Source organism: Monodon monoceros, unplaced genomic scaffold (genome assembly GCF_005190385.1).
Source record: "Monodon monoceros isolate NGI ecotype Baffin Bay Population unplaced genomic scaffold, NGI_Narwhal_1 Super_Scaffold_3, whole genome shotgun sequence".
In the NCBI taxonomy this organism is placed as follows: Eukaryota; Metazoa; Chordata; class Mammalia; order Artiodactyla; family Monodontidae; genus Monodon; species Monodon monoceros.
Window position 1 is genome coordinate 61,970,155 of NW_021703780.1, and position 123,536 is coordinate 62,093,690.

At 48.8% G+C, this 123,536-nt stretch overlaps 6 protein-coding genes and 2 pseudogenes across 22 annotated transcripts; 4 read left to right on the forward strand and 4 right to left on the reverse strand.

Annotated features, from left to right (window-relative positions):
- Nucleotides 1–10,688: 10,688 nt before the first annotated feature.
- Nucleotides 10,689–14,873, forward strand: FAM240A (family with sequence similarity 240 member A; the record flags this gene model as incomplete). The annotated part of the gene is made up of 2 exons (XM_029243310.1): nucleotides 10,689–10,840; nucleotides 14,771–14,873. Coding segments are annotated over 2 exons (255 nt in total), but the record flags the coding sequence as incomplete, so codon positions are not given.
- A 14,224-nt stretch (nucleotides 14,874–29,097) lies between these two features.
- On the reverse strand, nucleotides 29,098–58,011 carry ALS2CL (ALS2 C-terminal like). 16 transcript variants are annotated; one of them, XR_003796679.1, is made up of 29 exons: nucleotides 57,949–58,011; nucleotides 57,194–57,309; nucleotides 53,968–54,093; nucleotides 53,017–53,215; nucleotides 52,622–52,687; nucleotides 52,008–52,173; nucleotides 51,368–51,499; nucleotides 50,543–50,662; nucleotides 49,041–49,099; nucleotides 48,831–48,897; nucleotides 48,203–48,399; nucleotides 47,049–47,114; nucleotides 46,518–46,616; nucleotides 46,266–46,427; nucleotides 45,415–45,526; nucleotides 44,216–44,293; nucleotides 43,237–43,367; nucleotides 41,862–42,035; nucleotides 41,610–41,706; nucleotides 41,287–41,444; nucleotides 40,629–40,697; nucleotides 39,537–39,665; nucleotides 38,266–38,308; nucleotides 37,635–37,664; nucleotides 37,396–37,457; nucleotides 37,140–37,289; nucleotides 36,754–36,850; nucleotides 35,801–36,335; nucleotides 29,098–34,212 (listed from the first exon to the last, which is right to left on the reverse strand). XR_003796679.1 is itself a non-coding variant. In XM_029242565.1 (27 exons), the coding sequence occupies exons 3-27, from the start codon at nucleotides 54,068–54,070 to the stop codon at nucleotides 36,255–36,257; spliced, it is 2,862 nt and encodes a 953-aa protein (XP_029098398.1). In that variant the 5' UTR covers nucleotides 54,071–54,093; nucleotides 57,194–57,309; nucleotides 57,949–58,011; the 3' UTR covers nucleotides 35,817–36,254. The 16 variants fall into 16 exon arrangements, 2 of the variants coding, with proteins under 2 accessions (XP_029098397.1, XP_029098398.1); XR_003796676.1 differs by having other exon boundaries at nucleotides 39,537–39,710; XR_003796684.1 differs by having other exon boundaries at nucleotides 37,140–37,303; nucleotides 39,537–39,710.
- A 4,980-nt stretch (nucleotides 58,012–62,991) lies between these two features.
- Nucleotides 62,992–70,730, forward strand: TMIE (transmembrane inner ear). 2 transcript variants are annotated; one of them, XM_029244525.1, is made up of 4 exons: nucleotides 62,992–63,352; nucleotides 66,563–66,680; nucleotides 69,934–70,083; nucleotides 70,388–70,730. In XM_029244525.1, exons 1-4 carry the CDS (start codon nucleotides 63,257–63,259, stop codon nucleotides 70,474–70,476), a joined length of 453 nt encoding a protein of 150 aa, XP_029100358.1. In that variant the 5' UTR covers nucleotides 62,992–63,256; the 3' UTR covers nucleotides 70,477–70,730. The 2 variants fall into 2 exon arrangements, with proteins under 2 accessions (XP_029100358.1, XP_029100357.1); XM_029244524.1 differs by lacking the exon at nucleotides 62,992–63,352 and having other exon boundaries at nucleotides 66,253–66,680.
- On the reverse strand, nucleotides 66,798–77,794 carry PRSS50 (serine protease 50). Its single transcript, XM_029244523.1, has 6 exons — nucleotides 77,773–77,794; nucleotides 76,570–76,912; nucleotides 76,311–76,471; nucleotides 75,042–75,325; nucleotides 73,641–73,804; nucleotides 66,798–67,311 (listed from the first exon to the last, which is right to left on the reverse strand). Exons 2-6 carry the CDS (start codon nucleotides 76,618–76,620, stop codon nucleotides 67,201–67,203), a joined length of 771 nt encoding a protein of 256 aa, XP_029100356.1. The 5' UTR covers nucleotides 76,621–76,912; nucleotides 77,773–77,794; the 3' UTR covers nucleotides 66,798–67,200.
- A 2,126-nt stretch (nucleotides 77,795–79,920) lies between these two features.
- Nucleotides 79,921–107,308, reverse strand: LOC114907592 (serine protease 46-like). The gene is given in 7 exon segments (XM_029243311.1): nucleotides 79,921–80,175; nucleotides 98,811–98,903; nucleotides 98,905–98,978; nucleotides 99,765–99,845; nucleotides 99,848–100,022; nucleotides 100,204–100,379; nucleotides 107,260–107,308. Coding segments are annotated over 7 exon segments (903 nt in total).
- Nucleotides 93,953–95,065, forward strand: LOC114908158 (annotated as a pseudogene).
- A 2,232-nt stretch (nucleotides 107,309–109,540) lies between the features above and the next one.
- Nucleotides 109,541–119,365, reverse strand: LOC114908159 (serine protease 45-like). The gene is given in 6 exon segments (XM_029244522.1): nucleotides 109,541–109,994; nucleotides 110,329–110,488; nucleotides 111,356–111,630; nucleotides 112,139–112,286; nucleotides 117,204–117,230; nucleotides 119,269–119,365. Coding segments are annotated over 6 exon segments (945 nt in total). The 3' UTR covers nucleotides 109,541–109,756.
- On the forward strand, nucleotides 114,935–115,147 carry LOC114908162 (annotated as a pseudogene).
- Nucleotides 119,366–123,536: the final 4,171 nt, after the last annotated feature.

Consider the following 123,536-nt stretch of genomic DNA (forward strand, 5'->3'; position numbering starts at 1 on the left):
AAGCACACCCAGCACCCAGGTCTTGGTGCATCAACACCTTCCTCCAGAAAAGTAGCCAGGTCTGCAAAGAGAAATGGCTGATTCCAGTGCAGGGGCAGGAAAGGTATAAGATGAGCCAAAAAGTAAGGAGGTCCTCAAAGAAGGATGGCGACATGTCAAAAGACACAGAAGCCAGCTTGAAGAGGCTCCCCCTGGCCAAACCTGCAACAATCTGGGCATCAAACTTTTAAATGGTAGTATGGATTATAATCCACTGAATAAAATAATAATCTATGAATCCATACTGACAATATATAGACAGACCAATAGACTGAGAGATAGTTGAGAAGGGCAAACTCTACTGTAGAATGCCAACTAATACATGTAGAAGTAAAGATGGTATTAGAAAATTACAGTTGCAACCATTATAACAAAAAATGTTTCAGGCAGGAGTCATCAGTGGGTGCTAAACGTGGAGGCTGAAAGTTTGATGAGCAACAGGATATTTACAGTCTCCTACTTGTTCCCCACAAAATACTTATTAATTAAGGGAGAAATAATAACTTTACAGTGGATAAAACTGGCAGACACTACGTTAATCAATGATCAACAGAGACACCACCAACATAGAAACAAATGGCTATCTGTGCGTCCTGCTAGGGTGCCCTGAGCAGGAAACATCACTCCACTGATACGTATGCCAAAAACCCATAATCTGATTCTAACGATGACAGGAGAGCAAACAAAACCAAGTTGAGGGATATTCTACGAAATACTGACCTATAGAATTAAAAACTGTCAGTGTGACGAAAGACCCAAATAAATAAATTAATTAAAAGGTTGAGGAAGTGTTCCAGATTAATGCAGATGTGACAAGTGAATGCAGTATACACACGATCTGGGATTGGATTCCAAACTGCTATCAGTTGCATTGAGAAAATCTGAAAACCATTTGTATGTAAGATAATAATTTTAAATTTCCTCATTTTGACCACCATATGGTGGTTATATAAGTGAACATCCTTGTTCTTAGGAAATACACACTGAAGTATGAAGTACTTAAGAGTAAAGGGGCATGATGTCTGCGACTCACTTTTAAACAGTTCAGAAAGGAGATGTATGTATGTATGGATGGTTGGATAGAGATGATAGGTATATAGAGAGAGACAGATGTAGGAAATGCTACAGCAAATGTGGCAAAATGAACATTTGGTTAATCTTGGTGATGATATGGAATTCTCTGTACTATTCTTACAAAGTTTCTGTTAAGTGTGAAATTATTTTAAAACAAAAAGTTTAAAAAAAAAACAAAGCAAAACATGACAAGTGAAAAGGAAGATACTAAAAAGATATATGCAGGATGGAAATATAAAGTGGTACAGCCACTCCACAAAGTAATTTGGCACTTTCCTAAAAACCTGAACATGTACTTACCATGTGACCCAGCAATTGAACTCTCGGGTATTTATTCCAGAGAAAGAAAACTTCTGTTCATAAAAAGCCTGTACACAGATGTTCATAGAAGCTTTGTGTATAATAGCCCCAAACTGGAAAGCACCAAAACACCCTTCAATAGGTAAAAAATCAAAGAAGCTGATGCAGTCACATCATGGAGTACTCCTCAGCAAAGGAACAAACTACTGATACACACACAGCAGTTTAAATGGATCTCAAGGAAATCAGGCTGAGTGCAGAAAGGCAATGTCAAAAATTTACACACTGCATGATTCCCATTTATATAGCATTATCGAAATGACAAAATTGTAGAGATGAAGAATAAACTAGTGGTTGCCAGAGGTTGTGGGTGGAGGGAAGGAAGGAAGTGGCTGTGAGTATAAAAGGACAACACAAGGGATCCTTACGGTGGAACAAATCTTGACTGCGATGGTGGACACATAATATGCACATATGATAAAACTGCACAGAGCTACACACACACACACACACACAAGTGCGTGTGAAATGGGTGAAACTTTGAAGAAGCTGTGTGGGTGGTACCAATGACAGTTTCCTGGTTTTGCTATTGTACTATAGTCATGAAAGGTGCTAACTCTGGGGGAAACTGGGTGAAGGATGTGCAGTACCACCCCGTACATTTCTTTGCCACTCTCTGTGAATCTATAATTATTCCAAAATAAAAAGTTCAAACCAAGAAAACAGCAAGCCCCGGACAGAGCTTGTATGGGCTGCCCTGCTGACACTGCCATGACCTCTGCTCCCAAGAGATGTCCCTTGGGGAGTCTGGCCTGAGTGGTGTCCTTTCTTCTCACTTTATCTGGCAGCCCCACAGCTTTGCATGAAGTCTCAACCCCCTTCACTATGTAACTTATCGCTGGGGAACAGACGATGGAAGCACAGGGCAGAGACCTAGAGAAATCTGGGTATGACCTTTAACAATACTGGAGCTCACATTGGATTAAGGGCTTTGAAGTCAGGCTGCTTGGGTTCAAACCCCAATCTGTCTCTTGCTATCCATAAGGCCTCAGATAAGGTGCTTACCCTTTTGTGCCACAGTTTTCTTATCTATGAAGTGGGAGTGATGATAGTCCCTGATCATAGGTATATGATGTATATCATACTGTGTTTGTACCTATAAATCTTAGAACAGTACCAGACACCTAGAAAGAGTTAATAAATGTTAGTTGTTATTTATAATACAAATAAAAACAATTGTTTACCATTATTATATCTCTCTACAGGTTTAATCATTCCTATTTTACAATGAAGAAGCTGGGACTTAGCAAAACTAATTAGCTGGTGTGGATCGACTAGTGACAGAGCTGAGATCCAAATCCAGAGCCTCCAAGTGCATGCCCTGTCCAATACGTCTGTGTGAGTCAGTGTGTGTGGAAGCCTTACCAGAAAGAGGAGGAGGGGAAAAATTCAGAAAGCAGAGAAAAGGAGAAAGAATAGATTATATTCTAGGAAGAAAGATGTGAAAGAACATCTCAACTGACTTAGACTATAAAGGAAATTTACATTCCCACTATTATGAGTTCCTAAGGTAGGGAGCCTCTAGTGTTGGTGAATTCAGTGGCTAAGCAATGTCATGGATCGTATGGGTCTATCTTTCGACTCTGTGTTGTCAATTCAAATTTCAGTCAAATTAGGAAAATCATAAATGTTTGTCCTTTGGAGTAAACAAATTATAGAGGCTGTGAAATTCCATGCCAGGGCATTAAGTAGGTTTTCAGATCACTTGTGAGCACAGAGGAAATAGCAACACTTCAGAAGCTTAGTTTGATAAGTTTTTTCTTAAAGTACTTGCTAATGGCTTCACTAAAATTTGAAGAAGCTCATGTAACCAAAAAGGTTTTCCCAGCATATAACATGTCTGTAAAAAAAAAACAGCAACAAAACTTTCAAGTTAATCTTTCACCTATTAAATATTGTTCCACTGTGGATTTCTTTTAAAGAGGAAAAGGGTATTAAAAACTTACAGTAGAAATATTTTACTAGCTTTTTTTATCCTATCCTCTCTGTTTGCATATAACATGTATCAAGAGAAAAACACTAAAAGCAAAATGGGTATTTTTACTTTACATATAATCCAGTGATATCAGCATTGCTCTTGCTATCATTTTGAATAGGTGATGCTTTGAGGGGTTGCTTCCAAATCTACCTCCCTCTTTCCCCAATGAGAAAACCTCCACTGTACCATCTGGTTCTGCTGCTCCATTAGGCATTCGTATTCGGAGAGAAAAGACTTATTAGAATACCTCTGCAGATTCAACATCAGCAATTCCACTTACTTCACTGCCCTCAGATTTTGCAGTGGAGGTTTGAGCTTTGACACTAAAACTCATGTAACTAAGTTATAAGCATGCTTACTAGTAGCCTAGCAGGGTTTGATGATGACCTGACTGTTCTCAGACAGGGACCATCCCAGATGTTTAACCCAAGAACACAACAAGCTCCTTGAAATGGCTTGAAGGCCCCTTTCAACTGAGAAGCCCTTCTCGGTTTAATGCCTTTGCTGGAAGATGGTCATGGGTGTCCAGTTCTTGCTCCCGCTGGGGGACAACTAAGCAAACTGTGAAATGTCATCACCAAGCTCCCTGAGTGGATTAGCAGCTCCAAAGGGCAACACACATCTCTAAGTCGTCCTGTAAAGTGACCCCAAAGCGTGACTTGTCACACCATCCCGGGCTCGTTTACCCTCTGAAGGGCAGAGGGCCGCTTTGCCTGATGCACAGCAGGTTTAAGCTCACGGATAATCCAGAGCATGTTCTGAACAATAACTGGTTCCAGCCAAGTCATGGTCCCTGCAGGGCCTGCCAGGGCAGAAGCTCGCCTGCCCTTGGGTGGGTAGGGGGAACAGGCAATGGGAACTATTTTTCACCAGGAAGCACGTCACCATGTCCCTGGAATGAGACCTCTGTGATTCTGCTAATTTGGTGCCTGTAACCTTGAAAGGCTGAGGCATTTCTGAAACACCTCCACTGGGCATATAAAGGGTTGAGGCCCTGAGGTTTCAGGACAGGCCGTGGACTTTGCAAACCCTAGAGCTGCAATACTCACCCTCCTTGACAGAAACTGTATCAAGACAGCAGCAGACTCATCTCAAAGGTAAAGGATTTTGAACTTGAGTGTGCCTGGGATGGAAGTTCATCTTGTATTTCTTGGGGGAAGCAAATGGATAGACTCCTTGTAACCCTGTCTTTTTCAGCCACTGGGGTTCATCTTTCCCTCTGAACGCTCACTTTGCATCTGCTTGGGAATGACTTAGAAATCTTAACGGGGCTTTTCCATATCTAATTTATATATTTAAGTGATACATTCAAAACAAGCTAAACTCTGTGAGAGCGCCAGAAATCAGTGCCAGTGTTCATTTAACACGGCACTGGTAAGATGAAATCTTGTAAATGAAAACAGTGCATATGGAGGGAGAGTCTACTGAGATTGGCTTCTTCCACTCAGCATGAATGCCTTTGAGGTTCATCTAAGTTATTGAAAGTAGCAACAGTTTGTTCCTTTTTATTACTGAACAGTATTCCATTCTATGGATGTTCAACAGTTATTCACACATTCAATGACTATTGGTTGTCTCCACATTTTGGCAATGACAGATACAACTGTGTGTGGGTGTACAGGTTTTTGCTAGAACGTTAAGTTTGCATTTCTCTAAGCTAAATAACTAGCAACGGGATTGCTGGGTCATATGGTGAGAATACATTTAACTTTATAAGTTAAAACGTATGAGAGTTCCAATTGCTCCATACCTCTCCTCTCTAGCACTTGATATTGTCAATATATAAATTTTTATTTTGGCCATTCTTATAAGGGTGTAGCAGTATCTCTGCACTTTTCATTTAATTTGTATTTCCCTAGTGGCTAATGATGTTCAACATCTTTTAACATGCTTAATTGATATCTGTGCATCCTCTTTGGTGAAGTGTCTTCTAAAGTGTTTTGTCCATCTTTTAACTGGGTTGCTTGCTTTCAAATTGTTGAGTTTTGGAAGTTCTTCATATATTCTGGACACAAATCCTTTATCATATACATAACTTGCAAATATTTTTTTCTCAGTTTGTATCTTGTCTTTCCATTCCTTTTGGAGAGCAAAATTTTCTAATTTTGGTGAAGCCCAATTTATTAATTTTTCTTTCATGAAGTGTGCTTTTTGTCATGTCTAAGAATTCTTTGCCTAGCCTCAAGCCACAAAAAAAATTTCTCCTATATTTTCTCTTAAACGTTTTATAGCTTTACATTTTATATTCGATCTATAATCCATTTGAGTTAATTTTTATATAAGGTGTGGGGTTTAGGGGGTTTTTGGTTTGGGTTTTTTTGCATATTGGTATCTTATTGTTCCAACACTATTTGTTGAGACATATCTCTGATGTCTTTTTTTTTTTTTTTGCCGATATCACACATCTTCATTATTGTAGCTTTGTAGTAAGACTTAAAATCAGGTAGTGTAATTCCTTCAACTTCATTCTTCATTTTCAAAAGGGCTTTAGTTACTCTAGTCCTTTGGCCTTTCCATAAGTTTTATAATCAGTTTGTCTTTATCTATTTTTAAAAATCCAATTTGGATTTTTATTAGAATTGCAATAAATCTACAGATTAATTTTGGGAGAACTGATATCTCTGCTATGTTGTCTTCCAATCCATTAACATGATATGTCTCTGCATTTATTTAAGTTTTCTTTTATTTCATTCATCAGCATTTTGCAGTTTTTAGCAACCATATTTTGCACACGTTTTGTTAGATTTATATCTAAGTATTTAATTTGGGGGGAGTTATTGTAAATGGTATTGTCTTTTTAATTTCAATTTCCAATTGTCCACTGGTAGCATATACTCATTTCTATGTATTAAACTCATATCCTGCATCTTTGCTAAACTCACTTACTAGTTCCAGGAATTTGTTTTTTGTGATTTGCTTCATGGGCACTTGAATAGAATCTGTATTCTGTCATCACTGGGTAGAGATCTATAAATTACATTTAGATCTAGCTGGCTGCTGCTGCTGCCCAATTTTTCTACATTGGTGATTTCCTCCCTACTAAGTTCTGCTCTTTGGGATCAGATCCACACACGTGCAGCCCACAGGCCAGCCTAGGCGCTCATGAGCAATTTTTAAGGATACCCACCTCCGTGGTATCCCTGGTAATTTCCAATTCCCTGGAGTCCCCTTTTTCAATCCTCTGGCCAGAAACTTAGGGCTTTAGTTACCTGCTCTGCTGTCCACTTCTGGAGGCTGCACCCACACCTGGGTCATGTGCTGAGAGGACAGAGAGAGAGAGAGAGAGAGAGAGAGAGAGAGAGAAAAGCAGCGAGGGTCGGCTCCATCCAGTAGGACCACAGCTCCTCCTATCTGAGCAGGTGGGTTTTGCGTCTCTGCAGGCCCTGCTGCTGGTCAATTCCATTGCTGCTGCCAAGCTCCCTCGCCTTGGAATTTCCTGGAGACCCGCAAGAATAGGGAAAAGGAAAACTAGTGATTTCCCTCATTCTCTGAGCATCAGGAGTCTCCTTTCTTCCTAGAATCAGAGGATTGCTTGGAGCTCTCTCTGTCCACGTTCCCACTTCTGAGTTTCCTGTTGACTTGAGTCTAAAGTGGGGATACCAGAATAAAAATAGAAAACTTAGCGCCATTCAATGGTAATTGGAATTCTGGCCTTCTTCTCCAATCCACCTGCTACTGTTTACTTCTTGGAGTCCACAAGCAGTTGCACTGGGTATTCTGTCCAGGCTTTGGAGCTGCGTTCTTTGGAGAGACGGGTAGAGTGTGCTTCCTCCATTTTATCTGGAACTGGAACCCTATTTCAAACCATGATCTTTATGAAGCTTTTTGAAATGTTGTTAAAAAAAAGAAAAGAACCATGAAATAGTTGCTCTTATGAGGTGTTGGGTACGCAAGAAGTACGTTGGTGGCACACATAGTCAGCTGGGATGCAGTGAGCCACACTAGCCGAGAGTCACAGGAATAACTGATACGTCAAAATTCTTCTTAAAATAACTCTCACATTCCTCAGTTTGGGTTTAATACTCTGAGTAACCAGAGACTTAGGAGATTAAATGGTTGGCACAGCAATTAGTGCTCACGATGGACAAATGTGCCTTTGTTTCAGCTGACTCACTAACATCATTTGGCACTTGGTGCAGCACAAATGCCTCACAGATGGTGACAAGCTCAACACACTTTGTTTAACTGAATTCTGTGAAGGTGTTATACACTGTCATTCTCTTTAAGCACTCATTAATTTTGTGAAGTAAAGTTCATAATTGTCATTGACGTTATGGCTTTTCTGGGTTGGTGGTGATTGACTGGAAGGAATACTATTGATTCTCTTGAGCTGAGTGCAGTCTGGTGGATGGTATTCTTAGCTGAGCAGACACAGACGAATAGAGCCATTTATTTATCAAGGACAATCCCCTTTGTTTCCAAAGGGCTTTCCAACTATTGATATCTTCCTCATCACATTTCTGCAAGGTAGTTGTCCACATTTTAGAAGCCAGAAAACACAATGCTCCCAGAAACATGTATTACCCGTGAAGGAATGGGCTAAACCCTAACAATGAGATGCTGGGTCTCCCAGGAGGTTAGAGCTGGGGAGCTTGGATGAATCTCCAGTCCAAAGACAGAAGACAATTTTTCTCTACGCTTATTTTATTTTATTTTTATAATATTTATTTATTTTATTTCTTTTATTTTTGCTGCACCAGGTCTTAGTTGCAGCACACGGGATCTTTTTGTTGCAGCATGAGGACTTCTTAGTTGCAGCACGCATGCAGGATCTAGTTCCCCGACCAGGCATCGAACCCAGGTCCCCTGCATTGGGAGCGTAGAGTCTTACCCACTGGACCACCAGGGAAGTCCCTTTCTACGTTTATTTAGGCATAACTTGTGTGTAATAAAATCCACCTGCTTTAGATGTACAGTTTGATAAGTTTTGGCAATTGTATACAGTTGTTTAACCATCATGAGAAGCAAGATACAGAACATTTCCACAACCTTAAAAGGTTCCCCAGGCCCCTTTGCAGTCATTCCCCTCCCTCACCTCGACCCCAGGCCACCCCAACTGCTTCCGTCACTCTGGTTCTGTGGGGCTCTCACCACAGGCCTCTGCACAGTCCACTTCCTGCATCCTGGGTGCTCCTACCCACCCACTCGTCCTGCATGTCCCTGCCCCCAGGAAGCACCCTGAAGCCGTCAGACCAGGCCAGGTGACTCCAAGGTTCCCCTCACTGGCCCCAAAGACTTTCCCTCAATGCCTGAAGCACTACCACAGGGACCACTGCCACTTCCAGGCCAGCTCTTCAGGATAAAGATAACTTGGAGACGGGGGTGGGGGGGGCATTTATTCAATTCAATAAATATTTATTGAGCACCAGTACATGCTTTAATATATTTAAATAAAACATTGGATAATCACATTTCCTAAAAACTCTGAGGGCTTACTGCAAGGTCAGTTGGATCTCTGCTCTTTTGCCAGGAAAGTATGAGATCACTGAGCACTTCCAGGGGATAAGAAAGTCACTTTCCTCCTCCCTAGGGGACAGCTGGGGGCAGTGGGTGGGGCCTGGGCCCTGATTACGACAGCTGCCCCACTTACCAGCTGTATGACCTCGATAAAGCCAAATTACTACTCAACTTTCTAACCTGCGGAATAGTGCTTACCTTGCAAGATGGCTGTTGCTGTGACATCCCTATGCTCAGCCCTCACTACCTCAGCGTCCCTGGGGCCAGCTCTGACCCATCGCACAAGAGGACCGGATCAAAGACAGAGTTCTCACCTTGGCTGCACATTAGAATCACGGGGGGTGCTTTTAAAAATCCTGACACCCAGGCCACATCCCAGGCTGATGAAATCAGACTCCCTGGGGACTGGCATTTGTTTTTTGTAAAGCTCTCCAAGTGATTCCAAGGTCAGCCAAGGTCAAAAGACACTGATCCAGAAAGAAAAGAGAAGAGAAGTAGAATTATTTCATGTCTATAGAAAGAAAGTTGGGGGAGGTTGTGATGATTACTTATTGTTAATTATTACACTATATCCTATACAGTTTGAGGTTTTAGAACTACAAAAGTTCTAAACTGCGAAACAATTGAATATTCATGATCAAATTTAATCTTCAGAGAAATTTTAAAGATGAGGAGTCTGAGGCCTGGAGAACTTATTGTCAAACAGAAGGTGCATCAAGTTAATGGACAAATAGGTCTGCAGTGAATGTCTGGCTTCAAACCCCTCTCTGCTTCCACCCTGCCCCACTGCCCTTGTCAGTCCCTCTGAGAGAGCTGTGATCCAGACCTTCATGCTGATTCCAGACCCAGGTGTCCAGATGCCCCTTCAGTACTTCCCCTTGGATGTTAACGCCCAGGCAACTCAAACTCTGTCCAGCACTGCTCAAGGTCACTCTGCATGGCCTTCCTCCTCTGGTTGCCCATCTTTGCACAGGCACAGCCAGTGCAGCTCCACTGACATCCCTCACCTTTGTTTACCACGTGGTGCTGACCACCTCCAGAATGCCTTCATTGCCCTTGCCTCTACCACCTGGTCATAGCTCCTCCCTGGACATTTCCAGTAGCCCACTAACCCCTTTCCCCGCACCCACTTTCACCCTCCAGCCCCTGCTTTTGACCTGTCTGCTAGACCAACCAAGGTCTAGGAGTTGGGCAGGGGTTTCTTCATGTAAAAAAGTGACCATTTTTGAGTATCTGATATGTATGATTTCACACACAAGCGTGTGCACACACACAGGCACGCACAAACCTCAAAGCTGCTTGCTCGGTTGTGTCAGATGTTGGGACCATTTTCTGTGACAAACTTCTTTAGTAAAGGGCTTGAAAACATTCAGAAGTGTGCAGCCTGCCTTCTGCCAGTTACAGTTGTGGGACCACAAGCAAATTCTATCACTCCTCAAATGTCTCACCTTTAAAAGGAGGAAGGGAATGTTGGCTCATGGGGATGTGGTGATAACTAAAGACATAAAATGCCTGTCACACACTACTTGCTGATAAAAAGCCAAGGGGCCGTTCATCTGTAAGGAGGAAGGAAGGACAGAGCTCTTTGCTAGGTGCCTGAGACACGCCAGGCTCCAGCAGGGAGCTTCTGCCTTCACATCCCTGGATCCTGTCAACAAACCAGTGTACCTCCCCGTGAGGTCCTGTGCTTGACCTGGGTCTCCCTCAGGTAAATAGCAGGGTCTGTACCTTCCAGAGTCCAAGAGAGCGTGTTCTACGGGGGTTCGGCTGATATTTTCTTTTTCAGGGGATGAACAATCAGTACGTCCGCCGGGAGGTCTTCTGCCGGAACACCTGTGACGAGCTCAAACGCTTCTGGGAAAGAGAAATCGGCAAACAGACTTACTACCGAGAATCAGAAGAGCATCGCCTGGGAAGAAGTGCACTGGGAAAGTATGTGGCTTGTCTATTTTTTATTACTGATAATTAATTTTTAAAAATAGGCTTTAATTTTTAGGGCAGTTTTAGGCTCACAGCAAAACTGAGCAGAAAGTAGAGAGCTTTCATACACCCCCTCCCCCGCCATACACAGCCTCCCCTACCAGCAACATGCCCCACCAGAGAGGAGCATCTGTTACAATCCATGAACCCACATGGACACATCATACCCACACTTACTTGTCTGTTTTTTAAAAGCAAAATTGATTTCCCCAGAGGAATGCTAGATGGGCATCCTAGAGGACATAATTATTTTGATTTTCCATGCATATGGTCCTGTCACCATCTATGGTTATGGGCAGTAATTTTAAAAATTCTTTAGGACTTCCCTGGTGACTCCATGTTTCCACTGCAGGGGATGCAGGTTCAATCCCTGGTGGGGGAACTGAGATCCCACATGCCACGCGCCGGCAAAAAATAAATAAATAATAATAATAAATTCTTCTAAGCTAACAAATGTACACTCTAGTTCTTATCTGTATAAACAGAAAAATCTCTTCTCTCTGTCACCATTTCTAGTGTGTGAGGGTTACACTAAATTTGGGGAGCAGATCAGCAGATGTATCCATGAAGAGCAATCAAGCAAAGGAGACAATGACCAATTAATTCTCAGTGCTCGTTTGGGTCAAGACACAGGATGTCCTGCGTGGTGCTAGGAGGAGGGCCAATGGGCTCTCAGCCCTCTGGTGTGCATCCCTGTTCTAGCCAAGCAAGTCGAGTGGAGAGCAGTAACTCACATGAGCAGACCAGGGTTGCTGTCTCTGGGAACACTGGCACCTCACCACACTCACACATACTGCCTCTCGATGACTGCAGGGGGTCACCCACAGAACACAGGGAAAGACAGGTCGGGCTGTCTACCCCCTCATAGGGAACAGCTCAGCCACTGTCTGTTCACTAAGACCACAGCTAGTGTGTAGCCAGTTGCTGGTGGGACAGGTTTGTGCTGGCCCAGCGGCAGGGCCCGTGACTCCATACTGTCAGTCCATGGTTGCTAGGCTGAGAACATGCATGAACTCACAAGAGTTATATTCACTGTTACCTTCCAAAACCCCATCCTGAGCCCTAGAGGCAAACCCAGCCTCTTCTACATGCAGAGACCTGCTCAGCCATATTCCTGGCCACAGGCAAGAAAAAGCAGACTGTCCTACCTGCTGAGGCGTTGTGTTAGGGCATCTTGTCCAGGGATTCTCAGAGAAGCTGAGTCAGGTGGCCAGTCATCTGGGGAGTCCCTGCCATCTTCCTCCCCCGAGGCCAGGCCACTCAGCATGCTGCACACCAGACGCCACACTGAGGCCTGTGCCACGTGTGTGTCCCCCAGGGCAGTACACAGAAGGCCTCAGGTGGAGTGAAACTGACCTGCGGAAGATGCAAAAACCTTGTCTCTAAGCAAGGAGTAAGCCAAGGGGTGAATAAAATAAGCTCTGAAACAAACTGTGGTTTATTGAAATATATGTGTGCAGGATCTCTCCATGCACATAAAAAAGACTGCAGGAAAGACACTTTTGGTTGGTGGGGTCGCAAAGCTCTAACTTATTTATCCTTCTGCTGCCTCTTCTAATCTGAACCTGGGCAGTCTGGCTCCAGAGACTCTCTGCTCCTCACCACTACTCCATGTTGTCCCTTCATAAATTGTAGAAGACAGTTCTGGTTCATTAGGTTGTTCTGAGGCTTGAATAAGAAAATGTGCCTAGAGACTTCCCTGATGGTCCACTGGTTAAGACTTTGCCTTCCAATGCAGGGGGTGCAGGTTTGATCCCTAGTCCGGGAGCTAAGATCCCACATGCCTTGTGGCCAAAAAACCAAAACATAAAACAAAAGCAATATTGTAACAAATTCAATAAAGACTTTAAAAATGGTCCACATCAGGGCTTCCCTGGTGGTGCAGTGGTTGAGAGTCCGCCTGCTGATGCAGGGGACGCGGGTTCGTGCCCCGGTCCGGGAAGATCCCACATGCCACCGAGCGGCTAGGGCCGTGAGCCATGGCTGCTGAGCCTGTGCGTCCGGAGCCTGTGCTCTGCAATGGGAGGGGCCACAGCAGTGAGAGGCCCACGTACCGCAAAAAAAAAAAAAAAAAAAAAAAAAAAAGGTCCACATCAAAAAAATCTTAAAAAAAAAAAAAGAAAATGTGCCTAAAGCACCCAGCATGGGGCAGGGCCCAAGGTCAGGGCTCACAAATGTCAGGTTCCCTGCCTCCTCCACACTCCCACTTAATCCAGAATTGAATATAGCAGCAGCAAGATGCCAAAGGAAGAGCCCTCCGGATGAGTAGCAAGTCCCCCTGTGCCTCAGTTTCCTCCTTGTTATTTTTATCATAGAGAAACAAACACTGACAGAAGAGGGATGTTGGGGAGTTACTGCCTTTAATTAGTGGGGAGCAGTAGGTTGACAGTGTTGTTCAGCTATATCCTTACTGATTTCTTGTCTGTTTTACTGATGCTTGAAATATGGGTACTGAAGATTTGCAGATCTATTTCTCTTTACAGATCTATCACATTTTGTTTCATGTATTTTGAAGCTCTGTATTAGGTACATAAATGTTTAGGATTATTATATACTCTTGATGAATTAAACCGTTTATTACAAAACAACCCTCTTTCTCTTTGGTAATATTCTTTGCTATGAACTCTACCTTGTCTGTTGTTAATATAACCACTCCAGCCTTCGTTGATTAGGGTTAAGATGGGATATTTTTCCATCTTTTTACTTATAACCTATTTATGTCTTCATATTTAAAATGAGTTTCTTATAGGCAACATATATTTGGATACTTTTTAATGCAATCTGTCAACCTTTGCATTTCAATTGGATTACTTATGTCATTAACATTAATTGGTATGATTGGGCTTAAATCTACCATCTTGTTATTGGTCACCTTTTTTCTCTCAACAGTTATTTATTCCCTTTCTTTTTCTGACTACTTTTGAATTAAACATTTTTAATGATTCCATTTAATCTCCTCTTTTGGCTTTTTAGCTATATCTCTGTGTGTTATTTTAGTGGTTGCTTTAACATTTACATATACATCTTTAACTTATCACTGTCTACCTTCAAATGATACATTATTTCCTGTAGAGGGTAAGAACCTTACAATCATATAGTCCCATCTCTCTGCTCCTGGTCTTTGTGTTATTATACAGAGTACAATTTGACTTCCACATATGTTATAAACGCCATATTACATCATTAACAGTTTTGCTTTGAACTGATTATCTTTTTTTTTTTTTTGGCTGTGCCGTGCGGCTTGAGAGATCCTAGTTCACTGACCAGGGATAGAACTCGTGCCCCCTGCAGTGGGAGCGCAGAATCCCAACCACTGGACCGACAGGGAATTCCCATGAACCACTGACTATCTTTTAAAGAGATTTAAATAGTAAGAAAAAAAAATCATTAATACGCACACACACAGATGCCCTTCCAGGTGCTCTTCGTTCCACTGTGCAGATTTCCATGTGGTGTCATTTTTCCATCTGCTTGAAGGACTTCCTTTAACATGTCATATGTGACAGTCTGCTGGTAGTGAATTCTTCCAGTTTTTGCATATCTGAAAACAACTTTATTTCACCTCTGTTTTTGAAAGATAACTCTGCTGGGTAAATAATTCTAGATTGAAGTTTTTTCCCCCCTCCTGTACTTTAAAGATATTGCACTTTCAAGGGAAATTTCAGAGAATTAAGACTAGAATAGTGCTCAAACAGAAGTGAGAGTTCAAATATGTATATATTTAAATTTGCATGTCTTCTGCATACCTTTTAAAACCTGAACACATGCATGCACACACATGCATACACAGACACCTTCAGAATAAAAAGGAAGGAAGCTTCCCTGAACCAAAAGCCATGGAGATGAATACTCCGTTTGTGTATATTTTGTTTCTATTTTCAGGCTCAGAGAAGAATGGAAGCAGAAACTGGAAACAAAGCTGAGACTGCGGAACAATTCAGATGAGACAGAAAAGCGGGCCAATGTTGGCCAAGAGCTTCACTGACACAAGAGGATACAAAGCACTGAGGTCACTCTGCCAGGACAAGCCAGTGCAAATCCCTGAGTCCCTTTGCTACACCATACAGATCCCATACTATTGTTTCCCCCACCTGTAAATCCTGTGGGGATTTACCTGTGAATCCTTCCCCAATGCTGAGTGGGAATTATTAGCCAAGGCAGTCCTCTCTGCATGGGGACCAGAATATTACCCCCAATGTGTCTAAAGACGAGATTATCTAACAGCAAAGCTCCATGCAGCATACTTTATTTCCATATAATTATCTTCTAATTTTGAAATCCCAATATTTGAAATTCTAAGCACATGAGGGGGGATTTTCACGGTCATACTTTAAACATCGCACATTAGTTTTGCTCCACATTTCTCCTAGGAAACAGCACCATGTAATCCTTTCTCTTGTTTTCTTTTTATGAGAAGAGAAATGCACCTATCTGCAGAAATAAAAATATTGTAAATAGTCCTTAAAATAAGGTTTACAAATTAACTGATCTAATATTATTTTTCTTCACATGAATTTAATAGGCTTATTCAAAAACATGTTTACGTAGAACCATTCAATAAGATCGGGATAATTTTAATAAAACTTGGTTGCCATGCCATCACTGGTATACATGCTCTTCATTTTGTTGCTTTCTTTTAAATCTCCACATGCTGGCACTGGTTGGCTCTCTGTCAGCTCAGCTAAAGTATATCTGGCCACCCCAACAAAGTGCTTGTCACATAGATTCTGGACTTTGAAATATCATTGTCACTGCCCAGCCGTCTCTCAGGTCCCCATACAGGGTTGCTGCTTCTAAAAGTGCAAACTGTAACTAGGCCTGGTGCAACATTTCCCAACCAGGCCAAAGGAGCAGAGAGATGCTTACATGCTGTAAAGTACTTGATGGTTGTAGGCAGTGCCTGCAAAGCCTTACATATTTAAGGGGCAGTGTTACCAGGAGACACAGAGAGCAAGGCAGAGGCAATTCTGAACAGAGCAAGTGTGGTGTTCCAGTCCTCTAAATGCCCTGATGTGCCTGCCCTAAAGTGCTTCCATCCACATCCCCAGGGAGCCCAGATGGGAGCCACCAGGAGGCAAGAAGAGTTGGGGGAGCATTTCCTCAGATTCCACACTCATATGATCCAGGAAACAGGGCTTAGAGCCCTCCTTCCTGCTATGGTCTCTCATTCAACCTGAGATTCAATTCAACTAATAAACCATGAATCCCAGCTGGGTTCTTTTGAGATTGATGAAAGAGGAATTTTTGTTTGGTATAAGAGGGAAATAGGAATTAAGTAGAAGGAGAAGAAAAGACAGAGTTTTCAGGCTGAGAGGCTCTCAGAAGAAAAGCCCTCCCATGATGAACTGCAAAACGCTGCTGCTGGAGTCTAAATGCAGTCAAGTGAGGCAGATAATGCATGTGAAGATTCGTTGTGCATTAATTCATTCACCGCATACCTGGCACTGTGCTGTACGACCAAATACAGCAGAGTAAACCAGAAGTGATGACTCTGGAGGCTACAGTCTAGGGAAGATGGCAGAAAAGCCAAGGCAATAAGTGTGAGGGACTAAATAGCACTGGGAGCCACAGCAGGCAAAGGTGCCCACGTGATATGGGGACCCATTCTGGTCTAGGGAGGGCTTCTTAAGAACAGGGTAGTTAAACCCAAGTAAGCATGATCCAGTGAAGGCAAGATTCAGGGCTCAGGTCCTGGGTGCCTTGAGGGAATACATTTAGCTAAGCTAGAATGGGAGTGAGGAGAAGGTGTAGCAAGAGCTGAATCTGCAGAAATCAGCATTCAGGGCCTTGCTGGATGAGAGTATGAGCTTTTCCCAAGGGCACAGGAAGCCACTGAAGGGTGTTGGCCAGGGGAGAGCCACAGTGGCCATGGTTCAGGAGGATTACTTTGCACAGGAAGATGGAAGGACAAAGGTGGGAAGTCCAGCCAGGAGGTTCTGCAGATGCCTCCCAAGAGGTAAGAAGGCCTACACTAAGTCCTCAGTGTCCTGGCAGCAGGGACTGGGGGGAAAGAGACAGGGAGAGAAGCATGAGTGCCTTTTCTCACAGTACTAGAGGCTTGAGGTCAAAGATCAAAGCGGCAGCATGGTCGGTTTCTGGTGAGAGCTCTTTCCTGTCTTGCAGATGGCCGCTTCTCACTGTGTCCTCACATGGTATGAGGAGAGAGAAAGAGAGAAAGAGAGAGAGGGGAGAGGGGGAGAGAGGGACAGAGAGAACAAGCTCTCTGGTGTCTCTTCTTATAAGGACACTAATCCCATCACAAGGGCCCCACCTGCATGACCTTATCTAAACCTAATTACCCCCCAAAGGCCTCATTTCCAAATACCATCACATGAAGGATTAGGGCTTCAGCATATAAATTTGGGGCAGGGTAAGGTTTGAGGGGCAGGGAGGACACAATTCAGTCCATAGCAGAATGGGATGCTTTCAAACTATGTATCAAGTCCTGGACACATCCCATTTATAAAATTGACCAGGCTCAAACAGCAAAAACTTTGAGAGCTGAACTACGGTGTGGAATACCATAGGTTTCAAATTGGCCTCTGGGCAGCACACAAGCAACAGACCACAAAAGCAAAGGCTTTGAAAAGTAATTGACATTTAAAGTGTAGCCCACAAAAGTGGGCCAGGACATGTGTTCTTAACATAAATAGATTGACTGTCTATTAAAATAGATACATAAAAAGGAGAGTCTCCTAGCCTTGTACTCAAAATGTCCAGGATATAGTCCAAAATGACTCATACCAAGAGCCAAGAAAATCTCAACTCAAATGAGAAAGGATAATCAACAGACACTTAGTACTGAGATGACACAGGGGTTGAAATTATATGACAAGGATTTTAAAGCAGTTATATAAATGCTTCAACAAGCAACTACAAGCACTCTTTAAGCAAACGGAAAAAGTAAAAATATCAGCAAAGAAACAAAAGATATAAAGAAGAACTGAATGGAACTTTTAGAAATGAATGCTACAATAACCAAAATAAACAAACAACAAAAATAACACTGGATGAGCTCAACAGCAAAATGGAAAATACAGAAAAAAGGATCAGTGAAGTTTCAGATAGTTAATAAAATTATCTAATTTGAACGAGAAAGAGAAAATAGTTTTCTTTAAAAAAAAAAAAAAGAAAGAAACAGAGTGTCAGGACCTGTGGGACAATAACAGAAGATCTGAAATTTGTGTCACTGGAGTCCCAAAAGAAGAGGATGCCCACTTTCATGACTTCTATTCAACATAGTACTGAACATCTAGCCAGAGCAATTAAGCAAGAAAAAGAAAATAAAAGGTTTATCTCTGTTCACAGATGACATGATCTTATATACAGATAACCCTAAAGATTACATACACATACAAAAGAAACTGTTAGAACTAATAATAAATGAAATCAGAAAAGTTGCAGGATACAAAATAAACACACAAAACAAAATGTATTATTGCATTTCTAATACAACAACAATGAAATATCTGAAAAAGATTATGAAAAAAATTCCACTTGTAATAGCATCAAAAAGAATAAAATACTTAGGAATTAACCAAAGAGGCATAAGACTTGTACACTGAAAACTACAAAACACTGCTGAAGGAAATTAAAGATGCAAATAAATGGAAAGACATCCCATGTTTACGGATTGGAAAATTTAATATTGTTAAGATGTCAATACCACCCAAAGCAATCTACAGAGTCAATGCAATCCAATCAAAATCCCAATGGTGATTTTTACAGAAATAGAAAAACCTGCCCTAAAATTCACATGGAATCTCAAGGAACTCCAAATAACCAAAACAATCTTGGAAAAGAAGAAGAAAGTTGGAGGTCTCATACTTGCTGACTTCAAAACTTTCTACAAAGCTAAAATAATCAAAACAATGTGGTGCTAGACACATAGGCCAATGGAATAGAATAGAGAGCCAAGAAATAAACTCTTGCATATGTGGTCAGATGATTTTCAACAAGGGTGGGAAGACCATTCAATAGGGAAAGGACAGTCTTTTCAGCAAATAGTGCTGGGAAAACTGGATACCCACATGGAAAAGAACGAAGTTGGACACATACCTTATACCATTTACAAAAATAAACTCAAAATGGATCAAAGACCTAAACATAAGGGCTAAAACTATAAAAATCTTAGAGGAAAACAGGGGGAAACTTTATGACATTGAATTTAACAATGATTTCTTGGATTTGACTTGGGTATGATAACAAATAAAAATAGATAAATTGGACTACATCAAAATTAAAAACTTCTCTACATCACAGGACACAATCGACAGAGTGAAAAGGCAACCCATGGAATGGGAGAAATCATTTACAAATCATATACCTGATAAGGGATTCATATCCAGAACATATAAAGAACTCCTAGAACTCAACAACAAAAAATAAACAACTTAATTCAAAAATGGATAATGCATTTGAGTAGACATATTTAAGTAGAAATTCAATATAAATCTCCAAAGAAAATATGCTAGTGGCCAATAAGCACATGAAAATGTGCTCAACGTCATTAATCATTAGGGAAATGCAAATCAAAATTACAATGAGATACCACCTCACACCCATAAGATGGGTAGTATCAAAAAATACAGAAAATAAGAAGTGTTGGTGAGGATGTGGAGCTATTGAAAGCCTGTACACTATTAGTGGGAAAGTAAAATGGTGCAATTGTTGTGGAAAAAATATATCAGTTCCTCAGAAAATTAAACATAGAATTATCATATGATCCAGCAATTCCACTTCTGTGTATACACCCAAAAAACTGAAAGCAGGATCTTGAAGTGATGTTTGTACACTTATGTTCATAGCAGCATTATTCACAATAGCCAAAAGGTGGAAGCAACCCAAGTATCCATCAATGAATGAATGGATAAGCAAAATGTGGTATATCCATATAATGGAACACGATGCAGCCTTAAAAAGGAAGGGATGTCTGACACATGCTACAATATGGATAAATCTTGAGGACATTAGGCTAAGTGGAATAAGCCAGTCATGAAGGAACAAATACTGTATGATTCCCACCAGGCCTACCTGGAATGGGGAAGGATCAGTTTCTCAAATAAAAAGTGAAGAGTGTACTGAGTAGAAAATAATTAGTCCCCATAGATCCAAGGGGACCATGACCAAATGGCAAACACCCACAGGACCTCAACAGACCTCCTGTTGGAACCCAGTCACGCTTCCACCCTTAATTGTTCTGAGCAGTGTCTGCCCAGAGCTAAACTCAAAGAAGTTTCTTTCTGGCTATTCCTCTCCAGATCTGTGGTCCCCACAACAGCCACGCTTGTACCACAAAATCCTGTCCTGACCCGGGTTCAGAAGAGAGAATGGCACAGATCCAGCGGACATTTCCCCAGGGTGGGGTGGGGTGGGGCCAAGGAAGAATCCATTTCCTTCCGAGCATCTGAACTAATACCATGGAGATCTGAGAGCTCCAGGGGCCACCACTGCCCTCAGACTGGAAAGCCTAACTGCTAGGAAATGAGAGGGAAGTAGACACCTGGTGAAAAACATAGGGGTGACAAAAGCACCCTCCATGGTTCTTGGCAGTCTTCCACTCCCAATTCTGGTCCTTCTCAGGGTCTGGCCGCTTTCCCAATTTGGGCTCCCCGAGGTACGGCTGCATCTGAATAATAAATTCCCTTACTGGGGCTTCCTTCGGGGCCCAGTGGTTGGGAATCTGCCTGCCAATGCAGGGGACAGGGGTTCTAGCCCCGGTCCGGGAAGATCCCACATGCCGCGGAGCAACTAAGCCCGTGCGCCACAACTACTGAGCCTGTGCTCTAGAGACCACAAGCCGCAGCTACTGAAGCCCGCGCACCTAGAGCCTGTGCTCCGCAACAAGAGAAGCCACAGCAATGAGAAGCCTGGGCACTGCAACAAAGAGTAGCCCCGCTCGCCACAACTAGAGAAAGCCAGCGTGTAGCAATGAAGACCCAACGCAGCCAAAAATAAATAAATAAATAAGGGAATTTATTTATTTATTTTTAAAATTTTTAAATAATTTATTTAAAAAATTTAAAAGTTTATTTACTTAAAAATTTTTTAATAAATTTATTTATTTAAAAATTTTTAAATACATTTATTTTAAAAAATCTTAAATAGATTTATTTATTTATTTTTGGCTGCTTTGGGTCTTCATTGCTACACGCGAGCTTTCTCTAGTTGCAGAGAGCGGAGGCTACTCTGCTGCGGTGCACGGGCTTCTCCTTGCGGTGGCTTCTCTTGTTGCTGAGCATGGGCTCTAGGCACATGGGCTTTAGTAGTTGTGGCGTGCAGGCTCAGTAGTTGTGCTGCATGGGCTTAATTGCTCCGTGGCATGTGGGATCTTCCCGGAGCAGGGCTCAAACCCGTGTCCCCTGCACTGGCAGGCGGATTCCCAACCACTGCACCACCAGGGATAAATTCCCTCTTTTAAGCTGCCTGCACATTTCTCTTATTCACAAAGAAGGTTACAAATAATATGGATTAAAAGGAGATTTCAGAGTCTGCATCAGGGAATGGGGCTGTTCTTTAGAGACAGGGCCTCCCACATCACCTGTAAAGTCTGCTGGGACCTGAGGCACCAGATGTGAGCAATGCTCTAGAATGCCAAGTTACACCTCTAGGGGAAAGCATCAGTCTGAGAAGTTAGGTACTGGGTTACTTACTGGGAGGAGAGCACCCAGAATCCACTCAACTCAAGGACTAAATTCTGCAAAAAAAAACGCTCCCAGTTCTATCTCAAGGGCAGCCTCATAACCTGGGGTCTCCAGAGCAGTCCCGATTTCAAATGTGCTGCCAATATCTGATCCCGTGTCACCATTTTTGGTGAAGAAATGTGGTCATCATAAATATACTCCAACAGGAGTCCAAGAATTTTTCAAAGACATCTCTCTTAGATTCTCTTTGCTCAGCAAGTTAAGTACTGTGCACTCACTGGATAAAGGATTTAGTGATCAGGAAGCTACCGGATGGGGGAGCACATATTCCACAGGGAGCAGGGAGCTGGTGCTGTTTGTTTTGAAGCCAGGACGCACCTACTGTGTTGGGCTAACTTTCCATATAACATATTAACTATACAGAAAGAGAATTCTACTGTGCATAATTCTAGCTAGGTAACCTTAGTCAAGTTATTTAAGATGTGAGCTTCAGTTTCCTCATCTTTATAATACAGTTAATAATTACCTTCCTCATAAGTAAAATACAGTGCCTGACACACAGTAAGTTATGGTAGGCAAACAGATGGTGCAAATGGTGGCGTAAAACAACTGAACAGATTGCTAAGCTTCTAAGAATGATAATTTCTAGAATTACAAATGGGCTTCAAGTGAGTGCACTTAAAGGCTGTTCTTACATTTAAAATTTGAAAATCAAAGCATTCCTTCTTCTAAGATTTTTCCAGAAGGCTTCTCCACACCCACCCCCATCTTCCACCACCCCCCAATCTCATTATCTCCATAAATGTTGCCCCATTCATCCTGTTACTCAGATTAAAACCTAGTCACCCCGTCTCCTCTCTTTCTCTTAAACCTCCCATCTAAGCCACTCACAAATCCTGCCAGTTCTACCTTCAAAATTCACAAGGTTTAGAATCAGACCACTACACCCTAGTTCAAGGGTCACAGTAATTTTAACACAATTAAAATTTATCATCCTTATACTGCTTAATTTATAAGCGAAGGTCAGAGTCTCCCACCCTCCCCAAGGTCACCTCCTCCAGGCAGTTGGTGCCCCCTTTCCATGAACGATGGCTCTCACGCAGGGTGGGTACAAGGGAGCTGGGTTGATGGGTTGTAGGTCACTCGGAAAGCTTGGTGGAAGTGGTACTTTTTAAATGGAGTGTGAAACACAGAAGGAATTCTATTCCCAGGTCACTGCTCAGATATTCTGGAGCACTACCTCCTCAGGACACTTTTTAGATACTGTAAAAGTGGTTGTCTTAGGACCCTCTGTTCTGATGTCTATCTGGTCTTCTAAATGGGGGATAGAGACTTGGCAGAAGTCTTGGCTGATTCCATGCTGGTCTCCACCCAGCAGAAAGAATGATGAATTCATGGTCAAGGAGGTGATGAGTGGGAAGAAGAGGTTTTGGACTTGGAGGTCCCATTTCCATAAGGAGAGGTTTTATGGGTGTGCTGGCAGGTGAAACAGTCTGTGAATGTCTCATCTCTGAGTATTAAAAAGGGATGTCTCTCCTTGGAAATACCCAAGTGTTGCTGACTGGGCGGGGCTCTATCCTATTCCCAGGCTGAATATGTCCTGAAGAAATTTTTATTGATTGGTGTGTTTTAGTTTAGTGTTTTTGTAAAGCACATGAATGTAAGCAGAATGAAATTCCTCTTTTAGGATTGATCATAAAATCAGCTTGTCATGTCCACCTATATGGATGTAACTCATCATTTTTAAAGCTCCAATGGAATTCTCTTCTAGGAAAAACATGTGTTTTGGGAACCTTGTTTAGTCCTTGAAAATAACAGATGTATGACATAGGATTCGTTTGTTCAAGGTCAAAAAAGAGCCTTAGGGGATGAATCAGGCCTTGAAACTCAGCTCTCAATCCATTCTTCCCCAGTGGCTTGGTGTCCTCTCAGAGATCTGAATAGTCCTAGTTGTTGTTCCTTGGAAATGAGCAGACCCTGCTTGCTCTTCTCTAATCTATGGAAAGGTCACCAGGATAATGCATCCACTAGGCTGGAGACCAGCTTTGGGAGAACTTGAGAAAGGCAACGGGAGAAGACCATGAAAGGAAGGTTCCAGCTACACAGTATGGCTATGGGGAAAGGGTAAGATAAGTTAGGGCCAGAAAGACCCAGGACCCACCTCAGGGGGGCTCAGAGGCTGAATATGAAGGCAGAAACCTTGGCATCTGGTACAGCCCTAGGATCTGGAACAACACTCATAATATGTTATGAGACTGTTGGATGAATGAACGGAGGGTTTGTACAAGCACACTGCTCTATGAGAAACTCCTCAACAATACCCCATTCACAGCAGGGCAGAGAAGACTGAACAGTTGTCACCCCAGGCTTATTTCCTCTCCCTTTTAGCAGAGAACTAGCTCAGCTTGTCTGAATTAGTCCACATAAAACAGGCTGATGTCAGTGGCTAAGCTTCAGAGGCTTCTTTTTACAAGGGCACTTCCTGACCAGGAAGATTTCATAATTTCATAATTGTCCAAGTGTTTCCATTCGGCCTATAAAATGAAGGGCATTACAGGGGTGTGGTGTTTCTGGAACCTTCTCACATGTGCCCAGTCCATCTGTGCCAGGCCTGAGCCCACCTCTAGGTGTGCTCTGTGGCTTCTCTGCTGGTAGTTTCTCCCTAATAAACATAATTGTATATGTATGCCCTGAGTCACTTTACTGATGGGTGGTCCCTGCCCCTTGTTCATGACAGTGGCCCCATTCAGATCCTCCCAGCCCCAGAAGGCTATCTTGGAGGACAGCTCCAGAGTCTACGGAAGACTTAGGACAAGAAGAGGGAGGGATATAAAGAAGGCAGAGAACGAACCGAGGGAAGTAAAACCCACAAACGAGAGAGATAGAATAGTTTTTTTGGAAAGAATCATGCAAAGGGTTTAGAAGAATTTATTCCTGATCTGATACATCTGACTGACAGGCCAGCCAAATGCATTTCGTTTGATTCACACAGCAGTTAATTAAGCCAACTGTGAACGGGACCTCACGCTGCAGGATGAACTCTCCTACAGTATTGACTCAACCATGTATCCCAGGGTCCAGGATCCCACCAGCTGAACAAATCCCACCAACCATGACGGATTTGCACTCTAGAAAGCCAGGTGGCTTTCCCCTAAGTCTCCATATTGACCTTTCCTCTTGGCCCGAGGCATTAATCCAGATGGGCAGGGTGTATTAGTGACTGCAGACCCAACTTTCTCCTGTAAGGAGGAAGCCTAGGCAGATTCTGTCATCCATAACAACCCTGGCCTGTGAGCTGAGGCTGCCCTGAATGCCTTCCAGAGCCGAGGTGGTGTCGTTGGTCACTTCAGCTGAAATCAGGGACAAATTTTCACACCACCTTTTCTAATTGGACGATTCCCATTGCGGGGAAAATGCCCTCAGGGTGCACATACATAGTGAGTCTGAGAAAACAACGGTAGCCTCATTTTGAAGAGCTCTTGGCAGTTGTCTGAGGGCTACAGGAGCCACTGGTGGTGTTTCTTTAAGCACTCAAAGGTCTCTTATGACACCCCCAAGATACAAGTCACCTACAGGCCTGATAGGATGGAGACAGGTGTCTGTATCCAACAGAACCATGAAAGATTAAGTCTTTCCCTTCTCTGAGTTTCCCCAGCATACTTGGAGAGGTGTGTATAGCCTTTGATCCCTCTTGGGGAAAGGGAGACCTCTGCCCCGCCCCTAAGAATCTTTCTCCTTAAAGGAGCTTCAGTGAGGACAGAGGGGGATGGAGGGATCAATATCATGTCTCACTGAAATGCAAATCAGAACTACTATGAGGTATCACCTCACACCAGTTAGAATGGGCATCATCAGAAAATCTACAAATAATAAATGCTGGAGAGGGTGTGGAGAAAAGGGAACCCTCTTGCACTGTTGGTGGGAATGTAAATTGACACAGCCACTATAAAGAACAGTATGGAGGGTCCTTAAAAAACTAAAAATAGAATTACAATATAACCCAGCAATCCCACTCCTGGGCATATACCCAAAGAAAACCATAATTCAAAAAGACACATGCACCCCAATGTTCATTGCAGCACTATTTACAATAGCCAGGTCATGGAAGCAATCTAAATGTCCATCGACAGACGAATGGATAAAGAAGATGTGGTACATATATACAGCAGAATATTACTCAGCCATAAAAAGGAACGAAATTGGGTCATTTGTAGAGACGTGGATGGACCTAGAGACTGTCATACAGAGTGAAGTAAGTCAGAAAGACAAAAACAAATATCGTATATTAAAGCGTATTTGTGGAATCTAGAAAAATGGTACAGATGAACCAGTTTGCAAGGTAGAGAACAAACGTATGGACACCAAGGGGGGAAAAGGGGGATGGGATGAATTGGGAGATTGGGATTAACTTATATACACTAATATGCCTAAAATAGATAAATAATGAGAACCTGCTATATAGCACAGGTAACTCTACTTTGCTGTACAGTAGAAACTAACACAACATTGTAAAACAACTATACTCCACTTAAAAAAAAAAAAAGCGTGTCTCATTGATTTACTCCTGGTTTGCTGGTTTCCTGTGGTGGCAATCTTGGTGCTTTATTAACATTATTTTTGTAGACTTTTTAATTCTATCCTATGTTTTCTGATGGATTCTTGGATGAAAGACTCAAGTAACATACACTGATTATCAAGTGCATAACTTATAAGCAGAAATTTAGGCGTATAATATGTAAGAGACACAAAGGACTTGAAGCAGTGTAGGTAGACAGATGTAAGTTAATGAAAGTGAGCCTGTCTTATTATGTCAGTTTATGACAGATAACATTAAAACCTGGAATAACTGTGTGCCTACTTTTAAAGGAATTTTGTGTTATTTTAACTCAGTGCTTAAATTTGGGGCTCTGGAATGAATTAACAATTTTCCACTGAAATTAAACTTAATTATGCTTTTAACTTAGGAGAATTTGCCCCAAATGATGTTTATGGTTTTTTTCCTCTTCTGATCTTTATGTTATAAGCATTTTCAAATTTAAAGTATAATGAATATGCGTATATATGTGATCAAAATTTTAACTGCTAACATTTTGCCATGTTTGCCTCACTTATTACTGTTCCGCAAATGTTTCTGAGAATAAATTACAGATATATTGACATTTCATTCCTTAGGTTTCTCTGAAAACTTCTCTGAAAATATGACATTTTCCCATATAACTAGTAAAAACTTATCACACCTAACAAAACCAACAGTCATTCCTTAAACTTATCTAATCCTCAGTAAAAACATGTTTCTCAAGAATAAATTACTCACCTGAGGTGGGGAAACATTGTGATCCGGGACATAACCTGAAGATATAATATTTATATCTCTAAGAATCTATAATAGTTTCCCTGTGAAAAGAAACAAAATAGTTCCCTTACACATAGGAAATGATAAGTGACAGAAGTTTTCATTTTGTCCAAAAACCTTTAGACAGCAGCATCAATGGAAAATTGTAAATTTCATTGCTATTGTCTGAATGTGCATCAGGATGGACAATATGTCCAAAATTCCCAAAGGGGACTCTTTTTCTTGGGAATTAGTAGGAGTCCCTGAACTGGAGACACTGCACATCTTTTCTCTTCTTGTCAGATACATACCAGTGTGTGAGGTGTCCAGATCATCAGTACTCAAACCCAAATCAAAACCACTGTCTCCCAAAGAAAGTGACTTCCCAACCTTATCAAGACCCACTGAGGATGGCTCTGGCCTGCACTGCTCTGTGCTTCTCTGTTCTCACAGCTGTGGTCCTTGGGGTCTCTGGGAAGCACAGAGACACTCCCATCATCAAGGCCAACATCCAACCCACAGCTACATCCTGCTCACCTCCCTCTTCCTGGGTTCCCTCTGTTTCTTACTCTCCATTGGCCTTCCCAACACAGGCATTTGCATACCTCAGCAAACAACATTTGCATTTGTGTTTACTGTGGCTTTTTCCACTGTTTTGGGTAAAATCATTTCTGTGGTTTTGGCTTTCAAAACAAAGGGAAAAGGATGAGGCAGTGGTTGATATCAGGAGCACCTGACTCTGTCCTTCCCATCTGTGCCTTGATCCAAGTCACCACCTAGAACCAGATTGGGACTCTCTCCTCCTTTCATTGAAATGAACACACACTCTGACCCTACACACATCACTGGTTGCATTAAGGGCTCTGTCACTGCCTTCTACTGTGTCCTGGGATATATGGGATCCTGGACCCTGGGGAGCACTGCTGTGGCTTTCTGGGCCAGGAATCTACCTGACACCTTCAATGAAGTCAAGTTCAAGCATGCTGGTGTTCTGCAGTGTCTGGGTCACATCCTTCCCTGTCTATCACAGCACCATGGTGGCCATGGAGATCTTTTCCATCTCGGCCTCCAGTGCAGGACTACTAGGCTGAATCTTTGCCCCCAAGCGCTATATTAGTCTTCTGCTGAGTCCTGATAAGAACATCTTGCAAGGGATAAGGAGTAAAACAGGTCCTAGAGCCAATAAGCATTCCAAAGATTTAACTCATGGCTCTCAAATAGATGAGTAACAGACACATGAAAATGAATCACCATTTTTATAGAGACAGTGAATCAAAGCCAAACTTATAATTTCTCTTCCTCAATTAACAAAGGGTTTTTTCTATGTTCTCTAGTATACCAGGGGCACAGCCATGCTCAGTCAGCAGTTCCTGAAACTTCAAGGTCATCTTGGATATTCTGCTCACCAACATTAAGTCTATTACCTATTTACATGTACAAGAACTTCCTTTTGCCCTCCACTTCTTGAATGAATTTTCTAGCCTATGCACTGATAGTTGGTATAGTCTACCAGGTGGTCTACTATTTTAATTTGGTCCCCAAAACCATCAGGCAGCATCAACAGGAGTTCATGCTCATCCTTAAATAAAATGGTCTTTCACATACTAATTTGGGGACTTATTCTGCTATCTCTTCTTCTAATATATTTGGTTTTATTTTTACCTTTTAACTATTCAGTTTATCTGGTGCTTGTTTTTGTGGTCTGTGGAGGAAGCTACACCATCCCTTTTTATGAGAGAGAACTGGAGGGCATGTGGTTTGTTACCTGCCCTGAGTGAGTTGGGTCTACATGACCAGAAGGGTCTAAAGTGAAAGGCTGAAGAGGGTTTGGGACCAAAAGCCCCAACTCTGGGGAGGCCCTACATGATGACAGGGTACTTTATAAGTTGAAGATGTCACAAGCAAGGAGGGAATAGAATCTTAGCTTTCTGGGAGCCTGGGAATCCTGTGGGGTCTGTGCCATCCAGGGGCCAGTTATAGGACACACAAGATTAGAGACACACAGAGGCTCATCAGAGGGAAGAATTTCCTGCATGTCAGAGCCACCCAGCATGAGAGATAGGGGTGGGAGAGATGGGATCTGCCCTGAGCTCACACTGCCCACCATCTGGAGTGACAGGAACATGCAGGACGTGAGGGAGTTGGAGGGAGTCTCTGAATTAGCCCAGGGCAGGGAGGATGAAACCTCACCAGTTATATTAACAAAGAGAATTTAATATAAAAGCATTAACCAGTTATGTGTTTTTTATTGCTGCGAGAGCAAATTATCACAAATTTGGTCACTTCAAACAACACAAATGCATGCTCTTTCAGTTCTGTAGGTTAGAAATCCAACACGGCTCTCACTGGGCTGTGTTCCTTTCTGGAAGCTCTAGGAGAGAATCCATTTCTTTGCCTTTTCCAGTTTCTAGAGTCTCTCACATTCCCGTGCTCCAACCCTGCCATCTCCCAGGCCATTCCTCGGTGGTCACATCTCCCTCTGATTCTCTTCTGCTTCCCTCCTCAACTTCTAAGGACCCACATAATTAGATTGAACCCACCCAGATAACCCAGGATCAGCTCCCCATTGCAAGGTCCTCAACTTAACCACATTTACAGAGTCCCTCCTGCCATGTAAGGTGACCTATTCTCAGCTTCCAGGGATTAGGTTGTGGACATCTTCGGAGAACAATTATTCCGCCTACCACACCCAGCAACTGAAGGAACTAAAAAGGCAAAAAAAATAATGCTCCAACAGTTATATAAAGCAGCTTCCTCTCCCTAGGGCTGGAGGAAGAAATGGGGGAGGCTAAAGATATGAAAATATAGAAACTTGGAAGACGGGCCCTATGGGGAAGGAACCCAGAACTCTGAGAAGGGGGTGCCTCCCTCGGGCAGCAAGAAAAGAACTGCTGTCCCTCACAAGGTGGAGGAACCTATGCTTCTGATGCAGAAGCTATCACTGTGTGCTGGATTTGTAACTCCAGTCAGAAGGTTGTCTTAACAGGGAAAAAAGGCACACTCCACGGGGCTGTGGCCCTATATGCTCCTGATGAGATCTCTGGCCACTCCTCTCCAGGCAAGGATAGTGCTTTAGGCTGTCCTTTTTAGGTTACAAAGGTGCCGTTTCAGCCAACACTGGCCCTACCACGTGCTTGAAACTAACCTGTGTTGTTTCATTTGGTGGACATTCCACACACCCAGGTAGCTGACCCTGCTGAATAATGCCTTGCGGAAATAGAGGTTTTAGGATGAGAACTACTTCTCCTTACTGTGAGGGATGTTGCCATTGGGGAAGGGCCACAGTTAGGACAATGACATTGGGACTGGTGCCTAACAGGTGCCCTCCAGGCTCCCCAGCCCAGCCACGTGGTGGCAGTAAAGCAGTTTAGAAGACAAGGGTGGACGGGGAAGGAGATCACCACACACCAACTAAAGAGCTGTGGACGCAGAAGTGCTTAAAGAAAGCAACCAGCAGGCTGTACAGACTGCCTCCCGCTCAGGCCAATTGTCCTAAAGAGACTTTCCAATGACAGTGTGGGGGACTGAGATACGCAACCTGGAGCCTGGGGCAGAAGGAAGTTGACACGCGGCAAAGGCGACCCCTGGTGTTTTGAGTGGCAGTTGCCTGACAGTCACGGCTCGGCATACCCCATGTGAGGGCCGATTCACCTGGCTTCTAACTGGCCATAGGTGGACGATGAGAGACCAGCTCCCCTTGTGTTGCTCCTCCCCTGCACATGTGTTACGGGATAAAGTGGGCCCTGCCCAGCAAGCACCTGTTATTAAATGAAACTGGTACATCCAAGAAAGAAGTAAACCAGCCATCAATGGACTCTGTCACCTGCATGAATGGGTGAACCTCAGACGTGGGGTCTTCAGTACACCAAGGTACCAGAGGATGCCTGGGCCCGACACACAGTCAGCCCAGTTATATTAAACGGTCCACTGTGGCTGGGCAGCCACAGGAAAAAGCCAAAGCATGTAGAAAGGAAAAAACTCTGCCTGTGGACAGAGATGCAGACTGGTGCTTGTCCTGGAAGACACCCACTGAACACATCTTGTTACATTTTCACCAACTTGCAGCCAGTAGCCAATGGACGTCAGTGTAGCACCTGACAACCAAACAACCGGGATCGAATCCCAGCCCCTTAGGGACAAACACTGTGGCAGCAGACTGCACAGGACCCATGCACTGTCCATGACCTGTGGAAAAGGATGCTTTGGCAATGAACATCATTGGAACCGACATGCTGACCAATTCTGCATCACACAGGTAAAGACCACAGCCACCTGGATACATCATCACAAAGGGCATGGCAGTGCCAGCACCTGAGGCCAAGGAAGCCTGGCTAATGTGCCTGACTGGCAGCTCCACCAGCAAGTGACAAAGGGAACTCTGGGGTGCACGGTGCAGTGCACTAGACCTGGCCAGTCCTGGCAAATAGACTCTAGAAACCCTTTACCCTTGTCCCAGGGGTACCACTGGGTGTTGACTACAGTGAGACCCTTTCTGGGTACAACACAACAATTCCCACTTGCAGAGCAAACGCAGGCCATACCATTTGAGAACTCCTAAATGTGCTGCTACATATTTGAACTCCCTGAACACATCCAGTCAGACGGTGACGCCACCCTTATGGTCACGAGTGCCAACAGCAGACAACTATCTGGCACTCATGGGACCTTTCATGTAACGAGCCTTCTCCCGCTTCCCTTTTCCCCTCCTGTGCCCACCTTCAGCTCTGCTCTGCCCCCACAGGTCCCGTAGCCTGGTTTCCTGAAGGCCGTAGTGATGGTCTGGGACGAGGTTGCCAAAACATTCTGAGATGACAAGCCTGGGGCTTCCCTTACCTCATGCCTATGCTTGCTGGATCAGGCAATTGTGGACATTGCTGATAATGAGCATGAGTATGAGGTGACAGCTCCTAAGGTGGTCCTGCCAGCATGGCCACCACGTTCTGGGATGCCACATAGCAATCTCCTAGGGATGAATCCAGCCAGAGTAAGAAATGGCGAGGACTTCTAAAAGCGTAAAGTCCCTGTGCCGCAGGGACAGGTCACACATATACTGACCGTGCGGCCGAGAAAGGACAGCTGCTCCGCTGGTGGGGAAGGAGCACCTCGGACTCCTGAAGGTCAGAGACGTTGGGGAGGGGGGCATTAGCGACTTGGCTCTCACCTGCAGGACACCTGGCCCAGCCTGTCATCTCAGAATGCTTTGGCAACCTCATCCCAGACCATCACCACTGCCTTCGATCTAAGTCCTGGACACCCACTCTCGGGACACTCTGAACTGAGGACTATTGACTGGGGAGGCAGGATGGCCTCCAACAAAATGACAAAATAAGATTAATTTTCTAGATGCTGATACGATCTCCCTTAGCGTCATCTTATTACTGCTGGTGCCCTGTGGTCTCCCTCTACTGTCAGAACAAGAACAAAACCAAACTTCTCTCGTGTGCTTCCTACAGACCATAGCTAGTGCTCTACACTGAACTGATTGCTGGATCTGTCACCCCCCACCTGGTCCTGCTGACGGGACCACCTCCCCCTCTCCTGGTCTCTTGCCAGCCCCCGTTGGATCTGAGGGGGCAGGCCTCATCCAGGGGCACATGCGGAGGTGGCTTTGGGAGAGACTTGCCCATCTCGAAGCACCTCCTGTGCATGTGGGGAGAGGGGAGGTGGCCCCGACTCCTGGGCTCCAGCTCACCCCCCAGGTGGAGCTTGTGCTCTGGAGTGAGGCTGTCTAGGTTCAGTCCCCATCCTGACCTAGCCGCTCAGTCCTGTGTTTCTCCAGGAGCAGAACATATGCTCCTCCGCTCCAGGTCTCCTCCTCCTTCCTGGATGGCAGAACAATAGTGCCTAGCAGCAACCTTCCTTACACACAGCGCAGAGGACCCAGTTAGGGCAAGGACTTGGCCGAGGTCATGGACAGATCAAGGCCTTGTCAGCCTAGTCCCCATCCCTGGTTCTTGCTCACGGTGAGATAAAAGCCAGAGCTCACTTCTGCACAACTCTTGACCAAGCCAACCAGGAAAGCCCCGACCTGCACTAGGACCCTGAGCTGACCTGAACCTGACCTTGACTCTCACTCTCACTTCAATCCTAACCCCTAACCCTAACCTGACACTGACCCTGACTCTGACCTTGACCCTAACCCTGAACTTATTCCTTCCCCGGTGCCCACAGGAGGGCAGTCCCTGCCATTCGCTGACCCCACAGTAAGCAGCCATCCCTCTGGGAGCCCGGACAGCTGTGGCACGTGGCCCTCACTCAGGTCCCTGCTCGGGTTACATAGCATTGCTCAGACTGCTCTCTCACCCCCCACCCCGACTCCTTCCAGCGTCTCTGGGGCTGCAGTGGGCAAGGGGCCGCCCAGACTGTGCACTAGCTCCCAGCACCCTCAGGGGTGGTCTGAATAAAGAGACTTGGTCAGAACTCGGATCCAGCTCCCCATTCTCTCAGCCGAGCATGCACAGTGAGCCGTGCGCCTGGCGAACTGGGGGGAAGCAGGCACCCACCAGTCACACACCAGTAACGTGATGAGGCCAGGGAAGGGGCCCTGGAGAAGGGCTGGGGAGCAGGGAGACTCCTGCCCCGGGACACGGGGCTTCATGAGAGCTGGGCCTGCGAGGATGGAGCAGCCTGGGACCCAGTGGAACTGGAGAAGGACATTTCTAGGGGACAGAACAAGGAGGGGCAGGAGCTGGAGAGCAGGAGGTGGCAGCAGATAGGTTTGACTGTTGAAGGGAAGTAAAGGGTGGGGGGGAAGCAGGGGTTGAGAGGTTGCATGAGCGACTGCATGCAGGACCAGGACTGCATTGGGGGAGAAAAGTGGGGGGTTGGGCCGTGTGACTCGGACACATCTGCTCACTGAGAGGCCATTTAATAGCTCTCAGGCGTCTCTGTCTTTCTCAGCCCCAAGTCCAGGTCCTTGAGGGCAGGGCCAGTGTGGCTCTTTGTAGCCTGTCAGAACGCCGTCAGTGAAAAGCATCTCCCTTGGCCTCTCTCCTCTCTGGCCCTGGTGATCATGAAGTCCTGATTGAGACTGATTGTGAAGAATTTTACCACTTCCTCACGATCACTGCTGAAAGCAGAATCCTCGTCCTGGAGAAGAGATGGGGACCAGAAAGACGGAGCGCAGAGGCTGCTTTTGACATCATCCGGATCACCCGAGGCGCTAGAGTTCCTGGTTCCCAACCAGACTCAGAGTGGATACCAGTGCTCTCACTGCAGCGAAGGGGCTCCTGCAGCAGCCGGGGGAGGCCATCACTGGAGCGGGGACTCGCCTGCCCGCAGGTGGCCATCTCCATCAGCCTCCCCAGGCACCCACACGGCAGGGGGTTACCTGGCTCCAGGTATCTCTTCTGTAAATGAAGAACTGACCTCAGTTGTCAATTCGCTCACTGTCTAATTCGAAGGCCCCTGCTGGCTTTATGGTTGTGCTGAAAGGGTCTGACACAACAGCCTGAGCTGCCCTGGGAATCTCCTGAAGCCCTGTCCAGGGGCCCCAGTTCAGTAGGTGTTGGGGAGGCCCAGCAAGAAGATGGGTGAAAGGTCCTGGTGAATCTGCACTGCGGTGAGCGTGCACTGATCCTGATGGAGCCGGGGAGTGTGCGGTGCTCTCTGGAGTGAGGCTGCGGCATCGCACCAACTCAGGGCTGCCCTTGGGCAAGGCTGTTGTCACTTGTTAAGGGACAAGAACTACCCGACAACTGCTGGAGAGTTGCCATAGTCCTGGGTGAGGTGCATGCCCACGGCAGCCTGGATATCCTTACCCTTCCTCAGTTCAACCCTCTTCCAGGGACTCTGCGGGGACACCACAGGAGTGTCTGGCAAAACCAGAGCCCAGGACCTTTCTCCATTCAAGCTGCCATATTTGGCGGAACAGCCAGGGAAAGCTCACCCCCGCCCCTTCCTCTGGAGGCGGCAGTGCATGGAGGCAGCTGAGTCTCTCCACTCAATGCCCCACAGTATCTCTGAAGGTCCTTGAATTGCCCCCTGCTAAATCCTTGGGGATTCAGCCTTGGGCCCAGGCTTTCTTGGAGCCTCCCTCAGGGTTTTTTTTATGGAAGGCACACCCAGAGCCAAGATGTATGACCCAATTTTCTTACAGTCCAAGGCATGGGCCTGGCAGCTAGGCCCACCTTGTCCTCCAGGGCTATGCCCCTGCATAAACCCACCCTCTCCCCATGCTTTGCCCTTGGACCACTTCAGAACACAGTCACCCTGCCTACCGTCACACATCTCCTGTTAGGGCAGGGGGAGCCCCTGCAGGCCACCTGGCCCAAACTCCTCCATGTGGGGAGGAGAAACTGAGGCCCGGCAGGGATGAAGCTGCCCCAAGACCCAGTTCTGTGTTTTTTGGTTCCACACTAGAACCACTATTTAAATAAAGTCCTCCCCTCCCAAAGGCAAAGGAGCTCCCAATGCCTCCCTCCCCAACTCCTGTTGGGGTCCTGAGCCAGAGGTGCCTATCCGTCAGGGCACAGGCCAACCTCGTGCCTCCGTTGTCCCTCCTGCACGCAGGCCCACAGAGGTCATAGGTGTGTAATTCCCTTGGCACCTGCTGGCAATGAGGCAAGCAAGGTGAGTTTCCTCCCCTGCCCCCAGCCTGCTCCAGCATGGCCATGATATGCGGACTGTAGTTCAGAGACCCCCAAGCCCACGCTCTCAATTGCATACCCAGCAAGGGGAAGGGCCTTGCCAGAGGCCACCCAGCAGGTCAGGGTGGAGGTGGAGCTGTTCCTGCCTTGCAGCCCTGAGAGGCCAGCTCTGCCCTGGGGCAGTCGGGAAGAAGGCAGGTCCACAGGAGACAACTCATGGGAAAAAAGCCCAATAACCGGAGCTGTCACTAGCAGCTTGGAGCCTCTGACCAGGAGAGGAGAAATGGAATGACACCACCCGAGACACAAGAACTTCAGTTACAGCCCAACAGACCAAAGTCAGACTTACGGAAGGACGCCAGAAGTCAGCAAGATGGATGGAAGGCCCTTTACAGACCATGTAGTCCACCATTTTACAGATGGCAACACTGAGGCCCAGAGAGGCTCAATAACTTGGAGGCAAGGATGAGGCAAGGAGAGGCCAGGGGCTCCTTGCCCCCAGTCCATGAGCTGCTGCTGGTCAAGAAGGTCATCCAAGGCTGGCCTAGAGAGTGGCAGGGGGCAGGGGGAGGGGAAACCACCAGCTCTGGGGCCACACCCATCACCCTCACCCTCCTCCCAGTCAGGACAGCAGCAGCATCTCCCTGCGAGAAATTAAACGCTCATCTCCCCCAAGAGCCACCTCCAGGGCTCATCCTGCCTTCTGTCCTGTGGGCCACAAGGGCCAGAGTGGGCCACGCTCACTCCACGGGAATTCCACGGCGGCCCCTCTCAGCTCTGCAGTTTGTCCAGGAGAAGCTGAGCTACCACGGCTCCCTGGAGTTCCAGCGGCTGGGCAAGCGATGCAGCCTCATGTCCTCCTTCTGGATGTGCTCGTAACAGGACTGGCGGGAGAGAGGTGAGGCTGAAGCCAGCTGGCCTGCCCGCTTCAGCCACATGCACAGGCTCTAGGGCCTGACACTGGGGTGCACCCACCTCCCGGGCCTGGACCACTGTGTCTCCAACTCAGCCCTCAGCCACAGTCTGCAAGGAAATGGCTCCTTCCCTTTCCTATTGTGCTCAGGGATGCAGCCTGGAACACACTCAGCCCTGGGGATCCGAGGGCCAGGATGCACTGTGCCCACCTCCCCCCACCCAGCCCCTTTTAACAAGGGCAAGAGCAGGGGCTCTGTGAGGACCCTTCCCATGGAGACACACAGAAGCTGTGAATTTGAGCTCATCCCCGTGACGGTGTCTGGGGTGAAAGGGGTCTGCCCCAGTGGCCAGGGCATTTCTGCCTGGCCCACCGCCTCTGTCCCTCACCTCCAGGGCCGTGAGCAAGAAGTCATACAGGCCCCCTGTGTGGATAGGGGCCATCATATCACGGATCAGGTGGATCTCGGCTCCCAGGTGCTGGATTCTGGAGAACCACCGCCACCACAACGAGAGGGAAAAGGGGACCTATCAGGGACAGGCATCCAGCAGCCGGGAAGGAGCTCTGGCCTGGGTGGCTGGACACCTGGTCCCTGCTCTGAGTTTGGCACCCACAGGACCCTGGGTGGGCCTCTCTGGGCCTCAGCTTCCCCATGTGTACCAAGAAAGGCTGTGTCCATAAACCCCCATGTTCAAAGACTTTGGAGTATGTCTTGGTTGGGGGTGGGCAGGGAGGGAAGGGAACCTCCTGCAGCCCGCCCCCAGCTGGGGCTCACTGGGCACGTGACACCACGTAGATGAGCAGCGGCAGCAGGTCGTCCATGGGCAGCTTGTGCTCCTGGCCGAGCATCCGCGACACAGTGGCCTCAATTTCCCCGTATGTCCTCTCCAGCACCTCCAGCTTCTCCCGGGGGTCCACCGTGGTGCTGCAGCGGGGTAGCTGGCTCCAGATCAAGGCCCTCAGGTTCAGTCCCAACCAGGGGCCCCAGCACTCCTGCCACCCACACCCACCCTCCCTGGGGTGTGGCTCACATCATCTTCTGCAGACACTCCGTGGCTGACAGGAAGCACGCGTCTCTGACTAGGGAGTATCTCTGCGTGGTTGGGGGAGTGGGTTAGATGAGACCTCCTCTTTCCCAGGGTCAGGGCTGGCCCCCGAGCCCCTCACCACCCACCCCCTTCCCCATCACTGGCTTCAGGACAGCTCTGCCCCGAGGGTTGAGCGACCCAGGGAAGGTCACAGATCCACTGTAAGCCTCAGTCTACTCAACTGTAAAGTGGGGTAAACGGTCTCCAGGAGGCTGGGAGGATCAAAATGGAAAAACAAGATAAGAGTCCTAACAGCCAATGGTCACTGGGTGCCGCCCAGTTCTATGTCAATGGTTCTTGAGTCCCAGGGCTTGTTGAAACACAAACTCCAAGTTCACTCCCTGAGCTTCTGACTCAGTAGGTCTGGGATGGGTTCAAGAATCTGCTTTTCTAACAGGCTCCCAGACAACGCTGATGCTGCCAATCCAGCAAACACACTTTGAGAACCAATGCCCCTCGTGTTCTGGCCCACATCACCCGACAACAGTCACAGGAGGTAGTACTAGTACCACATCAGGGACTACTTCTACAGATGGGAAAACTGAGGCACAGAGATCAAGTATCTCACCCAAGGTCGTACAGCCAGTAAAAGGGTGGAACCTAAGCTTGAACCTGGTCACTGTGGCTGTACACTCATCCACATGGGAAATCAGAACAGTGCAGAAAGCCTGCCATATCCTCCCTCACCCACCCATGCGGCTTCTGACCAGTGACCATGAGGCAGAGAGCTGCTCGGAAGCCTGGGCAAACCTGGGGGCCCAGCTCAGGCTCAGACCTCCCTCTCCTGGGCAGGTAATGGGCCCACACTCTCACCTGATTGGTCGTCAGCATGAGGTCCTTGAGGGGCCACAGGTGCCTGAAATTATAGCAAGATGGGAAGCTCTGCCAGGACCAGGGTGCGGGGTCTGAGGTCAGAGGGCAAATTCCCTGCACCTCCATGTCCCCCAGGAGGGCTGAGCAGGGGAAAGGGGCAGGGGATGCACAATGGCATCTGGGAACGCTTGTGTGAAGCCCAGGCAAGACGAGGGCAGGAGGGATTCCCTGAGAGGGCAGCCCTCCATGTAGCCCCAAAATACGAGTGGGACTAGAACACAATGAGGAGACAGAGGGGCAGTGCTGCAGGCCAGGGGACCCTCCTGGGCAAAGTCCTGGGGGTCAGGCCAGAGAGCTCAGTGGTAGAGACTGCTCCAGGGGCTCAGTGAGCTGGCCCAGGCTGGCGAGAAGTAGGGATGCCACGCAAGGCAAATAGAGCCAATGGAGCAGAGAGGCCAGCATGGGGGAGGCGGCACTGAGGCAGTAGGAGGGGTGGGGAGGAAGGACTCTTGCAAAGCCATGGACAACCAGGTCTCTGGGCTGGTGCCTGGTCAGATACAGGAAACATTCACCACATCGGAAGGGGAAACAAGGTTTTTTGGCAGGAAGGGGAATGGGAAGCGCCATCACCTTGAGACAAAGGGAACCAGGTGTGGGAGGAGAGAGTGCGTTCATGCCCTCAACACTGGTAGTATCAATGGATCAAAGGGGCATGGAGGAGAAAGAACATTTTGATGACTGAGGGCGGAAGGGAGGCTCTGACCTACTTCCGGAACAGTCCTCAGTTTCCCCTTGAGGATCTCCCCTCTCCCACTCTCAGTCCAAGAGCTGGGAGCAGGCGACCTTGCCCCAGCCCCAGTGGTAGATATTGAGGCCAGCCTGGCCAATCTGGGCCAGAGCCAGTATTCAGGGGCACATGCAAGACCCCAGCCAAGCCAGGGAGGAACTTCAGAGGCTCTGCTGGAGCTGTTGGGAAGGAGACACCAGCTCCCTGTGGGGCCTGAGCTGGGAGAATATAAACCTCGGGTGGCTGGTACCATATTTGTCACCATACGGGGGAGCCAGAGAGCCCAACAGAGAACGAGAGAAGTTGCTTCCTTAATCATGCAGCTGGACACCCAGATCCAGCCACACCTGAATCTAGCCACACCTTAGAACTTCATGGGTACACGAGCCAATTAACCTCCCCGCTTTTTTGCTGAAGACAATTTGGGTTTGTACCCTCTGCTACACAAGGACTCTGGCAATCGTGGCATGGTAGGGAGGCTTACTTCTGTACATCCAGGAACTCAAGCAGCTTGGTGTCGGGTAAGAGGCTAAGGTTGGCAATGCCCTGGCTGTAGAGGCTGTCCTCCCTCTCATGAAGAAGCAGGTAGAGAGTGAAGAGCTCCGAGTAGAAGCTGGGCAGGACAAGGGGTAGCATCAATCTGTGCACCTGCAGGTCCCTGAGTGAGAGCCACCAGGACAGGTCAGGGTCAGCAGGGTGGGCGTGGGGATCTACTTGGGCTGCCCCTCAAAGAGTCCACAGAACTCCTCGTCCCACCACAGTGTTCCTGCCTCCAGCCTCCTCCACCCCGGAGAAAACCCTTCCCAGCCTGTTCTCAGTCATTTCACAACCAATTGTCATCTGTGACTACCTCACACTCTCACTTGACTTTGAGAACCAATATGGCAGCTGAGGCAGAATTTTGATCCCCATTTAATTGAAAGCAAAACCAGGGCCTTGATAGATGAGTGACCTGCAGCAAAGCTCTCAGCAGCCGTTCCAAGCTAGTCCAGTTCTGCCTCCTAGTTTTCTGTGCTTCCTAGGACTCAGGGGGAAGTTCTCCCTAATGTCTAACCCCATTTCCCATGCCTCCTGCAATGCAGTAACAGAAAGACCTCTCTGATCAGGATCTCTGGGCCTGGAATCTGAAGGCAAATTGTAAGGTTTGGTCTCAGGGGACTGGGGAGACAGATTTAATGACCCACTTAATTCCTGCTCTGTGTGACCTCAGGCTCAGCCCCTGCCAGGCCTCAGTTTCCACATCTGTGCACAGGGAGAAGGAGGTGCCTGAGGCAGCTGCTAACCCTCCATACACCCAAGAGATGAGGGTGGGATAACATGTTTAGAACAAAGATGCATTTGATGCACTGTGGCAGTCCCCCTCCCCAGGTTGCTCAAGGAGGAGAGGTCAAGGATCATTCTGATTCTTGAATGGTCAATGAGCAATATTTGGTCAACAGCATGAACCCCTAACATTTCCCAAGAAATACCCTTTTCCCCCGAAGGAGGGCCCAGAAGCAAAGGTATAAGGACTCCCAGGACCCGAGCCTGGCTGCACCAGGGCAGAGAACCCCACAGACCTAATGGGGGCAGTCACCTTGCCTCTGCATCTTGATCTTCCTCTGGGGCCTGGCCCTTGCACTGTAAGGCAACCTGCAGCAGACCCCTGCAAACCAAAAGGAGGGGCAGCGTGGCTGCCACCTCCCACAGAATGGGAGTCACCAAAGGCCAGGCAGGTGGGCTCCACCCCCAGAATCATGGAGCCTGAGGACTGCAGAGCCCAGTGGCCCAAACCCCAGCAGTGAGGAGGCTGGGAGTACGGGATGTCTGCCTGAGTGTCCTGGAACCCTACAACAGCACTACCTGCAGCATCTAAGGTTTCAGTTTATAGCATTTGACGAGGTCACAGCTCAGCCGGGACAGGACGGGAGATGGTGTCTGAGCCCAGGTCAGGCTCCGTTTGCAGTGGGGTTAGAGTTCTCCTGGGGTCAGGGCTAGCCCAGGGCCTGGCTGGGGCTTGGACTCTGGCTGCAGTCAGGCCTTGCTATCACCTCCCCACCCTCTAACCCCTATGCTCACCAGCTGCCTATTAACCAACCCACCCTCTGTTTCTTTCTCGATCCAGACCCAAGGCAAAGGCACCCTTCCTACCCAGGGCACCAGGCAGAGCTGATGCTTGGAAAGGGCAGAGCTCCCCCCACACCCCGCCCTGGGGTCACAGTGCAGTGGTTGTCCCCATGTGCCACCAAGCTCACCTGTAGGCGGCCCAGAGTTCCTGGGCGTGCTGCTTCACCTCCTCCTGCGCCAGCCCCTGCAGGTGCTTGTTGGCCCCAACGCCTGAGTATGTGGCCTGGAAGGTCAGCATCAGAGTCCGGAGCAGCTTTCCCAGGGGATGCAGAGAGTTGCTCAGGGCCTGGGGAGGTGCAAAGGCAACAAAGAGATACTCAGCACCGTGGGCTGGAGCACAGCTTGCCCACGCAAGACCCCACTTCTTCGATGGGAGCACCGAGGCACTCTCAGCAAGGGCCCACAGGCAGGCCTGTCCCCTCTGGTCAGCACCCTCCCCTGGAGCCCTTACCTTCCTGAGGCACTGCTGCAGGGCCTCGGGCGCCCGGTGCTGCAGCAGCTCCTCCAGGATGTCCTCCATTCTGCCTGCGTGGTCCTCGGGGTGGGTCCTGGGGCACCACACACACACACGTCTCTCACCCACGCCCAGGCCTGCCCTCTCTGGGAAGCCTTCCTCCCCTGGCCGACTCAGAGCCCCACTGACCCCAACACTGAGCTCTGGATGCCCTATGGGTACACACGCCCACGCATGCCTGGGCCTCACCTCTCGCAGCACAGGTACTCCTGGGACTTGCGCAGCTCCCTTGAGCTCTGCACGTGGAAGCCCAGCAGGGCCTCCTGCAGGTCTCCAGGGCAGCCGGCTTGAACAAAGTCCTGGAAGGGGCCATAGACGCCCTGCCAGCGGCTCTCCACGGGGAAGACGCCCAGGCCCAGCTGCCTGCGATGGAGGCAGTGGGGGACATGGATAGGGATGGAGCCATGCTGGGCAGGACCCTGTTCAGCCCTTGGAGAGGTGGGGATATCCAGCCTGGCCCAGAGTCAGGGCCCAGGTGGGGTGGGTGGAGTGGGGGATGCAGAGCGGCCTGACCTCCAAGGCTCCAGGAGGAGAAACGGGAGGCAGAGAAGGGTCAGAGAGAATCTACTCCACGGTAGAGAAAAGAGACAGGGGCACACAGAGCACTGGAAAAGAAACAGAAAGATCTGGAGAGCTGAAGGCCAAGTCCGGAGAGTGGGGGCTTGGCCTAAGAGAGACCAGGGCCCAAATCCCAGGATTCCCCCGCCACGGGACCCCGCTCTCCCTCCTACCACACCTGGGTCCTTCCTGAGCTTGATCCTGTCTCAGCCAATAGGCTTAGGGGTCTGGCCGTGTGTGTGTCTGGTGCAGTGTCTAATGGAGCACTGCTCTCCCATGTCACGCTCATAGATTTTCCTACACCTGCACCCGACCCGGGCTCACACCCCTAGGGTTTGCCATCCACTTCTAGCTCCTGCTGTCAGGGAAAAGAAACATGCAGGGACAATGTGTCAAGTAAACAACATGTGAAATGCTGGCTGGCACCATTAGAACCACCACCCACACCTCAAGAGACATAGTAAGAGTCACCACTTGAACAACGGTTTTCCAAGGAAGAACTCTGTCCCCATAGGGAAGAAGTCCATCCTCTTCTCAAATACCCCATGATAGGGACAGTGATTCCACTTAGTAAGTTTCCTTCTTTACCCTGGCTGCCAGGGAACTCAGAGCCAGGCTAATGCTTGATTATAAGGCCTATCTGCACCTCCCTTTCTTGTAAGCTCAACTCACACTTTAATTTTCTATCTTATTCTTGTTTGTTTTGTTTCATAAACTGTCTTGTACCCTTCCTAGAATAAAAGCAGGGTCTAAGCAAAGCCTACACATAGTATTTTTCTCCAGTTTTGTGGCATGTGGAGTTACCGTCACATAGCCCTTAATTCCAAGAGTCTCTGACAAGGGCTATGTGACCTGAGCTCTCTGAACTCTCCAAAGAGCTAAGAGGAGGTACAGAAAAGCCGTTCTAATGAGACCTGAGTCTTTAGGGTAGAAACATAGACACACACAGACACACCCCCCCCCAGAAAGGCTTCAGAATACACAGGCCAGACGGTCAGTCTCTCACCTCTTGCGGGTACTGCCTGGATCTGGAGGGAGGGCAGCTGTGTCCAGCACACCCTGGGTATGCAGTCCTCTCCCTGCCCCACTGCCAAAAGAGCCCTCCAGGGTGAAGCCATTAGGGAAGGTGACCTTGCCCTGGAAGCCAGGAGACAGATGCAGGGATGTCTGTCCATCTGTCTGTCCAGCTGCCCTTCCATCCCATCATGACAGGCCTCATGCCTGTCCATCCCGGGTCACAGAGGCTAGAAACTGATGGATGGCCTTCCCACCATCCATTCAATCTGCCCCACCCCAAGGGGCTCATAATCCTCCACCCCTGCAGGAGCCCCTGCCTGTGCCCACCACCAAGGGGCTCATCTCTGAGGCAGGAAACGGCGAGGGAGACAGAGAAGGGACTCACAGGTCACAGTGGGGAGGACCACCACTGGGTCCAGAAGTAGGCAGAGGCCTCGGGAGGACATGAGGTATTACCAGCCTTGAGGAGGGGCAATTCCTTGCTGCATGCGACTGTTCCATTCACAGCATTCCTAGTCTCCATCCACTAGATGCCATAGTACCCGCCAGTCAAATAGCCCCCACATTTCCAAAGGCCCCAGCAGGGATACAACTGCCTTCTGCGAGGTCAGCTCAGGCAGAAACATACTGAAGGACAATGCCTCCAGGGGCACCTGCCCAAGGCACTGATGGTGGTGGTGGAGGGGGTGGATCCCTATCTTGGGGGCCAGGAGGGGACACAGCCAGGAGACCACCAGCACCCTCTGCACCCAAGGCAAGCCTACCTATCCCCTCTTGACTCACACCCGATCAAATCACACCTCCGCAGCAGGGAATTGTCACTGTATCCACCCCCTAGACGTAGTGGAGATGGGAGAGGCCCTCCCTTACCTGCTCCACCTACCCTCAGCCCTAAATCCAAGCAGGAAGATTACAGACCCCAGCCAAGGTCTCAGCAGGGAGTGGAGTAAGGTCTCTGTGGCTCTCACCTTCCCCACGAAGGTCAGGTCCCTGGTGAAGGTGCCCTCATACAAGGAGTCATCTTCACAGAGAAGGATCCCTGGGCCCTAGGGAAGGAAGCGGGGAGGGTAGGGGCAGTGGGTTAGGAAGGGCCAGAAGACTGGCGGTGGGGAGGGGAGGTGGGCAGTGACCCATGGGCAGAAGGGTCCTGAGCCCTGCCATACCTCCCAGGACTGTGCCTAGGTGGGATGCCAGCCCCTGGCCTTCTGAGCACTGAGCACAAGGCCCATGGACCTCGACCCTGGGTTACCTTGACCGACACCCTGGGACCTGGCTCCTCCCCTCCAGCAGCCTCTCTCAAGAAGCCTCCTGGGGGACCCTTCCTTCCCACCTACAGCTCAGGAAGTACTGGGCCTTTCCTGAACCATCCCCACTTCCCTGTCACTGACCCCGGGGACCGTGGAGCTGATCAGGCTCCCGTGCTGCATCGGCTGCCAGGAAGCTCAGAACCAAGTGGGATACAATTCGTCTGCTACTTATTTCTGAATCTATCTCAGGTGCCTATTCTTCCCTTTTCTTCCTCCTTCAATCCTTTCCAGGACAAAGTATAGATAAACAAACAAGCCACAATATCGGTAACAGCCATCAGGCCAGAGCTTCACTATGTGCCAAGCACCCGGCAGGGTGTGGGTGAGGCAGAAGGTGAGGGCTATGCCCGGGCACTGGAGACCTGCGCTTGCGCCTCAGTTCTGACACTCAACAGAATGTGACAGCGGGCAGGTTCTCTGACCTCTCTGAGCCTCACGTTTGTCACTTTTACACTAGGGACAATAACATGACCCCAGGGCTACTGGGAGGATCCCATGAGATTATGTTGGGAGGCTTAGCCCAGAGCTAGACACCCAGTTAGGGGTCTATAAACATGGGTAGTAGAGGCTGCTGGCATCCTCATTACTATGCACTTCATTGTTGCTATTTTAGTGAGTCGTTACGATAAGTAGTTCACCTGAGCTGCTGATGGGAAAACTGAGGCTGGGAGGGGCAGGGACTTGGCCAAGGCCAGGGTAGGTAGGTGGCAGAACTGGATTCCTGCCCAGGTTCTGGCTCCCTCCAGCACGTCGGAACCCCGCTTCCTGCCCCATCCACCCCTGACCAGTCTCAGTTCAGCTTTGGAGCCCCCAGAGCAGGGAAAGGGTAGCTCAGGACACACGTGGGTCACTGCACTCACCACCATCTTGTCTGCCTGGAAGGTCCCCTGGTAGCAGACACCCGCCTGGGTGACCACGACCCCTGGGCCATGGCGCTGGTCAGCCTGCCACATGCCAATATAGCGCTCACCCCTGGGGGAGGAGAGAGTAGGGCCAGAGCTGGATCAGAATTGTTCCCATGCACCTTCTGTGTGTTCTGCTGGCATGGGACCGGGGTGGGGGGCAGGGGTCAGATAAGGAGCAATGACACGGCCTGAATCCACTCAAGTCAGACATAGGGCAGGTGAGGTGAGGACCCGCAGGAGGAATGAGGGTGGAGGAGGAAGGGAGCCTGCCTGGGGGAAGGCATCCTGGCAGGCTTCCCGGGAGAGGTGGCAGGAAGGACAGATGGAGTAAGTTAGGGTGCCACTTAACATATGCAAAGCCATTGAGGCAGGAGTGTACGATAGATACGTGGGGGCGTTCAGTGGTCTAAAAGGCTAGGGGCTACACAGGTGGCATGGCAGGCATGAGGTCAGAGGAGCAGGCAAGGCCTCAAATGTCAGGCCAAGGACACTGGGCTCTGTCTCAGCCCAGAGAGCCTGGAAGGGCTGTGATCCTTTGATAGGACCAGATCAGGGGGTCAGAAACTCCTCTCTGAAAGCGCAGGGAGGGGCCAGAGTTGGGGGGGCTCCTGCAGTCAAGGTCGGGGTCCCTCATCCTGAGCCTCAGCAACAACCGAGGGAGTGGAAAGAAAGTGAGGGGCTTCAGAGAGACTCTGGGGGACAGCCAGAATGGACCCAGTGACGACAGGGAACCCGGGCCCTGAGGCGTTTGGTCTGTGAGGGCCCCTCTGCCCCTCAATCCTGGTGCGGGGCTGCAGAGCACTCACCTGTCGCCGTCGTCCTGGATGCCATAGCCACTCCTCTGGCCCCTCTCCCAGTGGCCCGTGTACCTGCAGGGCTGAGGGGTCTGCGGGGTGCTCTCAAGGACCCCAAATCCATGCCGCAGGCCTTCCTGAAAGTAGCCCTTGTACACCTCGCTGGTGCTGTACCTGCGGAGGGTCACCAATGGCTGGCCCTGCCTCCCAGAGGACGAGCCTGTCCCACGAGCCTCTCCTACCATCAGGCCAAGGGTCACTTACTCACAGATGCCATAGCCGCACATGCTGCCTTCCCGCCAGTGGCACTTGTAACAGTCAAACTTATCCTCGGAGGCCTGGGGCACCAGGCGGATGCCAAAGCTGCCAGTGTGGGTGGGCAGGGAGCGAAGTCAGCACTGGGGACACAGCCCTGGCCCAAGACACCTGTCACACCCCCTCCATGCCCAGGAGTGTCCCTGCTCTTCCAAGGGGCCTTCTCAGACGATGGGGAGAATCTGAGAGGTGCTGAGCCCCATCTTGTTCCCTAGGGCCCCTCAGGACACCCCATCTCCACCCCAACCCCCATGCACTCTGGGAGGGCCTTCTGGCCCTGGACCACTCCCTCCATGACCTGCCCCCCTCCTCAGGCCTAGGTTCCCCTTTAGGACAATGAGTGGAGCTGGACCACATGGCCTCCAAGTTTCTGCTTGAGGTTTGGGAATGTAGGATGGGGCCAGGCTGGTGACAGTGGAGAGCGGTGGAAACCACTCCCTGCCTGCCCACCACACAGTCCTGTGTCAGCCCCAGCCTTACCCGTGCTCCAGGCCCTGGCAGAAATCCCCCACATGATTCCGCCCATCTGGCCACTTCAGGGTTCCCCTGTAACACAGTCGAGGTCCACGGGCATCAGGTCCATGGGCATCAGACCCACCAGACCTTCAACACACACAAGACCCCCAGCCAACCTCTGCCACAGACTCTCTCCGAGGCCTCGATCCCCCTTGGACTGGACTCTCTGCCCCAACTCGGTCTTCTTCTCCGAGCTTTATGGCCCCACATGGGCTCTCAGCCCTTCTCTACTCCTGGCACAATGGCCCCAGCAGCCTCACAGAGTGTGCTCCACACCCCGCAGGGAGAGCTCTGGAAGCATCCAGGTTGCCTTTTTCCCTTGACCAACAGGAAGCTCAGAGCTAACCTTCAAGCTCAAGCCAAGTGCTAGTCAGTGGGGTTTCTACCATCCTTGTCTCCTCTTCTGACACAGCATTGCTTTTTCTGTGTTTTTGTTCATAAGCTTCCTCAAGCCCTTTCCGGAAGCAGGCAGGGTATCAGAAACGAGTGGAATGCTTGCAAGCGTAACCTTGGCGAGTCCTTTCTGCTTTCTGGGCGTTGGTTTCGCCAGCTGTAGCACAAGTTGGGGCCATGTTCTTCAAAAGCCTATCTGCCTGTGGGGTCGTGTCGACCTGCAACTGAGGCCAGGTTCACCCTAGAACCTGCCCTGAGGTCTGGGGAAAGTCATGCCAGTCTCTGGGCCTCAGCTTCTGCACCTATCACCTAAAGGGGGTGATAACACTCCCCCAGAGCATTCTTGTAAGGACTGATGAAGACAGAATGTCTGCAAAACATTTCTACCACCACCAGACAATACTATGTAGACATGAGAGTTTTCTTCCACCCGCCTGAGAACAGAATGGTAACCGTGGGCCCTGCAGGTCAGCTTCCTGATGTCTGCCCCACGCTCGGTAGCCTCACTGCCATCAAGACTGTATCTGGCACAAACCTACAGTGGGCCAGGTCCTGTCCAAGAGGACTTAAGAGAGACTGTGGGGGACAAACAGATTTCACCACAGGGGGGTAACAGCCTTTAGTTCATGCCCCGAGGCAATTAGGTCCATATGGGTCCTGTCTGCCCCTCAGACTCCCAGGAGGATCCCTGCCTTGCTTGGCCCAGAGCCTCCTCCGTCACTCACTTGCCATGGGGCCTGCCACCGTACCACTCGCCCTCATAGGTGGCCTGGCTGAAGCGGCCCTCCGCACGGAAGGTGTATGTTCCACAGCGGCAGGTGGGGGGTTCAGAAGGCTCCAGGCCCGCCCCCAGCACCGGGAAGTCCTTCTTCCCACGCAAGGTCTGGCACACAGCCTGGGTGACCTTCCACTGCCAGGCCACCTGCGGGGGGGACAGGGAAACACAGGACAGGCCACTGCTGCTGGAGGCAGCCCCTCTAGGAAGCCTCCTGGGGCGGCATCAGGTATCACCCTACCCACACCCACTCTTATCACTTGCGGGGACCTCCAACGGCTCCCGTGCTGCTCCCTGGGGCCTCATTCAGACCTGAATACTTGTTTGCAGCTTCGGGCCTGCCCAGAGAGGCCAAACAGGCCCCAACCCTGGCTTCACAGAGAAAAACACGTGTTCTCTTCGGCATTCTGATGCCTGAGCCCAGGCTGACCCCTGACTCACTCTGACCATGACTCCAGAGGCTTGACATTCCCAACGAGCCTCCAGGGTTGTATACCTGTGCCCTCCCCTTACCCTCCTGTCGCCTTCCCTCACTCCCCTGACCCCACTCCCCGGATTCACAGTCCGCCCACACTCACCCGGCCCTGTGGGTCCTTGGAGCACAAGGAGAACTCTTCTTCGGGCGTGAGGAGGTGAAACATGCACCTAGACAGAGGGAGCTAATGAGTAGGCTCCAGCTCTGTCCAGGAGGGTGCTGAGGGAGGGCCCAAGTCAGAGCTCTGGGGTGGGCAGGTTACATGGGGTAGAGGGAGGGAAGGCCTGGGGTGTCACTGGATGGGGGTGCTCACCCGTCCTGCCCAGGTTCCACCCACACCAGCTTCAGATCAAAGGTGTGGACACTGTAGCCCTGGAAGAAGAGGGGGCACAGGTGGGCAAGACCCTCATCTATTCTCTGGTCTGGCCTTGCTCCCAAGCAGCAGGTCGCTGGCACACCGCTGGGTGTCCCCAGCATGCTCAGTGCGGCACGCCCAGCACTGAGTCCCACACCACCCCTGCCGGCTCCCCATCTCCAGGGCAGGTCCTCCACCTCCCTTCCCACCCGAGGGCCTGGCCAGAAACCCAGGACAAGCCTCCCGCACCCCCGACATTCTGCTCCATCAGGGCCCCCAGAGTGGTCTTCTGGAAATGCAGCATGGATCTTGTTAGCCCCTGCTGGAAACCCCTCTAAGGTCCCTACGGCTGAGCCTGACACCTGAGACCACACAGACCACTCCCCTCCACTGCCTGGGCCTCCTCCAGTTTGCCACAAATTCTCCTCAGCCTGAACCTTTGCATGTGCTCTTCCTTCTACTTGGAATGTCATCCCTGCTCTGAGAGATAGACCAAACCTCCCTTCCTCTGGAAGATTTTGCAGAGTGACCTTTCGCCTTGCAACAGACACAGGTGGAAGCGGCACCAGGCCCAGGCCTGAAGGGGAGGAGGAGTGTGCCAGACACGGGCCAGGACAAGAGAGGGTCCAGCACAGACAACAGGACGTGCCAAGGTCCAGAGGTGGGAAAGGGCTCAGCACCTTTTAGTGACAGTATCTCGTCAGCATACCTGGAGCACAGAGGGTGAAATCGGGAGTGGAGGGAAACTCAAACTGAATCAAAACCCCAAAATCAGGCTTCAGGAGACACAGGTTTGGATGGGCAAGTAGCATCCCTTCTAGGCCTCAGCCTCCCTATCTGCAGGGGAGTTCCAGGCTGACACTCTAGGGGGATACAGAAAACAGTGCTCTGGCTATCAGAGGGGCAATATAAGTTCAGGGGGAACTAGGCACAGCCAAGGTTGTGGGCCACATAACAAATCCCAAACCCTAGTACTGGCTCCCTCCTGACTTCTGTAATGCCGAGAGCCCAGGCACTGCTGCTACATGGAACTCCTCTCTAGAAGCCTTGCATGTGCCCTGAATGGTTCATGCAGCCCTCCTCAGCCACTATGGGCCACTTATGAACGTTGTCTGAGGTTCCTCTCCGGTTGGAGGAAAACAACTAGGAGTTGTCTGCCACCTGCTGAAGCACAAACTGACAAGTGTCCCACTTTACAGGTAAGGAAACTGAGGGGAAGACATTTAACAGGGATACCAGCTGTGGAGAGCTGAGACTGGAAGAGCCCTGCTCCATAGCCCACACTCCTTCAGGGATGGCTCCACCTGCTGCCCCCACCCTAGCACTCTGCCTTTCTGCCCCCATCACCTCCCCAGGCCCAAGTTCTCGCTCCCAGCCACATGTCTCTTTCCTACTCCTTTTTTCAACCAGCCCTCAGACCCCCACTGTGACCCCACGACCTCTGGCCAGCCCCACCCTACCTGTAGCAGGACAAGGGCATCATCAAAGAGCAGCACACGCTCTGCCCTCAGCGGGGTGACCGTCACAGGTATGTCCTGGCTGTCTTGCAAGAGTCGGTGAGCGGGGGTACAGAGCACATCCTGGTGAGGCGAGGAGGGAGGTGCAAGGCTCAGGGACCTCTGTCCTGGATGCTGCTGGCCACTCCACTGCCCACCTCTGCCCCAGGCACCTCCCCCAACACTCTGAGCATCTCCTGGAGGCTCCCAGGTCAGTGATGGGCACTGTGGCTCCAAGGTGGGGGGGTTCATTCCTGGCTATACCCAGAAGGACAGCACAACTTCTCTTGAAGCCTTACTTTGTCCTCCTCCAACCCATCTCAGGCCACGGCCCCAGTCAAGCCCCCATCAACTTTCACCCAGGGTTCTACAATCCCTGCCTCTCTCTGGCAATTCCTGTCCCCTTCACTTGTCCTCCTAATTCTCTGCTGCACTGGGCCCCAAGCCTGTCACGCCCTGTCAGAGCACAGGGGACTTTCCCTCCTGCAGGGGCAATACGGGCAGTGACTCGGGGGTGCAATCATTCAGTGACATCCCAGGAGAGAGGGTCGATTCTGCTGACCACTCTTCCCCAGAGCCAGAAGCTCACATCCCAGCCCAGGAGGTGCTCAGCAAATGGGTGAGGATGGCTGGACAGGGGAACGTCAGAGACACCTGCTTTAGCCACTGCCCCCCGACCCAGGTGGGGAAGCTGAGGCATGGAGCAGGCAGCAGGCAGCTCAAGCTACCCAACGGGCCCCTGCCGGATGGCAACCCCTTCCCTCACTGCCCCTCAGGCCTCGAACTCACCCGCAGCCGGCTGCTCAGAGTGTGCCAGAGGGCCTGCGTGGCCATGGCCTGGTCCAGCTCCTGCCTCATGAAGGACTGCAAGTTCCCAAAGATGGTGGCTGCGTGCACCAACAGCTCCCGGGTGGGGTGACTCTGTAGGGGGACAGAGAAGCCGGGGTGGGGTATTATCAGAATCCTCTCCCACCCTGTGATGACTGCCCCAGCCCTGGCCTGGCCCCAACCGGTCAGGAGGTCTGGGTCTAAGTCTAAGTTTTCCCTTTTCTCCCTGCCGGCCCCTCCTCTGGCAGTAGGAGGATGCTTCCAGGGGATTTAGGACCATTCGATGACTCCCCCAGCTGGGGCTGGGCCATGTGTCCTCACACCCAGTACATGATTCTACATCTGTTCTCTGGGTCTCTGCTGGCTCCACCAGGGCAGGGCCATGTACCTCAGATACCCCAGGGCAAGGACATATCCCTTCAAACCCCCCAGAACAAGACCATGTCCCCAAGGCATGGCCAGGTCCTTCTCAAACCAGGGTTCCTGAGTAGGCAGGTTCCCTGAGCCAGAGGCCCATTTCTCCCATCCCTCAGCTTCCCCACGGGAGACAGGCCCGATAACCAGCAATTACCCCCCGCTCCCCATCACCCCTGCTACCTACCTCCCCGACAGTGTCCCTGAGGCTCAGGAGGAGGAGCACGCACTGCTGCACATGATGGGTGAGTGGCTGGCGGAGAGCCTGGACCAGCGCTGTGCCCACCGAGCCCTCTGAGCTCATGCCCGACAGGAACTGCTGCAGCGCCTTCCGCTGGCCCTGCCAGTACTCGCTGAGTGGAGGGAGGGCCGCACACCCCTTCACTCTCCCCTCCTCTGTTCCCACACCTGCCACCATTGCCCCCTTGCCCTGGCTAATCCCCCAGATCCCAGGACAGTCCCAGACCCCAAACCTCTCTCCCATCAGAAAAACAGTGGCTGAGTGACCCTCTTGGAGATTTGGTAGCAGTATCTCAGAGATTAAAGCCCACCCTGAGTAGCAATTAGGAATGCTTCCCCGCCCCAGGGTCACTCCCGTTAGTTGGTATATGGATTCTGCTCACAGCCTCACGAGGCTTCCCTCCCTCTCTTCAGTGTGGATCAGCATGTAATTGCTAGAGCCAGGATTGCTCAGGATGAGTCCCGGGCCGTGACACTCACTGCTCGGAGGACGTGGCTTCCCCAAGCCCTCCCTCCCAGACACCCCCAACTCAGAGGCCCACTGCAGCATTCCATGCTCACCTCCTCCTCTTTACTGCCTTCTGAAACGCCTGCACTGCCACACAGCTTGTGTAGGACTCGATGTACCTGTAGGTAGCACAGGGGACACCCAGCAAGCCCAACGCTCAGCTCCAGACCCAAGCCCCTGCCCTTCTGGTGTCCCCAGATCCCACCCACTGAGTGGCTGCAGCCCTGAGGGCCTGGCTCTGGGCACTGGTGACCTTGAGTCTTAACTGACCCAACTAGACAATTCTAACTCAGCCTCTTTTCCCTGGGAGGCCACCAGGCTCAGATCTGGGGTGCCTGAGCCTGCCACCAGGCTAACACCCAAACCCAGGGCTGAACCCAAACGTTTGCCAAAGCCCTGACCCACGTGAGTCCCAGTGCCGGCCCCAGCCCCGCCTCGGCTATCTTACTCCAGGTGGACTTGCAAGACGCGGTCAGCGCTGTGCAGCAGCAGCAGGGATTCCAGACTGATGGAGTCCGGGTGGCGCAGCCTCTCCTGCAGTGAGTGCAGGCTTTCCTCCGTCACCTCCCACAGCTGCTGGGAGCTCCTGTGCAGCTGCTGCAGGAGCTGTAGGCACTCTCTGCCCCAGGGATCTGAGGGCTCTAGAGCTGGGGCAGGGGCGCAAGCACACTGTGAGGGGAACAGGGCCGCTCCACCTTCCAGGGAGCACGCAGAGGCCCTGGGTGGTCACCGGAGGGGCAGCAGCACCCCTAGCCCTGGAGCTGCAGCTAGGGTCTCACATCCCTGGGGTCCTTGGGACAGAACTGGAAGCCCATGTGCCCCCTTGAGCTCAGCAAGGGATGGGCAGCACCCTTGTGGATTCAACAGGGGCACGTGTCCACCTCCTCACTAAACAGGGACAGCACTGATGACCTAGGGCCACCAAGTACAAGAATCCCCCCTGAGCTTCAGAGCTTCCTCAGGTCCAGAATGTGAAGTCCATAGGGTCCTGTAGTCTCCTGCCATACACAGATGCACCAACAGAGCCCCCAAGAGGAAGGCACCTGCCCAAGGTCATTTTGTAAACCGGGCATCCTGCCTTCCAGTCATGCCCTGAGTGAAAGCAAGATGAGAATTCAGGCAGAGAATCCAGGCCTGTGCCCTGGGAGGGCTGGAACATCGTCTCCGTTCACAGCAGGTCTGGGGTAGAATGGGGTTCACAGCCTGGTTCCCTGGGGTCCCTTTGAGAAGGAAGCAGCCAGCAACTGGGGGTGAGGGCCCTGGATCCATCCGAAGACACCCACACCAAATGTCACCGCTCCCATTTGCAGCTGAGAAAGCTGTAGCTCAGAAGGTCCAACAAAGGAGGACTCCTGTCCCTAGGACGGTTCCTGCATCCCCCCCCCGCCACTCAACTCACCGGCCTCCAGAAGGGGCTGGAGGACAAAGCTGTTGATGCGTGAGAGTGTGGCTGAGAAGACCTCCTCCAGCCGCAGCAGGGCTGCCTCCTCAGGGCTGCACATGGCCAGGGTGCCAGACTCAGGGCCTGAGAACCAAGCAAGATTAGAGCGAATAGCAGCCATGGGAGCAGGGTGCCGTCTCAGGCTATATGCCCAAAAGGCCCATGACCACCCTACCTCAGAACTGAGCAAGGAGCCCATGTCACCCCAAAGGGGAGTTTCTGAACTGGCCAGTGACCCCTGCTCATGCTCCACTTGGGCCCAGCTGAGGGGAGCCTGAAGGAGTGGGAAAGAGGACTCAGAACTGCCAAGGGAAGCATCTATTTTTTACCCAAAAGGCAGATGCTCCTTAAGCCCTCTGGCCTGCTCATTCCTCTGCTCAAACACCCACCATGGCTCCCAAGGGCTCAGAGTAACATCTAGTAGTGCTCCGACCTACCCCTCTCTCCACTGACTCTCTGGAAACAAGGACATACTCTCGGAGGAGCACAGCCTTTATCTCAAGGCCATGGCTCAGGACTCCCTGTCACCCAATAGGGCTATGTAGGAGAGGTCTGGGAGAAGTGGGAAATATCCTGCTGGAGCCATGAAGGATGGGCAAGAAATAAAGAGGCAGAGAGGAGGACAAGGCATGCAGGTGGGAGAACCATGAGAGCAAAGGCTCACGGGCATGAAGGCCCAGGCTCTGCAGGTGGCCCACCAAGAGCTCCCTAAGTGGCTAACAGAGGAGCCATGGAGGGCCTCAGAGTGGGGGAGTGATGGGATTCAAAGTCAGACTTGGGGACACGGACTTGGTGACAGTTTCAGAGGAGATGATTCCAAGCCATGAGAGGGTGAGGTGAGTGTGGGCAGGAGCCAGACACTTCATGCCCCCCTGCAAGCTGCAGGACGGGTTCTACTCCAGAGGTGGGGGCCATGGGGGTGGGCAGGTCTTTGGACCTCCTTCCCTGGAGAGCGGGACCCTCCAAGAAAGCAGGATCACCTGAGAACGCAGCCTCCTGACTGGAGGGAGGGGGAGCAAGGGGCCTGGGTTCAAACCCATCCCCATAGCCAGGATGCATCCTCCAATCAGACACAGCCCTCTCCTACCAGACCTGGCAAAGGAGGTCATCTGCCCAGATTACGTGACTGTACGTCTCAGGGTTGAGAATTAGAGAGTCTTTTAACTCCAGACCCTCAGACTCGGCCTCTCTCCGACTCTGACACTCTGAGGCTCTGAGTTGGTTGACCTCGGTGGGGCTGTAGACATAATATGAGGAGATACAGACAGACCCAAAGGATCAAATGAGAAGGGGTCTCATCCCTCCCCACCCAACCCCAAAGACACCAAAGGGCATTCCAGGCTCCTGACAGAGCCTACAATTCCCAGAGAATTGGCTCTGGGGCAGAGTGAGATGAGTGCCTCAGAACTCTGGCCAAGGGCCCAGGCCCAGGACATTCCTGCCCCACCTTTCCTGCTGTTGTTGCTTCAGGAGGGCGAGGCCTTGGGAGGGAGAAGCAGGAAGGAGAAATGGCTGGACACCCAACTGCAGGCTTCTCTTTCTGCTGGCCCCCTGCAGCAGCCCCAGCCCCCTGTGGAGGACTGGGGGAGGGTTGCTCCAAGTCAGCTCAGAATACCAGGACAACACAGCCAAGGAGTCAGGGGTACAGCAAGTGCGGCCTGGGCCCATCTGACCCTCACCCATATCTCCAGAAACTGGTGGAATGGAAAGACCCTTTGGGAAGTGACCTTTCCACCCTCAGCTGGCAGTCTGTCGGGGTCTGAGCTGAGAGGTGAGGACACCAGCTAAAGGTGGAGGGGGGAGGGTGCAGCCAGGATGGGAGGTACAGACTAGGAACCAGATCAGGGTGAGCTGGGGACCTGCAGCAGATAACTCACTGTTGGGAGGCCTTGCACATCAGATCCCCGACACTTACCTGGGGCCCACCCCAACCAATGCCACACCCAGGGCACTCCTCTCCCCCTTAGGCTTCCTCCCCTTGCCCCCATGGGGCTGGCAGAAGCTCCCTTACCCTGGACCCATGGCTCACACCTCAGTAGCTCCCACAGGACCCCCTTCTGACCTCTGCCCAGCTATTCGGCCCTGGCCATGCCCCAGCTTATCCAGAGCCCTGCTCTTCTCTGGGCTTCAATCACCTCCTCTGTGAAATGAAGGTCTGACTAAATCACAGCTTTTCAAACTATTTTAGTCCTCCCTAGAAAGCATAAACCGGTGGAGGGGAGCTCCTCTGGGTATGGGGACCTGCTCTTCAGTCTCCCTTATCTCTCAGTGCAGCCTGGGGCCCCTGAGGATGAGTCTTACCGACACAAACTGGCAACACTGGCAACACAGACTGGCCAGGTCTGTGGCCCCAAAAGGATCTCTAACTCTAGGAAACCGAGTCACACTGCCCAGAGGAAAGGCCAGAGGTTAAACATGGCTGGTGAGACGGCGGGTGGGGAGAAGACTGCAGTTGAGGCTAGACATCTGGTCTGGTTGGTCCCGAGAGCCTCTGCTCCCAGGCTAGGGAGTTCTGGGGCTTCATCCCGCAGGCAATGAGGAGAGTGTGACGGCAGGCGCCAGGCCAGGCGTGAGTGTGCCTGAGTGTGTACATTGGCGAGGGAGGAGGAAGAGGTGCTGAACCTAACACCACAGGGACCCGGCAGGAGTCTCCCCTTTCAAACCCCAGTCCCACCTCCAACCCACTCCTCTCTGGTTAAGGGCATGGCTTCCTCACGCTCTCACTCCATCCAGCTCTAAGGTTCCTTAGTAGTAGACTGCACACGATGTACATATGGGGAAACTGAGGCCCAGAAAGGAATGGGAGGGCCCAGAGACACTAACTGTAGAGCATGTACAGGGCTCAGACCCAGGCCTCTGGCTCCCAGTCCCACCAAGCTCACCTGAAAGCCTGGGCGACTCACCTTAGGGCACACAGCAAGTACCTAGGCTTCCCAGGCAGGCTTCATGTTCACCATGGGGCGGGGTGAGGACAGACTGGCTAGTCTTGGCATGTCCAGGTGAGTCAGCTGCCAGTCCCCGCGGCAATCTAACCAGCCGCCAGGCCTGCTCTCTCTCTCACGCGCTCTCTCTCTTTCTCTCTCTTGCATTCTAGGCCTCTGTCCATGCTGGGTCCCTCTCTCCCTTGCCTCCTCCAAGGCCTGGGCCCTCAGGCCCCTGGGCCACACCCTGTCATGGTACTCACTCTGTTATTTCCTGGTCTGGACAGGCAAGGAAGTGCTGCTTGCTGTGGAGGCTTTTTCCTGGGCTGCCTTGGAACCCCCTTTGATCATCCAGCAAACTCAGCAGAGGAGGGAGGGGCTGCCCAAGGGAGGGGGTGCTGAACTGTCACAGCTGACAGGTCCCAGCCTCCACCTGGGCCTCTCCCCCCACCCTACCCCGGCACCCTTCCTCTGCCCTTCCGTGACTCCAGACTTCTTGTCCTAGACCCCACCCCCCACCTTCCCAATCTCTCTGGTCGCTTTTTTCACAGCTTTCCTTCCTCTTCCTGCGTAGTCACTGGAATTTCCCAAACATGGGATCCACTTCCCACCACCAGGTATTTGCCCATGCCTTCTCACTGCAAGCAATACTAGCCCGCGTCACCTCCTCCTGGCAGTCTCTCAGGCTGGCTGCGGCCCCGCGGGGTCGCCCCACAGCCCAGGCCAAGCCCCTGGGCACTGCCCACGTGTTTGTCTGCCCTCATGTCAGGCACGGGCCCAGGGAGGCTGTCCCGTGGTGACAGGGTGACCAAGGGGCAGGGAGGACGAAGCTGAACCCCGCCGGGAGGGAGGACCTTCGGACAAACTCGGACGGGCCGGGTGTGAGTGCTGCCAGGGAGCGAGGAGTCGTGGAGGGGCGGCGCGCGGCGGCCCGAAGACTAAAGTCCCACCTGGAGCGAGGAGGGGCGGGGAGCAGAAGGGCTCTACCCCAGACGAGAGACCTCCAGCCCTCCCTTACCTGTGCGGCGCGGGGTCCCCTGCCGGGAAAGCCGCCGCGGCAGCTCTCTCGCGGACGCCCGCCCCACGTCGGCCCCGCCCCTGCAGGCCCCACCCCCGAAGGCCACTCCTCCCCCATGCCCCGTCCCCGCCTCGCCTCCGGGTACCGCTCCGAGTCAAGGGCGGGGGCCTGCCTGGAAGTAGGCGGGGCTTGGCGTCCATCTGCCTCGTGCACTAGGGCTCTCCTGAAGCCTCAGTCTGCTGTCTTCCGGGGTCTGAAGTCTCCTGGGACACAGTGGGGAGCTGGGAGAAGGAGGAGAGGAGGTGGGAGCTTGGCCCGCCCCTCGCTCCCCCCAAAACACACACGCACACGCTCTTGCTCACGCCCAGGAGAGGCTGGGTGTGTCTAGGAAGCAGTCTTGGTTTCCTTGTCCCGGCGGGGTCTTTTCCAATCCCCCTCCCCTCCCCTCCCTTCCGCCCTCATTCTGACTCCCTGCGGGCCTAGGTGCAGACCGGTGACCTTCCTCCGCCCGCACCAGTCACAGGGGCCGGCACAAGAGGAGCACCAGGTGGGTTCATGAAACCTGTGGCCGAGAGTAGGGTAAACCGAGGCTACCCGCGGTGGGCAGGGTGTCCGTGGCCAGCGGCCACTCCTGAGTGACCTTGGGGAAGTCCCCTGCCCGCACTCCTGAGTCTCAACGTGGCCCAGTAGAGCGTGAAGCCAGCGGTTGTCTGCGCGCCAGGGCCTGCGACCTTGGCAAAGGTGGCGGGGAAGCCTTGTTCCAGCGGACTTCCCGGCAGGGGGAAGGCCCATGGTTCAAGCCTGTAACAAAGGAGTCTGCTGCCTGCCTCCGGTTCTCCATTCACTTACTGAGGCACGCGGATTCCAGGGAATGACCCACGTCACTGCCCCTTTCACGGCTGACAACACTGAGGCCGAGAGGCCCCATCCAGAGACAGGCAGTGGAAATGCAGAAAGGATGGCCCACCAATGCTCTACTCTAGTCTGAGCTGGTGGGAGGCATGCCCCGTCCTGCCAGGCTGAAGAGAGATCTCCAGTGGAGTACATGGCAGGTTGCAAGCATTCCTTCACAGATGAGCAGGGTCTTGGCGGGTTTGTGAGTGGCCTGGCACATTGCGGTGGGCAGACAAGAGGTCTCTGGGCCATGGGAGGAAGGACCAAGGGCTGAAGAGTGGCCATAGCCACAGGTGGAGAGAGCAAGGTGATCCAGGAGCGTATGGTCCCACCACTTGGCAACAAACAGGGCAGGCAGGCCAGGCCCTGAGCAGGAGGGATCTAATCTTGTGCTGGGTGTCTCTGGGCCAGCCCTTCCCCCTCTCTGGGCCTCAGTTTCCTTATCTGTACCTGTAGCTGAGGGAAGGCAGTGCTGCCTGGGCTCAAGCAGGAAGAGAAGCGCCTTGTTGACTTCCTCCCCAGAGCCTAGATTTCCTGTTCAGCCACATCGAGGGGAATTGGAAGGCTGAGGGCTGGTCTTCCCTCACTCATTCCCCACTCACTGGGTAGCGTCACAGCCATTGCCAAGCCCAGTTTTACACCTGATAAATGGGGCAAGACCTGCCCAGCCTCTCTCCCAGCGTTGTTGGTAATTTGTAGTGCCCGGTAGTGCCCAAAAGACAGCCTTCACTTGGTCCACCTGCCCTTGACCCCCTGCAGTACAGCCCAGGGCCCTTACCCAACCCCACCACAGATGTGCACACACCCACCTGGACCTCTCCTACACCCCCTGCACACATACATGACTCCACAGTCACAGGAATATGGTGGTGTGTACACTTACCTGTGTCACACGGACCCATCTGCTATTGAACCCACTGGCAGGGCCTCCATATTGCATAACTTGGGTGGCAGCTCTGTACATGTGCATGTGTGCAGACTCACACACTGCTCCATGGAATGCGCACTGAGAGACCCAGGCATGCAGAGAGGCCAGTGCAGAGTGCACGTGTATTCCCACGTACTTGAGTGCCCTGGGACATAAACACATGCCGATGAACACACAGGTCTCACCCAGGCCCAGCTCAGCCCCAGAGCTATTCTGGGCCAGGCCCGAGGCCAACAAGGTCAGAGACTGCCAGCTCCCAACAGGCCCCAGCCACTGTGTCACAGGCCTAGGCCAGCCAGCCCCCAACCCCAGCCCAGGCTGAGTCCAAGATGCACTGGATCTCAGCCTGGCTCTGTGACTAGGGGGATCCTCACTCCCTACCCCCTGCTTCCCCAGAGCTGAACCTTGAGCTCTGGGGTTTCAGGCTCCAGAAGAGAATGTCCACAGGGTCCCCTGGCCCCTGCCAAATGACTCTGCCCACAGCTTCCAGCCCAGAGGCCCTGGAGGCTGGACTGGATCCCTACAGGAAACCCAAAGGAGCTAAAAATAATACACAAGGGACAAACAGGATTCTGCAGGCCAGCGTTCATGCCACCACGCATGGAGGGAACACTGTCTTCCAGGGAAGCCAGGCTGGAGAGCATGGGTGTCCAGAGCTCCACCACCCCAGACCTGATGGGCCCAACTGGGAGTGGGGTGCAGGAATATATGGGGACTCTCATAAGAAGTAGAAACAGTACTGGACAGTGAGCAGAGCTCTGGGTTAGGAGCTGAAAACTGAGTTTGAGGCCCCAGTTCCTGAGTGACCTTAGGTAGGACACAACCCCTCTCTGGGCCTCAATTCTTCACAAGTAAACAGGGGGAGGAATAAAAAGGTGGAAAAGGCTTTAGCTTTCAGGATGTCCCTCTCACTATGGTGTTTAACACTGGAAAACTGGAAACACGCAAATATTCGAGAATAAGGAACTGATTGAACCAAGTATAGTTGGGTTTCATACAATGTAATTTCACACTGCCTTTAACAACAGTGACAGCAATAATCATAACGACTTGCATTTACTGAAGGCTTGTAACGTGCAGGTGCCATGATACTGTAGTTATACCCATTTTACAGATGAGGGATTGAAGCTTGGAGAGGTTCAGTAGCCCACTAAGAGCTCACAGCTGTCAATATGACCATGACCCATAAGTCTCCATTTTCAGCTTTAATAACTTCAGAAGTTATAAAGTATAAAACTACAAATTTACAAGAAACATAATTTGAAAGTTTCATTCCTTATATTTTCTTTATGCTAATTTCATCGTGAATTTTGGATAACTTTAATTTTTTTCTGTCAAGTTTTGCCATCTCCAAAGGGCAAAAAAGGAAATTTAAATAATTAAACTTTCAAAGGGTGTCTCTTGTAAGTTTGCAGTTTTATACTTCTGAGGTTATTAAAGCTTAAAACTGCACTAAGCTTTTTGGGCCATCTTGTTATTTTAAGTCAGTTTGACTCCAAAGCCTGCATGACAGTATTGACACTGTGTTTGGGGGATGTGGGGATCTAGGATGTTGTATTGGGAAAAAGCTCTGGGAAAAAGGTATATGATAAATAGCATACAGTGACATTTCAGCTGTGTTCAACAGCCTGCTGAGAGGTAAAGCACACTTGGAGCAGAGGCCATATCAGGGGACACTGCGGACACACATGATTGTGTTCCCTTTCAGATTTCTTCACTGGGCTTTCCCTACCTTTTGGATGGAAAGAAGCAACGACACCCTCCCCTCCTGGGCTGAGCTGTCCCATCAAGGAGAGCCAGCTTGTACTCATCACTCCCATAATCGTTAGATCATATAATCCTCCCATCAGCTCTGTGATGAGAGTCTTGCCCTCTGCATTCCATAGATGAGGACATCAAAGCAGAGAGGAGTAATGGTTTACTCAAGGCCACTGTCAGGCTCACTAACCTCAGCCCAGTCCAGCCAAGGCTTCTCTGACCCCATTGTCCCAAGGGTGACCTCCCTGGCTGGTCAGTGTGGCTTTCCTAACAGAAGGCCTGAAGAAATGGTGGGCAGAGAGCTGCAGCAAGTGATTTGGGCTTCAGTGAAATTCTTGTTTGCCTGACGAGGGCAAGCCTGGGGAGTGTGGGGTGGCCCAGCCCACCCAGTCCCCAGACTTTGCCACCCACTGTCAAGGGTCTTCTCGATGGACCAGCTGTCCTTTGCCAGTGGTTTTCTCATTTTCCTGCCTGCCCTGTCATCTCCTAGCCCTGACGCCTGTAGGTATCCGCAGCTGGCCTTCTCCTCTCTGCTGCAGCCTGCCTTGGTCCTTGCCCATCTATGGCACCACCAGGCAGGAGCCGCAAAAGACTCTGGATCTACAGGGTCCCCAGTTCTGAGGGCAGGCCCAAGGCCCAAAGCACCCCAGCCTGCACAGGTCTCCACTGGTGCCCTTGGTGATGAGGAATGCAGGGGTCCAACACCTGGGCTGCTTCTCAGATTAATAATAATGGAAGGAAGGAAGGAAAGGAGAGAGGGGGAGGATGGATCAGAGGAGTCTCCCTATCGCAGGCCTCCCCACTCCTCTTCCAAAGTCCTCCCCAGGTCTCCCCAGCTCCTCCGAGCCTCCCTCCCTCAGTCCCTGGGTTGTCAAGGCTCACTCTGAGGTCAGGACCAGAGTGCAGTGTGGGCCAGGTTCAGTGTGAGGTCAGGGTCATGGCTCAGACTGGAGTGAGAGTCAGAGCTCAGGCTGGGGCAGAGGCTGAGGATCAATCAGAAACAGAACATGGTCCTCCAGCCCTTCCAGGGGGAGCCCACCCTGTCCTGTGGGGTCACAGATGCTGGCTCCTTCAGGAACCTTCCATCACACCCGCAGCTGGCTACTCTGACCATGCCATCCCCTGTTCCCCCTCTCCCTCCCCCCTGCTCTGGTGTCCAGGGTGACCAGAGCTGCCTCTGGGCAGGAAGCCAGCCCAGAAAGCCCAGGATATCCCTGAGCACCTGTCACCATGGCAACCTGCCTGCCATGCCATTCCCAACACCCCCAATCTGGGTCCAGTACAGTTTTTCAAATTCAGAACGTCAGAATGGGAAGGGCCTCCTAGATCAGCAGATTCCAGCCCCTCCCTTTTGTCCCAAATGAATAAACTGAGGCCGGAGTGGGGAAGGGAAGGTGGGACCTGTTGTTCAAGGACCTGACCCCATCCTGTCCTCCCTCCCACCCACTCCCGGCCCTGTGTCGGTCTCGGCCGGGTTAGGGGAGTGCGGAGTCTGGAGTGTGATCTCCGGAGAGGGGCGGGCCCTCCACCCAGAGTGGTGTGGGAGCGGGCAGCACGGGAACCAGACACCGACAATGAATAAATGATGCCCACTCGCAGCCTGCCTGAGACCAGATCGCCACCGCCGAGCGTCGGCTGGCCCGGGGGTTAGTCACCGAGCCAAGGCGGCCCGGCAGGCATCCCTCGGCTCCCCTTGACCTGCTGCCGAGCTGCGCGGAGCGCGCGAAGATGGCGGGGCAGCGGCTAGGCGCGGGGCCGCTCTGGGCGCTGGGCGGCGCCGCCCTGGGGGTTTGCCTCGCGGGGGTCGCCGGGCAGCTGGTGGAGGTGAGGCGGGGCGGCGCGGAGGGGCTCGGGGTGGCTGTCACCCTCCAGGCAGAGGGTTGGGGGGCGCCTTTCTGACCAGGAGCTGATTTTTCCCTTCCTCTTGCCCTAGAGGACCTGACTTAATGGGGAGACACAGCTCTATCCCAAGAGCTTCCAGGCTGTGGAGGAGACCCAGCCCCCAATCTTAGTGTCCTTGGTCGGATGGGAGGGCACACCCTCTGATTTCAGGAACATTATTCTGATGGGGGAGACTCACCCTGACCTTAGGGATTCCCGGTCTGATTGGAGATACAGCCAGGCATCAGCGAGTGTCTGATGGGGGACACTCAGCCGCTATTCTAATCTTTGGTCTAGTGAGGTCGAAGGTGGTGGGTGGGAGGCAGGAGGGTGAGGACATCCTTCCTAGAGCAGCCATGTGTTGAGTTAAGACTCCATGCTGCACACTAGGCCCTGGAGGGGAGGGGCAAGCAGGGCAGGGCCCAAGGACTCAGGGTCTCACTTGGTCCTGGTGATAACTGGGAGCTAGCAAACGTTTCTGAGCGGGCAAGAGTCATGAGTCCTGGTTTGGAAGGAGAATAAATCAGAAGAGGGCACACAGTTGGGAGAACTGTAAGGAGCTGCTAAGATCGCCCAGGAAGAGGTGAAGAGGACGGCTGGGGGGTTGGCCAGGAGCCTGGCTGGGGCCAGGGAGGGAAGGGTGGGGGCCATCTGCAGCCTCCTTGGCTGGCCCCTCTGTACCCCATTCCTGCTAAGCCAGGAAGGGGAGTCAAAGAGGCTGACCAGACCCAAAATTCTGGAGCATTAGGCTGGAGGGAGAAGGCCCAAGAGGCAGGACAAGGGAGGAGTGGGGTCAGAGCCTTGCAGGCAGTGGCAGAGTGGAGACAGCAGGGAAACAGAAGTGTAAGAGACAGCCAAGCACCCAGGAGAGCCCTCAAGGGGCAGGTGCTGGGGGACAAGATGGGAGAGGGAGAACAGGGCACTTGTTCCGTGGGGTCTGAGGGGACACAGCCCTGAACTGGTGGGTCTGAGGTACATGGAGACAGAGCCCTGCACCCCCTGTTCCTGCTGCTGACCAGGGGGTGTGATCAGAAGGCTGGACTGGAGTCAGATGTCAGCTCTAGTGTCCCTGTAAGGGGAGCCAGGCTGGCTTGAGCCCCATGGAGTGTACTTGGTCCCCTCACCAGCTGCCCTGAGGCCTCAGGCGCAGAAACTGAGCTGGTCTGGGTGTAGGAGAAGCCTGAGTGTGGGGGTCAACTCACTTCTGAGCCAAGGATTCTTCCCTCAGCCCCCAGGAAAACATCTTCTCCCAGCCCATCAAGGGAAACTGCATTTCAAGTCCATCTGCCTGCCATCTGCCTACAGCCTGAACGAGGCCCTGGCTGAGTCCAGGCGATCCAGGGAAGCACCAGAAAGATGAGCAGGGCTAGGGTCCATGGCACCACCCACCCCACCCACAGGCATCACCCTCCATCAGCCTGTGAGGTTCTGTTGGAGGCCAGGCCTCCAAGCTTGAGTTCAGACCCCTAGCAGTGCCCACAAGGAGATGCCCAACTGTTACCTATTTCCCTCTACCCAAGACCCCTATCAGGGTGTCTTGAACAAAGCTGGAACAAGAATGTGTAAGAAGTGAGCTCTTGGCTGCCCAGGCTCTGAATCTGAGATCTTTACCGTGGCCCTCAGAATCTTCCAGTTATACAACCCAACTGGGCCAACACACTGAGCCTTAGTTTCAGGGAACCCTGCCACTGCCCAGACCTTGGCCCTGACTCTACAGATGGGTGCCCAACCACATGCATGTGTATCCAACCGCACGTGCCCTATACCCACAGTGCCCAGCCCTAACCCCATATGCGTGCCCCAACCCCACACACATGGGCCAGACCCCACAGACATGTGTCTGAGCCCGCAAATGGGTCCAGGCCCCTGGGATGATGCTGAGGAAGGATATCTTGTCAGTTTTACCACTCAGGTTGTGTAGAGAGCTTCCCAGAGACTGCTGGAACCATCCCACTCAGATGGAGAAACCGAGGCCTAGAGAAAAGAAGTCTCCTACCCCAGTTTGCCTTGGTTAAGAGAAAAGAGCCAGGAATCATGTACCACTCCTGGGCACACAGATCCTCTGGGTTACCTGGGACAGGTTGCTGATCCTCTCCAAGTGTCCCCAATACATGCTGAAGGGTGGTGTCCATTAGATGAAGAAGTACCTGGCTTTTGGTAGGTGCCCCATCCATGCTTATGGACCAGAGGAAAGACTGGACAGATGGTTGAGCTGCGGGTTGCTTTTCCTTCCCAGAGAGCTGGAAGAGACTCCTCATGTCTGTCCTTATTTGGTTAATCAGGGGACAAGGCACTGCACAGATGCCCCAGGATCCCCTCTCCCTCCAAGTACTAACCCCCATCCACACCCCTCAGCCAAACTTGGTGACAGAGATAGGGTCATATCCCTCTCAGCCCCACAGGTCATGCATAGGTCTTGCTCCCACCCACCAGAGCAGGGCCATGTCCCCTCAGACTCCCAGGACAGGGTGGTGTCCTACTGGGAAGGTGGGAAGTGGCACGCTGTGCTCTGCTCACGATTGCTCCAGCCGTGCTTACAGCTTTTGGCCTCCAGGTGTCGCTACTGCATTTCAGACAAATTATCTAGACCCGTTTTGTGAGGATTCTCGCCTAGCCTTCTGGTCAGAGGCGGTGACTCAGGTAGGACAGGTGACTGCTGAGGCCACCTGGTGGGAGTCCTGGTCAAGTAACAGAGTCACAGAGCCCTGACTCCAGTTCCACACCCCACCCCACACTGGAGGTACGTGTGAACAAAGTCCCACAGGACAGGACTGGCCTTGTCTCTGGCCTTGGTCCTGAGACCCCATCTGCCAGTGTGGAGGAGCCCAGGGCCAGAGCAGGAGGAGAGAAGGGCCCTTGAACCTGACTGGGACAAGCCATCCACCTTTGCCCCTTGGGCTTTGGTTTCCTCAAGCATCAACCCTTGCACTCCAAGTTCCCAGCTCCATGGTTCTGGGGCTTTACCCTCTTCCCGTTCTAAATCTGGAACTTCCCAAGGTCTGAGGCATTGTTTATGAATGTCTAAGACACTTGATTCTAGGAGATTCTGAAATGTTTGGACTGAGTGAGTGCTTGCTGAGACCTGGGCCTCTCTCGGCCCCGTCCCAGCCCCTGGCCTCTGCCTGGCTCATTCCACTCTCTCCTGACCCACAGCCCAGCACGGCCCCACCCAAGCCCAAGCCGCCCCCGCTGACCAAGGAGACGGTGGTGTTCTGGGATATGCGCCTGTGGCACGTGGTGGGCATCTTCTCGCTCTTCGTGTTGTCCATCAGTGAGTAGCTGCTCCCCCCATCACCGCCCCCTGCCGCTGCCACAACACAGCGGGAGCCCGGCACCGCCTCCGCCTCATCACCCCTCCACGCCCCCGCTCCACCCCCAGGGGCTCAGAGCAGCAATTCCGGGCAGTGCAGGCAGGCCAGGCGCCCACAGGGGGCCCGCTGTGGTTTCTGGCACCTCCTGATCCACACAAAGTCCCTGTGGAGGGCTGACAGGCTGGTGGTGACCTGAAGTATTCTGCCCGACCGGCGATGCAGCCACACGGCAATTATGGTAATTACAGGAGACTCCACTGAACCAGGATGAAGACGTGTCATTTTTCCCTATCGTTGGCCTCCTCATGCTTTTTCTGCAGTTTGGCCAGCTTAAAACACCCACACCCAGGGGCCCCAGCAAGGCCACCCTTGGCTGCAGCTCAGCCCAAAGGCTCCCCAGACACCCAGCAAAAGTGGCTCCCAGGCTGCAAACCCTGCACTGTCAAATACCATTTCCCTGTAATGACTCACCTACCTCAGTCAAAAGCAGGAGACCCCCTTCTTCTCTTGGACCTGGGAGTTGCTTGATGCGAAGTCGCAACAGAAGCCGGTTTGGCATGCTCCCTTCAGTTGTCCTTCCAGAGTTGGGGTCTGGAGTTGGGGAAAAGGGGGCCGAGAAACGCCGACTGGATGGCAGAGGCCGCCAGGGTACACAGCAGAGTCTGACAGAGGTTCCTACAGGCCAAAGGGAGGAGTGGGGCACAGGCAGTAAAGAGAAAGAAAACATACTCCCCCAGCGAAGAGTTCATGGAGGAGGGGGTCCTCCAAGCTGTAGATCGGTAGGATGGATGAGTGGTTTTGTGTTAGGCAGCTGGAAAGGCATTACAGGCAGAGGTACAGTGTGGGCAGAGGTGCAAGGAAATGGCCTCCACACAGGTCTCAGATAACCCCCATAAGACGTTTACTGAGTGCACCCCGGTCAGGGGCTAAAGGAGCATTTAAGTTCTAGCTGGAGCTATCCTGGGGGCAGGGCTGATCACAAGGGCCCATCCAGATGCGGGGGCTCCAGGGGAGACAAGGACCTCTAATTTGCATGTGCTTCTCCTGGCACCAGAAGTGCCCTTCCACGCCCCCATGTCTTCCCGGCTGGAGTGGGAGCAAGAGCCTGCATTTTGTTCCTAGCCACGGCCAATGATCAGTCAGGCTTCTGAGTGGAGGCCCCACAGAAAAACAGCTGTGACTGCAGCCCCAGCTCAGGTGTCCAGAGAGGGGAATAACCCCCAGTACCAAGAGGCAGGGTTGGGGGAGGTATCTGCCCTGCAGGGGCCACAGGAGCAATCCAGGGTGCAGGTCCAAGGAGCAGCTCTGGGGCACCCCAAGAAGCAGGGATGAGGGCACCATGGGGCCTCAAGACACACAATGGTTTCTCCAGGGCTCTGCTTGGCCCTAGATGGTAGAAGTACCTGGGGCCACATAGGAAAGTTGCAGTGTCAGGCCCAAAAAGGCACTTGGACCTCAACCACACAGACTGACTTCCACTCCTAAACCCATTTCCTAGAGAAAGGTAAGGGATAGTCCCAAAGGCCTCTGAGCAACAGTTTAGCATTTGTTACCCTCTATGCAGGGCTCTAGGGAGTAGGGAACGCCATCTCCTGGGGAGGAAACATCTTTCCCACTTCCCTGTCTGCTTGGGCCTAGGTGGTACAGCTGTTTGTGGAGCATCACCCCCAGAACCTTGTGGAGAGAGCTGGAGTTGGATGGGGTACTTCTTCGGGGTCCCCTCCAGCCTGGGGACTCCTATCCCAAGCCTCTGCCTGGGCCTGGAACTCGATCCAAGGAACTTTGTTTCTCTCCTCTTTGAAGAGAAGCAAACAGGCCAGGCTGGGTGGGGCAGGCCTGGAGTGAGGGGCGGTGCTTGAGTCCTGCTCTGACTGCCAATAGCTGTGGCTGAGCTCCCTTTAAAGCCCAGGCCTCCATGGTCATGGTCCTGAGGAGGCACCTGGTGGGGTAGCTGGAAGAGGTGGTCCAAGCCAGTAGGGTGGAGGTCTAACCTTGGACCTCTGGCATACAGGGGTCTGGAGAGGACCAGAACCCAGGTTTTTGGGTAAGAAAGGCAGACCTACTGCTGAGACTCCTGCACAACTAACCCCCCACCATGTGTTCCTGGATGCTGTTGACACCCCATCCATTTATTCAGGAGTCCAGTCCTGTCCTCAGCCACAAAGGCTTTGAAACCATCTCATTCATTTGTTTTCTTTCTTTCTGTGAGTCTGGGGGAGACTCAGTGGGACCACAACATTGGCTGAAGGGGTTGCACAAGATGACCCCAAGGGGTGCTCCAGCCCAGGCCACATGGGTCTGATCTATCTTCCCCAAAATAGGCCTGACTTGTCCGCCTGGCCCTCCTGCCCCTAGGAGTCTGTCAGGAAGTTATGTCTGGTCATCTGATTTATAATAGGAAGCAGCTCCATCCCCTCCCCTGAGGCTGGGGCCAAGGTGGTCAGATTGTAGGGGCCTTAGAAAAATAAACTCAGTCCAGCCGGGTCCTGGCAGCCCTGCCCTGCCCATCCCTAGACAGGCCAGCTCCATGCCCTGGCCAGCGTGCGTGGGCACAGCTGCCCTGAGCCAGAAAACCACTCCTGGAATAACCCTGTCTAAGGTGAACGCGCCGGGGCAAGGTCTGTGCCCTCTTTCACGCTCTCACGGCCAGGAGCAGCCCTGGCTTGTCCTCAGGGAGGTTGAGGAGGATGCAGCCATGTCCTCCAGGGTCTGAGGTGCTCTCAGGAGCCTGGGGAGGAAAAACTAGGATGCACAGGAGCCCAGAGGCCTGGGTTAGAAGCACAGGACACCCTGCAGGAGGCTGTAGCTTGAGTCATGGTCCAGGCCACTGCCTGCCCTCCAGGACCCCTCAGTCTAGTCAGAAAGACCCACCAGAACCAGGACTGGTAACACAATATACGGGGCCAGTGCAAAATGAAATTGTGAGCCCCTCTGTTCAAAAATCATTAAGAATTTCAAGGAAGTGACAGCAGAATAACAAACCAAGCACAAGGCCCTCCTGAAAGTGGGCCTACTATGTGAAGCCAGCCCGGCTCAGGAAAGATATTTTGAAAATCCCAGAGCCCACAGGGGTTTTGTCAAAATGTGGAGCCTCCTGAGAGGGTCTCTTGGGTGGGACACACATAGGTAGATGGAGACAGGCCTGAAATTTGGGAACCAATCCTGGGGTGTCTGAGCTCTGGCCCTTGCCAAGCCTGCTCTGTTTCCCCGTAGTTATCACTCTTTGCTGTGTCTTCAACTGCCGCGTGCCACGGACCCGGAAGGAGATTGAAGCCCGGTACCTACAGCGAAAGGCAGCCAAGATGTACACGGACAAACTAGAGACTGTGCCACCCCTCAACGAGCTCACAGAAGTCCCTGGAGGTGAGCAGGCCTGGCCCCCAGCCCCACCACCCTCTGACTCTGCCACGCTGGCCAGTTCCTCCATCCTGCCACCCAGAGTTGCCCTATTCCTCCCCTCCACCTGGTTCAGGGAGGGGACCCAGCCCTGTTTTTGGAGACCAGAGCAAAGAAATGGGTCAGAGTGAGGCAGGGAAAACAAGGAGCTATTCTGCAGGTAGGAGAGGTTTGGAAGGAAGAAGGAATGAAGGGCTGGACTGGGAGGCTCTGGTGCAGGCCCTAGGACCCTGTCTCACTCCTGTTGCACCCTTTTTCCTCTGCTCCACAGATGATAAGAAGAAGAAGAAGAAGAAGGACAGTGTGGATACAGTGGCCATCAAGGTAGAGGAGGATGAGAAGAATGAGGCCAAGAAGTAGAAAGAAGAGAAATGAAGAGAGCTTCCTGGAGGTGGAGGCTGGGGCTAGCTGGCCCTGGGGCTCATAGTCCTGGCCAGAGTCCAGACATCTTAGACTCCAAGCTCATACATGGACCATAGAGGTTGCAGAACACCCTCTCCCTGCTCAGAGGGGGTTGCTGAGGCCCAGGACCCTGTCCTAGAGCCTACTGGGGCAAGGATATGACTTCACTAGGTGTGCTGCCTCCCAGCCTGGACTCCACTCCTGTCACCCCATCCAAGTGGCCACTCAGCAGAGGTGGTCTTGGGCCACTGTCCCTCTGTAGATCCAAAGTGGCCTCTACCCACCCATACATGCCTCTGTCCCCTCTTCTGCCAGGCACAGCAGTGGCTAAAGGGGTAATGGGATGTGGGTTTCCTTCTGGAAGGGGATGGCTGACCCGGATGGGCTAGATGTGAGGCCACACCAGGCTGGCCATGGGAGGGAGAGGGTCACTGGGGGAAGCAGGGGCAGCAGAAGGTTCTCGAACTTAGCTGGATAGCAGCTCTGGTGGTGAGGGGGCTGCCCCAAGCCTGGCAGGGGTTCTGTCCCAGGGCAGTGAGCAGAGGGAGACCAGAAGCAGAACGCCCAGCATAGCAGATCCCGAGCTCTAAGCAATGGGTACACTTGTCTTACACGCTGTGATGCAGCTGAGGCTGCTGGAGGGCCTAGCATGAGGCCCATGGCTCAGGGCTAGGGGCTGCAGGGGTGCAGAAGGCTGAGGCCAGTGGGCCAGAGAGAGAAGGGCCCCATCTTGGGAATCCAGGGAAAATTTGAGAAGCCAAGGGGGACTTCGGGTTTTTCTGCTGGCCCTTTCTAGGCTCAGCTGTGGTAGCAGGTGTCAGCGCCCCAGGAGATCACCGCAGGGGGCAGTTAGGGATTGAGGTAGCAACCAGCCTTCCACGTGCTGAATATAACAGCACAGAGCTTCCTCTTCCATTCTTAACAACGGTGCCTAAAAGAAGCACTGCTAGCCAGAAGGCGAAGGCTCAAACTTGACCTGGGGACTGAATCCTTGGGGAGGGGAGATGCAGAGAAGGGTTTCTAGATGGCAGCGAACATCAACTGAGGTACTCAGACCTGGGCCTGGAGACTAAGGAGACACCAGAGATTTCCGAGCCAGGGGGAGCTGCTGGCAAAGCCGACACTGCCTCTGCAGCCTGCAGAGATTTGTAAATAAAGCTGAGTGCCTTCTCATACCCGAGTGACCTGAGATGACCCCTCAGGATGCCCCATCCCTGGAGCATTTACGTGGAGGGTGATGCAGTGATCGATGATAGGTGGTGTAGGCCAGGCTGACGTTCCCTCTCCTGACTTTTCTCCCAGCCTGAATTCAGATGAGCTGGAGGGAGAGGTGGTGGCCAAGAGGCAGAGGGTCAGCTGCAGCCAGTGGGGCCTAGCCCTGAGGCAGGGCAGCAGGACCAGGGAGGAAGCTGCCTGCTCTCCACTTGCCTCTGCTCCACACCCTGGGTTTCAATAAGTGGGTGCTTGGGACACAGAGGAGTCAAACCTGGATTCTGATCTGGACCTGGACCATTATTACACAAGAAGAGGGAACCAGGCTGGCATGGGGTCTTACAGCCATGAGGGAGCAGAGAGATTACAGAAGGCCCTGCTGTGGAAGCTGAGTACTCACTGCGCCACCAAGTGGGAACCCTGACTCTGCCCTTGGGCTCCAGCCTATGGGCTTCTCATACATATGGCTGTGGCAAAGATCATTCTACTCATACAAGCCACAGCCCTCCTGTTGGCTGGGCAGCAGAAGCCCAGAGGAGCAGGAGCCACTATAAGTCAGAGAAGCAGCTGATAATGCCTGGGGTACGTCCAGGCCCGGGTTACATCTGCCCTGCCAGCTGCCTCCCTGACCTCTGACCTGGGCCTCCACTAGCCCTTTATGGACAGGCATGTCTGATGATGGTGGGGATAATATCTGATCCCAGTGGGCATCTGCCCCAGTCTCCAGACAGGGGACAGGGCTGGAAGGTCAAAGTCCACTACAGTGCTTCAGGGCAAAAACAGGGTTGCACCCTTATTCCCAGCCTCACATTGTGTCCTGGCAGCTCCAGCTTCAGCCTGACTCTCCATCATCTGACCCCAGTATCTAGGCCCTCCATCATCGGACCCCAATATCATCCCTACACACTCCCTCCACCTTCTGTGGTAGCCACCCTGAACCTTTGGATGGAGGCGGATCCTGGGGCTCTGTACTTTTCAGGATAAACTGCCCATCCCACCCCTGTCTGGTTCTCTCATCTCCCACTGGAGCAGGCCCAGGAAGGAGGAAGCATGGGGAAGAGAAACATTTAATTGAGCACCTAGTCTCTGCCCTGCCTTGTGGGGCTGTGAGAGCTGCACAGAGGGTGAGGAGGGGCCTGGGCAAGGGAGGGTGCACCCAGAGACAACGGCACGAGTGTCAGAGGACAGCGAGGAGGTTGAGGGGCAGCAGGAGTGCCAGGATCAGGGCCCTGGATGGGGCTGGCAGAGTCTGCCCATTGAGGAGTTCCCACTACTGGCAGGAGGAGATTTGTAGGTAGATGGGCAGGGCCTTGCTCTTCTTGCAGCCTGGGCCCCAGCTCACCATTCCCACCAGGTACCGTACGCTCTCCACAGGACAGGCCAAGGGCTCACCACTTATCTCTTGTGGGGAGGGGTGGGGGAAACAAAAAAAGGAGGCCAGATGTGGTCCAAGGGAGACTTAATCCAGCTCAGGAAGAAGCAGGGTGCCCTCACATCAGACCTTCCCTGCAGCCCCCGAGTGTCACATAGCTGAGGGGTGCCCTTGAGGTCCTGGCCCAGGAGACCTTCCTCAAAGGGCTCCACCTCCCATCTTTCTCTTGCCAGTTCTTCATCCTCCATCTCTTTAACACCCACCCTCCATCTTCCCACTACCTCCCATTCTTCTCCCTCATCTCCAACCTCCATCCCCTCTCCCCATCTCTCTCACCCCAACCTTCATCTCTTTCCTCCCAATCTCCATTCCTCATCAAATCTCCCCTCCCCCATCTTCCTATCTTCCCCCTCAGTCAGCCCTGCTCATCCCCATCCCCTTCCCCACCTCCCCGCAGGTCCTGGCTTCCCTGTGCCCCCAGCCCCATTCCTGGCCAGGTGCCCTTGGAGGCAAGTGAGCAAGGGGGAGAGATGCTCACATAGCAGAACTGTTCCTGTTGACGTCCTTTGCAGAAATCACCTGGGAGCTGATGATCTGAATCAGAGGGGATTTTGGAGAACCTGTGGTAGAGGCGTTCACACTCCGTGCTGTTTAGGATAGTGACTTCCTTCTCCTGGATGGTCCTGAACTGGGGCCACACACCTGTGGGACAGGGGCCCCCATTCAGGCTTGGCGGTTTCGCTCCTGCCCACTGCCGCCAGCTTTGTGTCCATCCTCCCTTTGTTCTTCGCCACTCCTCTGGCCTCTTCTTGCCACACAGCAGCTCTGGAGATCTCTCCAGGCATAGGCCACCCACCACTCCAGCTGATGCCTCCCAAGGGCCCCTTGACATAGAGACCTTGGGAGCAGGCTACCCATGATCTGGCCTTGTTGGACCTGGTCTCACATCCTGCAGAGTACTATCCATTGAGTCCATTCTGATCTCAGCATCTTGGCTCTTGTGTTCCTTCTATCCCCAAAACCTACCAGGCCCATCTAAGGTCCAAATCCTGCCTTTTCTTCAAGCTTTCCCCAAAGGCCTACTTCCTTCTCTAAGCTTCCCTAGACTCCCCTCCGTGGGTCTCAGGCACTCTTTACTCCCCTCCCTGCTCTCTCAATTGTATCTCTGTCCCTTGTCTGAGCTCCTAGGGGACAGGTGACTTCCAACCATTCCCAGCCATTCCTCAGATAGGCCATGGAAGGCATGACAAAAAGCCACCCCACCCTAGGCTGGAGACCCTGTGGGTGCTTTCAGGTAAGCTGGCTCTATGAGGCCACAGGGAAGGGCACCTCTCTTGTGGGAAAAGAATAGGGGTTCCCTGAAGGAAATGGACATTCCTGGGGCTCATAAGGAAATGGTCCCTTGGACGGCCCTGGGACAACACTCCTGCCCTTTGGGCTCCTAAATTGGGATGATGAGGGATTGAGGGCCACTCCTGGGGGAGGGAGCCATGAGTGGACCCTCAGTGACTCCCAGCTTCTGGGTGCAGATTGCCCTTAGCCAGCCACATGGGATCTTCCGGGGAGCCTTTTACAGACACAGAACCCTGCTCCTCTCACCTTGGCTGTTCTGCTTCAAGACATGGATGCCCTGGGATTGTGTGCAGACAGCAAGATACTACTCTGTGCCCCCTCGACCTTCAAGGAAGTCCTATTTACAACCCTGGCCTGGGCCTGAGGGTTCCAGGGCAATCTGGGTCCCCTAAGGCCTAAATGGCCATGATACATTCACTGCTGAGACCCTCAAAGGGAAAGAGACCTCAGAGGTGAGAGCCTGATGGGGGTGGGGATGGGGTCCCTGGGGGAGGTGTCTCAGAAGTATCTGCCCATGGTAGACCCTGGCCTGCACCCAGGTCCTCTCCCACACCACCCACCCTGCTGTGGGGAGGCTCCGACTTACCATCAACCCTGGGGAGTCCCCAGCCTGTCACAGTGCAGAAGGCGTGGTCCTTTAGCGCATAGTCCAAGCCAGGCAGGCAGATGGGCCAGACATACTTGTTGTACTTGAGTGGCCGCTCAAGCTTAAGGAGGGCAATGTCATTGGCCCGGCCGACCCCGGACCAGTACCGATGGCACCGATAATGGCTGTTCACGATGACATGCTGTGCCAGGATGTCGACAGTAGACTTGGATATCTGGTCAACCCATGGACTCCCCACCCACACTGAATAGGTAACATCACTCCTAGGGGAACAGCAAGGAGAGTCCTCCATCAGCTCCAAGAACCCCACCCCAGACTGCACCCCCTACCCTCCACCACACTGTTGCACCCTGAGCAAATCCAGGTAGGCCACCCACCTGCTTCAAGCCCCAGAGCCCACTCCTCACAACAGATGTGAATGGGGCCCTGCACACACACTGTGTGGTCCAGTCCTCACAACAACCCGTCATTTTATGGAGAGGGAAAATGGGGCTCAAGTGACTGACTCAAGGCTACACAACTAAGAAGTGTGGAGCTGGGACGTGGACCCAGTTTTCTCTGGCTCCAAACTCTGGACTCTGTCCAGCATCCCATGCTGGGCCCTGGAAGTGACAGAGACCTTGTGCAAGCAGCGCTGCCTTGCCCTCCAGCCTACTTTCTCAGCGTGTCCCTTAGGCTTGGAGCTCGCTTCTCCACTGGTCAGCCCTCATGGCCAGATGTGACCCTCAGGCCGCTCCCTGGCCCCAGAACATGGGCATGCCCACTCTCTCATTCCCACCCTGACCAGACTCCCCTGTGAGCATCTGTCTTCTTGTCTGTCTTCCCCAGCAACCTGAGAGGAGTGGTGCAGCCCTTTTCTGCCCCCAGTGCCCAGGCCAGGCCTGGCTTCAAAGAGTGCCAAGGCTGTTGGCTGAATGAAGGAAGGAATGAGTAAGTGAAACAAAGGGTGTGGAGCAGAAGAATTAGGACATTCTTTCTGCGGATAGGAGGAAGGAGGCCTAGGCAGTGGCTGCAAGCCTCCGTTTCCTATCTATGGAATGACTGCACAGGACTGGAGGGGGCCAGGTGAGGGGAGGAAACCCCCAGCTCCCAGGAAGGAATCTGCAGGACTCATCCCCCACCTGCTCAGAGCTAGGGTGAGGTGGGGCTAGGACTATGGTGTCTGCCACTGATGGGCCAGCTGGCAAGATGACTGGGGCCCTGGTGGCTCCAATGACTTTCCACCCATCCATCTAGGCCCCGACTCACTGGATCATGCAGTGGGCCACGGTCAGCACCCACTCGGAGGCAATGAGGGTGCCTGCACAGATATGTGCCATTGGCCCGCACACTGACCATCCATGGTCACCGCCGAGCCATGGCCTCCGGATCCCTGAGGGTGGTGTCCCGCTCATAGGAGAAGCCACAGGCTAAGGAGGAAAACGAAAGGAGCCTGATAACGAATGGGCCCTTCCAGCCACATCCCACAGCACCTCTCCCTCCTCCTCCCCTCAGCCTGATCTCCCACCTCTCTAGCTGGCCTGCACCCATCCAATGATTCTCCTTCTTCATTGGTCATCACATAATGATGTTGTTCACATGAGGACTGGGGTCTCCAGCCTCAGAAGGGCCTCAGCACTCCCCAGGTATCCCTCTCTCTGGTCCCACAGCTTAGGCCCCAGGGCGTTCCCAGCTGACCAGCCTGGTGCGCCACTAGCTCCTTTGTCCTGGTCAAGCAGACATCAGCTCTGGCCAGGCTCTTCACAAACCCATCTGTGTTTCCATCTGGTTCCCTTACTTCAGCCAAGGAAGACCCCTCCCCCTCCTCTAGGATCCTTCTCCTGTGATTCAGTGAGAGAAAGGCAGGTGACCTAAGAGAAAAATGGGTAGTGTGCATGAACACATACATCTGAGGACGAAACCCCAATAGCAAACAAACGCAGAAGCTCTTCAGCCCCATTAGCCCTCAGGGAAGTGTGGACTTAAGTCACAGTGAGGTTCTGCTCACCACCACCTGCCAGGCAAAACTAAATGTCCCTGATAACAAGTGTTGGTGAGGAGCAGGGCCCCAGGCTGCTCACTCACTGCTGGAGGGAAGGTCAATGGGTGCAGCCACCCTGGAAAAGCTTTTACAGAAAAAGTTCTTTAAACTGAAGATGCACATATCCAACACCACAGCAGTCCCGCTCCTACGTGTTCCAAGTGGACTAGAGGACCGTGAGATCAATGTAAGTGGGCTGTCACCAGCGGCTGCAAAGGCTAACGCAGGAGAGGTGCAGCTGGGTCCTGTGCGTGACTTCCTGTGACAGTTAAATTCTGTGCACTCAGTTCCAGGATGAGAAGTACTTCTTATGTGGGTCTTACTTCAACATGCTTGGAAGCCACTGATGGAGAGAATGCCTTGTGGGTGTGCCCCGAGACACACAAGGGAAGGCTCCCTGAAAGCCATGCTGGAGACCCCCTAAGGCCTTGGCTGGGAGCCTGGATCAGGGTCTGGGCCGGATGGAGAGGTGCTGTCCCCATAGACCGTTCAGGGAGGCAGGACGTGAGCACACCCCAGGCTCCCCCCACCTTCCTTGCCTCCTACCTCAACAGCATGGGAGGCCTGGCCCACAATAGGTGCTCAATAAGCACTGGTAAAAGGAAGGTCCCCTCTCACTCTCCGTGCCCCTTCTTCCGCTGTCCCTTAAGGTCCTCAAGGCTGCTTGGGCACCCTCCTCCCAGTACTCACGGGAAAGGAACTCATCCTCGTCGGCTTTAGAAGCAGAGTACTGCAGGGTCCTGGGCGGCTGGCTAGTGGCAGCCTGCCGGGGGAAGCGACGTCCGCCTGAGGGACAGGTGGCACTGGGGGCACAGGGGGCGTCAAGGTCGGCGGGGGCATCCGTGGACAGTGCCCCCGGCACTTTGCCAGCGCCCAAGCAACCTGTGGAAGGACGCAGAGGATCAGAGGTGGAGGCCAGGCCTGTGGGGGGGGGGGGCGGCACCCGCGGGCCGCAGCAGCAGCAGCAGCAGTAACAGCAGTAGCATCAGCAGGAGCCCGGCGTGGGCAAGGGCGGACGTTCGGGGGCTGCGGGGGACTGCGCCAGCCGGCCAGCGCCCCACATCCCCAAGAAGCAGCGAATAAGCCTCGGCGCTCCTCTTGCGATGCCGCTCCTGGGGCTCGCCCCACGACGGCGCCCCCAATTGGCAGCCAGCGGCAGCTTCTTTGGTGTGGGGGGCGCAGGCACTCCCGACCCCGTCCGCGCGGCGCCCCACACTGGCCCCCCCGCGATGGTGCTCCTGGTGTCCCAGCCGCCCTCTGTCTGGCTTGCTGGTGCTCAGGACTGCCTGGCTTCTGGCCACGCCTCTGCCCTCCTGGGACCCCGTGTCTCCCAGTCGGCCTGGCCCAGCAGTTTCCTGGAGTCCCTTAACCTCACCTCGGCCGGTTCTTGCACCTCCTCCTCCGGCAGCCCACTTCCATCCCTACCCGGTGAGATGAAGGCCCAACCCCTGGGGCTGGCATCCGGGATTTCCAAGCCGTCCCACCTGCCCTCCAGCCTGGTAATTACGGTGGGGCCTTGCCCCAGGGCACTGAAATTAAGCAGATTAAAATGTTTTCAATAATAATTTTTCAAGAGTGCATAATTTTAAGCACTGTCGCCATTCAGCAAATGCCCTTCCCTTACAGATCCATCTGCTTATTAGAAAGATGACACAGGTGAGGTTTCCATAAACAGAGAAAGAGGGATAGTAACCATTGGGCCCTTCTGGAGCAGAAGGCCACTTGGTATGTTGGAATTTGGGGAACATTTTGATGGCTCAGTGACACAGATGGATAATACAATTAAAAAGTAGTCTGGGGAAATCCTATGAGAAGCTTTGGTTCAAAGCTGTTGGAAAATTCTAGCCTAATAAAAGATAAGGTGAAAGTTAAATCAAGCCAGGACAGTCTAACATTTGCCAGGTCCTGCTGTCTTGGGAGAGACAATAGGGCTGGCCATTCAGTACTCCAATCTCCTGCAAACCACACCTACTACACTCTGGACCCCAAGGGCAAGGGTAGCTGGCCACTGTGAACCTGAGGCCTACCAGGTCTGAGGGGGTGCCCATGCTACCTTCCACAAGGGTGGCAGAGCTATGCCCTCTCAGTCTGGCTAGCTTGCGCCTGTCCTTCCTCTTCAGAGTATGATGGAGGTGACTAAGGCAGCTCAGGAGCTCAGGGTGCCGTCACCTCACACAGTCACCTAAGCAGGCACTCTGCCTTGCCCCCCTCCCTGCCCCCCATCATCACCCATCCCTGCCAGGGAGAGAGGAGGAACCAGTCAGTTTCTGTAGACTCCTAGGGTGATATGAGGGCTTGGGAGAGACCCACATGTTCTGGAACCAGGTCCACAAGTGCAGGTCTGGTCATTGTGAGTTTCTTGGGAAGAGGCCAACCCTCACAGTAAGGCCTGAGGGAAAACTGTTGGGTCAGAGACCCAGGAGAGAGTCATGGGGACTTGGGAATTGCTGGAGTGCTGGGATGACTAAGCAGGGAGTGAGACCACAAAGTCCAGCTCCATATTTGGCAGAAGAGGAAACTGTAGCCCAGAGAGGGGAACATGATGAGCACAAGTACAAGGAGGACTATCAGGGAGGCTCCCCTGAGAGGACAGCCAGGCCTCTTGGGGGAGGGGAGGCTTTGAAGGGTCTGGCCATAATCAAGAAGAAAGATGATGACTTCAGTGACACAAAGTTCAAGAGCATCTTCACTGAACAACTGAAAAAACAGTGGCTCTGGGACCCTCCCCCAGAGTACTCTGCCCTGATGTCCTGTGCTCCTCCAGCCTCCACTTCTCCTGAGGACAGACAGAGGGGAGGAAGAAGTGGCCTCCGGGAGGGACTGCCCTGGAAACATCACTCACAGGAGCCACGGGGAGCCCAAGGAAACCAGCAGAATGTAGCCAGTGAGGAAGACCAGGTTCAGGAAGCCTGGCCCGGCCCTACTGACGAACCTCACATCACTGATCTGTTTCTTGATCCAGTCGGTGAAGTGGGAGGTGCTGGTGTAGATGCCCGGGAAGCGATGCCGGCTGCAGCTAAAGCTCCAGTTCAGCACCCCCACCTGAATCCAGGTGTGGTTCACTTGGCAGACAAGGGAACTGCCAGAGTTACCCTGTGGAGGGGAGGAAGGGAGGCATAAAGGAGGCAGCAGGAAGGCCTCCCTGCAAGTCCTGGACAAATAAACTTGCACCTTCCGGGGCCATATCCTTAGCACGAGCTGTGTTAGGCCCGTGCTGTCCCTGATATCAACGCATGGCTATGAACCTGCTCTGTGACATGGAAGCACTGCACTGGAGCCCAAGCTCAGGATCACAATGGGCTCTCTCTGCATTCCCCTGCTAACTCTCTGACCATAATTGCTGGTCCCCTCCTCTGCCTTCTCTTTAAATCGTGGTGGGCCTCCAAGGTGTTGCCCTTGACTTTCTTCTTTCCTACAATCCTGCTTACAGAATGAGATATTTGAAATGCAAACCTGCCCCCTCTCTCTTTGTGCAAAGCAGGTGCATGTATAAGAATAATGTTTACAACAGCATACATCAAAAAGTAGTAGCTGTTATTTCTGCTGATGGTGGGTTTATGATTTTCTTAAAACTTTCTTACATTCTTCTGTATTGTTGAAAAGTTTTATAAATCTGAAAAACAGCTCATGCTCTCCCTCCCTCCCGCCCTCCCTCCCCCACATATATGTATATTTTTTCATGTAGTGTAAACCAAGATTTGTAAGACATAATCTAATGAAGAGTGCATAAAACATGTAAAGAAAAAATAATAAAACTATACTTAAGAACACAAAAGAAGACCTACATTAATGTACAGATATACCGTTGTTCTTAGATGAGGCAACATAAAACAATGTAAAAAAGTCAGTTCTCAACATTTGGCTTCCTACAGTATGGAAGACTAGATCCCCTTTCCCACCTTGCTGAAGATAACTAAACCTGTGAGATTTTAAATGCATGGGTGAGCTAGCAAGAAAATAAAGACTCCTCAGAGTGCAAAACCCAAGGGAGGGCTAAAACACAGAGCCATCAGCAAAGCCCAGAAGATGACTTTTGCCCCAAAGCCATAGGCCAAACCCAGTGAAACTGAGCTTTGGTTTTCACAGCCTCATTCGTGGGTGCAGAAGACGAAAGGCAAAACCCAGGGCCTGCCCAAGGAGGGGAGCCTAAGAGGAAACCTCCTGCAAAAAACTATACCTCCCAGAAAGGACCACACCTTCCGAGTGACGATAAACTAGGAACACCTGCCCTCATGTGAACTTGCAACTTGAATTCACACTGTCTGGGTGGTTAAAAAAAACTTGAGCCAAGAACGTCACTTAAAGAGGTCCTGGGTTGGTTTTATGTCCAGGTATCTGGCAGAAGCAAATATAGATTCTGACTGAAGGAACCCACTTTCAAGCCATGCTTCAGCGAACTCCCACAAAAAAACACTCTAAAGAACATGTCCTCTTAAAACATCACCCTGCACACAGGGAAGCTGAGGCACCAAGAGCAAATGCCAGCCAGCAGAAAAAAACCAAAGCAGCATCAGAGCCTTCATGGTTTGAGATTCAGTAATCATCACGTGGAAGCCTCAAAGTTTCTGGTAATGCACTATTTTATAGGCTTGGTGCTGAGGGTATGGGTGTTGGTTGTGTTATTCTTTATTCTCCATACACATTTTATAAATATTCTTTTATCTGTATTCAACAGAGAGTGAAAGAGTCAAAAATTATAACAATGTCAGTTCTCCTTATGTTGACCTCTAAAGTTCAAGCGATTCCAAATAAAATGTCAGCAGGATTTTTTCAGGACCTTGACAAGCTGATTCTAGAATTGATATTGAAGGATAATAGTCCATGAATTCTATGACAGGTTTGAGAAAAAAAGAGCAAATTGGAGAGGCTGGGGACTGGAGAAACATCTAAACAGAGTTAGATATATTTCAAAGCTATAATTATAGAAACCACAGTACTAGCATAGAAACTGAAAAATAGACCAATGGGGCAATGGAGAGCCAGCCAGATGCCTGCAGGTGGAGGAAACTTGGCACATGCTCCAGAAAGTGTCATGACTGAGAAAGGAGGTCTCTGCTGTAGATGGTGGAGAAACTGATGGAGAAAAATGAAGTTGGACCCTGCCATAACAAAACTCCAGAGGAAATAAAACTCTAAATGTGAAAAGTGAGAAAGATAAAGCTAATTAAAAATGTAGGGCCATGACTTTATGACTTGGGATGAAGCACATGTTTTAAAATAAGATAAAACCCCACAAACCTGAAGAGGGCAAATGTGTTAGGCTTAATTACATCAAAGTTAAGACCATCTGTTCAATGAAAGACACCAAATCTCATTGAAGATAGATGATGAATTAAGATAGGGCATTTTCTCTGTCTAAAACCAACTAGAGGTCAATTTTAGCCTATCTAAGGAAACCCTGAAAATTAACAAGCAGAGAAAGTGAGTTGAGGAAGACTTGAAGGTTTCCATGTCTAGGCTGACCCAGTTGTCAGCTCCCAGTGTCCAGACCCCCATGCTCCAGAGGAGGGAGATGGAGTAGGCCTTGGCGAAGTTTAAATCAAATTGACTTTTATGTATTTATTTATTTTTTGGTTGCATTGGGTCTTCATTGCTGCACGTAGGCTTTCTTTAGTTGCCGTGAGCAGGGGCCACGCTTCGTTGTGGTGCCTGGGCTTCTTATTGAGGTGGCTTCTCTTGTTGCAGAGCACCAGCTCTAGGCACGTGGGCTTCAGTAGTTGTGGCACGCAGGCTCAGTAGTTTTGGCTCGCATGCTCTAGAGTGCAGGCTCAGTAGTTGTGCACAGACTTAGTTGCTCCGCGGCATGTGGGATCTTCCTGGAGCAGGGCTCAAACCCATGTCCCCTGCATTGGCAGGCGGATTCTTAACCACTGTGCCACCAGGGAAGTTCCAATCAAATTGATTTTTAAATTGAGACTTATAATACGACAAGGTATTTAATAACTGAAAGTAACTGAAAATTATGAGCTCTGCCCAAAATGATGTTTGGAGAAGGGAGGAAGATTTGACACAGGGCATATGGGGGCAATGACTGGAAAGAATAAAACTATTTAATGTGGATTCTCGAACAAACTGAGATTCCTCAACAAACAAATACAGGAGAGGACTGTAGCACAACATCATTTATGCAAAGTAAAATATACATATAGCAACACTACGCATTTTTCAAAGATACAGACTTCTTTAAAGACATGTATTAAACAGATTTCAGTAGGGGCCTTTTGTGGAGAGAGAAAATGGAAGATGAAGGGGAAAATCAAGCCAGTGATAATCAAGCTAGTGATAGAGATATGGTTGACTGGACTCTGGCAATCCAGAGAAAAAGAGAACTCAGAGGGAGAGAGAGAGAAAATAGAAGAGAGAGAGAAAGATCTTGTAAGTGGACATTCTCTTACCACAATGAAATTAAGCCAGAATCCAGTAACAAAATGTGAACCACCCCCATCAAAGAAAAAAAAATTAACTTTCAAAAATGTTAAAGTAAAAAACAGAATTAAAATCTACAGTTAGAGTGTAGAAAGATAAGAAGGCCATACGTTGCAAAGCCCATGGGATGTGGGCCTGAATTTCACACAGAAGAGTCTTAGTCTAAATACTTTAATACCAAACAAGAGAGAATGAAAATAAATTATTTATTGTCATCATCAATTATTTATCACTGTACATTCAGCTGAAGACACTTGAAAAGGAATTAATAAAGACAAAAAGCAGATGTCATGCATTAGAAAGCAAAAAAATCATAGACTTGAGGAATAAAATCAATAAATTGTACTTAAAAAACAACAACAAAATAAATATCTTGTAAGTCCTACCAAGAAAAACTCAAAGAGAAGGAAAATTCAAATACTTTGTGGTATAAGTAGAAAAGAGACTAGAATCAGACCCAGGGAAAATACACTTTCTAGTATCTGAAGACTATTTATAACTTTCTCTTTATGGATCTAAAATCTGGATGAAATGAATAATTTCTAAGAAAATCCAATAATCATGGACAAAACAACTTAAAGTATTGCTCAAGAACTACCCCTTCAACGGAAAACAGGCCTATGTGGTTTCGCAAGCAACTTCTATCCAGCATTCAAGGAGCAGATAATTTATGTTATTTCAAATGTTCCAGAACATAGACTGTGCTTTCAAGTGAAGCATATTTGTGATTCTATAACTCGACAAAGGGGGTGCCTTCCTCGACACACCTTCGGTGGAGCCCAGCCTCACTGGAGGAAGACAAAACAAAACGCAAAGGCTGCGTGGATGGTGTCTCATAGGCCTGCTGTTCCAGGGCCAGTACCTTTCCTGGGCCACGCACCAGCACTATCCTGTACCTGGCCCAGAGCCCAGCACGGGGTGTCTTGTGGGATGAGCAAATAAATTAAATGTATTCTAAAAAACGATATTATACATCTGAATCCAACGGATGAATGAAACCAAAGCACACCATGACCAGGGAGGGCTAATCCTGGCAGGCAGGGTAAATGGACATGAAGAATCTGTTCATGGAACCGACTCAGCACTCTAGATATGGAGTCCAGTCAACCATATCTCTAACTCACTCTAGCTGAGTTAGAGTGTAGAGTCATCGTGATAGCTGCAGAAAACACATTTTACGAAGCATAGCATTCATTCCTGAAATAAAATGCCACAGTGAAACAAAGGAATGGCTCTCTCCTCGACAGACGATATGCCACGTTAGCAACATGCTTTATGATGAAGTGTGGGAAGGACTTCCAGGAAGGTAAGCAACAAGAAAAAGTAGAGCTACAATTCCAGGTTGCTTTTGGGGAGCAGTACCCAAAATAATGAAAAAAGTAAAAATCATGAAAACGAAAGAGGCAAAATCATCACTAATTGTAGCTCATATGGGCATAAACCTGGAAAGCCCAAGAGAGTGAATTAAAAACTCTTGGATATAATAGAAGGGTTCAGTGAGCTGAACTCCCAGATGTTTTCAACAAGATGAGTCTGGGGGATGGAAATGAGGCAAGTGAAAAGGAAGGCTCTTGTCCTGATAAGGAGGAAGCAGTAGACATTGATTAACTCTAGGTGTTAAGTCAAGTTTAAATACGTGTGTGGAAAATATCTGTAGTAGAATGACGTTGAGATATGACAATTTTAAACCACTACAGGGGAAAAGTGGAGTGGAAAAAAAAATCAAACCAATACATAAAGTAGGGGGATAAAAAGAAACATTCTTCTTGGTAAATGAATTAAAGGAAAGCCTCCCAAATGTGTTGAAAAATATAGCACTGAGCATTATACTGTTTATTAAAAGACATACCTAAAACAAGATAACACAGTGTCTCCTGGAAGGCAGAGCAATTGTTCTGGAATATGATTCTTGACATTGCAATAAACAAGAGAAAGAAGTAAGAGGCATACATATTGAAAAGTAAGAGACAAATTTACCATTGTTTGCAGATGGTATGTCTCAAAATTAAAGAGAATCCATTATATCCACTATATCTAGGAATTTTGCTTATTACAAAGTAAATACACAAAAAATCAATATATAATACAAACGGAAAATACACTGAAAAAAACATTTTATATTACAATAGAGATGTAATATAAAATATCTAGGAATAAAGTTAAGAAGCAGCATGCAGTAATTATATGGAGAAAGCTATATAAACTCCTGTTCTAGGGACACAAATAAAATAGAGCAAAATAGAGTCTATTTTCCCAAAATCACCACATGATTTTCCTTTTAGTATTATACTGAGATTGTTCAAAAGAAAATGGGAAAAAAACCCAAACACTTGGAGACTAAACAACATGCTACTAAAAAACCAATGGGTCGGGCTTTCCTGGTGGTTAAGAATCTGCCTGCCAACGTAGGGGACACGGGTTCCAGCCCTGGCTGGGGAAGATCCCACATGCTGCGGAGCAACTAAGCCCATGCGCCACAACTACTGAAGCCCGCATGCCTAGAGCCCGTGCTCCGCAACAAGAGAAGCCACTGCAATGAGAACCCCACGCACTGCAATGACGAGTAGCCCCCGCTTGCCACAGCTAGAGAAAGCCCACGCACAGCAACAAAGACCCAATGCAGTAAAAAATAAATTAATAAATTAAAAAAAAAAACACCAATGGGTCAACAATGAAATCAAAGAAAAAATCAGAAAATACCTCGAGACAAAGATTGTTCAATTAGAATGAACATGGGAGAAGAGCAAGGTAAATTCTTTAAAAGAAGAATAATGGATATGGGAACATATGTATATGTATAACTGATTCACTTTGTTATAAAGCAGAAACTAACACACCATTGTAAAGCAATTATACCCCAATAAAGATGTTAAAAAAAAAAAAAAAGAAGAAGAATGAAGGAGGACTTGCCTTACCACATACAAAAAGGAATTATAAAGCTACAATAATTTAAAAAGAGTGGTGGCACACGAATGAGACTGCAAAGGGCATAAATACACAAAAACAAGATGGGAATGTATGATATAATAAAGAGGGCATTTCTAATTCACTGCTGAAAAAAACTATTCAATAAAAATTATTGACATAACCGGCTACATTTGGAGAAAAATAAAACTGGTTTCCTCTCTCACCCTTCTAGATGAATCAAAATTAAAATATTTAAAGAAAAAAATTAAGAACATGTATGAGTAAAGAATTTTATAATCTTAGGGTAGGAAAGATATTTCTAAGCACAGCACAAAAACTACAATCATTAAGGGAAATAACAATAAATATGAGCACATGAAAATTTTAATAATTAACTCTATGGGAAGAAATCCACACCAAAAAAAGGTAAATCATGGACAAGTAGCGTAAAATATTGTAAAGCATTTCACAAAGGGTTAAAACTTCCGGTTCCTAAAGTTTTTTTTTTAACTTTTTATTTTGAAATAATTTAAGACTTACAAAAAATATACAAGTATAATATTTTTACCCAGACTCACTAATTTAATGTTTAACCATATTTGTTTTATCTTCTCTCTCTCTCCATAAGTATGTGTGTATGTATACACCTATACTTATGAACCACTTAAAATTAAGTTGAAAAAGACATGATGTTCCTTTACCAATTACCACAGCATATAATATCTACAGTTTTTACAAATCAATAAAAAGAAAAGTAGTTTAACAGAAAAACATGGGCAAAGGACAGGGAAAAGTGTAAATGGTACATTGAACACAAAAGGCATCTTCATTGGAATCCCCTTTGTCCCTTTAAAATGTATTTAAGGGGTGAGTTCTTTCCCTGATCCTGGGTAAAAACTGGGCAGAGTCAGAACGTTTTGCTCACTGTGATTAATGTAATCATAATCAGTATGATTATGCTGTCACATAAACATCTCAGTCCAGAAATCAGAATATCCATAGTCACGCAATAGTCACAAAGCTAGACTTGATTTAAAGTCAAACTTCTCAAAAGATAACTAATTAGGACCTACTGTATAGCACAGGGAACTCTACTCAATATTCTGTAATGGCCTATATGGGAAAAGAATCTAAAAAAGAGTGGAGATATAGATACAGATATATCTGTATCTATATCTATCTATATCTATATCTATATAGATAGATATATCTATCTATATCTATATAGATATAGATAACTGACTCACTTTGCTGTACACCTGAAACCAACACAACATTATAAATCAACCATATTATAATTCAGCCCCATTTACTTCATCACTCCCCTCCTTTGGGGCAAAAGCCCCAGTGCAGCAAGAAGGAAAAACACACACTTAAAAGGAACAGAGCTGGCTCAAGCCCGACCTCAGAGTTTCTGCTCTAGCAATGTGGGAGCAGACTCCACCCCTGACAGGACAGCCACAGCCAGGGAGCAGAGAGGAAGTCCCACCTCACACCCTGTGCAGGCTGTAGCTCCTCCATCACCAGCCACACCCTCTATCAAAGTGATAGTGGCCAGCACACCATAAGGAAAGACGTGGCTGGCATCTGCATCAAATCCGGACCTCACACCAAAGACACTGGGCACACACAGTCTATGTAGGGACACTCCCACATAAAAACACCACTTCAAGACCACAATAGATAACTGTTTCACCTAAATTCACAGAAACACAGAAAGTTAAGTAAAATGAAAAGAAAGAGGAACTACCCCCAGCTGAAAGAGAAAAAGAAAATCCTTGAAAAACCAAATAATGAAACAGATAATCAGTCTACCAGACGCTGACTTCAAAAAGTTGCTAATACCCACGTGCCATAACTACCGAAGCCCACATGCCTAGAGCCTGTGCTCAGCAACAAAAGAAGCCACCGCAATAAGAATCCTGTGCACCGCAACGAAGAGTAGCCCCTGCTCACCGCAACTAGAGAAAGCCCACGTGCAGCAACGAATACCCAATGCAGCCAAAAATAAATAAATAAAACAAATAAATTTATTTTAAAAAAAAAGAGGGGCTTCCCTGATAGTGCAGTGGTTGAGAGTCCGCCTGCCGATGGAGGGGACATGGGTTCGTGCCCCGGTCCAGGAAGATCCCACATGCCATGGAGTGGCTGGGCCCGTGAGCCATGGCCACTGAGCCTGTGCGTCCGGAGCCTGTGCTCCACAACGGGAGAGGCCACAACAGTGAGAGGCCCACGTACTGCAAAAAATAATAATAATAAATAAAAAATAAATTAAAAAATTTTTTAAAAAGGGGGAAATTAAAAAAAAAAAGTTGCTAATAAAAATGCTAAGTGGGGCTTCCCTGGTGGCGCAGTGGTTGAGAGTCTGCCTGCCGATGCAGGGGACATGGGTTCATGCCCTGGTCTGGGAAGATCCCACATGCCACGGAGTGGCTAGGCCCGTAAGCCATGGCCGCTGAGCCTGCGTGTCTGGAGCCTGTGTTCCGCAACGGGAGAGGCTACAACAGTGAGAGGCCCGCGTACCGCAAAAAAAAAAAAAAAAAGTGCTAAGTGAATTAAGAAAGAGTATCAATATAAACACAGATGCTTTTTAACAAGGAACTAGAAACTATAAAGACCTAATCAAAAGTAGATAATTCAATTTCTGAGATAAAAAGCACTCTAGAAGCAATGAATAGCCAACTAAATAACAAAGAAGAACACATAAGAGATCTGGAAGATAGAATGATGGAAATAACCCAATCAGAACAGCAGACAGACAGACAAATGGAAAAAAAAAAAAAGAAAGCAAAATATGAGATCTATGGGATAATATAAAATGTGCCAACATATGCATAGTAAGGGTTCTGGAAGGAGAAGGGAGAGAGAAGGGGATTGAAAATGTATTTGAAGAAATTATGACTGAAAACTTCCTAAGCCTAAAGGAGGAAACAGACATCAAGGTACAGAAAGAACAGAGGATCCCAAACAAGATGAATCCAAACAGGCCCACACCAAGACATATCATAGTTAAAATGTCAAAAGTTAAAGATAAAGAGAGGCTCCTAAAAGCAGCAAGAGAAAAACAGAGTCATGTACAAGGGAACCCCCATAAAGCTATCAACTGATTTCTCCACAAAAACTTTGCAGACCAGAAGGGAGTGACATGATATACTCAAACTCATGAAAAGGAAAAACCTGAAACCTAGGATAGTCTACCCAACAAGATTATAATTTAGAACAGAAAGAGAGAGAAATAATTTCTCAGACAAGCAAAACTAAAAGAATTCTGCAATACCAAACCTACTCTAAAAGAAATGTTGAAGGATATTCTCTAAATGGAAAAGAAGAAAGAATCTGTCCGAAAGGGAAAATCCCAACAGGAAAAACAAATATATAGTAAGGATTGAAGATAACTTAAGTAAGCCAGTACATAGAATAAAAAAACAAAAAATATTGTAAAAGCAACTATAACTACAATAAACAGTAAAGGGATAAGCATGAAGATATAAAACGTGACATCAAAAACACAAAATCTGGAGGAGGGGAGTAAAAAATGTAGATCTTTTAGAATGTATTTGAACTTGAATGACTTCAGTTTAAAGCAAATAGATATAATTATTGGTCAATATATATAAACCCCATGGTAACCACAAATCAAAAACCTACCTATTGTAGGTTTTGTATACACAAAAACCAAAAAGAAAGGACCTCAAGAATACTATGAAAGAAAATAATCAAACCACAATGGGAAAAACAAAAAAAAGAGGAAAGGAAAAAATAAGAACTACAAAAACACTGGAAAACAAGGAATAAAATGGCAATAAGTACATACCTGTCAATAATTACTTTAAATGTCAATGGACTAAATCCTCTGATCAAAAGACATAGGGTGACTGATTGGATACAAACAAAACAAAACAAGACCCTCATTATGCTGCCTACAAGGGACTCACTTCAGGGCAAAAGACACACACAGACTGAAAGTGAGGGGATAGAAAAAGATATTTCATGCAAATGTAAATGACAAGAAGGTGGGGGTAGCAATACTCATATTAGACAAAATAGACATTTAAACAAAGACCATAATGAAAGACAAAGAAGCATATTATATAATGATAAAGGGATCAATACAAGAAGAGGATATTATACTTGTTAATATATACACTCAATACAGGAGCAACTAAATATATAAAGCAAATACTAACAGACATAAAGGGAGAAATTAACAATAATACAATAATAGTAGGAGACTTTAACACCCTGCTGACCTCAATGGACAGATCATCCAGAAAGAAAAACAGTAAGGCAACAGAGTTCATAAGTGACACCAAACACCAGTTGGACTTAATTGACATCTGTAGGACACTACATCCAAAAAAGAAAAAAAAAAAGTAGAATACACACTCTTTTCAAGTGGGCATGAAATATTCTCCAGGTTAGATCACACACTAGGTCACAAAACCAGCCTCAACAAATTTAACAGGATAGAAATTACATCAAGCATGTTTCTGACCACAATGATGTAAAACTAGGAATTAACTACAGAAAGAAAAATAGGAAAAGAACAAACACGTGGAGACTAAACAACATGCTACTAAAAAACCAATGGGTCAATGATGAAATCAACGAGGAAATCAGAAAATACCTCAAGACAAATGAAAATGAAAACACAACTTTCCAAAATCTTCAGGATGTAGCAAAAGAGTTCTAAGAGGGAAGTTTATAGTGATACAGGCCTTCCTCAAGAAAAAAAGAAAAATCTCAAATAAACAACCTAACCTACCACCTAAAAGAATTAGAAAAAAAAAACAAAGAAAGCCCAAAGTCGGCAGAAGGAAGGAAATCATAAAGACCAGAAAGGAAATAAGTAAAATAGAGAGTTAAAAGATATATATATATATAAAAGAATGATGAAACCAAGAGCTGGCTTTTTGAAAAGATAAACGAAATTGATAAACCTTTATCCAGGCTCCCGAAGAAGAAAAGAGGACCCAAATAAACAAAATAAGAAAGAAAGAGGAGAAATAACAACCAATATCACAGAGATACAAAAAATCATAAGAGAATACTATGAGCAGTTATATGCTAACAAATTGGACAATACCGAGGAAATGGACAAATTTCTAGAAACATATAGCCTGCCAAGACTGAGTCAAGAAGAAACAGACAATTTGAACAGACTGGTCACTACAAGTGAAATAGAATCTGTAAAACAAATAAACAAACAAACAAACAAAAAAAACTCCCTGCAAACAAAAGTCCAGGTCTGGACAGCTTCACTGGGGAAGTCTACCAAGCATAGGAAGAACAGGTTACACCTATCCTCAAACTATTCCAAAAACTTGAAGAGGAGAGGACACTCCCAAATTCATTCTATGAGGCCACCATTACCCTGATACCAAAGCCAGAAAAAGACACTACCAAAAAAGAAAATTACAGGCCAATATCTTTGATGAATATAGATGCAAACATCCTCAATAAAATATTAGCAAACTGAATCCAACAATACATAAAAAGGATCATACACCATGATCAACTTGGATTTATTCCAGGGTCCCATGGATGGTTTAACATACACAAATCAATCAATATGATACACCACATTAACAAAAAGAAAGACAAAAACCACATGATCATCTCAGTGGACACAGAAAAAGCCTTTGATAAAATTCAACATCCATTCATAATAAAAACCCTCATCAAAGTGGGTATCTCAACAACATATGGGAACATACCTCAACATAATAAAGTCCATTTATAACAAACCCAGGGCCAACATAATATTCAACAGTGAAAAGCTGAAAGCCTTCCTCCTAAATTCAGAAACAAGACAAGGATACCCACTCTTGTCACTGCTATTTAACATAGTATTGGAAGTCCTAGCCACAGCAATCAGACAAGGAAAATAAATAAAAGGTATCCAAATTGAAAGGGGAGAGGTAAAACTGTCACCTTTGCAGATGACATGATACTCTATATAGAGAACCCTAAAGTTTCCATACAAAACTATTAGAACTAATAAACGAATTCAGTAACTTTGCAGGATACAAGTTTAATATACAGAAATTTGTTGCATTTTTATACTCTAATAATGAAATACCTGAAAGAGAAAGTTTTAAAAAATCCTGTTTAAAATAGTGTCAAAAACAAACAAACAAACAAACAAAAAAACTAGGGTTAATCTTAACCAAGGAGGTGAAAGACCTATACACTAAGACCTATAAAACATTAATGAAGGAAACTGAAGAAGACTAAAAGAAATGCAAAGATATCCTGTGCTATTAGATTTCAAAATTAATATTATTAAGATGGCCATACTATTCAAAGCAATCTACAGATTTAATGCACTCCCTATAAAAATACCCAGGAGGGCTTCCCTGGTGGCGCAGTGGTTGAGAGTCCACCTGCCGATGCAGGGGACACGGGTTTGTGCCTCGGTCTGGGAAGATCCCACATGCCGCGGAGCGGCTAGGCCCGTAAGCCATGGACACTGGGCCTGTGCGTCTGGAGCCTGTGCTCCACAACGGGAGAGGCCACAACAGTGAGAGGCCTGCGTACCGCAAAAAGCAAACAAACAAACAAACAAAAAACCCAGGAAATTTTTCACAGAACTAGGATAAATAATCCTAAAACTTATATGGAACCACAAAAGATATCAAATTGCCAAAGCAATCCTGAGAAAAAAGAACAAAACTGGAGATATAACTCTCCCAGACTTCAGACTATACTACAAAGCTACAGTAATCAAAACAGCATGGTATTGGCACAAAAATGGACACAGAGATCAATGGAACAGAAATAGAGCCCAGAGAGAAACCCACAAACCTACAGTCAATCTATGACAAAGGAGGCATGAATATACAATGGAGACAACACATTCTCTTCAACAAGTGGTACTGAGAAAACTTGACAGCCACATGTAAAACAATGACGTTAGAACATTCCCTCACATCATATATAAGAATAAATTCAAAATGACTTAAAGACCTAAATGTAAGACATGAAACCATAAAACTCCTAGAAGAGAACATAGGTGAAACACTCTTTGACATAAATCAGAGCAATTTTATTCTTGGATCAGTCTCCTAAGGCAAAAGAAATAAAAGCAAAAATAAACAAATGGAACCTTATTAAACTTAAAAACTTTTACACAGCAAAGGAAACCTTGACAAAACAAAAAGACAACCTATGGAATGGGAGAAAATATTTGCAAATGATGTGACTGACAAAGGGCTAATATCCAAAATATACAAAGAGCTCATACAACTCAATATCACAAAAACAAATAATTCAATCAAAATGGGCAGAAGACCTGACTAGGCATTTTTCCAAAGAAGACAGGCACACGAAGAGATGTTCAACATTGCTAATTATTAGAGAAACACAAATCAAAACCACAATGAGGTATCACCTCACACCTGTCAGCAAGGCTATCATCAAAAAATCTACGAATAGCTGGCGGCGGGGTCGAGGTGAGGTGTTGGCAGTAGAAAGGGGTTCGGGTGCGGGGGGCGGGGGAAAGCGGAGAGATGGCCCTCGCCGGCTGCAGGGCCAGATGAGAAGCGGTCGCGCTGCGGGTGTAGGAGAGAGGAGGGTGCCCCGGCGCCACGAGAGTATGACGGGGGTGTACAAGCTGGTGTGGCGGGTGCTGCACGCTCTGCTCTGCCTGCACCGCATGCTCACCTCCTGGCTCCGTGTTTGGTCCGGCACCTGGAGCTGGATCTGGTGGCGCTGCTGTCGGCCCGCCTCCGCCGCTGTCCTAGCGCCGCTCGGCTTCACGCTCCCCAAGCTCCTGGCTGTCGGCAGGAAAGGCAGGAACCGCAGTCACCACCGGCATCCACGTTGGGGGCCGACCCCGGCCGCCGCCCATCCGCGGCTACGCTGGCGCGCGGACGGCAGTTCCCTGGAGAAACTGCCTGTGCACATGGGCCTGGTGATCACCGAGGAGGAGCAGGAGCCCAGCTTCTCGGACATCGCAAGCCTCGTGGTGTGGTGTATGGCCGTGGGCGTTTCTTACATTAGCTTCTACGACCACCAAGGTATTCTCAAAAGAAATAATTCCAGATTGATGGATGAAATTTTAAAACAACAGCAGGAACTCCTGGGCTTAGATTGTTAGAAATACTCACCAGAGTTTGCAAATAGTAATGACAAAGATGATCAAGTTTTAAATTGCCAATCGGCAGTGAAGGTGCTGTCCCCAGAAGATGGAATAGTAGATATTGTGAGAGCTGCTCAAGACTTCTGCCAGTTAGTAGCTCAGCAGCAAAAGAAATGCACAGATTTGGATGTAGATATGTTAGACAGTTTACTTAGTTCAAATGGTTTCCCTGATCCTGATTTAGTATTGAAGTTTGGTCCTGTGGACAGCACACTAGGCTTTCTTCCCTGGCACATCAGGTTGACTGAGATTGTCTCTTTGCCTTCCCACCTGAACATCAGTTATGAGGACTTTTTCTCTGCCCTTTGTCAATATGCAGCCTGTGAACAGCGTCAGGGAAAGTAGCGATCCCTGGTTGTGTAATTTGATTTCAGGCTTTTGGAGAAAAGGACTCAAGTGACTCTGATGTTTACAAAGCACCTATGAAACCCTGTACACACCTAGTTCATAATCCTCATAATTTATCAACAAACACAAAAAAGTGTCTTACTTGAGAGTAAGAGTACATGTGTGAGTGTGTATGTGTGCGCGTGTGCATGTGCATGCGTGTGTGGAAATAAACTTATAAATGGGGGAAGTATTGGAGGAGGAAATATGTGGACTTGCACCTTTGAGCAAATAGCAGTGATGTTTTAGGAGCTGAAATTTCAGATTTACAGGCTTCAGCCCCAACTACTTCCCTTTTTTGTGGGGAGAGAAAGGGGTGATTAAAGCTGTTTTGTTGTTGTTTGGGGGGGGAGGGGAATAACTTTTGTTCAGTCTTTCCAAGTGACCAAACTTTAATTTTTAAGAATAGTATACTGATGTATTAAACGGAAGCATTCTGAGTTTGAGGGATCTCCAGAGGAATGGAGTTCTGTGTTGTTCACACGTTAAAAGTTTGCTCACCTTTGGAGCAAAGGGAATACCTATTTTCAGACATCCGTCCATTTTCATCTCTTCGTTATTGTCAAACAGTGTGACTTGAAAATGTCGCTCTGTTGTCTGTGTTCTGGGTTGTGAAGATCACTTGAAAAAGAACTCTTACAACACTGAAATGCAGAATTAAAAAAAATTTAAATATTGTATGAGGCAGTCATAAAAGGTGAAAAGGTTGTAATCTTAAAAGTAAAGGTGAAACTTTCCTGAATAAGGAAAGAAAGTTTTGATCTCCTTTTCTGTTTGGTGGGCAGTGGGCTAGATAGTACCCAAAGCTGGTTTTAAAAATTTCCATTAACTGTGTTTATTTAAATAAGCATTTGAGGGAAATTACCGAGGCAGCTCTTTTCCTCAAAAGTAACCTGTTCCTCTTTGGAATAGCACATTTAGGACCATGTTAGTACCCAGGATTTTTACTTAATAAATCCTGACGGTGACTTTGCGTAAAAATATGATCTTTAAGTAAGACTGAGGCCTGTGTAGGTAATAAAACATTACCAAAGTCTACAAAGTAATTTAATTTTGCATGTTCTCTTTCATGGCAGAGAACAGCACTGGTTCTGTTACTTTTTAAATGAAGAAATGATTTTTTGATAGGTGTTTAGTTTTTCTTCCCTCACTGCTGATACTCAGACAGAAACCATTATTCTTTATATTTGATGGGCTGTTTTCAGAAGAATCTTATTAACAAGTGCACAATAGTTATCCAAAATTGTATGTTTAGAATGGAGTAGTTTAAAAACTAGGGCTCAGACTCTGAAAAATAGCAAAGAAGACTGGATTTGGAAAGCAAGGTCTGGAATTGCTTGCCAAATTCTGAGGCTACGAAGAATAAATGTTTTGACTTTGGATACCAAAACCTCATTTATGATTTTAAAAAACAGTTGAAATAAAATGATTATAAACTAAAAAAAAAAAAATCTACGAATAACAAATGTTAGAGAGGATGTAGAGAAAAGGGAACCCTTTACACTGTTGGTCGGAATGTAAATTGGTGCAGCCATTACGGAAAACAGTATGGAAGTTCCTTAAGAAACTAAAAGTAGAGCTACCATATAATCCAGTAGTTCCACTCCTGGGTATATACTTGGAAAAAACAAAAACACTAATTTAAAAATATACATGCATCCCCAATATTCATAGCAGCACTGTTTACAATAGCCAAGACATGGAAGCAACCCAAGTGCCCATCCACAGACAATTGGCTTAAGAAGATGTGAGATATGTATAACAACGGAATATAACTCAGTCATAAAAAGAATGAAATACTGCCATCTGCAACATGGATGAACCTAGAGAATATTATGCTTAGTGAAATAAGTCAGATAAAGACAAATGCTGCATGATATCACTTATATGTGGAATCTAAAAAATAATACAAATGAATGTATACGCAAAACAGAAACAGAGTCACGGATATAGAAAACAATCTTGTGGTTACCAAAGGGAAGAGGGAAGCAGGGAGGGACCAATTAGGGGTATGGGATTGACAGATACAAACTACTATTCAACATATATAAAATAGATAGGCAACAAGGATATATTGTAGAGCACAGAGAATTATACTGATTATCCTGTAATAACCTATAATGGAATATAATCTGCAAAAACACTGAATCACTACGCTATACACCTGAAACTAACAAAATAAATCAACTATACTTCAATTTTAAAAACCACAAGAAATACATGTCTTAAAAATGAAAAAAAAATTTTTGAAGGTGTCCAACTCAAGAAATTATCCCCTGTGTATACAGAAATTTGATTTATGAGAGAAGTGGTGACAGCCAGTACAGGAAATGGTTTTTTCAGCGAACGACACTGGGACAACTGGTAGTCCATACACAAAATAAATAAAAATAGACCCCTAAATTACACCGTTCACAAAATGAATGCACATGGATTCAAGACCCAAATGTGGAAACCAAAATTCCCAAACTTTTAGGAAAAAGAAAACATAGGAAAATGTCCTTATAACCTCAGGAAAATGAAGGATTTCTTAAATAAGCATAAACCAAAAAGGAAAAAACAGATATGTTTGATTGAAATAAAATCTAAATTGCTATCACAACATTATGTCAACTATACTCCAATAAAAATTTGTTTTAAAAAATCTAAATTGCTGTTGAGCAAAGGAGAGTATATACAAGATCAAAAAGAAAGAAAATATTTGCAATATACACAATGAACATAAAATCAGTATCCCAAACATAAAAATATAATAAAAAGAAAATGGCAAACAATAGAAAAATGTGTAAACTATCTGAACAAGTGATTCACAGAAAAAGAATTATGAATGGTGAATAAACATATGAAAGGATGCACAGTTGCATTAGTAACTGGGACAGGCACATGCAACCGCAAAGGGATACTATTTCTCTAGTTCTCATCCTCAGAATGGAAAACATTTTACAGTCTGACCAATACCAAAAGTTGACAAGGATATGGAACAATGGAATTCTCAAACACTGCTGTAAGAATATAGATTAGGGGCTTCCCTCGTGGCGCAGTGGTTGGGAGTCCGCCTGCCGATGCAGGGGACATGGGTTCGTGCCCCGGTCCGGGAAGATCCTACATGCCGTGGAGCGGCTGGGCCCGTGAGCCATGGCCGCTGGGCCTGAGCATCCGGAGCCTGTGCTCCGCAACGGGAGAGGCCACAACAGTGAGAGGCCCGCGCACCGCAAAAAAAAAAAAAAAAAAAGAATATAGATTAATACAATCACTTTGGAAAACAATTTGGCAATGACTATTAAAGATGAAAGTATGCACAGCCTATGACCCATCAGTTCCTTGCAGGATGCACCATATTGAGAAATTCTGGAACATGTAAATAGGGAGATGTGTGTAAGAATATTCAGAGCAGCAGAGTATGCGATATGAAAAAATTAGAAGCTACCTCAATGTTTATAAACAAGAGAATGAATAAACTGTGGAATATTCACAAAAGAGAATATTGTAGATAGAGCTGTTAATTAATGAATTACAGAGGCATGTATCAATATGGATAAATCTCAAAAACAATGTTGACTAGAAGATGCAAGAAGCAGAAGCTTGCTTACAGAATGATGCCATTTATGATAAACTCGTTCCGCCAGCATCTGGCCCAGATCTGGGCATGTGACTGATGTTCAGAAGTGCTCAAATAACCTGAGAAGTACTGCCATTATTAACCATAATTGTGGAGAGGAGTGAAAAGTATTTTCACCCTTATTTTACATATTGGGAAACTGAAGCCCAGGGAAAGGAGATTTTCATAAGGTCTCCCAGTGCCATGTGGAAAGGAATGTATGACCACTGAAAGTCGTCTTCTCGCCCGGGTCTAGACACTGTGCACCTGACAGGTGTCCATGCCCCACTGTAAGATGGCACAAATCATGTCATTCCCTATTAACTTTTTCTGGCCCTTCAAGAAGAGGAACTTGTACTGTTTGTTGATTGCAGATCTTGTTGTTTACAATCTTGACAGCCACCTCCTGAAGACTGTAGGAGGGCTGTGGGGTCTCTGAAGAGAGAGAGATCCTGCCTCGTCATCCCTTCAGCTCTTTGGCACATCTCCATCTTGGAGCTATCCAGATTCGTAATGTGGGAGGCAGGGTCATTTCCTGGGATAGTGATGTATAAAGGCCCCAAACCACAATCTGACTTTTGAAAAAGCCCGAGCTCATTAAAAAGTCTCCCGAGGGGCTCAGACCAACATCCAAGCACTGAATGAAGCCAAGGAGAGATTACCCCAGTAATTCACGTTCCATGAGGGTGAATGGTTGGGCACTGCTCCATGGCTACCTGCCAATGTGGCAAGACCCTAGAGCCCAGAGTGAGCCACCCGTTGGAGGGCAGGACCCCACAAAGGCTCCTCAATTCTAGGACCTCAGAATGACACCAACAAGGGACAGGAATTATTGGTGTTCAAGGTAACAAGTGTTTACAATGGCCACCCAATGCCTAGGTACCCCCCTGAGACCACAGCCCTTGTGCCACCTGCAGACAGGAAATCCCATTAATAGCCAAAGATTAATTTCCTTCCAGGCGGCAAGGTGAGAGCTTGACATTGGAGTTAACTTAACTTTGGGAACTGAGGTCCATACACGCCATGAGTGTCTTTTACACCAGGGCACTGTGTATATCCTCCTATCAACAGAGTTCAGGACAATGTGCAGCACATGTAGGTGCTCAGGAAATATTTGCTGATGGAATGAATGAGTGAATAAAGGAATGGATGGAGGAGCCCGTGGTGGAGTTATGTTCTGAAGAGGCAGGTGTCTTGGGACCTCGGCCTGCCTTCACTTACCTCGAGTATATGTTTGTCCCCACCCGATCATCCAGCACATGGATCCAAGAGATGGCTTGAGTTTAGGGTTAGGTAGACAGGCTGGATGAGGGGGGACCAGGAGACAGAGTCCCTGAGCTTCAGGAGGGCAATATCCTGGGACATGAGGCTTGTGAAATCCTCATGAATCACGATGCGAGTGACTGAGAGTTCGGTGCCATTTTCTGAGAGGCACTGAATTCCCATCTTCACGGAGTATGATCTGGGGTCCTTGGATCTGCAGGGTCACGGGTAGGAGGCAGATCACCAGCAGTGAGGTCAAACATGGAATGGTTGGAGAGACACAGGCTGAGCACAGGGCTACCCAGCCAAGCCCCTACTCCCAGATCCCCAGATTCAGCAGGGCCTCCCAGGCCAGAAAGCAAAGCCCCTGAGACTGGAGGGCCACCCTGACTGAACTCTGAAAGCAGTGCACAGCTGTAAGGACCCACTGGTGGCGGATGAGGGAGCCACTGCAGTTGTTCGCGCCCAGGAATAGGATGCTCACCTGCCATGGCCATTTGCCCGCCTCTACTAGCCTCCCCTTCACATTCTTGCAGGAGATGTTAGTCTGACCACAGGCCTGGAACCAGGACCCTTAGAAAAAAGGTAGAGAGGGGGCCATGACAGCCCCATGCAGACTCTCAGGCAGCAAAGGGCAGCCCTCAGACTTCCAGCCGTCACAAGCAGCCACTGCCACATGCACATGTGGGGAGGGGCTTTTCTCACCACCCCCAAAGTGGCAACCAAAGGCCCAGAGGCAGCAGGAGCCCCATGTTATAAAGACAGCCTCCAAACAACGGGGACCAGACAACCCCTCCAGGGCTTCTTACAATCCGTCAGCCCAGGATTCATCCCTTCTCCCTTGTTTACACAAGTGAAGGAGAAGAGAGAATCATCAGAGGGGTGAGTGTCAGTAAGCGCTGAGTGATGGGGCACAATGAGCAGGGCTGCTAGTCAGTTGTAGCCAGAAAGCAATGGACAGTGATGTCACATTGTACAACTCCAGGGCATGCCTCCATAGACCACCAGCCCTGGAGGTGCGCTCTCTGCGACCATACCAGGAAATGAGTAGAGATGCTTATCAATTTCCTCCTTGCCCCTCACTGGCCCCAACAGCAGGAATGGGAGCAGTGGGGGCTGCATTGAAATGGATAGGAGATTGAGATTCTGAACTGGACCACCTTGGACTGGTATTTAATAACTGAACATCACTGAGGACAGGAAAGGGAGAAATTCTACAGCAAAGGTTGGAGACCAAGACTAAAGACAAATTAAAAGGTTCCTTATGTATAGCCTGCTGTAAAGTTTGGGCTGCCCAAGAAGTTGCCCCAGGCAGTCATGGACCTCCTCATACAGGCAAAGTTGGACATGTATTTACACTGTCTCAAGCAGACATGGCTCCAGAAAGTGTTCCCTTCAGCAGTTCAGTGTGCAGTGCCAACCAGAGCTTCAGGGACTCGGCAGCAGCAAGCAAGGCTCGTCCTTGCCTGGGAACAGGGCGGGGGGCGAAGGGGGGTGGCAGGGGCGCGTTCCGTGGTGGTGGTGGAGAGGGTACAACAATCAACAGACCAGGCTAATAATCTATTGCAACTCATACACATTAGCAGAAACATCTACTGGGCTCTGCCTCGTAGCAGTCCCTCAGAGGGTCCCAAACCACTGATGTTTGGTCTTGTTCCACCACGTCCCAGGGCTCCTGGTACTGCTATCAGATGTGGATGGCTGGTCCCCTTGCCACACACTCCCATGGCTGGTCACCTTTGCCCTCAACCAGTGGCTCCCCCCAGGGATCCACAGGCACCTGCACAAGCCCCAACATCTCCATGGAGTTTCGTCTGCCTTGCCCTCTCATTGCTCCATTCTTGCCCATGTTTCTGTCCAATGGCTTGCTGTCTTATATTCTGTCTCCCCCAAGGGGGAGCCACATTTCCAGCCCTTCTCATATACTGTGGTGGGTTTATGGCTACCTTGTTTCAGATTACAGCCTGCTCCAATGGAGACTTTGGTAGGAAAGAGAGGGGCTTCCAAAGCCTTGCCCTTGCCTCTCTCACAAAGCTTAGGCCCTGGAGACCCAGGGTCCCACAGAATGAACTTTGTTACTTAAAAAGTGACAGCTCTGGGCTTCCCTGGTGGCGCAGTGGTTGAGAATCTGCCTGCTAATGCAGGGGACACGGGTTCGAGCCCTGGTCTGGGAAGATCCCACATGCCGCGGAGCAACTTGGCCCGTGAGCCACAACTACTGGGCCTGGGCGTCTGGAGCCTGTGCTCCGTAACAAGAGAGGCCGCAATAGTGAGAGGCCCACGCACCGCGATGAAGAGTGGCCCCCGCTTGCCGCAACTAGAGAAAGCCCTCGCACAGAAACGAAGACCCAACACAGCCAAAAATAAATAAATTAAATTAAATTAAATTTTTAAAAAGTGACAGCTCTAAGAGGTAGGGTTGGGCTTTGCTTCTGTGCTCCACACCCTCAGTGGGTTCCTCAGTTTCAGAGAACAGTACTCCTCACAACTCACGTCCAGGACAACGCTGACTCTGATCTCCTTCCCCCAAACCTTATACAAGATGTGCAGGATTCAGCCTGGAGATGCCAGCACCAAGAACAGCAGCTGAATCTGGAGGGAGCCATGATGGATTAATTTGGGGGCATGAGGTGTTGCGGATCAATCTTGTCATAGACACAGTGATACCATTCCATATGTGGGGGACACTCAGTGGCTCAAACAGATTCCACTGCGGACCACCTCTACCCCTTCTTGGAGTTCGAGTCCAAGCGTTCCCACTCACAAGCTGTATTCCGATGTCACCCCGTGCACTCACATGTGGCAATGGGAATGTGTGTCTTGGCTCATGACCTCCGTGCCTACAAGGTCCCAGACCCTCACCCCCACATCATCACAGGCACAGCAGTTAGCTACAAGGAGCAGTGCACATCCTCACCACCCCCAGACGTCACAGATGCCTGAGGACAGCACAGAGTAGGAGAGCACTCATTCACTCACTCACTCACTCAAGGAACTGGTCTGGGAAGGGGAGTCACACAGTGAAGGAAAAGGACAAATTCCCTAAGGTGGGGAACACATTCCTACTAACAGATGCCACGCCAGCCAATTTTCTGCCAAGGGGCAGAATGGACAGCTGGCAGGTGACCTGAACCAGGGCTGCCACCACAAGATTACATGTGGTCAGTTAGGGTGGGAGCCCAGAGACCTTGTCACATGGGGTCCCACACTTTTTACCCCCAAAGAGTCTGCTGAAAACTGGTATTGAATACTGGCACCACAAGCACTTAGTTCTCTGGGCCTCAGGTTCCTATTGTGAAATGTGGATATTGGTAAAGCCCACTTCAGGGGGTGTTGAGATATAAGCCATGTGAATGATACCTTATGTGGGATGAGCAGTCACCCACATATCACATCATCCTCATCACAAGTCCCAGTTCTCTGAGATTGTGCCTCCCAAATCCGTTCCATGGATATTACTTTGTTTCCATTTTTAATAAGGCTCTTTCCTCATGTTCATGGTCACTGGCAAACAGGAACTGCCTCGACACTGTCTGGGTCCCCAGGTTTGGCACACCGTGCAGTCTGACGAGGAGATGCCCATCAGGAACAAATGGAGGCCGTGCAGGCATGAGGACAGTTGATATAGGCACCCAGGCAAACAAAGCCCTCCTGCCTCTCTCCCATGCTCCCAAAGCCCTACCTTCAACATAGAGATTATTCTCAGCCCTGGCAGAAGGAAATGGAGATGCGAGGCCCTGAAGATCTCCCTGCCCACATGCCACGGCAAGCAACTGCACGGCCCTCACTGGTCCTCATTATGGGACTTGGAGGCAGGGTGGGGCAGGGCATCTCTATTGTGTGAGAATTCTAGAACTCATGGTTTGTTTATGCAGGGCAGCAGGGAGTGAGCCTCCGCCCCAGGGTTGGGGGCTCACCCAGCTGGGGCAGCAGCAGGACGCTAAGTAGACAATGTGGTCTGGGTCATGGCCTGCCAGAGCCATGATGTGATGCTGCTGCCAGTCACCTCTCTGGAATGGTGCTGCTGATGCCTTGCCCTGAGCCTGTGACAGCACGTGCTGTCTGGCCCGAGACACTGCCTCCTGGGCTCAGCCTTGGCCTTGACGGGCCCCCTGTATCCCTAAGTCTGTGATAGCGCCAGGTATCTGGCTTGTGACAGTGCCTAGTGCCTGGCCTGTGAGGCACTCCCAGTGCCCAGTTCAAGTTCCTTTATGAAGCCCTTCTCATGGCTCCCCTGGAGGTATGGAAACTGAGGCTCTGAGAGGGGGACGGCTAGTTCCTTGCTGTGACTGATTGAGCTGGAACTGAAGTTTTCCTTTTTCCCACTCTGCATTTTTAAGAGAACAGCTCATGGGTAGAGGCCAGGTGTTTTGGGCCTGGGAGGTGAATTCCTGAGAGGAAGCAGCTTGCAAGCCTGGGTCTTCATGAATCAGCAGAATAAATGACATTTTGGGACCCCTCCCCACCACTCCACTGAAGTCCCCACCCCAAGAATCCCCTGAGGGACTGTCCATGAGGACGGCTCACTCCTGCTCCACCCCGTTGCCAGTGTGGTCAAGATCATGGGTAATGAGATTGCTGCTCCTTACACTGCTAGAGGAGATGGACTGGGGCCAGCACTGTGGAAAACTTTGGAATCATTTAGCAGAGCAGAAAATGTGCCTACCTCACAACCTGCAGTTCCACTCCTGGTTGTGAGCCCTAGAAACATCATACACGTATGCAGGAGGAAAGACACATGAGACTGTTGGCAGCAGCACTGTTGGGTAGAGCCCCAACTAGAAACTACCCAGCTGCCATCAAAGGCAGGATGAATGCACGGAATACTCAAGCAATGAGAACAGACCACTACATGTAGTGACATGGGAATCTCATAAAACATATTGCTGAGTGAAAGAATTCAGACACCAAATGGTACATATTGCATGAAATTCAAAAACAGGCAACACAAACTATTTTTAGGGATACATGGTAGAAAATCAGATTTCCTACAATCAGATTTCCTCTGGGGGAAAGAGGGAGAGGAGAAAGAGGGAGGGAGAGAGAGAAGAAAGAAAATCCAGAGAAGCAAAACTCTCTCTACTCTTCTGCCTTTGTGGAAAGTAATGCTTTGCGGGGGAATGATGAACCAATAAAACCAAGATAACTGAATAAAGACCAAGCATATCCGTTATCACTGCCAATGTGAATACAAAGAAAAACCTCTACTTTTACAAGTCAGAGATTCTTATATTGGGTAGAAAAAAATCTACTCACATGCTACTCAATAGAGACTCACCTAAAACAAAGTGATATGAAGCAGTTGAAAGTAAAAGATGGGCAAAAATATATTAAGTATATGTAAGCAAAAATAGAAATGACAATATTAATCTCTAGAGATGTAATTCAGGACAAAAGCTTTAAACAGAAAAATAAAATTACTTTCTGTTGAAAAAAAAAGATAAAAATTATAATGACTATGTAACATTAAAGCTGTTCATCAATAACAGCATCAAACAGTGATACACGAGAAATGGAAAAACCTCACTTGCAGTGGGAGAGTCTTCTCCAGCTTCGTCTATCTTTGAGGGATTGAACATCTATAAAAATCAACTGCACACTAGACTACTAAGAAAACCACAATAATTTCCCTATAAGTGGAACTAGTTTGGGCCACATTTTTTACCATGATGCAATGAAACGAAGATTTAATAAGAATGAGTAAGTGAAATAAAACAAATGACTTGAAAATTTTAAAAATAAAGTTGGTTAACTTATTTCAAGGAAATAAAAACATTCTATAAACTATTTAGAAAATACTAATACTAGAGCAATGCATTAAAAAAACTTTTTGAACTTTGTGTTTTGAACTTTGTGTTCAAGGCAAATCTATAACCTTAAAGGTATTTATTATTGAATAACAAAGAATGAAAATAAATGAATTAAATGTTCAAAGAAAGAAACTGTAAAAGGTACAAAATAACCCCAAGGAAAATCTGTAAGAAACATGTACAAAATATAAAATTATACCCTAACCAATTATTACAGCAGAGTTAGGAATGAACTCTATGATCTGGATCTTTGTAAAAAGAAATAATATTAAATAGGACAACGGGCATATTCTACACTGATAGGGTATAACCCATCAAGATGGTACAGCAGGCATGAACCTTGCACTCCTAACAACACAGCTTTCAAACATGAAGCAAGAATTGTTAGAACTGCAGGAAGAAATAGACAAACTCTGAATTCTCATGATAAACCGCTCAGAAATCAACAGATTTATAGATATAAAATATTTGAAGTGTTAGAGGATTTGAATAACACAATCAACAAGCCTGATCCAGTCAGTTCTAGCTAGAACTCTGTTTCAAAACACACACTTTTACTTCAAACGCACATGAAATATTCAATAAAACTGACCAAATACTAGGCACAAAGAAAACCTCAATACATTCCAGAATGTGGAAATAATTAAATCCATATTGATATAATTTTTAATAGAGAAAAAGGAGAAGCCCCTGTCCCTCCCCCAAACTATCCGTCAGGAGATTAAATAACACCCATATAGTACTCTTGGGTTAAGTAAGAAATACAGTGTGAAATAAAAAACAATATAGAATGAATGGCAATGAGGTCAGTACATACAAAATCCTGTGAAATACGGCCAAAGTGAGACTCACAGGAAATTTTATGGAATTAGTGAAAATATTAGAAATGAAAAAAGTCTATAATAATGAACTAAGCATACTACTCAAGAAGTTAGAAAAAGAACAATAAAGTAAATCTCCCCAAAGGAGAAGATTGAATTACTAAAGCTAAAAGAACTTTCATGAAATAAAATAAACAAAAAGAAGCATATTTGATCACTAAAATCAAAAGGTAGTTTGTACCATTTAGGAGTTGACAAGTAAGAGAAACTTCCACTCAAACAGACTTAAAATTTCTGTCTCCTCTCTTCAGTGATGGTGGCTTCATTCTGAGTTGATCCCCTTATTGAAAAATGGTTGCCAGCATCCTTCTGCCTCCTCATCCACATTAAGAGAGACAGTATGGGGACTTCCCTGGTGGCGCAGTGGTTAAGAATCCGCCTGCCAATTCAGGGGACATGGGTTCGAGCCCTGGTCCGGGAAGATTCCCACATGCCGCGGAGCAACTAAGCCCGTGTGCCACAGCTACTGAGCCTGTATGCCTAGAGTTCACGCTCTGCAACAAGAGAAGCCACCGCAATGAGAAGCCCGCACACCACAAGGAAGAGTAGCCCCCGCTCACCACAACTAGAGAAAGCCCGCGTGCAACGAGGACCAAACACAGCCAAAAATAAATAAATAAATAAATAAAAATTTTTAAAAAAGAGAGACAGTATGCATTTCTCTCCTCTAACCATACCTTATGCTTATTGGGATAACCTAACTGGGGTCAGGTGGCCGGGCACTGGACTATGCTAATTAGATCAAGCCAATGAGCCACCCACTTGGGAGCTGGGAGTGTGACAGCTTCTTCCTGAAGATGATGAGCAACATGGCAGACAGTGTGGACTAATGACTAGGACCTGTAGTAATATGAGGGAAGGAGGGATACCATAAAGCTAACCAACAACAGTACATCAGGTGTTTTTTTGGAAAATACCTATGAAATAGACAAAAATTTGGCAATTTTAATCTTTAATAATTAGGAAAAGTGAAAGCGTACACATGTAAATAATATTAAAAATAGGAAAGGAGCCACAGGTTCAAATTTTACATATCAGTTAAAAATTTTTAAATCTAAGCTAAATTGATTTATTTGACTAAAATTAATGCAAAAAGAGGTGATAAACCCAACTAAGCCAATAACTATGAAATTTTTTTTTTAAATAGTCAAAGATTTGTCCCCTAAAAAAGGCATCAGGCCCAATAAGTTTTATGTGCACAATCTACCAAACGTAAGGAACAGATAATGCTGGTGTTATATAAACTGCTCTAGGGCACAGGAAAAGACTAGAAAGCGCCTCAACATGTTTTAAGATGCTAGCATAGCAATGGCACCAAGGGTGGAACAGAAAGGAAAATTGTAGGCCAATCCAATATTGGAACAAAAATTCTAAACAAAACAGAAGAAATTTTATCCAGAGTGTATTACAGGATTTACCTAAGAAATCTACCGGAGATCTAGTCATGTGTTTCACTAAGTAAACAAATTAAATAAGAATAATCATCTTAACAGTTCACAACTGTGTCACCTGGGCCCAAAACAGTGCCTGACACAGAGGAAATTCCAAGTATCTGGGGAATGAATGAAAGAATGAAGCCAGGGTCAGCACATGTACCCTCACCATTATTGCTACTATTTCATATTGTGCTAGAGTCTCCAGCAATGAGATAGCAAAAGAAATAAATGGTGTGACTTTCAAAAAGGACAAGAGGGAGCTGTCACCATTTTAGGTGATGTGATTACCCCAAAATAAGCCAAGAGAATCAACTGAAAAACTACTGAATTTAATACACAGTTTTGCAAGATGACCAGAAATCAAGATCACTGTTTTTTTTTTAAATCCATCAACAGCTTTAAAATACCTAATGTGCAGAATTAGAAAAAGCGTAATGGGAAAAGATACCACCCATAACAGACATAATCAAAATCTGTAAACTACTTAGAAATAAACTCAATGGTTTTCCAGACATCCATGAATAGAAGAGCTGAATGAATAGAGACATATACCATATTCCTGGTTAGGAACTCAACACTGTAAAAATGACAGTTCTCCCCAAATTATTCTGTGTATTTAAGTTCAGTTAAAATACCAATAACATTTTTAATGAAAACCGACAAACTGATTCTAAAGTTTATATGGAAGGCAAACTTTGTAGATTAGGCAATTTTTTTTTTTAAAGAAGAGGAGAGCTTTTGCTACCATTTAACAAAACATAACATGAAGCTGATTGAAACAGTACAGCACTAGCCCAGGAACAAACAAACAGATTAGTGGGAAATAATAAAGGTTTCAAAACCACACCCACAAATATATTAGGATTTCATTATTATACATGTGGACATTCAAATCAGCAGGAAAGGATGGACTCTACAAGAAATAATGTCAACCGAGTTGGTTCTCCAGTTGAAAACAGAGTTAGCGCCTGACTCACACTATATATAACGGAAATTTCAAAAGGATTACAGTTACACATAAAAAATAAATTTATCAAAATATTAAAAGAAATATGTGAAGATAGTTTTATAATCTGGAGATGGAGAAGGCCAAGTTAAGCAAGCCACAAAATCCATAAAGAAAGTAAACACTGACTGACTTCATTCAATAATAATTTTTAAAGTCTTTACAGGAAAATTACCCATATACTCCACATATTTGTAAAAGATAAGTGACAACAACTGGAGAAAATATTTGTAAAATAATTGACAAAAGCTTAATATTCAGTAATGCCATTTTTAAAAAAAAAAAGAAAGCTGATTTTGGAGCACGATATGTGGGTCCTTCCTACTGTCACCTACAGTGCATGTCTCAACTGCTGTCTTACAGCATGCCCAATTTCCAGTTGAGGAAACTGATGCCTCAGGCCCAGGCCCTTTCCCAAAGCCCCAGCACAAGTGATATAGCAAAAACCATCAGTCCCCACTCTGGGGAGCCTGCTGGCAGAATTAATTCCAGGAGGCCTTAGCCACGCACCAACCCCCAACCCCCGGGGGCCACACAGAAGAGAGAACAGAGCCAGCTCATGTTTGCACAGATTTAATCCCTGCTATCATGGTCCCCAATTCCAAAGCCCTTCTAGGCCACACTTCCCTTATCCTGGTCACTCAAAGCCTAGTCATCCACATCCTCCCCACTAGGAGGTCAAAGCAGGACCCAGTCTCCCAGGGGCCACTCTTTTCCCACCTTGATCTTTGTTGATTACAGACCCATGACCTTGGTCTAACCTTGATCTGGCCCCATTTGGCAAAGGCAAAGCACAGAGAAGAAAGGAGAAGGGAGATCAGGGGCCCATCTGGGGCTGCAGCAGCCAGGACAGGAGTAGGAGCCAGGAGGAGGTGCAGGGGACTGAGAGAACCCCATTGCTTATTTGCTTCTTGATCCATTTGCTGTATTTGGTGATACGGGTGTACACTCCTGGATTATGTACTTGGGCTCAGGCCTTTTCCCAGGACAACACCCCAGCAAGAATCCATCTGCCCTCGACTTCACAAGCCAACGGACCCCCAGGGTCGCCCCTAGGCAAAGAGAGAGGAGTGATGGAGGCTCTGGACCCAGCTGGGACCCAAGGGATTGGGGGACCCAGAATGCCCACCCTCTGAGTTCTGCTTGGAAGCTTCTTTCATTCCTTGAGGATCTCACTACCTGGAGTCCTCCTTCACTCCTCAGTTGGGGATCCCATCCCAGAATATCAGGCAAAATCGAAGTCACGGGGAAGGCAGATGGGAGCAGAGCGCTTCCTGATGATGATGACAAAGAGGGAGGCCAAGCAAACCTCCCCCTGGGGAAATGCCCCCCACCTGGGGTCATCCCAACCGAAGGAGAGCTGCCAGAACCTCCCAGAAACTCACATAGCACAAGTTTTCTCCACAATTGGTGGCACAGATCATGTCCCCCAGGACAAGGGGGACAACGTGGGGGATGAGGGACTTCTTGCGGTAAATCCGGTCACAAATCTTGTTGTCCATGATAAACACCTCGGCCTCCCGCAACTCTGGGGTCAGTGTGGAGTTGGCTGTGGAGGAGTCCAGCGGGGTGAGAACTGACTCCTCACTCTACTCAGCCCTGCCTATTCCCAGGGTCTTGTCTCCTCCATCCTCAGGACTCAGCCACACCCCTTCACACCTCCATGCCCTCCTTCACTTGGCCCTTCCCCCTGTGGTGTGGACCATGTTGGGCAAGCACCTTGCCCTCTAAGGCTCTATTTCAGGATCCCTTTCTCTGGGAATCTTTTGCTCCTGAACCAAGCAGCCTACAATCCAAGTTTCAATGCAACCACTCAGAAATTGAGAGTCCACCCCCATGCTGCTTCTCTCCAGCCTCTGAACTCTATACTGGCTGTGCCCTCTGCCACCTGATTGACATTCGCTCTTCCTTCAGGCATCTTAGGCAGACTCTCTGCCAAAGCTCATTCCAGATCCCTCCCGACTTGCTCTCAAGATCACCTGACAAAGTCTTTGCCTCTTTCCTTGTTAATCTGTGCTTCCACCCATACTCAGTTATGAGTTCCCTAGAGGCAGGGCATGCATTACCAGTGACAAGGGTTTGGCGTGTGGCAGATGCCTGAACATCGAAGTTTCTCAGGTGAACAAATCAGTGAGTGAGTGAATTTATGAATCCCTGACTCTGAGCTTCCGTAAGAGGCAAATGATCAGGTTTTCCTAGGACTAAATGAAGTGCCCATAGCACATGCAATGGTGTAAACCATGGCAACAGTTCCCATGTGAGGAGCAATCCTAACACATCCAAAGAACCAGGGGCCAGAGGTAACAGCCACAAGCTTCCTGAGAGGCACCATGAGGGGGCTCATCAGGAGAGGCCCCAGAGGAAAGGAGTGTACCCTCTGGGTTACCACATGTCACCCCGACCCCATCCTCCTCACCTGAGAAGCGCTGTTTAACCTGGCCCCAGCCAGTCACCCAGCACTACGTCCCAACCTTCAGGTTGTAGTTGGGCTCCGGGAGGCAGATGGGCTGCACGTACTTGCTGACGACAACAGGAGTGTGAAGCTGGAGGAGGGCAACATCACCCGTGATGAAGTTCTGGCCCCAGTACTTGGGGTGCATAATGATGTCCCTCACAGGGATCAAGAGGGCCCTCGTGGAGTCCGTGGGCTTCAGCTTGGAGGTGCCGAGAATCACTGAATACTCTTTTGTGCTACAGGAGACACAGAGCCCCACCTGGTAGATGTCAGGTTCTCAAGCAACACTATGCTCCTACCTCCGCCAAGGACGTTCCCCTTAGCAGAAGTCCTGCCTGATTTGCCCTGCTCACTCCATCTTGCTCATCTAGCCAGGGGGCCCTCGGAATCAGAGATATGACTGCCTCCTCATTCATCAGTCAAGCTGATTCAAGTGGCCTGGTCTATGTGCTGTGTATTTCAGCGTGCAGCTATTAGCATGCACGCGTGTTCTAATGTGTGTGAGGGGTGGGGTGTATATGGGGTGCATGCTGTTGCCCTGGTCAGGATATAGTCTTTGTTGCTTGGGGCTCCTGCCCAAGCTCTGTCTCCGGCCTCTGTGAGATCATGAGCATGACTCTTCCCTGTTCTGGACATCCCTTCCCACTCCGCCCCACGTCCCCCACTGCCACGTTGTTTCATAGAGGAAACGAGGAGTCTAGGCTGGGCCCGCTGCAGCCCTGGGTCTCCATGGGCCACACTCACCCTTGGATGCAGTGGGCAGCAGTCACTACCCAGTCGAGATCAATGAGGGCTCCTCCACACACATGCTCGTTTTCCACTCGGAGGCTCACCTCCCAGGGCCAATGGCGTGTCACGTCCAAATTCTTCGGCCACCAGGGTTTGCCACAAGCTTCAGGAACAAGCGTGACAGGGAGATACAGTGGCCGCATAGAGGAGGATAAGAATGACTGTGACCAAGATGCCCTCCAGGGTAATTTGCATGAGCCTGTAAACTTGGGGGCTTGCTTCCATTTCAAAGAAGGGGAGACTGAAGGTGAGAGAAGAGCAGTGGCCTGCCCAAAGGCACTGAGCTGACAGAAAATGACAATGACAGATATAAAAAGCATCAAGACAGAAACACAGAGATATGACAGGAGGAGGAGAGAGATACTGAGACACACAGGGAGCGAGCAGCACAGAACCTCAAAACAAGGGAGAAGCATAGAAGGAGCCCCAGGACAGGAAATGTATTTTCTTGTGTCAGGGTAAGTCCCTAGGCCACGTTCCTGAAAGGCTATAAAGCTTTCTGTATCTCTTAGATGCAAAAGGCCTCTGTCCCCACACTACTCAGAGTCAAGAAAAGCTCCAGACTTCTAGGTCAGAAGTCTTTACACAGACCATTCAAGAAAAAGTCCCAGCATGGAGCCAACAGAGGCCTCCCACTCTGTGTAACAGCTGACACACTATCAGTTTGCAAGTAGTTCCAACAATCAAGTTGTATGACTGCATGAATATGAACACAGATGCAGGAACTGTAAATAAAATATTAGCCAATATTACATTTTTTAAAATTATGCACCATGATCATGTAGAGATTGTCCTGGGGTACAAGGGTGGTCCCACAATGTAAGCGGTCTCTGTGTATTCCCCACATAAACAGTTATTTTTCTCTAAAAGAACTGTGCTTTTCTCAATAGACACAGAAAAAGGCATTTGAAAAAATCAACACAGATTTACGACTAAAAAACAAAACACTCTTAGCAAACTGGGAACAGAAAGAAAATACTTATTTATACAAGTTATATGCCACAAACCTACAGCAAACATCATATAACATTAAGAAACAGGCGAAAAATTTATACTTTCTGAAGCCAGGAATAATGATACTTTGTGGGAGGAGGACAAAGGAAGTAACTGGGAGGACATAAGAGAGCTTCTGGGTGCTAGTACTGCTCTACTTTCTGACCTCGGTGGAGACTGCACAGGTGCGTTCACTGTGTGATAATTTCTTGAGCTGGACACATAATTTGTGTACTTTTTTTGTGTATGTATATAATACTTCAGTAACTGACTTTTGAAATCAATAATATTTCTCTATGCCAACCAACCTGAGTATAGCACAACTATATTCAAAATAAGATAGTTTATAGCTAAAAATTATAAAATACCCTGGAATTAAAGTATCCAACACTAAGCAAGATTTTTGCAGTAATACATTTTAAACTCTAATGAAGGACACTGAAAATGACTGGCATAAATGGAGAAAGAGCTATTGCTTTTAAATAGAATAACTGAATATTTCAGATGTAATTTTTCCTAAAATTAATCTATAAAGTCACTTACCCAGTTAGAATTTTTAAGAAATTTGATAAACTTACTCTAAAATTGAAATAGAAAAACAAAGGTCCATAAATAGTTCCATCTTTGACAAAGCAAAGAAGGGACACTTGTCCTAGCAGATATTAAGGCACACATCAAAGCCATAGTGACAAAAACAGTGTGGTATTGACAAGGACAGACAAGTGGACCAAAAAAAAAAGGAATAGAGAGCTTGAGATTGTTTCAGAGAATACAGGAACTTCATGTAAATAAAGGAGCCACCACAATCAGTGAGTAAAGGATGGATTGTTGAGTAGGTGGTGCTGGGAAAACTCGCTCACTATAAAAGAAATAAGAAAACCAAAACTGGATTCCTCTCTAGTAGTACTTGAAGACCTAAACGTGAAAGGTAAAACCATAAAGTTAACAGCCAACCATGTGGCATGGGGTGGGAAAGGACTCTTTAAACAAAACCTCAAACCGCAATCCATAAAGCATTAAACTGATTAACTTGATTACATCAAAATCAAGGATTTTTGACCCCAGGAACAAAGTTAACCGTCAGATGACAGATTAGGAGGTAATATTTGCAATATCTAAAATCAATACAAGACTTTTATTAGGAATATACAAGGAACTCCAGGAAATCAACAAGAAAAAAGAATAGACAATATGCAAAGGATAAAGACAGTCAATTTATTAGAAGAGGAAACTCAAGAAGCCAACAGCACATTGAGACATGCTCAAACTCATTAGTAATGAGAAAAATGTCAGTTAAAACTAAGAAGTCGGCCTTTTCTCACCTTCTGAGATGGCCCACACTCTGTCTGGGGAGTGTGTTTCTCTCTAAATAAATCCACTTCTTACCTATCACTTTGTCTCTCACTGAATTCTTTCTGCAATGAGACATCAAGAACCTGAGCTTCATTAAGTCCTGAAACCAGCGCTGTTTACAATAGCCAAGTCATGGAAGCAACCTAAATGTCCATTGACAGATGAATGGATAAAGATGTGGTACATATATACAATGGAATATTACTCAGCCATTAAAAAGAATGAAATAATGCCATTTGCAGCAACATGGATGGACCTGGAGATTATCATACTGAGTGAAAAAGGAAGACGTTTTATTTATAAGCAAGTCAAGAGAATTGATTGTGAAGATTCCCGAGGAGGAGAAAAGGGGAATGGGATCTAAAGCTCAAGTGGAAGGACAAGACATCATCTGAATGCTGATAAATGTCCTGGAAGGAGCTTAACACCAAAACATCCCCAGCAACCAACCAGGCAGCTGGCCCAGAGGAATAGGGGAGAGCTGGCAATGCCAAGAAGGCTGAGGAGGAGGAGGAGATTGACATTGATCTGACAGCACCAGAAACAGAGAAGGCTGCCCTTGCTATTCAGGGCAAGTTCCAGCGATTCCAGAAAAAGAAAAAGGATCCCAGTTCCTGAATAACCAGCCTTACCCTTCACCTTGCTCCCTTCCCTCCCCTTCTCCACAGCTCTGACTCCCATGTATCTTTGTCTCTTTGTCCCTCGAGCTTCTCACTGAGGCAAGTTCAACACTTACACATTATTTTCTCTGGCCCCTCAAGCCATCGCAGCTGCAGAGGCACAAGGAACACAGGGAAGATGAAGAATTCAACAGGCAGCCACTTGCTTAAGGGTGAAACATTTTCTCCTTGGGATACAGCTCCTTGATCAGTACCTGTGCCTGCCCTATGAGGTTGAAGAGCAAGAGGATTTGAGGCTGAGAGAGGGACCCCTGACGATGTGGGAGTGAGGGAAAAGCCTTCAGAGTAGGGTGCCCGAGGGTGGGGCATATGCCCCGTTCCACTGGTTACAACATTCACACTTCAGGTAGCATTTTTTACCTTCACATCCTTCTCATCAGGACCTCAACTTCCCTCCTATGAGCTAAGCCACAGTGGGGACTGGAGCCTCCCTTTCCCCTGGGCAGACCTAAATCAAACTGCTCCCATGTTAGTGCATGCTCAGTAGATTAGTTCCAAGGAAGGCCGACTGGGACTGGTAGAGACAAGGAAAAGTTTCCTTCATCGTCTAGTCTAGAACCGTAAGGGGCAGAAGTGGAAGAGGTTCAAGGGGCCACAGGCAGGGAAATGGGAAGATTTGGGGAAGGAAATCGCCAGTTGATTTGGGAAGAAGAGAAAAATGAAGGAGGAGGAGATCTCTAAGGACACAAGTTACTGCTGGTAAAGGTGTACTATATGAAGGATTCTTGGGGCTTTGTTAACCTGCCTACCTCTAACCCCTCATGCCTAGCCACCCCCAGAGGCCACAAAAACCAAGTGACCCTTGTAGCTCTCACCCGCCCCACTGTGGAGTCAGAGCAGAAGTGGAACAGCCACTCTATGTGATTTTAGCATGTTTAATAATTATGAAAACAATAAACAAAATCCTCAAGTGGGAAAAAAACCCAAAAAACTAAGAAGTCACTTTTTTGTCTATTAGATAGGCAAAAAATGTAAAAGCTGGATCCTGCCAAGGGGTGGGAGGTCTGTAGCAATATATACATCTTCACAAACTGCTGGTAGGAATGCAGAGTGCTGACTCAACTGGAATATGGGCAATAGATTAAAATATGCTATCAATGTAAATTTTTGAAACTGATAACTTGTACTGTGGTTATCTAAGAGAATATTCTTAGAAAACACACACCAGAGTATTTAAAGAGCCATACTGTATGTTACCCTCAACTGATTCTGAAAAAAATTTTGTGTGTGTGCATGTTCCTTGTACTATTTTTGCAGTCTTTTTTCTAAGTTTAAAATTATTTCCAAATAAAATGTTTTTTTAAATTGGACTGAATGAAAAGAGGAGGAAACAGAAAGAGATCTAGAGAACATGCTATTTGCGTAAGGTAGAAATACACGCACACAAAACCACAATATGTATTTTTACAAAAACACACACAAACAGAAAGATACACATCAAATATACAAGCAAGGCTGGGAGAAGGGTGAAGAGGGGGAAAAGGGGTGGGGCGTGGACACAAGCAGAAATAGCTAACTTACTCAACCAAACAATCCATAACAAATTAGGGTGCACCTGTGACAAAGGAAGCCCGCAAACAAGCAGGAGCAACCCAACCCTCCACCCCTGAGGTCTAAGGAAAATGACAGGAAGACCCCAGAAGACACTGCCACAGGGCCCAAGAGGCTCCACTTGCAAATGAACAGTTTAGAGCTCAAAATGTTTCTATGTGGAAAAGGATCTGCATCAGCCTCCTGGACATGCTTCCTGATGGGATGCAGCCTGGGTTGAACTTGAAGAGGTTCTGCATTCCCACAGGAGGCCCAAATACTCTTTTAATGTGCACTGTTGAGTCTGTACGTCCTGAACAGCACAGGCTGTTCTTTAGAAGGCAGGCCATTTAGACTGAATTTCTGCTTCCTATAGACCCAGAAACATTATCTCTGTGACCCTCTTCAGAACGTACCCTCCCAGGATCCAAGGTTTTCTTGAAGCAGGGGCTCACCTTACCCACCTGGTTTGGTGTTGTCTCCTTTGTAACCTGGAGGAGAAAGGGGGACAGAGATGAAGTAAGAGGTTGTAATAGGATGACAGTGAAGAGGTGCATTCTTCATTAATTAGTTAATTCATTCATTCACCAAATATTTCCCCACCTCCCACTCTGTTCCCAGCCTGGAGCCCAAGGCCAGGGGGCTGGGGGCAGGGCGCAGGGGTGTACAGAGGTGTATCAGACAGATACACCCTGTATTTGCCCTTGAAGAGCAGGTTGCCCAGCAGAGGAGACATAAGTAAACACACAATCACCCATGTGCGATCAATGTGGGGACAAGGCCACAGGTGTCAGGTAAGCCCAGAAGAAGTGGTGGACAGGGAGGCTTCTAGGAAGAGGGGTTATTGTGCCAGATCTTAAGGATGAGAAGGTAAAACAGAAATGAAAAGTGATGACATTCTTTATGAAAGAAACACCATGGTGTAAGCTGGAGACTCCAGAGGATAAAGGGCAAGGCCCATGATGACAAGAAATGATGCCAGGGCAAGAAAGTCAGGGGTCATCACGAGTGCCTTCATAAGCCAGGCCAAGAAGCCTGAGTGAGACACTCTGGGAGGAGGGAGGCCAATGGAGGTGTGACATGGTCAGACTTGTATTGTGAAGGCAGTATGGAGAATAGATAGGAAGGTAACAAGACTGAACGCAGTAAGATCCCACCATAGGCTCTGCAGAACCCAGGCAAGAAATGAGGGCTGAATGAAGAAGTGGCAGTGAGAACACACTTGGTGAGCTGGATGTGGGACTGGGGGAGAAGGCTGAGTCTAGGATGACCCCCCAGTTTCTGATTTTAGAGAAGAGTGACTACTATCCACTGAGTAAGAGAACCCAGTTTATAGGAAGAAGAGGGCCTCAACTTTGGAACCCAAGGAGTTGAGATGGTTCTAGGTCATCCAGGTACAGATGTCCAGTAGGTGGCTGCACATCCATGCACATTGTTTTGCGAGGCAGCATCACATACATGGCAGCTCAATGCCCAGAGCAAGTGAGCTCACCCAGGGAGCAGTGAAGAAGGAACCCAGACAGCATCTTAGGGAACACCAATACGTCAGGGATGTACAGAGCACGGGTGGCCTGGGAGGGACACAGAAGGGCAAGGGAGTCACCCTGAGGTAGAGGAGAATTAGGAGGCATGGCCTGAGGGAAGCCAAGGGACTAGAGAAAACGGAAAAAGAGGGAGGAGCAGAAAGGTTAGGGATGTTAGGACAGAGGCATGCCAGGAATGGGCTAAGGGTTAAGTGAAAAGTGAGGAAGCACCTGAAGGAAACATGAAGTGAAAACTTATTTTGAGAAATGTGGCAGTGAGGGGAAGAGATAGCGTGAAGAAACACAGCAAATAGAAAGGGAGAGGATAGAGATCGATGAGAGCCCAGGAAGGGCCCAGAGTCCAGAGCAGGGGTGAGCAGCCTGACCTTGAACAGGAGGTCTGTCTCTGATTCCTAAGGAAAGGGGAGCGGGTGGCACTGAGTTGTCAGGTTTGGAGGGGTCCCCGGGCTGAGGGAGTCAAGGGGACAGCACCTGAGGGCATGCGTTTCCTGAGGGAAGGAAGCCGCTGCTAGAGAGGCACCCTCGGTAGGAGCTGAGGGTCTGGGAAGCAAGTGAGGTGAGGAACATTCGTCTAAGTGTTTGGAGACCATGAGTTTGGCCCGGACCGCCTACCTGGAGCGGGGTCTCCAGCAGTGCCCTGCTGCGTGGGAAGATGAGCCCTGAGGATGCCGTCAAGAGGGTGGTTCGGGTCTCAGCCGCGACATCCACGCCTCCAGGAGGAAACGCAGAGATGCCCCCCGCACCACAAGGCCCCAGGAGGCTACAGGGCTGGCGGGTCTCAGGGCGGAAGCTGAGAGCGCGGGAGTCTGGGATCCCCGGAACCGCCCTGGGAGATGCCCGGAGGGGTAGCAGAGGAGAAGGGGCTGCGGGTGGGCGCCGCGGGGCCTGTCCCGGCCTCGAGTGTGGGTTTTGGGGGGCGGGGGGGGGGCGGCGTCGGGGAAGAAGGACCCAGAACGAGAGCGGCGCAGAGCAGGCGCCGCCTCACCGGAGTTCAGCAGCATCAGCACCAGGAGGTGGCAGCTCCGGCCCGAGGGCCTCGAGGCTGCAGGCCCAGCGCTGAGGCAGGTCAACAGTGCGGCCATAAGGCCCCTGAGGCGTCCGCTAGCGGCAGCAGGGACGGCTCGCAGGAGCCCCGGACGCCACGACTACGTCTCCCGCACATGACGCACGTGACGGAGTTCCGGCACGTGACAGCCCCTCCAGCACGTGATGACGTAGCGGACCTGTGACGGTGCCCCTGGAACGCTGAACGTTCCTCTGAACTTACCCCACCTCGTGCGGGTTCCTTGAAGATGACTGCAGAGCCCGGGGCTTGTCATTGCCTCCGTGGTGGCCAGTCCCATGGAAGTACCCCCAAGTGCCTTAAGTGGGTGACTGTCCCCCAAAACCTGGCCGGTGAAGGCACATCCAAATGCCTGGACTAGTGTTGGCACCTTGTCGCCCAGCCTCTGATCATAACCTTGTTTCCCTGGGCTTCGTGCATTGGAGAGCTTCATAATTTATATTGATTTGAGAATCTGAAAAGGTGTAGAAAGCACAAGAAAAGAACAGTAAGGCTAGGGAATTAGGGAGGATGTCTTTACAAAAGTGACATTTAAGCTGGACCTAAGATGAACAAAGAGTCTTGGGGAAGAACTCAAAGGAAAGGCATTTATCTTCTTCCACAAACCGTCAGTGGGATGGTGGAAACTGAAAGAAATAGTGGCGAATACCACCATTTCTTGGGCTTTCACAGGGTGTTTATGTAGAAGAATGTGGTCTTTGGATCTGCTCAGTGTGTCCAAGATTGGGAGATGGCAACCAAGATTCCTGCTGCTCCTGTCCAGTGTGGGGGATCCAGCTCTGGGGACCACATTCCCCACCCTAGCATCTAAAGGGGTCCAGATGATGAGTTGCACCAATAGGAGGTGAGGAGAGGTTACAGATGCCACTTCCATGCCAAGGCAGTAGAGAGGAGGTTCACTTCTCTATTTGTGTTAATGCAGAGCAACGGTTCTCAAAGTGTGGTCTGCAGAGCAGCACCAGCATCACCTGGGAACTTGTTAGAGTTGTACATTCTCAGAACCCACCCCAGACTTATAGGATTGAAAACTCTGGGAGTAGGATCAGTGATCTGTAGTTTAACAAGCCCTCCAGGGAATTCTGAGGTAGGTAAGCATGAACCACAGGGTTGAGTGGAGCTATAAGATGGAGAAAAGCCACCTGCTGATCAAGAACACCTGATAGGGATGATACAGGAACAAGAAGTTAAATTTATTTTTAACCCATAAATACTCAGTGGCTTCTTTTTTAAAAATTTATTTTATTGAAGTATAGTCGATTGACAATGTTGTGTTAGTTTCTACAGTACAGCAAAGTGATTCAGTTATATAGGTATAGATATTCTTTTTCACATTCTTTTCCATTACGGTTTATCACAGAATATTGAATATAGTTCCCTGTGCTATACAATAGGACCTTATTGTTTATCCATTCTATATATAATAGTTTGCATCTGCTAATCCCAAATTCCCAATCCATCCCTCTCCCTCCCCACCTGGGCAACCACAAATCTGTTCTCTATGTCTGTGAGCCTGTTTCTGTTTCGTAGATAAGTTCATTTGTGTCATATTTTAGATTCCACATATAAGTGATACCATATGGTATTTGTCTTTCTCTTTCTGACTTACTTCACTTAGTATGGTAATCTCTAGGTCCATCCATGTTGCTGCAAATGGCATTGTTCCATTCTTTTTTATGGCTGAGTGGTATTCCTTTATATATATGTACCACATCTTTATCCATTCATCTGTCAATGGACATTTAGGTTGTTTCCATGTCTTGGCTATTGTGAATAGTGCTGCTCTTAACATAGGGGGTGCATGTATCTTCTTTTTTTTGGCTGCATTGGGTCTTCATTGCTGCGCGCAGGCTTTCTCTAGTTGCAGCGAGTGGAGGCTACTCTTCGTTGCAGTGCACGGGCTCTAGGCGCACGGGCTTCAGTAGTTGTGGCACGTGGGCTCAGTAGTTGTGGCTCATGGGCTCTAGAGCACAGGCTCAGTAGTTGCGGCGCATGGGTTTAGTTGCTCCATTGCATGTGGGATCTTTCCGGACCAGGGATCGAACCCGTGTCCCTTGCAATGGCAGGCGGATTCTTAACCACTGTGCCACCAGGGAAGTCCGCATGTATCTTTTATAATTATAGTTTTGTCCAGATATGTGTCCAGAAGTGGGACTGCTGAATGATATGGTAACTCTATTTTTAGCTTTTTGAGGAATCTCCATACTGTTTTCCATAGTGGCTGCACCAATTTACATTCCCACCAACAGTGTAGGAGGGTTCCCTTTTCTCTACACCCTCTCCAGCATTTGTTATTTGTAGATTTTTTGATGATGGCCATTCTGGCTGGTGTGAGGTGAAACCTCATTGTAGTTCTGATTTGCATTTCTATACTAATTAGTGATGTTGAGCATCTTTTCATGTGCCTGTTGGCCATCTGTATGTCTTCTTCGGAGAAATGTCTATTTAGGTCTTCTGCCCGTTTTTTGATTGGGTTGTTCGTTTTTTTGCTGTTGAGTTGTATGAGCTATTTTTATATTTTTGTAATTAAGCCCTTGTTGGTCGCATCATTTCCAAATGTATTCTCCCAGTCACTAGGTTCTCTTTTCCTTTCGTTTATGGTTTCCTTTGCTGTACAAAAGCTTGTAAATTTGACTAGGTCCCATTTGTTTATTTTTGTTTTTATTTCTATTGCCTTGGGAGACTGACCTAAGTAAAAGTTGGTATGATTTATGTCAGAAAGTTTTGCCTACGTTCTCTTCTAGGAGTTTTATGGTGTCATGTCTTATATTTAAGTCTTTAAGCCATATTTTTAAAGATTTATTTATTATTTTATTTATTTATTTATTTTTGGCCTCGTCAGGTCTTAGTTCGGTACATGGGATCTTTGTTGAGCTTTGTGGGATCTTTCACAGCAGCACGCAGGCTTCTCTCTAGTTGTGGCACACAGGCTCCAAGGAACGTGGGCTCTGTAGTTGTGGTGTGTGGGTTCCAGAGTGCATGGGCTCTCTGTAGTTTGTGGCACACAGGCTCTCTAGTTCAAGCACGCAAGCTCGGTAGTTGTGGCGCAAGGGCTTAGTTGCCCCACTGCATGTGGGATCTTAGTTCCCTGACCAGGGATCGAACCCACATCTCCTGCATTGGAAGGCGGATTCTTTACACTGGACCACCAGGGAAGTCCCCTTTAAGCCATTTTGAGTTTATTTTTGTGTATAGTGTGAGGGTGTGTTCTAACTTCATTGATTTACATGCGGCTGTCCAACTTTCCCAACACCACTTGCTGAAGAGACTGTCTCTTTCCCATTGTATATTCTTGCCTCTTTTGTCGAAGAGTAATTGAACATACATGTGTGGGTTTGTTTCTGGGCTCTCTATACTGTTCCATTGATCCATATGTCGTTTTTGTGCCCCTACCACGCTGTTTTGATTTTCAGTGGCTTCTTAAAGCAGCTGGCTCGATACTTATTAATAGACTGTATTTCATGTAAGTCTCTCAACCCCAGCCTTCCTCGGGCAACACATGAGACAGACTACACTCTGAAGCTCAGGGATATCTGGGAGCTGAAATGCTGACCCCTGGAAGGGCAGGTGACAGGAGATTGAGAGGGAATTAATCACCAGCAAGACACAGAGACTCTGGGACACTCTGTCCTGGAAAAATGGTAAAGAGCCAGTACCTAATATAGGGAATCTCTCTTATAATCCTCCCTATGGGAATGCAATCTTTGGTAAGAGTGGAGGTGAGCAGCAAGTAGAAGCAGGGGAGGAGGAATAATATTGCTCATGCCCTAATTTTACTTACTCCTAGTTCCAGTCTATCTTGATTCTCTACTCTGAGCTATAAAGGCTACGAAATTAGGCTACAAAGCTCCCCGCAGACATGCTGATGACTATAACAGGAGTACAGGGAGCAGGACCCAGCTGGCTAAAACCATCCTTAGACTCACAAATGAGCAGGTTTAGACTCACCTCTCCCTCTAGGGCTTAATAAGAACCATGAATAGTTTCTAAGCCAAATGAGAAAATTGTTTTCTACAGAGCATGTTATATGCAACCCCACAGTCCCAAGGAGAGCAGAGCATAAGAACACAAAAGAACAAACCAAACATTTATTCAGTTGACATCAGAAATCTCCATACTCCATAACTGCCTCAACACAACTTGGGGTGAGCCTGAATGTGGCCACTGGAGCACTGGGAAGGGGGTTCCTAGAC

Bases quoted from the DNA above. Each gene is read 5' to 3' on its own strand.
- ALS2CL (XM_029242564.1), bottom strand. From the start codon at position 54,070: ATGTGCAGCCCTGAGGAGGCAGCCCTGCTGCGGCTGGAGGAGGTCTTC. The intron at 44,294-45,414 runs GTGAGTGCAGTG...TTCCTTCCCTAG, and splicing joins TCCAGGCAGACAAGATGGTG to GGCCCAGGGATCCTTCTCTG. The intron at 41,445-41,609 runs GTAAGGGCTCCA...GCACCTCCCCAG, and splicing joins TGCAGCAGTGCCTCAGGAAG to GCCCTGAGCAACTCTCTGCA.
- TMIE (XM_029244524.1), top strand. From the start codon at position 66,461: ATGTTTGGACTGAGTGAGTGCTTGCTGAGACCTGGGCCTCTCTCGGCC. The intron at 66,681-69,933 runs GTGAGTAGCTGC...GTTTCCCCGTAG, and splicing joins GCTCTTCGTGTTGTCCATCA to TTATCACTCTTTGCTGTGTC. The intron at 70,084-70,387 runs GTGAGCAGGCCT...TCTGCTCCACAG, and splicing joins GCTCACAGAAGTCCCTGGAG to ATGATAAGAAGAAGAAGAAG.
- PRSS50 (XM_029244523.1), bottom strand. From the start codon at position 76,620: ATGACCAATGAAGAAGGAGAATCATTGGATGGGTGCAGGCCAGCTAGA. The intron at 75,326-76,310 runs GTGAGTCGGGGC...CTGTTCCCCTAG, and splicing joins GTGGCCCACTGCATGATCCA to GAGTGATGTTACCTATTCAG. The intron at 67,312-73,640 runs GTGAGCATCTCT...CCCCAACTCCAG, and splicing joins AACAGGAACAGTTCTGCTAT to ACCCCAACTCTGGAAGGACA.